At 32.3% G+C, this 131,180-nt stretch overlaps 7 protein-coding genes and 1 pseudogene across 8 annotated transcripts; 6 read left to right on the forward strand and 2 right to left on the reverse strand.

Moving 5' to 3' along the window:
- The first annotated feature begins 1,093 nt into the window (after positions 1-1,093).
- Positions 1,094-10,301, forward strand: LOC116138258 (annotated as a pseudogene).
- A 3,707-nt stretch (positions 10,302-14,008) lies between these two features.
- LOC116138259 (serine carboxypeptidase-like 27) lies at positions 14,009-15,278 on the forward strand. Its single transcript, XM_031423970.1, has 3 exons — positions 14,009-14,730; positions 14,897-14,992; positions 15,130-15,278. Exons 1-3 carry the CDS (start codon positions 14,367-14,369, stop codon positions 15,276-15,278), a joined length of 609 nt encoding a protein of 202 aa, XP_031279830.1. The 5' UTR covers positions 14,009-14,366.
- Positions 15,279-36,553: 21,275 nt separating this feature from the next.
- On the forward strand, positions 36,554-41,318 carry LOC116138237 (serine carboxypeptidase-like 27). Its single transcript, XM_031423956.1, has 9 exons — positions 36,554-37,185; positions 37,350-37,445; positions 37,579-37,671; positions 37,773-37,858; positions 37,971-38,231; positions 39,605-39,732; positions 39,810-39,905; positions 40,387-40,492; positions 40,891-41,318. Exons 1-9 carry the CDS (start codon positions 36,822-36,824, stop codon positions 41,029-41,031), a joined length of 1,371 nt encoding a protein of 456 aa, XP_031279816.1. The 5' UTR covers positions 36,554-36,821; the 3' UTR covers positions 41,032-41,318.
- A 1,658-nt stretch (positions 41,319-42,976) lies between these two features.
- Positions 42,977-46,133, forward strand: LOC116138234 (serine carboxypeptidase-like 27). The gene is made up of 9 exons (XM_031423953.1): positions 42,977-43,421; positions 43,504-43,599; positions 43,750-43,842; positions 44,172-44,257; positions 44,341-44,601; positions 44,872-44,999; positions 45,331-45,426; positions 45,562-45,670; positions 45,939-46,133. The coding sequence occupies exons 1-9, from the start codon at positions 43,016-43,018 to the stop codon at positions 46,092-46,094; spliced, it is 1,431 nt and encodes a 476-aa protein (XP_031279813.1). The 5' UTR covers positions 42,977-43,015; the 3' UTR covers positions 46,095-46,133.
- Positions 46,134-49,683: 3,550 nt separating this feature from the next.
- Positions 49,684-51,745, forward strand: LOC116138277 (tetraspanin-6). Of its 2 annotated transcripts, XM_031423984.1 has the most exons (4): positions 49,685-50,034; positions 50,146-50,411; positions 50,665-50,981; positions 51,400-51,745. In XM_031423984.1, exons 1-4 carry the CDS (start codon positions 49,920-49,922, stop codon positions 51,437-51,439), a joined length of 738 nt encoding a protein of 245 aa, XP_031279844.1. In that variant the 5' UTR covers positions 49,685-49,919; the 3' UTR covers positions 51,440-51,745. The 2 variants fall into 2 exon arrangements, with proteins under 2 accessions (XP_031279842.1, XP_031279844.1); XM_031423982.1 differs by having other exon boundaries at positions 49,684-50,411.
- Positions 51,746-61,871: 10,126 nt separating this feature from the next.
- LOC116138233 (MLO-like protein 6) lies at positions 61,872-65,409 on the forward strand. Its single transcript, XM_031423951.1, is given in 15 exon segments — positions 61,872-62,008; positions 62,123-62,244; positions 62,348-62,408; positions 63,153-63,208; positions 63,210-63,246; positions 63,331-63,364; positions 63,366-63,383; positions 63,385-63,400; positions 63,497-63,588; positions 63,696-63,743; positions 63,832-63,874; positions 63,977-64,186; positions 64,301-64,368; positions 64,468-64,528; positions 64,619-65,409. Coding segments are annotated over 15 exon segments (1,377 nt in total). The 5' UTR covers positions 61,872-61,959; the 3' UTR covers positions 65,081-65,409.
- Positions 65,410-114,411: 49,002 nt separating this feature from the next.
- On the reverse strand, positions 114,412-117,502 carry LOC116138232 (calcium-dependent protein kinase 26-like). The gene is made up of 7 exons (XM_031423950.1): positions 116,344-117,502; positions 115,961-116,104; positions 115,700-115,852; positions 115,355-115,470; positions 115,074-115,241; positions 114,751-114,975; positions 114,412-114,663 (listed from the first exon to the last, which is right to left on the reverse strand). The coding sequence occupies exons 1-7, from the start codon at positions 117,212-117,214 to the stop codon at positions 114,538-114,540; spliced, it is 1,803 nt and encodes a 600-aa protein (XP_031279810.1). The 5' UTR covers positions 117,215-117,502; the 3' UTR covers positions 114,412-114,537.
- A 10,258-nt stretch (positions 117,503-127,760) lies between these two features.
- On the reverse strand, positions 127,761-130,338 carry LOC116138239 (fra a 1-associated protein). Its single transcript, XM_031423959.1, has 2 exons — positions 130,052-130,338; positions 127,761-128,382 (listed from the first exon to the last, which is right to left on the reverse strand). Exons 1-2 carry the CDS (start codon positions 130,261-130,263, stop codon positions 127,965-127,967), a joined length of 630 nt encoding a protein of 209 aa, XP_031279819.1. The 5' UTR covers positions 130,264-130,338; the 3' UTR covers positions 127,761-127,964.
- Positions 130,339-131,180: the final 842 nt, after the last annotated feature.

Here is a 131,180-nt window from a genome sequence, read left to right on the forward strand (position 1 = left end):
AGTGCCAAATATAAATCGCAAACACGTCTCCAAGTACTAAGTGACAATAGGAGGCATTATATATAAGTAGAAAATATGGAAATAATGTTTGACTTCACAAGAGAAGGAAAAATTAGTTTTCAAATGCCAGTCACTGTAGAACATTAAAACTGAAACAAACATTATGAAACACTAATGCAGAAAAGATAATCAAGAACCAAAGTAGAACCAATCACCCAATCGACAAGATTAATGTAACATTAAAGGAACTACATAAAAAAAAAGTGTACTTGTTAGACAACAAGATAAGAAAGAGGGAGACTCGTCATCTGTAAGGGAGTGATACAAGTTCAGTAATCTCTGGTTTCCAAGTTCGGTGACCTGAAGTGGCTCGACTGACACTCGTGGTTGTGGTGGTGGTGCGGAGGAACAGCGGACGCATGGCCGTTTAAGGTCGAGATCGATAGAGGCGCGGCTGAGATTGGCAGCGGTGGTGCAAGGCTTAAGTGAAACCCGTTTCGGATGGTGGAGGGCGGCGACTTGGACGGGCTGTGATTGAGGGATGTGGTAGCTAGGGTTTACAATATTGAAAGGAAATTCGGGGAGAATTTTTGGGTATATACTTTTTGGATTTTGAAATTGATGGAGAGTTTGCTAGAAAATTTAGCTGCCCGCCATCCCAAGTTTCTATTTAACAAAATGGTCATGAGAATTTTTTTTTTTTTTTTTTGGGTTAAAAAAATATAGCGTAGCATACTTAAGTGTAATTAAAGCAGTAAAAATGATTAGAGTGAAAAGATTTAAATATTCATGGGTTAAAATATAATAAAGAGAAGTTGATTTAAAATTTGAAAGGCAAAACATATTTCTCTTAGCTTCTCTTTCTCACAACAGGATTCAAACACCTTTCTCTCTCTCGTTTTTTCTTTCAATTTTCTGTAATTTCTCAATTTATTTGCTTTTGGCATTTTTGTCATTCCTTGTCATTCCCGATTAAGTTATAATGGTCGAGATCCTTAAAGAAACAGAAAAAAACCCACCTACTCCCCAAATTGTAGGCACCACTAGGTCTACCAAAAATGGAAAAGAAGAAGTTGTGGTGGAGTAACTTCCGATGACTGAAGTTGCTCCACCAAGAGAGGAGACGGCGTCGACGGAAGACATTCTATTGGCGGAACAAGGGAGGGCAAGAGTTGAAATTGAAACTGAAGAGGAGGATGTCGACGCAAATTCCAAGCGTCGGACATACCAAGAGTAAAAGCAAATGATCGCTTAAGCAGTCTGGTATATGATAGAAGATCGCTTAAGCGATCTGGTATAAGTGATTTTAGATCGTTTAAGCGATCTGGTATAAGTAATTTTAGATCGCTTAAGCGATCGTGCATTTGGGCAGAAGTTGATTTTACCTCGGACATGATCGCTTAAGCGATTATAAATCGTTTAATGCGACCAACATTAAAAGCAAAGGATCGCTTAAGCGATCATGCGTCTGGGCACTTATTTATTATCTTGTTCATGATCGCTTAAGCGACCAACAGTAAAAGCGAAGAATCGCTTAAGCGATACTGCGTCTGGACACTTATCTATTGTCTTATTCATGATCACTTAAGCAACCAATAGTAAAAACAAAGAATCGCTTAAGCGATACACTTAATCGCTTAAGTGATTATACATCTAGGCAAAAGTTTATTCTGCCTCGGACATGATTGCTTAAGCGATAAGCGACCAAGGTTAAAAGCAAAGGATCGCTTAAGCGATAACATAAATACAATAAGATCTCTTAAGCGACTAAGTCTAAATACACATGATCGCTTATAGATCATTTAAGCGACTAAGTGTAAAAGCATATAATCGCTTAAGCAATAACATAAATACAACCAGATCTCTTAAGCGACTAAGTCTAAATACATAGGATCGCTTAAGTGAGAAATGAAATCTCTTAAGCGATCCAGTGTATTTGGATTATTTTTATTATATTTCACTAGATTGGTTAAGCGATTAACGCTATCTTAGACGTATAAGGTGTACGATTCATTCAGTGGACCACGATCATTATTATATTTTAATTAAATTAATTCTTTTATGGTTACATTAAACATATATCGTATAGAATATTTACATCTATATTAAACATATCAGGTGTACGATTCGTTCAGTGGACCATGACCGTTATTATATTTTAATTAAATTAGTTCTTTTACGGCTATATTAAATATATATGGTGTAGAATGTTTACGTCTATATTAAACATATCAGGTGTACGATTTATTTAGTGGATCATGACCGATATTATATTTTAATTAAATTAGTTCTTTTACGACTATATTAAACATAGATGGTGTAGAATGTTTACGTCTATATTAAACATATCAGATGTACGATTCGTTCAGTAGACTATGATCGTTATTATATTTTAATTAAATTAGTTCTTTTACGACCATATTAAACATATATGGTATAGAATGTTTATGTCTATATTAAACATATCAGGTGTACGATTCGTCCAGTGGACCATGATCGTTATTATATTTTAATTAAATTAGTTCTTTTACGGTTATATTAAACATATATAATGTAGAATGTTTACGTCTATATTAAACATATCAGGTGTACGATTCATTCAGTGGACCATAACCGTTATTATATTTTAATTAAATTAGTTCCTTTATGTCTATATTAAACATATGTCCATAAACAAGGAAAATAAATATTGAAGTAAATTACCTTTAATCGCTTAAGCGATCTCGTCTATTTAGCCTTGGTCTACAGAGTGCAGAGCAGATAGTTGCAGAGTTCAATTTTATATCAATATTATATTTTTTTATATTACTTTTTTGCCAAGAACTAACAAAAATAATGGAATAACAATAGATTTTTCAGTTTTATGTACGGTGCTGATTGGCAAAGACCGAAGTGTTCTTTTCACATTCTATTGAAATGAAAAAAATAATTAATAATTAATAAAAAAAGGACTAAATATTAAATAAACATTATTGAATATAATTTCTCACCGAAGTATATCGCTTACTGCATCGCTTAAGCGATCTAGCATATCCCTTAAGAGATCTAAAGTGATCTAGTACAAATAAGCCTGATCGCTTAAGCGATCTGCTGCCATATACCAGACTTATACCAGATCGCTTAAGCGATCTGGTACCATATACCAGACTTATACCTGATCGCTTAAGCGATCTTCTGTCATATACCAGATCGCTTAAGCGATCCATCAGATCCAAAACACATTTTCAGCCATCTCCACCTACAATCGGTGCTATCACCCCTAGTTACTCACAATGGAAGAAAATATTCAACAAATTTCACTTTTTTCAACTTACATTAAATCAAACACAACCCAACAACCTAAATAACTAAATCAAAATCATAACCCAAACCCCATCTATTATTAAATATTTGTAAATCAAAATATAAAATGTAAAGAGGAGATACATATACTTAGACGAAATTTTAGGAGGAGGAGGAGGGGGATTTTTGGCGAAGAAGATGTTAATGGTGGAGAAAGAAGAAAGTGTTAATGGCGGAGGAACAAGAAGATATAGAGGAATGAGGAAGAAAAAGATGTAGAGGAAGGAGGAAGAAGAAGATGTAGACGAAGAAAAAGATACAGAGGAAGAAGAAGATGTAGACGAAGCTAAGAAGAAACATCAACCAAGGTAGAGATGCGTTAATGGCGGGAGGAAGAAGAAGGTGTTTGGGTTTGTTTGCAAGAATTTTGGGTTTTTGGGAATATAGTATAATTTTTAAAAGATTACATAATACTTCATTAATCCTAATTAAGCACTAATCAAGTTTAATTACCTTTAATCAATAATAAGGTTATTTAGTTAACACTTTAAAACTTCATAACCTTTTAATTAAATTTAAACTTGAGATGACCTTTTAATAAACTACCCCAGAGTTTGCTTTAGGGAAGTTTTGTTTCAAATTTCAGAATTTGCAAAAAAAATTAAAAGAAAAATTGGTAGGAAATGACTTGGCAAATCGATGATGTGGCAGATGAGATGTCATTGTCATGTGGACTGCCATGTCATGATGTGAGAGAATGGTGTAAAGCTAGTATTATTCTCTCTAATAATACATTTAAGAGTTTTTATCGAACGACGTAGTTTTAATTATTTTTATTTATTTCTAAAATCTTAGCCATTCCTATTTTTCTAGTTTTAATAATATTATTCTTTTCCATATTTATCTAAAAGTTCTTAGACCATCTCCAATCCATTGCACCAATTTGGTACAAAATTGCACCAAATTGTTGCAAATTTTGGTGCAAAATACTATTCCATCTCCAACCCATAACACCAAATATTACACCAAAAAGAATATTTCTTAAAATATTCTTTTTTTCTTTTATTTTAATAATCAATAATTAATCTATTTCATTCATTATTTTTGTATATATTAATTAAATATTGAGAATGATATTTTTATTAAATAATAATTATTTTGAAAATTATACTAATTTAATAAAATTAAGCATTTATTTAATCAAATAAACATTACATGGTAATATAACATGAACAAAAATAAAAAAAAAAAAAAAAACAACAACACAAAGGTAAAATTCCATATTGATAGTAATTTAATTTTCTGAATTAGTATATTCTTCCCACAAATGATCAATTAATGCATTTCGAAGAGTATGGTGAGCCTCTGTATCCTTGATTTGTTTATGTCGAGCAAGAAAATTTTGAAATCAGACATTCTCATCTACGACAATTTCAACTTCGGGAGTTAGCGCTTCCATCTGATTCTAAATCGATGCATCAACATTACGTTCATCCTTGATTATCATGTTGTGCATAATAATACACGCAGTTATTATATCATGTAATACATTTTTATCATAAAAACGTGTCGGTCCTACCACAATTGCATTGAATAAAATTCTAATTTTAATTTTTCATTATTTTTTAAATTATATCATTATTATGAATTTATTATTATAAATAATAATTAAATTAAATTAAATACAAATAATCAAATTTGGTGTGATTTTTTATGTAGAATTTAATACTCAAATTAACTTAACAAAATTAAAAACAAAAAAAAAGAAAAAAAAATTATTTGTGATGATGCCATTTTGGTGTTTTTTTACACCAAAATGACGTGGGTTGGAGGTGTCCTTATCAACTCTAATCTTATCTATTGGCATATCTTTCACCAAGAAATTAAAATATAAAATAATAACTATTCTTTTACTTTTCAAAAGTAAAAAAAAACTACCTCTTTTAAGCCAAAAAGGTGAGGTTTGGTATTTACCATATTCAAATTTCTTAATTAGTAGCGCATGCTAATTAATAAATTATTAATTAATACCATAATATTAATGAATGAATATTATTGGGAATATATATATATATATATATATATATAATTTAAATAAACATTTAGTGTAAAGATAAGACACTCCAGTACAGTACTCATAACAACTAAATTATAGGTAGTTTCACTTTATAAACTCGGTTTCTGAATTTGATGATTTTTAATTTTTTTATATTCACATGTTAAACTAATACATAAATAAATTATTTTAAAAATCTCATCTCCTTCCCTGATTGGGTTCATCATAATTTTTAATCTGCGTTCCGTTTTGTGCTTTTTACTCATTCTTCTGTCTTCACAGTTGAAAAGCTTGGAACTCCCATGTGCGTCAGGTACCTGTTCGGTCAAATGCCTGAACGGAATATCAATTAGATTCGAAGGAATTTTATAAAATTAATAATTCACAAGGAACACAAAAACGATTTGAGTTCCTCCTATGGATTCAAGCGTTTCACAACTCATGACAACTAATGACTATCACTGGGATTGTGACTTGAATGTCAACTCAATTCTTTCTACACTATGAATATATACTACATTATATATTCAGATATTTTCTTGCCGTTGAAAATCTGTTTGGTTCAATTCTTTCAAAATCCTGATACTTGTTGGGATCTGGAGTTCTGGGGCTTTGTTGTTCTCTCGCTCTCTTTTTATTTTGGTATCAGTTGGTTTCAGTTTCTGGTCTCAGAACTCTGTGTATAAATTCCTTGAAATCCCTGAAACTGTATTGGGTTCTGTTTAGTTTGTGTTTGTCTTTTCAACATTCATGTTTTTAAGGATTTGTAGATAATATTATTCTTTGGAATCTGGAAACAGTTTAAGATTTGTTTCTGGGGTTTGCTCCTTTTTAACTTAATGGGGCATTCGCTAGTCTTTGCTATTTGCTTTTCGTCTCTTTTATTTAGTCCTTGTCTAGTGTTATTTGGGTGATCAAAAGAAAAACAAAATCAATGGGTTACCTCGTCAACCAGGAAATGTTGATTTTAATCAGTACTAGGTTATATAACTGTAAACCAACAAGCGGGGGGCTTTGTTTTATTGGTTGATAGAGTCCAGGCTGTCGTGGAGCTCAGTCAAGACCATTGTTTTGTGGCTCAATGGAGGTCCCGGTTGCTCCTCTGTTGCCTATGGAGCATCCGAAGAGATTGGACCTTTTCACATTGGCCAGATGGGAAGACGCTTTACTTGAATCTTTATGCTTGGAACAAGTGTATGTGAATGTCTACGTAGCACATTGTCTTGATTTAGTTACATAGACATTGTTGTTGTTGTTGTTGTTATTATTATGTAGTGTGTTTCTGAATATAAATGAGGCGCATTCTTTTCTTGGTTGCAATTATTGTTTTTGTATGATGTCTGTTCTGTTAAAATTTTGAGCAGTGGCAAACTTGCTGTTCCTTGAATCCTCAGTGGGTGTTGGTTTTTCGTATACAAATACTAGTTCAGATCTGTACACTGCTGGTGATAGAGAACAGGTAATTCGAAGGTGCTGTGGTTATAGTTCTATTGAAAGTGTGTTTTTTTAATTATGAAATTTGTTGTTTAGCTTAGAATTAGTGATTTTGACATCTTAGAGCTTTTGGGATCTGGTGTTGTAAACTTGTAGCTGAAGATGCATATGCCTTTCTTGTTAATTGTTTGAACGGTTCCCACAGTACAAGCACAGAGATTTCTACATTGCGGGGAAAGTTACGCAGGTCTGAACTCAAATTTCTGTTTTCTTAATATATATATATGTTTTACATGAATGATGAAGTAATGGATGATGAAGCTTTTAATTTTTTTTTTTTTTCAGGTCATTAGTGCCTCAGGTTCTCAAATTGTTTACCAAAAGAACAAGGGAATTGCCAACCCAGAAATTAATTTTAAAGGATTTATAGTAAGAAACTAGAATTCTTATTTATGTAAATCTAGAACAATGCTCTTATTTGTGATGTTGATGGCAGTTAATCATCATCAAATGAGTAATTCTCTTTGTTTCTTTATTAGGTTGGAAATGCCATTACTGATGATTACCATGTTATGTTGGCACTTTCGAATACTGGTGGACTCATGGTCTGATATCTGATTCCACCTATCGGAGCTAAGATGCTTGTGAGTCTGGGTCCTCTGAACATCCTCCATGGAGTGCATTAGGCCTTGAAAGACGCAGAGAGGGAGCAGGGAAACATTGATCCTTATAGCATTTTCACGCAGCCTTGCATAACACGGCTCACTAAGGCACGGCTTAAGGGTCACTATTGAAGTCTCATCATTTTGTCCTATTACTATCAGCATAATTATGCGGTTTTGTATAACTGAAGTGTCAAATGAACAGCATGATAGTCTTTCTGTTTGCCATCACTCTTTCCTTATCCTAGGAGAATTTGTTCATGAGTTTTAATATGCTAGTAGCAGAGTTCTGATGATAGCTTGCTTACAAGTTGGAAATCATCTCCCTGATGAAATAGAAATGTTAAGAGTAAAAGATACATAAGTTATAATCGTTAGACTTCCTGGAGATTTAGGATTTGATTTGATTGCTTGTAAAGTAGGGTACACGACCTAGACGCACTAGCTAGATATCATATGGAATTTGTTTCATGTAAAAAAAAAAAACAAGAGAGAAAAAAGCTTACCAAGTGAGAAGAACACTGTCTGGTTTCATGGGTGGGCCTGGCAATAAATAGGGTGCACTGGGGTACTGGAGGTGGTTGTTGAATATTTAGCTTAAAGCTGTAAAGGGCCCCCAATCCAAGTTGTATCTTTGCTCATATGTTGGAAACTTAGAAGCGTCAGTGTGGTCTACTTCTATACCTAACCTGTAATTGTTAGCATTCATTCCTTGGTCACCTTTCTTCCCTGGCATGATTGTGGCATGGCAAAAGTTTTTGTAGGACGTGTATCATCAACTGATGCACACCATGTTTTCTGCTGTTGAAGTTTGTGTCTCAATAAAAGAAAAAGAAAAGAGAGACACATATTTATGGGCATGGAGATCTGTTAGGGTGACTAGTAAAGGGTAAATTAATTTAACCGCATATTTGAGTTGTGGTGGTTGGAAAAGTTGCGGCTGCTTGATTTATTAGCTTTCCTTAGAAATTTCTGGAGACTTCAAAACTTTTTGTACTTAATCCCTATACTAATTTCTGTTTCCACAATGTGTAAATTTCTGATATAATTTCTTAAGAAAAACGTGCACTTCTAACTTTCATGACTTGTTCCCCACTCAATTTGTTTTTGGTTTTTACATTGTCTGCACCTGTTGTTGCAAGTTTTTTATTATTTAATTAAATATATTTCTATCATGTCAACTAAAGTATGGATAAACTTGCAACAGCAGGTGCAGACAATGTAACAGTTCCAACTAATTGTGAATTTGCTGGATAACTGCTATATTGAATATTACATGAATTCTCAATTTGAATGTTTTCACCACTTGAACAGGTGGATTATAATTGCTATTGATTATGTTTTAATTTGTCAATGAAGTCTTCTTGGGTTTGAACATGTTTTTGTTGATCTCCTTTTAAAACATATTCAATGGGTCTGTATTCTCAAGTTCACTCTGTTACTCTCAAACGCAGCCAGGATGTCCAGAGCTTATGATCCCTGCACTGAGAGGTATTCTCAAACTGTTTTTAATCTCCCTGAAGTTCAGAAGGCAAGCATGCAAATGTAACTCGAATTTCTTATCCATGGAGAACATGCAGGTATGTTTATAGGTTAAGACTGTTGAAATTATGTCTAACATGTCTTTTAACAGCTTAGTGAAAAAATTTCTTTCAGTGAAATTGTATACGACCACTGGGCTGATCCTCCACCTCTATGCTCCATATATAAAGAACTCATTGCTGCGGTATCAAAATATGGGTATACAGGTAATTTACCCCATCTTGTTTGTTCCCATCGAACTTTAGTTTTCCATATAGTTGGGGAAATTTGTTCAGTAATAGTGAATTTGGTACGGTTATTTTAGCAGTAAGCAAGCGTGAAGCTTTCTGGATTGGTTGGAGAAGTAGCAATATTTTTGTGTGCATAATTAACATGTTAAAGATTTTGTTGTTGTGACTAACATTCTAAGGACTTCTTTGTTTTTGCTCCTTTTATGTGTTTCCTGTTTTTCGCATTTTTGCTTTCAAAATTGATATAGTGTGGTACAATCACTAAATTTATCTGCCATGAGTGAGTTTTCGGAGCATGCCGTTAATTAAGGAAACACTGTTCAAAAGGCCGTAATTAATTTCACATTTGAAAATTTTTACCCCTCCCTGACTTGGCCATCTTTGACTTGGTTTTGTGTTTCACTCTGATATGGATCTTATTGAATATTTTGTCCAGTGGCGATACGGATGCAGTTGTTCCTGTGACAGCCACTCGATAATCCATTGATGCCCTAAGGTACAACTTTAATCAACTGGTACCCGTGGTAGGACAATGGAAAGGTAAGTTGCAAATAAATCTTTCCTATATAATTGAGATCAAGGGGTCATTATGAATTATTTTTATGTTTGTTGTACACGTGTGTCTACTCTATTGCTTTTTCCAATTATTTCACCTTTTCTCTTTGTTAGCACAATACAATGTTTTGATTTTCACGTTAACAGTCTCGGAACTATACTGAAATAATTATCTCCAATAGTAATAGCAGCTTTATTCTTCATGTTGTGCTAACAAAAAACAGCAGAAAATGTTCAACATTTTTATCGTTATAACTCTTAATAACATGACAGCTTCTATTTGTTTTCTATCATGAAATGTAGTGATTGTTATTTCTGTTAATCTTTTTGTAGATCACTCCATGAATACACTCATCTCACTCGGTTTCTCTTCTGTAATTTAGGTTGGCGGATGGAGCCAAGTATACAAAGGGCTGACACTTGTAACGGTGAAAGGCGCAGGACATGAGGTTCCCCTCCATCGTCCTCGACAGGCTTTTATTATTTTCCTATCATTTTTGGAGAACAAGCCGATGCCAGGATAAACATGTTTAGTCCCATTGACTGTCTACAAAATCTACAAAGAAAAAGGAACTCTAGATTATGTGGGTACAATTTTGTCGGATTTTTTAGTTGTGATCTTTATTATTATTATTTAAATTTATAAATTGAGTCCATCAATTATCACCAACGAAAAACTAATCATTATAACATTTGCGAGCTAACTAATTACGAGTTTATATGTTGGGTTGTAAGAGAAAGTTTGTAAGATTGGATTATGAGTTAATCTTTATCCTTATTTTACTTATCCTTTGTGAGATAGTTTATTATGAAACATATATGCTATTGTTGAAAAATATTATATATTTTTTTAAATTAATTAAAAACTCTCTTAAAAAATATTAAAAAATCCTCTTATGAAACTATCAAATACATCTTGATAAGGGTTTATAATTCTTTTCAATAACAATGAATATTTTCATATTAAACGTTCTTATAAACCACTATTTTCACGGAAAAGTATAAATTAAATGAGTCAAAATATATATGTATGTATATATATTATAAATTAATTTAAAGTGCATAATATAATACAAGCGAATTATTAGAATTAATACAAGTGTTAAGACATTTTTGGACGATGAATATTCTCAAATGTGATTGGAATATTAGAATTTGTATTCTTACTTTTATTTTTTATTTGCATACGAACAAAAGATTGAAAATATCCCAAACATGTTTGTGCACTAATCAATCAAGCCAAATATGAAAAAAAAAAAAAAAAAGAAAAAAAAAAAAATCTGGCTAGAATGATGGTGATGGAATAGATGGACAAAAGCTATAATTTTCATGCTTTAACTTTCTGAAATCACAACATGGTAGGGCCTTAGTTATGGTTGTATTTTTGCATGCTAGTTGCTGAGGGTAACCCTCGATTTGTGCCACTTCTCAAGGCCCCCAGCCTCGGCATTGAACCTTCGTTTCCTTTGTACTTGTTAGATGATGGAAACATTAATGGAACAATAATTATAAACGATAAATTGTTATTTCAAATACTTGTGGAGAAAATTTGTAAATTCATTATAGTCAAGAGAAGAATAGTAATAGACACTATATATTATTAAATAGAAGATTAATCTATAAAGCTATGCTTGAATTAAAATACAATAAGGATAAAATTGACAGATTTTATAAATTTTTTCTCATAAATCTAATATGACAGTTAATAATTAGTTTTTGATAAAAATTTTCGTCTGAATCGATTAATTAAAAACCAATTATCAACTGTTACGTTGAATTTATAAGATAAAATTTGTGAGATTCGTTCAATTAGTGTAATATTACTTATAAAAATATTATCAATGGCCTTGTTTTCATTACGTTTAAACCTTTATTTTGAAAGAAAAAAAAAAAAGTGAGGTTAAAAAATCATGACTCTTTATCTTACTTTGATGTGGGCCTTGTTGATGGCCCAGCATGTCACTCTAAAGAAAATGGAGAGTCATTTGTGAAATGTGAACTGGACTCAACTATTAATGTGGGCCATTCTGGCTAAGTATTGTTTAATCACCGTCAAAATAGTCAAATAGCTCTCTTCTCATGAAGACAAAAAGGGGACAACGATGGTGATATTGAAATATTTAAACACTTCCACAAAATAAGTATTGTTGGTACTGTACATCTTTAAGGCATCAAATCTGCTACTTTTAAATGAAGTCGTTGAATTGTTTTAAATGGTAATATTTACTAAATTATTTTAAATAAAAAATATAATGTTATTAATCCTTCTCAAGCAACTACTAATATTAATAATGATTTATTTTGTATATATTTTTTATTTTTTTTATGATTGAGAATATTCAAGCTAGTTTACGGACACCTTAACTAATTCTTCGAAATCCTAAAACAATTGACTGAATAAAAGCTGCAATAATTACCTTTATTAACATCCTAGAAAAGACTTAAATTCAGAATTTTTTTAATAATATATTTAATAATTTTTATCAAACTACTCGGTTTTAACTATTTTTCTTTATTTCTAAAATCTTATCCATATCTATTTTTCTAGTTTTAATAATATTATTCCTTTTCATGTTTATCTAAAAGTTCTTAATGGGACCAACTCTAATCTTATCTACTTGAATATCTTGTCATCAAGAAATTAAAATATAAAATAATAACTATTCTTTTACTTTTCAAAAGTAAATAAAACTATCTCTTTTAAGCCAAAAAGGTGAGGTTTGGTATTTACCATATTCAAATTTCTTAATTAGTAGCACATGGTAATCAATAAATTATTAATTAATACCATTATATTATATTATATTATATCAATGAATGAATATTATTGGAAAAATATCAATAATTAATATATATATATATAATTTAAATAAACATTTAATGTAAAGAGAAGACATTCTCAGTACGATACTCATAACAACTAAGGTTTCGTTTGATGCATAGCTAATTTTCCTAATAAAGTTAAACAAAAAATTTGTATTTGGTTCATTTATTATCAAAATATTATTATAAATTAATTTTTTTAAACTCCTAAATTTGTTAATTTAACTAAACAACCTCAATTTTTTTTGAAAATTGACAAAAACACCTTAGTAACCCACATTTACCAGATTTCGGCTACCACTACCGAAAGTTGGCCGGAATTTGGTATAATGGCGCACTACCGACTGAATCTGGTCGGTAGTGCGTTAATCTAGCATTTTTCAGCCAGATCTACAGCTAAAGATCTAGTTGTCAACAACCAAATATTTAGCCGTAGATAGTCATCAACGACAGCCAAGATATGATCGTCGTTGACCATCAACGATGACAGTATCTTTGGCCGTCGTTGACGACCAAATGAGACAAGATTTGGCCATCAATGGCCAGATCTAGCCGTAGATCTGGCCAGAAAAGGCCATATCGGGGCATGACTGGCAAGATCCAGTGGGTCATACGTCGATACGGCAACTCCAGCCACCCTTCGGCAGTGGTAGCCGATTGTCCGTATTTAATCAGTGGGTTGAGGATGTTTTTGTAAACTTTAAATATTTTATTATAGGGGTGTTTAGTAAATAAATAAACATAAGAGATATTTTTGTTAATTTTTAAATTTTACATCGTAATATCCACCTTATTTAACTTTTTCCAAAATATTATTCTAAAAACTATCATAATAATGAACCAAACAGACCCTAAATTATAGGTAGTTTCATTTTATAGCTCTCAGTTTCAAAATTCATCATTTGTACGCTCTGTTTGATTTATTATTTTGATACTTTTTAGAATAATATTTTAGAAAAAGTAAAATTAAATTATTTTTATGAGAAAGATGATTATTAATGTTTTGAGAGTTGAATAAAGTAGAATTAAATTTTGAAAATATTGAAACAAATGCATTTTTTTAGTTTTTAGGATAAAATAATAAAATACGATAGGATAATAATAGCGTTATATTCATATGTTAAACTAATACATAAATAAATTATTTTAAAAATCTCGTCTCTTTCCCTGATTGGTGCATCATAACTTTTAATCTACGTTCCGTTTTGTGCTTTTTACTCATTCTTCACAGTTGAAAAGCTTGAAACTCCCATGTGCGTCAGGTACCTGTTCGGTCAAATGCCTGAACGGAATATAAATGAGATTCAAAGGGAATTTTATAAAATTAATAATTCACAAGGAACACAAAAACGATTTGAATTCCTCCTATGGATTCAAGCGTTTCACAACTCATGACAACTAATCACTATCATTGGGATTGTGACTTGAATGTCAACTCAACTCTTTCTATACTATGAATGCTACATTATATATTCAGATATTTTCTTGCCGTTGAAGATCTGTTTGGTTCAATATCCTGATACTTTTTGGGATCTGGAGTTCTGGGGCTTTGTTGTCTTCTCTCTCTCTCTTTTTTATTTTGGTATCAGTTGGTTTCAGTTTCTGGTCTCAGAACTTTGTGTATAAATTCCTTGAAATCCCTGAAACTGTATTGGGTCCTGTTTAGTTTGTGTTTGTCTTTTCAACATTCATGTTTTTTAGGATTTTGTAGATAATATTATTCTTTGGAATCTGGAAACAGTTTAAGATTTGTGTTTCTGGGTTTTGCTCCTTTTTAACTTAATGGGGTATTCACTAATCTTTGCTACTTGCTTTTTGTCTCTTTTATTTAGTCCTTGTCTATGTTCTTATTTGGGTGATCAAAAGAAAGACAAAATCAATGGGTTACCTGGTCAACCAGGAAATGTTGATTTTAATCAGTACTCAGGTTATATAACTGTAAACCAACAAGCTGGGAGGGCTTTGTTTTATTGGTTGATAGAGTCACCGGCTAGTCGTGGAGCTCAGTCAAGACCACTTGTTTTGTGGCTCAATGGAGGTCCCGGTTGCTCCTCTGTTGCCTATGGAGCATCCGAAGAGATTGGACCTTTTCACATTAGGCCAGATGGGAAGACGCTTTACTTGAATCGTTATGCTTGGAACAAGTGTATGTGAATGTCCACCTAGCACATTGTCTTGATTTAGTTACATAGACTTTGTTGTTGTTGTTATTATTGTAGTGTGTTTCTGAATATAAATGAGGCACATTCTTTTCTTGGTTGCAAATTATTGTTTTTGTATGCTAGTCTGATTCTGTTAAAATTTTTGAGCAGTGGCAAACTTGCTGTTCCTTGAATCTCCAGCTGGTGTTGGTTTTTCGTATACAAATACTAGTTCAGATCTGTACACTGCTGGTGATCAGAGAACAGGTAATTCGAAGGTGCTGTGGTTATAGTTCTATTGAAAGTGTGTTTTTTTTAATTATGAAATTTGTTGTTTTAGCTTAGAATTAGTTGATTTTGACATCTTTAGATGCTTTTGGGATCTGGTTGTTGTAAACTTGTAGCTGAAGATGCATATGCCTTTCTTGTTAATTGGTTTGAACGGTTCCCACAGTACAAGCACAGAGATTTCTACATTGCTGGGGAAAACCACAATTACACCTTTTACTTAAAATTGATTCATGTGAGGCAAGCAAAATCTCAACAGATCTAAATATGTAATTAAAAGGTTTAAAGTAGGTAGGAATAATAAAATAAAGGATCTTACAAAAATTCCTTTTATAAATAAAACTAAGTAGGCAATTTCTTGGAATTTATAATTTAAACAATTTAGTAAAATTAATTGAAGTAAATCAGCACTAAAAAGACATAAAGGAATCCAAAACTTAGGTTAACTTCATATTTCTTTACAAAAAAAAAAATGGAATCAAACTTTCAAATATATGAAGAGAGATTTTTTGTCACAAGTAAAGATAAGATACTTAGGCTTAAGAATAGAGAAATTGAAAAATAAAAATATTATTTTTTAAATTAATACGAAGGACTTGTTTGTAAATTGGAGAAATAATGATGGTTTTTAGGGGAAAAATTTTGCCCGCCTTTCGATATTTTTTTGTTCAGTTCAGCCCGCTCCGAGATGGAGTCAACCAGAAAACGACAGGTGGTCCACGTAAGCTACGGCACCTGCCGCGCACATGAACAATCTCTCGCTTGGGCCTTGGCGTACTTGTTGGTTTGAGGCGTAACCGTAATCACACGTGCCAAACACTTACTTTTTCAGTCACTAATTTGGCAATAGCTCAGGTCACGCATCAACCAACGGTGAAATACAATTTAGGGCTTACGTGGCGAATCTATCGCGGCATCTTCTCTATCCGTCGGCAGCAGCGATTCCTTCTAGGAGTTTCCTTTCCATTCCGATTTTATTTATTTTTTATTCTTATTTTAACCTTATCCTCCTAATTATTTCAATATTCCTGTTTTGGGCCATAGTTTTTTCTATATTTGTGATGTTGGCCCAAAGACAATTATGATTTTTCCCACCTAATAATGGTTTAATGAAACTTTTCCACCCAAGAGAAGACTGCTGAGCCTTTAGATGATAGAAGTTAAATTTTAATGATTGGGATTAATCAAAATTTGACTTAAGAGAAGTAGTTATATAAACTCTAATCGTTCGATTGTTGGCAATTAACAAGTCGACGGAAGTAAGGTTTGATAGGTTTTGGTGAGTGATGATGGGGGAAGAGAATGATAGGGTAAGGGTCGCAACCATGCTAAAATCAAAATGGAATATAAATTTAGGTATAAATCCTATTTTAAAAGTTTGTGGAGCGTGAGAGTTTATTAAGCCATTATTTTGGTGGGAAAAAGTGGTTTACTCTTTTTTATTTAATGGAACAAAACAAGTTATAAGTATAATATTCTCTAAATGATTCTTTATATGATTCAAATTATTTATTATAAAGATTTAACCATAAAACAAGACCTTTTATCTTTAAATATAAATTAAAGAGTTTGACTCTCCACATCTAGAGATCAGAGAGTCAAATTCCACTCTCTATTCTAATTTAATTAATAAATTACAAGTTTAATTGCATTTTATTCATCTTTCTTAAATAAAGAGTATTTTCATTAAATTCAAATAATGCATCGGATTTAAATAAAAATTTGTTCTTTATATTTAAAAATTAATAAAGAAACACCGTTGAACTCTTCAATGGTGCTCTTTATTTTGAAAAATGTCTTTCTTATAATAAAGAGCATCTTCATATTTTTAAATATAAAAAAACACGATTTTTATTCAATCCAATAAACTCTTTAAATTTAATGAATATGCTTTTTATTTTCAAAATAAACTTAGGGGAGAGAGAACTAATAAATAAAATCACATAGAAAGTTTAGTTTATTATAAAATTAGGATAGAAGTGAAATTTGACTCTCTAGATGTGGAGAGTCAAACTCATTCTTTAATTTATATTTAAACATAAAGAGTTTGTTGGACTTTTTATTTTATGGATAAACTCTTTAGATCATATAAAAGTAATTTGGAGATGCTATGATAAATAATATCAGCAATAGTGAAAGCATTAATATTTGGTTAATCCGTTACGTGGAGATAATTATTTTGGAATTAGAGTAATTGATTTGAAATTAACATTCTTGGGAATGATTAAAGATGATATCATGACATTAAATATTCCTTATGGAACCACCAGAACCGTGTTAAGTAAGGGAAAAAAAATTTATGAAAATATTCCCAATGGTAGAAACAAATTTCCAAAAAATTCTTTCAAAAATTTATTATGTAAAAGCAAATTTTAAAGTTTTTATATGAAAATAATTTGTATTTGGGTGTTTTTAAAATTTATTAGAGAGGTTTATATTATTATATGATCTCCTTCTAAATCTGTTAAAACACTCATAATTCGATGGGGAAAAAAAAAAAAAAGTATTGGTAATCCCCTTTTAAAGCTGCTCAAGCCTCCTATAAATTTGGCAAAAATAAAGCTTCCAAATTGAATAAAACCACATCTACAGTAAAACATTTTTATGGTGATACTCTATATAGAATAACTCACATAGACAAAAAAATATATTTTTAATTTGAGATAATTATAAATAAGAATAAACTCTACATTAATAGTTATAATTTTTTTAATTCTCATCTCAAGGAAAGTTACTTCCATATAGATAATTATCTATATATTACAAAAAAAAAAAAAAAAAAAAGGTATGTTACATTAAAAATTTAAGATGAAATAAAATATTTATCTGAAGTTTTTTGAGACAATAATTTATACTTTAAGTTGTTATCACATGTTTTAACTTGCGGATATATTAATCACTAGCATGAATATTTCTTGTTAAAGCCAAAACTTTCTAACTTTTTAAGTATGTTTAGAGCTTCTTAACATGAAACTTTCTATATTTCCGTACTAACATTCTCGTATTATTTCATTTTTCTTATTGTTTAATTGTAGAAATGATTTTTTTCTTTTGTTAAAGTATACATGACTTGTTACTCATCTGGATAATTAAGGAAAATATAATATTCATTCGATTGTGTAATGAAGTTGTCGAATTTGATTACTTAATTCTACATGACTCTTTGATTCTCTTCATCTACTTCATTTGTAACTTGTAATTCATCCATCAAGGACCCTAGTTTTGTATGTTTTAAACAATTGACAATTGTTTGGGCTTTACATCAATTGTCATGCACAATTGCATTTACAATTCCATCAAGACATTTATCTTTGTTGGTTTTAAAACACGATATTCTATTCGTTTCAAAAGTAGGCATTGAAGCGCTGAATTGAAACCCTAATTTATTAAAATATGAATTGAAATCTGAATATTGTACTACTAAAACATGAATTAAATAATTTTTTTTTTAACTACATCTCAATTAAATCAAACCCCCTCATAGTAAATAAATTAGTTAGTCCCACTATTATGACTATAGAGAGGTTTTACTGTATTTTTTTTTTTTTTTTTTTTTATGATCAAGAGTGTTTTACTACCCTACATGCACCTCAACTAATCCTTCGAGACCCTGAATTATCAATCATAATAACTCTGGTGGCAACCCTTATTAGTCCCGTGGACCGAACTCGGGAGATTATGTCAATCCTCCTCTTACTCTTTTACCCTCGAGAAATTCGAGATTCTTTTTTACTCTTTTACCATCATGTCATTTAGTGATGGTTTACTACAACTACTTTGTTATCTTTTATAATTTCCTTAATTTTGACAAAATAAGAGGGTTATTTGATTTTTTTATGAATAAAACGTAAAAATAAAAATAACAAATTGTGGTTTTCTCTGCTATCGATGATGAAGAAATCAAAGTTAATTACTTTAACTTTATATAGAGAAGTTCGATAATAAGATAATATATTATTATTATTATTACATATGTGAATTGATTTGTTGCTTAATGAAGCGGCACACCATTATAATATATATGGTTCCATGCTTTCAGCCGTCATCGATAACTACTACCTATAGTCAACTACGTATTTTTAAATCCAATTTAGCCATGATGATTTGATAGGGTCACTAAATTATTAGTTTGTTTGATTGAAAATCAAATTAATTTATAATTTTTATAATATTAATTTCAATACAAATTGAATCTATTCAAACCCATTTCACCAAATCTCCTTTATAATATTTGTCCTTGAAATTTGTGTCACCTCGCTTTAAAAAGGATTAATAAGAGTTTTTATTTTTATTTTTGTAGGGTTTTTTTTATAGCCGTTGAGAGTATTTATGCTGCGTTTGGTTCAAAATTTGGGGATTTTGGGAAAAGTTTTTTGAAAAAAGTTAAAAAAAAATTGAATTGGGCGGGTATTACGAGGTAAAATTTATAAATTAATAAATCCCTTTATGTTTGTTTTTTTACATTACCCCCTATAATAAACATAAAAGTTAACAAAATACCCCTAACCCACCCAAAACACCCCCAGCCGGTGACCACCACCGGAGGTGGCCGGAGTCGCCGTATGGGCGCATGACCGTTGGATCTTGCCGGTCATGCGTCGCTATGGCCTTTTCCGGCCAGATCCACGGTGGGTATTTTACCTGTTTAACTTTTTTGGGAATACTAAAAATAGTATTCCCAACTGTGAAACAAACGCAGCCTATATTTTTCATAATAATCATACATTTCAAATTAAACGATCTCATAAAAGAAATAAATGAATAACCGTATTTAACGTAAGTTTTAGGGTTTTTTTAGGGTATGGACATGAAATATGATGAAAGAAACAGATGTCAAATGTGAAAGTTTTAGTATAAGGAACTTATGACTTACTTCACCATCATGTAATTTGTCTCGTTGGTGGGTTGGTATTCAATTGATTCGAGTGCGTGATCATGCCCGTTCACCTAAATTCTTCTATTAACAAAATATCAATTTCAACCACATTTTCTATGTCTACAAAATTCTTATCATGGTTTCATTAAACAAATAAAATTGTACCATTGGTTGCAATAGTAGATCCAAAAATTTTTGTAGGGTGGGCCAAAATAAAAATTAATATAGATTAATATTTTTGTCTATTAATATTTTTGTTAGGTGGACTAATTATACATATTAATATTTAAAAAAGAAAACTTGAGGGTGAGCCAAAAAGAGACTGGACCCGCCCCTGATCGATTGGGTAGGTTCAGTGGCTAGACTACTCCTATTAGCAGCCGAGGAGGACTCCAACTCAGACCCTTTTGAATAGTACATCCTATCAACCCCTCGATTATTCAAAAGTAATTAATTTTTGTTGTATTATTGACTTTAATTTTTTACTTCAAGCTTTTGCATTGTTTTTTCTCTTAATGCATGATTGTTTTGTAGCTTATAATTATGATCATGGTAGGAATACCAACTAAAAATATTTATATAAAAAAAAAAAAAACATATATATAAACACTATTTATTATGCTTGACCGTTGGAAAAGATGATCCATCCAGCATTAATACACAAAAAAAAATAAAATAAAAATGTTAAAAATAAATAAATCAAATCCTTGAATCACTTTTTCGTGTCATATCACGTTTGGCTGGAACCCTAACGGCAAATGAGCCATTTATATAAATTAAAAACTATATATTATAATTAGTTTTTCTCTCCCTCCTTTCAGACAGTCTCAACAAACTTTCAACGATAATATGGGCTGGGTGAATTTAATTGCACGTGTGAAGCCAATACATTAAACAGCCCAGTAGTCGAATCATTGCAGCCCAAAGTGCATAAATGGTAGGCTATTTTCCATCTGTGATTTGTAAACTGAGTCCCTACTTTTTTTCTCAGCATTATTTATTGGATCTTGGCGTCACAATCCAACCACCTATCTAGAATTTCTGCAGTTCTTTTAAGTCAAACGTCTTGAATGGTTCGGTTAAAGAATTCCGGGATGTACAGTTATTATTTCTTTTAAATCACTCTTTCAGTATGTAATACTATCAGATGATACTGCATCGATTATTCACCGAATAACATAGTAAATCCTGATCGTTGATTAATATTAAGTTAAAATTAATTAACGATCAGGATTTTGTCAAGTCATTCGTGTGCATAATTCGATGCACTACCGTCGGTGGTATATTATTTTTCTTAGTATTATTTTATACTACGTTTACACATCCATCTCACAATTCTGACGTGATAACTCGTAATTGGTTAACTTACAAATGTGTCCATATACTCGTCATGGGTCTCTTATGCTTGTTTGTGAATTGACCAACGAGTTACTATGTCGGATTATGAAAAAAATTTATAAAATTTAGTTGTGAGTCAATCTTTATCCTTATTTTATTTATCATTTGTGAGATAGTTTATTATGAAATCGTAATGCTATTATTGAAAAATGTTATATATATTTTTTAAATTAATCAAAACTCTCTTAAAAATATTAAAAATTCTTCTTATGAAACTATCAAATACATCCTGATAAGGGTTTAAATTCTTTTCAATCAACTGAATATTTTCATATTAAACGTTCTTATAAACCACTATTTTCACAGAAAAGCATAAATTAAATGATCCTAAATATTATGTATGTATATATATATGGATTAATTTAAAATGCATAATATAATACAAAGCGAATTATTATACATACATATATTTTAGGATCTTTAATTTATGCTTTTCTGTGAAAATATGGTTTATAGAACGTTTATATCATAATATAAAAAATCTGCAGAATGTGGTGATGGAATAGATGGACAAAAGCTATCATTTTCATGCTTTAACTTTCTGAAATCACAACATGTAGGGCCTTAGTTTGGTTGTATTTTGCATGCTAGTTGCTGAGGGTAACCTCATTTGTGCCACTTCTCAGGCCCCCAGCTCTGCATTGAACCTTCTTTCCTTTGTACTTGTTAATGATGGAAACATTAGGAAACAATAATTATAAACGAAAAATTGTTATTTCAAATACTTGAGGAAAATTTGTAAATTCATTATAGTCAAGAGAAGAATAGTAATGGACACTATATATTATTAATAGAATTAATTATAAAGCTATGCTGGAATAAAATATAAAATATAGAATGATGAATTTTATAAACTTTCTCTCACAATTCATATGACAGTTAATTTAGTTTGATAAATTTTTTTGTCTGATCGATTATCTAAAACCAATTATCACTGTCACGTTGGTTTTATGAGATAAATTTATGAGATTAGTTCAATCAGTGTAATTACTCATAAAATATTATTAATAATATTTTCTTTCTTCGTTACCGTTAACCTTTATTTTGAAGAAAAAAAAAGTGAGGTTAAAAATCATGACTCTTTATCTTACTTTAATGTGGGCCTTGTTGATGGGCCAGCAGTCACTCTAAAGAAATGAGAGTCATTTGTGAAATGTGAACTGGACTCAACTATTAATGTGGACCAGTCTGGCTAATTATTGTTTAATCACCGTCAAATAGGAAACGCTCTGATGAAGACAAAAAGGAACAACAATGGTGATTTTGAAATATTTAAACATTCCCAAAATATTGGTTGGTACTGTACGTCTTTAAGATATCAAATCTGCTACTGAGTTTCACGTGATCCGCTTTAACATAATTTTAATATTTATATGTTATTAATCCCACTTTTATATGAAGTCGTTGAATCGTTTAAATGGTAATATTTACTAAATTATTTTAAATAAAAATATAATGTTTATTAATCCTTCTCAAGCAATTACTATATTAATAATTATTTTATATGATTTTATTTATTTTTTTTAATGTTAGGAGTGTTTAAACCCTTTATACCCTCTTCAACTAATCATTCTTTGAGATTCTAAAACTATCATTCAGTAAAAATTGTAATAGTACCCTATTAGCATATAAGATAAGACTCAAATTCATGACCTCTTTAATAATACATTTAAGAGTTTTTATCGATTATTTGACTTAATTATTTTTCTTTATTTCTAAGATCTTATCCATTCCCATTTTTCTAGTTTTAATAATATTATTCCTTCCCAATTTACCTAAAAGTTCTAATTGTACCAACCTTATCTTATCTATTGGCATATCTTATCATCAAGAAATTAAAATATAAAATAATACCTAACTTTTCAAAGTAAAAAATACTATCCTTTTAAGCCAAAAGGTGAGGTTTGGTATTTACCATATTCAAATTTCTTAATTAGTAGTACATGCTAATAATAATTATTAATTAATACCATAATATAATGAATGAATATTATTGGGAAAATATCAATAATAATAATATAATAATATATATTTAATTTAAATAAACATTTAGTTACAGCTAAGACACTCCAGTACAGTGCTCATAAGTCATAACAACTAAATTATAGGTAGTTTCACTTTATAACTCAGTTTGAGAATTTGATCATTTTAATTTTTTATATTCCATGTAAACTAATACATAAATAAATTATTTAAAAATCTCATCTCTTTGCCTGATTGGGTTCATCATAATTTTTAATCTAGGTTCCGTTTTGTGCTTTTTACTCATTCTTCACAGTTGAAAGCGGCCAAACGACTTGCGCATACGAAAGTTTACAAAAGGTACCCAAAAGATTTTGAAATGACAAACAGATACCTTCCGTCATGTATTGTTAGTAATTTTTGTTTGTTCATAGTGAAAAGACTAAAATGCCCTTAAAAGTTTGATATTTTAGTTTTTTATAAATTTTTAAAAAAACCCCATAAGTTTGCTAATTTAACTAAACACCCCATATATAAAAGTTTGTTAAATAACAAAAATACCTCCCACCTGCAGTGCCAGATTCCGGCCACCACTGACGGAATCTGGCCGAAAATTGCGTTACGACCCAGACCTTGTCGGATCTGTGTCGTAACACGTCGATCTAGCCTTTTTAGACCAGATCTGGCCGTCGAGGCCGCAAAACTCCATCTGCTACCTCCGCGGCCAGATCAGTGGCGGATCTGGCCGGAAAAGGCCAGATCGACACGTTACGTAACGCAATTTTTTTGCCAATTCAGCGGTGTGTGATCGGAATTTGGCATTGCGGTGTAGGGGTATTTTTTTTATTTAACAACTTTTTATGTATGGGGGTTAGTTAAATTAGCAAACTTAGAGGTTTTTTAAAATTTTAAATTTATAAAAAACTAAACTATCAAACTTTTAAGGGTATTTATTTTTTTTACTATGAACAATAAAAATTACTAACAGTACATGATGGAAAGTACCTCTTTGTCGTTTCAAAACCTTTTAGGTATCAACTTGTTGTTTTGACAAACCTTGGGTATGCGTAACTGCGTAGTCGTTCGGCCGCTGAAAGCCGGATTTACCCTTAAAATTATAGAATGATCCTTATTACGTGTCAGTCCGAGATGGCACTGCCTGTTTTGAATATGAATTTTAAAATTTTATTAATTATTACCAAATAATTAATGAGATTTTGTAACAAGAAATTGATAACGATAAAAATGGTTTCAAAGCCGCAATCTCAGAATTGAATTAAGAGATGTTAAATTAAAATTGACAGTAGTTAAATATTTTAATTTAATTTTTAAAATTACAGTTAATGCAAATGGCAATCAACCATTTAAATTCAAACTTTAAATATTTTTTTTTCTTTGTGGGCAAGTAACTGATCTACAATATGTATTTAGGGTAAAAAATAGAGTTGGCTAACTTTTTTTTCCCACCCAAATAATGGTTTAATAACATTTTTTTACCCTCAAATTTTAAAACGTCGTCTTACTATACAAATTTATATTCTGTTTACTAATCAAAATATTCAACGGCGAAAGGAGAGCAAGCTCAATCCAAGCTGTTGGGGCTTTTAAAGAGAGGAGGTCAGTGAGTTTTTGGTGGTGGCAAATTGGATTTTGGTAGTCATGATTGATCAGAATTTGACTTGAGAGAGACGGCTACACAAACTCTAATCACTCGATTTTCGACAATTGATGGGGTCAATGGGAGCAATGTTTGAGGAGTTTTGGTAAATAATAATCAAGGAAGATAATGGTGGTGGTATGAGACAGCAATGCTGCCAGAATCAGTCAATGAGCGTGGTTTTGCCATTATTTGGGTAATAAAATGGTATTTTAAAAGTTTGTTGGTGAGTGTGGTTCCACTGTAGTTGCATTAATAGATGGATACAGTCAGGTCGCGTGTGATGAGCTAAGTTACAATCTAGAGAGAATACAGAGAAATAGTGCATATGCTTTTTTTAGACTAAGATAAGTCAATCTCGTAAATGATAGAGGAGTCATCTATTTATAGTGGGAGAATTCAAGGTAATAATTACAAGTCTGTAAGTTGGTAGGTGTCGTGCAAGTCATTCCTTGCATCCCATGGGTTATCTGTATGAGAAATATCCTCAAATTGCGTAGGGCTGGAGCAGGTGGGCGATCCATAGTCATTCGCAAGCCTAGCATTCACCTGCTGCACTCACAAGAACCATACCCCTTCCGTCACTACGTGACGTGGCAACATCTGGATGACACAAAATTTTCATGAATCCTGATTGACTCTCGCTGACGAGAGTCCACGTCAGCCCTGATTTTTCAGGTATAACACCTTGCATCAACATAGACCATTTATTACTAGGTCTAGTCTTTATAAAACTACATGCTTTTAAATAACAAGCTTGGAATTTAAATGTCATAACAATGAGTTTATTTTATTATACATATAATATGAATTTTTAGAAAAAGAAAAAAAGACTAATAAACCGTATTTATAAACGTTTTGAGAAATTATAAAGATACATGTAAAAATTATGGAAGTGAAGGTTTTACGAAAATCTTGTTAGTTGTTTAGTCACTAATAAATTTAAAAAAAATATATATATATATATAGTAAAAAGATAAATTAAGACACTATAAAAAAAATAAAATAAAATTTATAAAAACAATATTCGAATATTCTAAAATTTCAACGCTATAAACCCAATAAACTTAAATTTCAGAAGTGTTTATAAAAAAGAGGTTATTACAAGATCTTGATAATTTATTTAAATCTTATAAAATAAACACTATGACATTGTAACTAAAGTTAACGGTTGGATAAATTTTCCAGTGGTTATCCTTATTAGCAATCGAGATGGGTCTTAAAATTAAGGGTTGGGTAAACCCTCCAATGATCATACTTATTAGCAATTAAGATGACTCAAATTCTAAACTTCTTAAATAATACATCGAAAGTTTTTATTCTAATCGCTCGATCATTCAGGAGTAGTTAAATATATGAAACATTATTATAAAGAATATGGTCAATGGAATTAATCTGATTAAAACGCAACTTTGCATATATTAATAATAGAAGATTGCATACCAACTTCACTGTTTTTTCTAAGTGAGTGTATCTTTTGTAGTTTATCCACCAATGACATTTTCCATATCATGCTTATGCACATTTTTTTAATGCCCGGTTGCCCAGTTTCCCTATTATTGAATTCTGACATTTAGAAAACCTATTTTATACATCATGCCATTTGAATTAACAAATTGCAAATTCAATTTTATAAGCACATTTTCTAATATCAAAATTCTTAAAAATTAACTATATTTTATTTATAATAATTACCATAAGCAATTGCGAGGACTAAAAATAATTATCTATGAATAGTTGAGTGATTTAATAATAGACTCTTTGGTGTATTACTTAGGAGGTCTTAAGTTCGAGTCTCTCTTCAGTTGCTAATAAGGGTAATCAATAGGGCTTTTATCCTACCACTAGCTTAAGAGTCTAAGGATTAATTAAGGTATGCGTAAATTGACTCGAAAACCCCCGATTATTAAAAAAAAAAAGGAGAAAAGGACCAAGGACCACAATTACACTTTTACTTAAAATTGATTCATGTGAGGCAAGCAAAATCTCAACAGATCTAAATATAGTAATTAAAAGGTTTAAAGTAGGTAGGAATAATAAAATAAAGGATCTTACAAAAATTTCCTATTTATAAATAAAACTAAAGTAGGCAATTTCTTGGAATTTATAATTTTAACAATTTTAGTAAAAATTAATTAGAAGTAAATCAAGCACTAAAAAGACATAAAGGAATCCAAAACTTAGGTTAACTTCATATTTCTTTTACAAAAAAAAAAAAATGGAATCAAACTTTTCAAATATATGAAGAGAGATTTTTGTCACAAGTAAAGAATAAGATACTTAGGCTTAAGAATAGAGAAAATTGAAAAATAAAAATATTATTTTTTAAATTAATACGAAGGACTTGTTTGTAAATTGGAGAAATAATGATGGTTTTTAGGGGAAAATATTTGCCCGCCTTTCGATATTTTTTTGTTCAGTTCAGCCCGCTCCGAGATGGAGTCAAACCAGAAAACGACAAGGTGGTCCACGTAAGCTACGGCACCTGCCGCGCACATGAACAATCTCTCGCTTGGGCCTTGGCGTACTTGTTGGTTTGAGGCGTAACCGTAATCACACGTGCCAAAACACTTACTTTAGTTCAGTCACTTAATTTGGCAATAGCTCAGGTCACGCATCAACCAACGCGTGAAATACAATTTAGGGCTTACGTGGCGAATCTATCGCGGCATCTTCTCTATCCGTCGGCAGCAGCGATTCCTTCTAGGAGTTTCCTTTCCATTCCGATTTTATTTATTTTTTATTCTTATTTTAACCTTATCCTCCTAATTATTTCAATATTCCTGTTTTGGGCCATAGTTTTTTCTATATTTGTGATGTTGGCCCAAAGACAATTATGATTTTTTCCCACCTAAATAATGGTTTAATGAAACTTTTCCACCCAAGAGAAGACTGCTGAGCCTTTAGATGATAGAAGGTTAAATTTTAATGATTGGGATTAATCAAAATTTGACTTAAGAGAAGTAGTTATATAAACTCTAATCGTTCGATTGTTGGCAATTAACAAAGTCGACGGGAGTAAGGTTTGATAGGTTTTGGTGAGTGATGATGGGGGAAGAGAATGATGATGGTAAAGGGTCGCAACCATGCTAAAATCAGAAATGGAATATAAATTTAGGTAATAAAGTCCTATTTTAAAAGTTTGTGAGCGTGAGAAAGTTTATTAAGCCATTATTTTGGTGGGAAAAAGTGGTTTACTCTTTTTTATTTAATGGAACATAAAACAAGTTATAAGTAGTAATAGTATCTCTAAATGATTCTTTATATGATTCAAATTATTTATTATAAAGAGTTAATCCATAAAAACAAGACTCTTTATCTTTTAAATATAAATTAAAGAGTTTGACTCTCCACATCTAGAGATCAGAGAGTCAAATTCCACTCTCTATTCTAATTTTAATTAATAAATTACAAGTTTATATGCATTTTATTCATCTTTCTTGAAAATAAAGAGTATTTTCATTAAATTCAAATAATGCATCGGATTTTAATAAAAAATTTGTTCTTTATATTTAAAAATTAATAAAGAAACACCGTTAGAACATCTTCAATGGTGCTCTTTATTTTGAAAAATGTCTTTCTTATAAATAAAGAGCATCTTCATTAATTTTTAAATATAAAAAACACGATTTTTATTCAAATCCAATAAACTCTTTAAATTTAATGAATATGCTTTTTATTTTCAAAAAATAAACTTAAGGGGAGAGAGAACTAATAAATAAAATACATAGAAAGTTATAGTTTATTAATTAAAATTAGGATAGAGAGTGAAATTTGACTCTCTAGATGTGGAGAGTCAAACTCATTCTTTAATTTATATTTTAAACATAAAGAGTTTGTTGGACTTTTATTTTTATGGATAAACTCTTTAGATCATATAAAAAGTAATTTGGAGATGCTATGATAAATAATATCAGCAATAGTGAAAGCATTAAATATTTGGTTAATCCGTTAACGTGGAGATAATTATTTTGGAATTAGAGTAATTGATTTGAAATTAACATTCTTGGGAATGATTAAAGATGATAATCATGACAATTAAATGATTCCTTATGGAAACCCAGAAGAACCGTGTTAAGTAAGGGAAAAAAAAAATTTATGAAAATATTCCCAATGGTAGAAACAAATTTCCAAAAAATTCTTTCAAAAATTTATTATGTAAAAGCAAATTTTAAAGTTTTTTATATGAAAAATACTTTGTATTTGGGTGTATTTTAAAATTTATTAGAGAGGTTTAGATTATTAATTGATCTCCTTCTAAATCTGTTAAAACACTCATAATTCGATGGGGAAAAAAAAAAAAAAAGTATTGGTGAATCCCCTTTTAAAGCTGCTCAAGCCTCCTATAAATTTGGCAAAAAATAAAGCTTCCAAATTGAATAAAACCACATCTACAGTAAAACATTTTTATGGTGATACTCTATATAAGAATAAACTCAACATAGACATAAAAAATTATATTTTTAATTTGAGATAATTATAAATAAGAATAAACTCTACATTGTAATAAGTTATAATTTTTTTAATTCTCATCTCAAGGAAAGTTACTTCCATATAGTAATAATTATCTATATATTAAAAAAAAAAAAAAAAAAAAAAGGGTATGTTACATTAAAAATTTAAGATGAAATAAAATATTTATCTGAAGTTTTTTGAGACAATAATTTATACTTTAGAGTTGTTATCACATGTTTTAACTTGCGGATATATTAATCACTAGCATGAATATTTTCTTGTTAAAGCCAAAACATTTCTAACTTTTTAAGTATGTTTAGAGCTTCTTAACATGAAACTTTCTATATTTCCGTACTAACATTCTCGTAATTATTTCATTTTTCTTATTGTTTAATTGTAGAAATGATTTTTTCTTTTGTTAAAGTATACATGACTTGTTACTCATCTGGATAATTAAGGAAAATATTAATATTCATTCGATTAGTGTAATGAAGTTGTCGAATTTGATTACTTAATTCTACAATGACTCTTTGATTCTCTTCATCTACTTCATTTGTAACTTGTAATTCATCGACATCAAGGACCCTAGTTTTGTAATGTTTTAAACAATTGACAATTGTTTGTGGCTTTACATCAATTGTCATGCAACAATTGCATTTACAATTCCATCAAGGACAGTTATCTTTGTTGGTTTTAAAACACGATATTCTATTCGTTTCAAAAGTAGGCAATTGAAGCGCTGAATTGAAACCCTAATATTATTAAAATATGAATTGAAATCTGAATATTGTACTACTAAAACATGAATTATGAAATAATTTTTTTTTTAACTACATCTCAATTAAATCATAACCCCCTCATAGTAATAAAATTAGTTAGTCCCACTATTATGACTATAGAGAGGTTTTACTGTAATTTTTTTTTTTTTTTTTTTTATGATCAAGAGTGTTTAGGCTAACCTTACATGCACCTCAACTAATCCTTCGAGACCCTGAAATTATCAATCAGATAATAACTCTGGTGGCAACCCTTATTAGTAACCGTGGACTCGAACTCGGGAGATTATGTCAAATCCTCCTCTTACTCTTTTACCCTCGAGAAAATTCGAGATTCTTTTTTACTCTTTTACCATCATGTCATTTAGTGATGGTTTACTACAACTACTTTGTTATCTTTTATAATTTCCTTAATTTTTGACAAAATAAGAGGGTTATTTGATTTTTTTATGAATGAAAACGTAAAAAGTAAAAATAACACAATTGTGGTTTTCTCTGCTATCGATGATGAAGAAATCAAAGTTAATTACTTTAACTTTATATAAAGAGAAGTTCGATAATAAGATAATATATTATTATTATTATTACATATGTGAATTGATTTGTTGCTTAATGAAGCGGCACACCATTATAATATATATGGTTCCATGCTTTCAGCCGTCGATCGATAACTACTACCTATAGTCAACTACGTATTTTTAAATCCAATTTAGCCATGATGATTTGATAGGGTCACTAAATTATTAGTTTGTTTGATTGAAAATACAAATTAATTTATAATTTTTATAATATTAATTTCAATACAAATTGAATCTATTCAAACCCATTTCACCAAATCTCCTTTATAATATTTGTCCTTGAAATTTGTGTCACCTCGCTTTAAAAAGGATTTAATAAGAGTTTTTATTTTTATTTTTTGTAGGGTTTTTTTATAGCCGTTGAGAGTATTTATGGCTGCGTTTGGTTCAAAATTTGGGGATTTTGGGAAAAGTTTTTTGAAAAAAGTTAAAAAAAAATTGAATTGGGCGGGTATTACGAGGTAAAATTTATAAATTAATAAAATCTCCTTTATGTTTGTTTTTTTACAAAATACCCCCTATAATAAAACATTAAAAGTTAACAAAAATACCCCTAACCCACCCTAAAACACCCCCAGCCGGTGACCACCACCGGAGGTGGCCGGAGTCGCCGTATGGGCGCATGACCGGTTGGATCTTGCCGGTCATGCGTCGCTATGGCCTTTTCCGGCCAGATCCACGGTGGGTATTTTACTGTTTAACTTTTTTGGGAATACTAAAAATAGTATTCCCAACTGTGAAACAAACGCAGCCTATATTTTTCATAATAATCATACATTTCAAATTAAACGATCTCATAAAAGATAAATGAAATAAACCGTATTTAACGTAAGTTTTAGGGTTTTTTAGGGTATGGACATGAAATATGATGAAAGAAACAGATGTCAAATGTGAAAGAATTTTAGTATAAAGGACTTGCAAAATGATATAGTGTTGGAACTTATGACTTACTTCACCATCATGTAATTTGTCTCGTTGGTGGGTTGGTATTCAATTGATTCGAGTGCGTGATCATGCCCGTTCACCTAAATTCTTCTATTAACAAAATAGTCAATTTCAACCACATTTTCTATGTCTACAAAATTCTTATCATGGTTTCATTAAACAAATAAAAATTGTACCATTGGTTGCAATAGTAGATCCAAAAATTTTTGTTAGGGTGGGCCAAAATAAAAATTAATTATAGATTAATATTTTTGTCTATTAATATTTTTGTTAGGGTGGACTAAATTATACATATTAATATTTAAAAAAGAAAACTTGAGGGTGAGCCAAAAAGAGACTGGATCCGCCCCTGATCGATTGGGTAAGAGGTTCAGTGGCTAGACTACTCCTATTAGCAGCCGAGGAGGGACTCCAACTCAGAACCTTTTGAATAGTACATCCTATCAAACCACTCGATTATTCAAAAGTAATTAATTTTTGGTTGTATTATATGACTTTAATTTTTTACTTCAAGCTTTTGCATTGTTTATTTCTCTTAATGCATGATTGTTTTGTAGCTTATAATTATGATCATGGTAGGAATACCAACTAAAAATATTTATATAAAAAAAAAAAAAACATATATATAAACACGTATTTATTATGCTTGACCGTTGGAAAAGATGATCCATCCAGCATTAATACACAAAAAAAATAAAAATAAAAAATGTTAAAAATAAATAAATCAAATCCTTGAAATCACTTTTTCGTGTCATATCAGCATTTGGCTGGAACCCTAACGGCAAATGAGCCATTTTATAATAAATTAAAAACTATATATTAATAATTAGTTTTCTCTCCCTCTCTTTCAGACAGTCTCAACAAACTTTCAACGATAATATGGGCTGGGTGAATTTAATTGCACGTGTGAAGCCCAATACATTAAACAAGCCCAGTAGTCGAATCATTGCAGCCCAAAGTGGCATAAATGGTAGGCTATTTTCCATCTGTGATTGTGATACTGAGTCAACTATACTTTTTTCTCAGCATTATTTATTGGATCTTGGCGTCACAATCCAACCACCAGTATCTAGAATTTCTGCAGTTCTTTTAAGTCAAACGTCTTGAATGGTTCGGTTAAAGAATTCCGGAGATGTACAGTTATTATTTCTTTTAAATCACTCTTTTCAGTATGATAAATACTATCAGATGATACTGCATCGAATTTATGCACCGAATAACATAGTAAAATCCTGATCGTTGATTAATATTAAGTTAAAATTAATTAACGATCAGGATTTTGTCAAGTCATTCGGTGCATAAATTCGATGCACTACCGTCGGTGGTTATATTATTTTTCTTTTAGTATTATTTTATACTACGTTTACAACTCCATCTCACAATTCTGACGTGATAACTCGTAATTGGTTAACTTACAAATGTGTCCCATATACTCGTCATGGGTCTCTTATGCTTGTTTGTGAATTGACCAACGAGTTACTATGTCGGATTATGAAAGAAAATTTATAAAATTTAGTTGTGAGTCAATCTTTATCCTTATTTTATTTATCATTTGTGAGATAGTTTATTATGAAATCGTATATGCTATTATTGAAAAATGTTATATATATTTTTTAAATTAATCAAAAACTCTCTTAAAAAATATTAAAAATTCTTCTTATGAAACTATCAAATACATCCTGATAAGGGTTTATAATTCTTTTCAATAACAATGAATATTTTCATATTAAACGTTCTTATAAACCACTATTTTCACAGAAAAGCATAAATTAAATGATCCTAAATATATATGTATGTATATATATTATGGATTAATTTAAAATGCATAATATAATACAAAGCGAATTATTATACATACATATATATTTAGGATCATTTAATTTATGCTTTTCTGTGAAAATATGGTTTATAAGAACGTTTAATATGCATAATATAAAAAAAATCTGGCAAGAATGATGGTGATGGAATAGATGGACAAAAGCTATCATTTTCATGCTTTAACTTTCTGAAATCACAACATGGTAGGGCCTTAGTTATGGTTGTATTTTTGCATGCTAGTTGCTGAGGGTAACCCTCAATTTGTGCCACTTCTCAAGGCCCCCAGCCTCTGCATTGAACCTTCGTTTCCTTTGTACTTGTTAGATGATGGAAACATTAATGGAAACAATAATTATAAACGAAAAATTGTTATTTCAAATACTTGAGGAGAAAATTTGTAAATTCATTATAGTCAAGAGAAGAATAGTAATGGACACTATATATTATTAAATAGAAGATTAATTTATAAAGCTATGCTTGAATAAAAATATAATAAATATAGAATTGATGAATTTTATAAACTTTCTCTCACAAATTCAATATGACAGTTAATAATTAGTTTCTGATAAATTTTTTTGTCTGAATCGATTATCTAAAACCAATTATCAACTGTCACGTTGGGTTTATGAGATAAAATTTATGAGATTAGTTCAATCAGTGTAATATTACTCATAAAAATATTATTAATAATATTTTCTTCGTTACCGTTAAACCTTTATTTTGAAAGAAAAAAAAAGTGAGGTTAAAAAATCATGACTCTTTATCTTACTTTAATGTGGGCCTTGTTGATGGGCCAGCATGTCACTCTAAAGAAATAGAGAGTCATTTGTGAAATGTGAACTGGACTCAACTATTAATGTGGACCAGTCTGGCTAAGTATTGTTTAATCACCGTCAAAATAGTGAAACAGCTCTGATGAAGACAAAAAGGGAACAACAATGGTGATATTTGAAATATTTAAACATTTCCCAAAATAAGTATGGTTGGTACTGTACGTCTTTAAGATATCAAATCTGCTACTGAGTTTCACGTGATCCGCTTTAACATAACTTATTAATATTTATATGTTATTAATCCCACTTTTATATGAAGTCGTTGAATCGTTTTAAATGGTAATATTTACTAAATTATTTTAAATAAAAAATATAATGTTATTAATCCTTCTCAAGCAATTACTAATATTAATAATTATTTTATATGTATTATTATTTAATTTTTTTTAATGATTAGGAGTGTTTAAACCCGTTTATACCCTCTTCAACTAATCATTCTTTGAGATTCTAAAACTATCAATTCAGTAAAAATTGTAATAGTACCCTTATTAGCATATAAGATAAGACTCAAATTCATGACCTCTTTAATAATACATTTAAGAGTTTTTATCGAATTATTTGACTTTAATTATTTTTCTTTATTTCTAAGATCTTATCCATTCCCATTTTTCTAGTTTTAATAATATTATTCCTTTCCATATTTACCTAAAAGTTCTTAATTGTACCAACTCTTATCTTATCTATTGGCATATCTTATCATCAAGAAATTAAAATATAAAATAATAACTAACTTTTCAAAAGTAAAAAAATACTATCTCTTTTAAGCCAAAAAGGTGAGGTTTGGTATTTACCATATTCAAATTTCTTAATTAGTAGTACATGCTAATTAATAAATTATTAATTAATACCATAATATTAATGAATGAATATTATTGGGAAAATATCAATAATAATAATAATAATAATATATATTTAATTTAAATAAACATTTAGTGTACAGCTAAGACACTCCAGTACAGTGCTCATAAGTCATAACAACTAAATTATAGGTAGTTTCACTTTATAAACTCAGTTTGAGAATTTGATCATTTTTAATTTTTTTATATTCACATGTTAAACTAATACATAAATAAATTATTTTAAAAATCTCATCTCTTTGCCTGATTGGGTTCATCATAATTTTTAATCTAGGTTCCGTTTTGTGCTTTTTACTCATTCTTCACAGTTGAAAGCGGCCAAACGACTTGCGCATACGAAAGTTTACCAAAAGGTACCCAAAAGATTTTGAAATGACAAACAGATACCTTCCGTCATGTATTGTTAGTAATTTTTGTTTGTTCATAGTGAAAAGACTAAAATGCCCTTAAAAGTTTGATATTTTAGTTTTTTATAAATTTTTAAAAAACCCCATAAGTTTGCTAATTTAACTAAACACCCCATATATAAAAAGTTTGTTAAATAACAAAAATACCTCCACACCTGCAGTGCCAGATTCCGGCCACCACTGACGGAATCTGGCCGAAAATTGCGTTACGACACAGACCTTGTCGGATCTGTGTCGTAACACGTCGATCTAGCCTTTTTAGACCAGATCTGGCCGTCGAGGCCGCAAAACTCCATCTGCTACCTCGACGGCCAGATCAGTGGCGGATCTGGCCGGAAAAGGCCAGATCGACACGTTACGTAACGCAATTTTTTTGCCAGATTCAGGCGGTGGTGATCGGAATTTGGCATTGCGGGTGTAGGGGTATTTTTGTTATTTAACAAACTTTTTATGTATGGGGTGTTAGTTAAATTAGCAAACTTAGGAGGTTTTTTAAAAATTTTTAAATTTATAAAAAACTAAACTATCAAACTTTTAAGGGTATTTTAGTTTTTTTACTATGAACAAATAAAAATTACTAACAGTACATGATGGAAAGTACCTCTTTGTCGTTTCAAAACCTTTTAGGTATCAACTTGTTGTTTTGACAAACCTTGGGTATGCGTAACTGCGTAAGTCGTTCGGCCGCTGAAAAGCTTGAAACTCCCATGTGCGTCAGGTACCTGCTCGGTCAAATGCCTGAACAGAATATAAATTAGATTCAAAGGAATTTTATAAAATTAATAATTCACAAGGAACACAGAAACGATTTGAATTCCTCCAATGGATTCAAGCGTTTCACAACTCATGACAACTAATCACTATCATTGGGATTGTGACTTGAATGTCAACTCGATTCTTTCTACACTATGAATGCTACATTATATATTCAGATATTTTCTTGCCGTTGAAGATCTGTTTGGTTCAATTCTTTCAATATCCTGATACTTTTTGGGATCTGGAGTTCTGGGGCTTTGTTGTTTTCTCTCTCTCTCTCTTTTTTATTTTGGTATCAGTTGGTTTCAGTTTCTGGTCTCAGAACTGTGTATAAATTCCTTGTAATCCCTGAAACTGTATCGGGTTCTGTTTAGTTTGTGTTTGTCTTTTCAACATTCATGTTTTTAAGGATTTTGTAGATAATATTAGTCTTTGGAATCTGGAAACAGTTTAAGATTTGTGTTTCTGGGTTTTGCTCTTTTTTAACTTAATGGGGCATTCACTAGTCTTTGCTATTTGCTTTTCGTCTCTTTTATTTAGTCCTTGTCTATGTTCTTATTTGGGTGATCAAAAGAAAGACAAAATCAATGGGTTACCTCGTCAACCAGGAAATGTTGATTTTAATCAGTACTCAGGTTATATAACTGTAAACCAACAAGCTGGGAGGGCTTTGTTTTATTGGTTGATAGAGTCACCGGCTAGTCGTGGAGCTCAGTCAAGACCACTTGTTTTGTGGCTCAATGGAGGTCCCGGTTGCTCCTCTGTTGCGTACGGAGCATCCGAAGAGATTGGACCTTTTCACATTAGGCCAGATGGGAAGACGCTTTACTTGAATCGTTATGCTTGGAACAAGTGTATGTGAATGTCTACCTAGCACATTGTCTTGATTTAGTTGCATAGACATCGTTGTTGTTTATTATTGTAGTGTGTTTCTGAATATAAATGAGGCGCATTCTTTTCTTGGTTGCAAATTATTGTTTTTGTATGCCAGTCTGATTCTGTTAAAATTTTTGAGCAGTGGCAAACTTGCTGTTCCTTGAATCTCCAGCTGGTGTTGGTTTTTCGTATACAAATACTAGTTCAGATTTGTACACTGCTGGTGATCAGAGAACAGGTAATTCGTAGGTGATGTGGTTATAGTTCTATTGACAGTGTGTTTTTATTATGAAATTTGTGGTTTTAGTTTAGAATTAATTGATTTTGACATCTTTAGATGCTTTTGGGATCTGGTTGTTGTAAACTTGTAGCTGAAGATGCATATGCCTTTCTTGTTAATTGGTTTGAACGGTTCCCACAGTACAAGCACAGAGATTTCTACATTGCTGGGGAAAGTTATGCAGGTCTGAACTTGAAATATTCTGTTTTCATAATATATATATGTATATGTTTTACATGAATGATGTAGTAATGGATGAAGAAGCTTTTAATTTTTTTTTTTCAGGTCATTATGTGCCTCAGTTGTCTCAAATTGTTTACCAAAAGAACAAGGGAATTGCCAACCCAGAAATTAATTTTAAAGGATTTATAGTATGAACATAAAATTCTTATTTATGTAAATCTAGAACAATCTGCTTTTATTTGTGATGCTTGATGGCAGTTAATCATCATCAAATGAGTAATTCTCTTTGTTTTCTATTAGGTTGGAAATGCCGTTACTGATGATTACCATGATTATGTTGGCACTTTCGAGTACTGGTGGACTCATGGTCTGATATCTGATTCCACCTATCGGAGCCTAAGAGCTGCTTGTGAGTCTGGGTCCTCTGAGCATCCATCCATGGAGTGCATTAAGGCCTTGAAAGATGCAGAGAGGGAGCAGGGAAACATTGATCCTTATAGCATTTTCACGCAGCCTTGCAATAACACTGGCTCACTAAGGCACGGCTTAAGGGGTCACTATGTAAGCTCTCATCATTTTGTCCTATTACTATCAGCATAATTATGCGGTTTTGTATAACTCTGAAGTGTCAAATGAACAGCATGACAGTCTTTCTGTTTCCCATCACTCTTTCCTTATCCTAGGAGAATTTGTTTCATGATGTTTAATATGCTAGTAGCAAGAGTTCTGATGATAGCTTGCTTACAAGTTGGATGATCATCTCCCTGATGAAATAGAAATGTTAAGAGTAAAAGATACATAAGTTATAATTCGTTAGACTTACTGAGAGATTTAGGATTTGATTTGATTGCATGTAAAGTAGGGTACACGACCTAGACGCACTAGCTAGATATAATATGGAATTTGTTTCAATGTAAAAAAAAAAACAAGAGAGAAAAAAGCTTACCCAAGTGAGAAGATACACTGTCTGGTTTCATGGGTGGGCCTTGGCAATAAATATGGGTCACTGGGGTACTTGGAGGTGGTTGTTGAATATTTAGCTTAAAGCTGTAAAGGGCCCCCAATCCCAAGTTGTATTCTTTGCTCAATAATGTTGGAAACTTAGAAGCGTCAGTGTGGTCTACTTCTATCACCTAACCCTGTAATTGTTAGCTTTCATTCCTTGGTCACCTTTCTTCCCTTGGCATGATTGTGGCATGGCAAAAGTTTTTGTAGGACTGTATCATCAACTGATGCACACCATGTTTTCTGCTGTTAATGTTTGTGTACTCAATAAAAGAAAAAGAAAAAGAGAGGCGAAGGTGTCCACATATTTATGGGCATGGAGATCTTGTAAGGGTGACTAGTCAAGGGTAAATTATTTTAACCACATATTTTGAGTTGTGGTGGTTGGAAAAGTTGCGGCTGCTTGATTTATTAGCTTTCCTTAGAAATTTCTGGAGACTTCAATAACTTTTTGTACCTAATCCCTATACATAACTTCTGTTTCAACACTGTTAAATTTCCTGATATAATTTCTTAAGAAAAACGTGCACTTCTAACTTTCATGACTTGTTTCCCACTCAAATTTGTTTTTGGTTTTTACATTGTCTGCACCTGTTGTTGCAAGTTTTTTTTTTATTTATTTAATTAAATATATTTCTATCATGTCAACTAAAGTATGGATAAACTTGCAACAGCAGGTGCAGACAATGTAACAGTTCCAACTAATTGTGAATTTGCTGGATAACTGCTATATTGAATATTACATGAATTTCTCAAGTTGAATGTTGTCACCACTGGAACAGGTGGATTATAATTGCTTATTGATTATGTTTTAATTTGTCAATATGAAGTCTTCTTTGGGTTTGAACATGTTTTTGTTTGATCTTCTCCTTTAAAATATGTTCAATGGGTCTGTATTCTCAAGTTCACTCTGTTACTCTCAAACGCAGCCATGGATGTCCAGAGCTTATGATCCCTGCACTGAGAGATATTCTCAACTCTATTTTAATCTCCCTGAAGTTCAGAAGGCAATGCATGCAAATGTAACTCGAATTTCTTATCCATGGAGAACATGCAGGTATCTTTATAGGTTAAGACTTTTGAAATTATGTCTAACATGTCTTTTAACAGCTTAGTTGAAAAAATTTCTTTCAGTGATATTGTAGGAAACTACTGGGCTGATTCTCCACTCTCTATGCTTCCCATATATAAAGAACTCATTGCTGCTGGTATCAAAATATGGGTATACAGGTAATTTACCCCATCTTCTGTTTGTTACCATCGAACTTTAGTTTTCCTTATAGTTGGGGAAATTTGTTCAGTTAATAGTGAATTTGGTTCAGTTATTTTAGCAGTCAGCAAGCGTGAAGCTTTCTTGGTATTTTTGGTGGGATAGGTAGCAATATTTTCTGTGCATAATTAACATGTTAAAGATTTTGTTGCTTGTGACTAAACATTCTAAGGACTTTTTATGTTTTTTGCTCCTTTTATGTGTTTTCTGTTTTTTGCATTTTTGCTTTCAAAATTGATATATGGTGGTACAATCACTAAATTTATCCTGCCGTGATGTGAGTTTTCGGAGCGTGCTGTTAATTAAGGAAACCCTGTTCAAATTTCAAAATGCCGTAAATATATTTCACATTTGAAAATTTTTACCCCTCCCTGACTTGGCCATCTTTGACTTGGTTTTGTGTTTCACTCTGATATGGATCTTATTGAATATTTGTTCCAGTGGCGATACCGATGCAGTTGTTCCTGTGACAGCCACTCGATACTCCATTGATGCCCTAAGGCTACCAACTTTAATCAACTGGTACCCGTGGTATGACAATGGAAAGGTAAGTTTCATAGAAAATCTTTCCTATATAATTGAGATCAAGGGGACATTATGAATTATTTTTATGTTTGTTGTACACGTGTGTCTACTCTATTGCTTTTTCCAATTATTTCACCTTTTCTCTTTGTTAGCACAATACAATGTTTTGATTTTCACGTTAACAGCCTCGGAACTATACTGAAATAATCATCTCCAATAGTAATAGCAGCTTTATTCTTCATGTTGTGCTAACAAAAAACAGCAGAAAATGTTCAACATTTTTATCGTTATAACTCTTAAAACATGACAGTTTCTATTTGTTTTCTATCATGAAATGCAGTGATTGTTATTTCTGTTAATCTTTTTGTAGATCACTCCATGAATACACTCATCTCACTCTGTTTCTCTTCTGTAATTTAGGTTGGCGGATGGAGCCAAGTATACAAAGGGCTGACACTTGTAACAGTGAAAGGCGCAGGACATGAGGTTCCCCTCCATCGTCCTCGACAGGCTTTTATTATTTTCCGATCATTTTTGGAGAACAAGCCGATGCCAGGATAAACATGTTTAGTCCCATTGACTGTCTACAATGAAAAAGTGAAAGTAGATCATAGATTTGTTCATGTATATAGGAAGTGGTAAAAGCATTCCTCTCGAGTGCCTCTCCATTCTTGCCTCAACCGGGCATCATTTCTCAACTATCTATTTTTAATAAGGATTTTTATTCTTTATAGGGTTTCAATCAATAATTGAAATTTGTTTGATTGTAGAATATTATGAAATCATCGCTAGATTATTTCAGATGTAATTTTGTTGTAATCTTATGGCTTGATGGTAAATTCACTTCATTTTTTGGACCCTTACCATAGCTTAACTGCCCAAAAGGCCCTTTACATTATCATTAAACATATTATACTTTAATTAACCGCTTACCAACTTGGAACGTTGTCATTAAATATAAGCGTAAATGAGTACAGAAGGTCTTTGGAGCTCACTTTTTGTAGGATTATTTCACTGTGGTTTGTTAGCCCAACTTGTTTGTTAAAGAGTCCTTACCTGAAGATGACTTTTATACTGAAATTAGGTGGGGCTATAACAAATAATAATAAGGAAAAAAAAATATTTATACTTCTTTTTTCAAGAAATAAACCTAAATAATTAGGTGTGTACAAGAAATTACGATAGAATCGGAATCTGCGGGTACTCGGGGTTTAGGGTTCTGATTCCTACCTGAAACTGGCTCATACAGGGTGTGCAAGGGGTTTTGGTCTGTTTGAATTTCCCCTTGATTTTGGTTCTAGGTATTTAGGAATCAGAATTAGAATCAATCAGTTTTGGTTTTGATTTCATGCGATTTGGGTCGGTATTGGGACCCGCCCACCCCTATAATTAATCATCAACTTATGATTATAAAATTACATTTGACAAGTATATATACTTCAAAATTGTACTTTCATCTTCACTTAAATTAAGGATGAAGCTAAATAATTAATACATCAAACCAAAAACATTTGAATTTTTTACTCATCCCAGATTTATTTATTATGATTATTTTTTGTTTAAGTTATATATGTTGATTTATAATATACTTTAATATTAGAATATTTTTATAAATTATAAAGGTATGAATAGTATGAACCCGAGAAGCCGGGTCTCTGATGGGGCACATGGCTGCATAAATCGTCCGATCCAAGAAACTACCTGGCTCTCGGGGCTTTCAAAATTCATTAATATTTTCATGAATAAAAAAATTTGCTTATCATATATGCATTTAACACCTAGATCAATCAAATTTTTGAGGACGGTGTACGTTAAGGTCACATGGCCCACATGGATGTCGCTTGGCGCTTGCACTCTATCGGTGCCATTAAAAAAGTCTGTGGTCTGTGGTCAAACCAACATGCGGCTGTAGATCTTGCTATACTTCAGTTCTAATTCAATCTTCCATTACACCCACATTATTTTAGTTTTATAGTTTTAATTTGTAGTGTGCCATTGCGCAAAACCATGGTCGATTATTTCAACATTTATTTATTTTTTTTAAACAATTATGTTTATTATTTTTCTTATTATATATATAAAATTAACCCCACAAAATCTACAAAGAAAAAGGAACTCTAGATTATGTGGGTACAATTTTATTGGATTTTTTAGTTGTGATCTTTATTATTTTATTATTATTATTTTTAAAATTTATAGATTGAGTCCATCAACTATCACCAACCAAAAACTAATCATTATAACAATTTACTATATTTATAAAAAAATAAAAAAAATAATGTGTAACATATATTCAACAAGAAAAATAAAAATTGATACAACAAAAAATGATTCTAGAAAATTAAACTTACTATAAAGAAATCCCATGTTTATAACAAAATAATTTAACCCCAAAAATTCATGTAGACAACAAACATTTAACTTGATTCAAGTCAACTTTAACGTGCTGAAATCCAATTAAATAACTCAAACCAACAACTTACAAGAACAAGATAGTCCAATTTCCCACTCTCATTTCAACGCAAAACTTCACATTTTGCTCAACATGGGCAAAGCCGAAGGCAAGAAATGTGAAACTTTCTTTACCTCTTTCTCTCTGCTCTACGTTTTGGTTTTATCACTTTTTTTAATTTCTCCATCTTCTTCTTCATCTTTGAATCAACAACAAGAGAGGGATAGAATCCTCAACCTCCCTGGCCAGCCATCCAATGTCAACTTCTCTCAATTCTCTGGCTACATTACCGTGGACCAACAAGCGGGCCGGGCTCTTTTCTACTGGTTGATCGAGGCCCCGTCGAGTAGTCTACCTGGGTCGAAACCTCTCGTTTTGTGGCTCAATGGTGGGCCTGGTTGCTCGTCCGTTGCCTACGGGGCCTCTGAAGAAATTGGACCGTTTCGGGTAAAATCCGATGGGAAAACACTCTACTTTAATCCATACGCTTGGAATAAAGGTAACCCTTTTATGATAATGTAAAAACATCAGTGATAGTTTAGTTTGTTGTTGAGAATGTTGATATATTTTACTCGTTGCAGAAACAAATTTGCTCTTCCTTGATTCGCCGGCGGGCGTCGGATTTTCTTATACGAATACTTCCTCCGATATATACACAGTTGGTGACAATAGGACAGGTCGTTTTCTTCATTTTCATGAATTTGGTTTTTGGCACAAAATCATATGCAAAAAACAAATAAAAATTGAAACTTTTGGTTGTAATTTTCAAAAGTTAGTTAGCCTACAATTTAACTAATTCTTCACTGTTGCGTGTTTGAAAAATGCAGCCAATGATGCCTATATTTTTCTGGTCAACTGGTTGGAGAGATTCCCTCAATACAAACAGAGGCCTTTTTATATTGCTGGAGAAAGCTATGCAGGTTCATGACTTTGACCTTCTTGACCAACCTTATTTAACTATTGAATTAATATTTTTAAGATCAATACTTAAATAACAGGTGTTTATATATTAAAAAATGCCTTTTTTTTGTCTATATGAACACATAAATGTTTAATACATGACAATGGTTGGATAAAGCTTTTGGAAACAAATTGTTGTTCAAAAGTTGTTGGTTGTTTAACTGTCAACTGTAAAAACGATACCTAGAATAACTTTTTTTTTTTTTTTTGGTGGGTGATGGGTAATAATTTAAAAAAAATAAAATAAAAATAAAAGAATACTAATCTTTTTATACACATGGACATTCAGGTCATTATATTCCTGAACTATCTCAACTTATTGTTCGTCGAAATAAAGGCGTCAATAATGCCAAACTTAACTTCAAAGGTTTATTGGTAAGCTTATTGATTCTATAACATTTTTGAGTCGATATTTTACGATAAAATTTATTTTATTTATTGGTAAAATTTTGGAGCAGTTGGGAAATCCATTGATAGATGACCATTACGATAATATTGGGACACATGAGTTTTGGTGGAACCATGGATTGATATCGGATTCAACATATAAAGATTTGCAGAAGTATTGCCCAAATCAAACGTTTTTGTTCCCGCAAGATGATTGTTATACTGCTCTCTCTGTTGCTTATTTTGAGTTCGGAGACATCAATCCTTACAGCATTTACACTTCTCCTTGCTATGCAACCGGCACTCTCAAGAACAATCTTAAGCTTCCTCTGGTTAGCTCTTTATCGATACTTTCATTTCTAATTAACCGTGCGTCCTGTTCGTTTTTTGTTTTTCATTTCTTTTTTTATCGTAAAATGTGTTATAAATGTCGGTAAACTTTGTATTTTTCATTCTTTTTGTTCTGTTTTCAGATAATTATATCAAACACGTTTTCATTTTCAATATTTTTGAAAAACAGAAAACAAATTCACAAAATTCATAAAAGAGTACGTACATCTTTTCAATGGTTAACTTTGCACAACATATTTCTTGAAATTCAGCCGTGGACATTCAGAGGAGCCGATGAGTGCATCATTAAGTACACAAAAGTTTACATGAATCGCTCGGACGTGCAAAAGGCTTTTCATGCCAATGTCGCTAAGATTTCTAATCCTTGGGCGACTTGCAGGTTTGAATATAAACATAATTTATGTAGCATTTAATATTCTTCCCATGCAAAATAAGTTAAACAGATAAGTGACAGAACAGAGTCCATCCCCATGCATGATACTCAACAGTCAGATATTGAAGGAGATATTGAAGGACAAGTCTGCTGTAACAATAATAGTTTGAAATGCTTATCTGATAAGTCTGTTACGCAGATCTCTATGTAATCTTTCTGTTTGTTATTTTGAACTTCTCTCTATCATGTAACTACTATAAATATTAATGACATTCTTATATCTGGTGTACTGTTGAAACCAGATCAATTCAGCTTAATTTGGCTTTCCAATTTGCAGTTCTGCCATCAGGGGCAACTGGACTGATTCTCCAAAATCCATGCTTCCTATCTTCAAAGAACTTATTGCAGCTGGCATTAGGATCTGGTTGTACAGGTACTCCTATTCTTTAATTTCAATTTTCTCACGTGTTTAATTTCATTTTAGTAGTAACGCGATGAGGAAAACTGTTTTGTACCAACAAGGCTTTTCACTAATGTCAGCAATGGCTTGTTTTTGAATTCTAAACAGTGGTGACACAGATGCCATTTTGCCTCTATCTGCTACCAGACATTCCATCGCTGCTCTCAATCTTGAAACCGATATCGAATGGTACGCTTGGTACGACGATCAATTTCAGGTAAAAGTTTAATTTATAATTTGAAAATAATAATTCAAAAAAAAAAAAAACCAATATTATATTAGTTTGCATAATACTATACATACAATATTTTTACACAATATTTTTCATACAATATGATATGACAAAAGATGATTAACTGATTTTAAATTAAAAATAAACTTTCACTTAATTATCTTTTGCAATATCATATTGTACGAGAAATGTTGTATGTGTTGTATTGTTCTATTAGTTTTGATTTATACAGATTTTTGTCTAATCAATTAAGGTTGGTGGTTGGAGCCAAGTGTACAAGGGTTTGATCTATGCGACAGTTCGGGGTGCAGGGCATGAGGTTCCATTGAGTAAACCTAAATTGGCTCTAATATTGTTAAAGAATTTTTTGAACAACAGTACTTTGCCAAGAATATCAGATTTTTCATAGAATTTGTTGGTTTAAATTTAATATATACCCATAGCAGTAGGAGATTAAATTATTATTGTATTAATTGTAATGAATTTACATAATTTTCTTAGTTAATTGTAGTCTTATAATTATATTGTAACAAATAAAAATTGATCATCAATTCTATATGATTTCTGTTTTATTTTCTCCTCCTTGTTTGTATTTTGTATAGCATAAAGAATAAGAGTCATTTACAAAACAGAGGGTAATTAGCTTTGTGTGTATATCAAGTTTATCAACTTTGGTTTTAGTTTCACAACAAAAATATATAATTTTTTATTAAACAATTCAATTTCTCTTTCCTCTTTTATAAAATAAAAATTATCGAACCAAGATTTTTATCACAAAATTATAAATATAAACCGACTATGAATGTGTTGGGATATTGTGGTTCTCTTTTTCTAGTTGTTTCCATATAAAATTGTATGTCTTTAAAAAAACTATTTAATAAAAAAAATTGTAAATAGGGATAAAATTTAAGAGTCCTATTAGGAATTGAAATATTAATCCTATTAAAAATAAACTATCTTTGTACTACCCAGGAATGTAGTAAAAAATGAAATGTAAGGAGATCAAAGTTGGAAGAACAATACAATTTTAAATTAAAATAAGCACAAGTTTTATATTTATAAAATTCTCATTAACTAATACATTTATAATTATCCTCGACAGAATTTCATAAAGTATTGTGTAATAACTTCATTCTAGAGAAAGGCTGAGTGAAGTACTTCTAGGGACTTCTCTTCTCTTCTTGCTTATCATCGACTTTCCAGGCGTAGTCTGTAGTAGGGAGGGCCGTTCTCACACGAGTTGGAGTTGTAACATGACAAACCATTAGAATGCATTCTCGTAGGAAGTAGCATACTCATGTTGCCTGCTTTCGTTGCTTTCGTCTCGAAGGCTGGTTTAATAATAGTTCAAATCCTTCTAACTGGCTATCGCATTAAGGTGGCATGTCTTACTCCAGGCCAGCAGTGAACTAAATTAAGGTGGCATGTCTTACCCCAGGCCAAAGTGAACTAAGTGTTAAAGTAGAGAAAGCCAACTTTCCGTACTCAGCCGGCCAAGCAATTTATTAATACTATTAAGTACATTTTTTCTATATAAAAAATTAACACAAGTAAGTTATTATTCAACTATTGATCACTCAATTTATTTCACAAATGATTCTTTACAAAATTTATTATTGAAAATGCTATTTTTACACTAAAACAAAAATGATAAGAAAAATTGTATGATTAATAATAAGATATATAATAAGAAAGAATTAAAAAAAAAAAAGTGATAGAATAAGCAAAGTCTGTACAAAGAAATAGAATCATAAAATTGGCCCTCCGAAATGTGGAAAGAATTTGGGAGTGGTAATTGTGTTAATAAAAACATAAAATTCACATTGAGCAAGAGAGTGTGGGGTTGGAATTTATATGTCAATTCAATGGTTCATTAATGTTGTCATCTTCATTTTACGTAATCCTACAAATAAATAAACACAACATCAAATCAAAATCAAATAAAAAGTGGTTGTAATATCAAATTTGAGCGGTAATGATTAATAATTGATATCCAAATCAACGGCTAAATTGGGGGATGAGAAATAACCAAGTGTCTCAGAAGCTTAAATATTACAGAATATATATTCTGAAAATTGGAACTTGCTCTGTCTTCAATATTCTCAATCTTATGTAAGACTTAATGTAGGATAAATATATTCCCAACCTGTCATTTAACTTATGACTACGTGGAAGATACTTGCTACAAAAGGATAGGATATGCTTTCGATTTTGATTTATTATTTATCTTTCACATGAACACTAACTTTATCAAATTATTATTAGTAAATTTTTTAAACTCAAGAAGGGTCAATTGACCCTCCATGACCCCCCTCCCTCTGTCATTGGTACTCTCTATAAATACAAGGGTGATAACTGATTCAAGGTTATAAGAGAATGTTAGAATATAGGGTATCTGAGAAAGGGTTATTAAACATCATGGGTAGAGTGTTTTAGAAATTGGGGTTGTTGCCGCCCTAGGTACAGTGTTGAGCCTGGTTAGAAACTATTATTATTTTTACTTGTATATTAATTATGTACCGGGTTTAAGGTATTATGTACTCTTGTATATCATGTTCATAAAACTATAATAGATTTTTCTCATCCGTGAATGTAAAAGGGTTATACCGAATCAAGTAAATATTATGTCTCTTTGTATGATATGATTTTAATCTTATGTTATTTATCTCGAATGTATTTTTTCCTTTGTATGATCTCCTAATATAATATACTTGAGATAAGAGACAAACAAAATAAATGATAATTTAAAGTATGTATACATTTACATTGCTACTTAATTATCTATTTTTAGTGCTACAAAGTAATCATTTTGTTTAATAAAAAAATGTAAAGACAAATTTTGAGTTCCTATTCAATTGGTCATCTATAAAGCTATTTTGTCCTAAGTGACGTATTATGTATAAATTAATAATTGGGAAAATCTTTACTTCATTATAAGAAAATAATGGAGAGTAAGTGGAGCCGTAAAGAACAACTAGGCATCATAACATATATAAAGCACAATGAATGAAGCATCGATATTATTCTTTTTAAAAATCTTAACCTAAAAGATAACCAAAATTCTGGTTCTGATCGTGCTTTAAGAGTAAGCTAAATTGGGGTCCATCCACGCATTAAAAAGCAAATTGTTCAACCCTTTTGAAATTACCAAATTGACTATCTACCTACTATTCTTTTCTTGCCTTGGGCATTGCATTCTGAATTTGATGCTTCTCTTTTGCTAACAAGTTTTCTCCGGGGGATTGAATCAACGCTATTTAGAGACCCCAATTGACAATGTTTGAGGGCATTTTTTTTTTTTTTTTTTAATGATCGGAGATGTTCGGATCAGTTTACGCATACCTCAACTAATCTCTCGGGATCTTGAAATTATCGATCGGGTAAAAACTCCAATGGTCACCCCTATTATCAATTAAGGAGAGACTCGAACTCAGAACCTCTTGAATAATATATCCAAGAGTCTCTATCGAACCACTGAATCACCTAAGGGTTGGTTTAAGGGGATCTTCATATTTTGAAATTTTGATAATTTCATTCTCAGTTTATGCATTACCTTTTGAGGAGAGCTAAAATATGATTCAAATTTTTGAGTTGTATCTAATATATTTAACATTTGAAAATATGTTTAATATAACATTAAAAAACTATTTTCAGATAAAAACTATGAAAACGAATTTTAATCATTTTTTGATTTTATATTAGTTTTTAGGACTGATATTGTATCCGAAACTTGTTTTTGGAAACATTTTAACTATTTTTAAGCATTTAAATTCTATATCAAATGGATCCTAAAAAATTTAAAATAATAATAATAATAATAATAATAATAATAAATGCTTAGAATGAAATTATCAAAATTTAATTGGTGATTGAAAGTTTCTTAATGACTAAGATGAATGTGTAATTTAGTCATTGTGCAGGCATCAACAATATATTAATAAAGCTTTTGGATACCCTGATACAGAGAAAAGCAACTAGCGAGAGCAAAAGGAGGATAAACATTTTGAAAATTTGAAGCTTTCAGGAACTAAAATAAAGATAAAAATTAAAGCATGAAATGTCACCCCATTAAAGCACAAAAGCTGAAGAAGACACACCATAACACGAAAAGAAGCCACCAGAAAAGAAAGAACAACAAGAGAGATACATATATATATATAGAAATAGCTAGAGATATGTAAACAACTTCAAATTATGCACTAGTTTCTACTACTACTACTACAACAAACTCAATATGTATCGATTTAGCAACACGGTTATCGGTTTCTTGAATCTTTTCACACTCTTAGCTTCGATTCCGATCATCGGCGGCGGCCTATGGATGGCGAGGAGCAGCACGACCTGTGAAGGTTTCCTTCAAACTCCACTTCTAGTTGTAGGTTTCGTTGTTCTTGTGATTTCTCTAGCTGGTTTCATTGGTGCATGTTTTCATGTTGCATGGGCGCTTTGGGTTTATTTAGTGGTCATGTTATTTCTTATCGCCACCTTAATGGGTTTGACCATTTTCGGATTTGTGGTCACGAGCCAAGGCGGCGGAGTTCAAGTTCCCGGCAGGGTTTACAAAGAGTATCACCTTCAAGATTATTCTCCATGGTTAAGAAAAAGGATCAAAGATCCTGATTATTGGAGAGCTATTAGAAGTTGCATATTGGGTTCAAAAACTTGCGCCAAACTTGCGTTTTGGACTCCTCTTGATTATCTTGAAAAAGACATGTCTCCTATACAGGTAATCGTAAATTTTTTAAATTTGAAGTTACTGATTTTAATTAATTTAAGATTTCTTGATGGATTTGAAGTTAACAAATATGATTTCTCAACCATTAAGGGCCCAGAGGGGGCACATGCCCCCAACCGACCCTAAATTCCATCACTATTCCACCTCATAAACTGTGTCCCTGTCCCATCCCGACGTGTCAAACCGTGTCGGTAACTTGTGGTATTAAGTTCATTTTATGAAATTAGCGATGGTTTTTGTGCAGTCTGGTTGTTGCAAGCCGCCGACTTCATGCACGTATAATACGGCAACAATGGTGGCTCAAGATCCGGATTGTTACCAGTGGAACAATGCTCCGACGATGCTGTGCTACGAGTGTGATTCGTGTAAAGCTGGAGTGCTTGAGGATGTGAGAAGGGATTGGCGGAAGCTCTCAGTTCTTAACATTGTGATGCTAGTGTTTTTGATTGGGATTTATTCAATTGGATGTTGTGCTTTTCAAAATACAAGAAGGGCGGAAACGGATTACCCGTATGGAGAAAACCGGATGACCAAAGTCCGACCCAGATGGGACTACTATTGGTAAGTCCAATACACCTCATCCTTTTATGATTTTACGCTCATTTTTAGGATTTTACGTTCCTACAAAACACTTTTTGGTATGATTTTTTTGTATTCCTTATTTTCAAAAACAAAAACTGTTTTTAATATCAACTAGCCTTTTATTAAAATCAGCTCATTGTAACAGCTAACAGAGAGCTTGATTGAATATAGAAGACTAAACTTATGAATTGGAGATTGAAAATGGTGGGCTTGGAATATAATATCTTTTTTTATTCAAACAAAAAGCCAACCAAATAAATTTTATAATTTATTCTAAAATATTACCAAAAAACAGTAAAAGTGGAGGATTCTTTTCTATCAACAAAATAGAAGAAAAAAAATCTCTTCATAGTCTTGGTAATGGTGAAATTGATCTAAGAATATGACTTTATTACAGGTGGAGGTGGTGGAGAGACAGAAGAGAAGCACTTTATTAAGCAAAAGAGTGAAAGGAAAATGTTGAGAGAAGAGAAAATTTCTGAAAGAGTGGTAGTGATTTGGTGGTATAAAGATGGGACAAATGAGATGTTAAATTTACAGAAGATTTGAAGGTAGCTGATTTCTCTTTTTACAGTATTAATTGACGGGTTTATGCTTTTGTGTACAAAAAGATAGCATGGATCACCATACCTACCTGTATCTTTCTTCTTTCACTTTACACTTGCTTTCTGACATTAATAGAGGTTTTTATTTATATAAAGCTATTTCAAGTTTATCATGTTGGCTACACAACATGTGCTTCATTCTCAGCTAGCTTTAATATTTGTTTAGTATTTAACTATTTAAATATTTTTGTAATTGAATTGTTTATTTTCAAAAGAAAGATTTGAGAAATTAGGTGGGCTTTAAATGATTATACATATTCAAATTAGTTCTTTTTTTTTTTTAATAAAACTAACATCAGGATTGAAAATTACCAAAAAAAAACCCTTTGTAAACTATCACCAAACCACCTAGAAAAAAAATATATAAAAAACTCTTTACAAATATTAAAAACCCTCTAAGCAGCGAAACTTTTATTTAATGCAACTATCTTTGGGCGGTCGAATGGTTCGATATGAATTCTTAGGTGTATTATTCAAGAGATCCTGAGTTCAAGTCCCTCCTTGATTGCTAATAGGGATAGTCATTGGAGCTCCTATTTGGCTAGTAGTTTCAGGATCCTAGAGATTAGTTGAGGTGCGCGTAAACTGATCTAAACACCCTGGATCATAAATTAAAAAAAAAAACTTTATTTAATGCTTTGTAAAATTTTCTTTTATTTATCCAAAAGAAAATTTTAAAAAATAATGGAAAATAAGGTCAAGGTCAGCTTTGGGTAGGGTCAAATAAAGCTGTACCTAAAACCAGCCAGGATTGGTCCCCCTTCGGACCAAAGGCAAGTCTTCTTATAAAGGTTTGCCTCAACGACCATTTTAGTCTTGTAAAATTTCTTAGTAACATTTTGGTCTCCGTGGCATCAATCCATAATGACAATTTAGTCCTCGAGGTTTGCCAATGACAGCGACCCAAAAACGTCACCAACAAACTAAAACGTTATTAATAATTTGTACAAGACTAAAGGGTGTTTTAAGGGTTTAAGTCAAATCTCAGAGACGAACTTGTTATTTTCCCTCTTATAAGAAGGAAGTAACCGCACGTTATGGGCACATATAAAGTAAGCACAAAAAAAGTCTTCGTTTTGTGGAATTCTTAAAGGCCCCAAACTTCTTCTTTACGCTGTTGTAGTTGATCCAAGTCATAGTAGCCAGTTTCATTAATATTTAATTAGTATTTTATTAATCATTGGATTAATAATTGAATAAAAATAATTTAAGAATACTAATCTCAGCTGACGTGCTTAGTTCGGTAGCTTAATTATTTCCTATCAGGGCATGGGGAAAGACTTTGGCAATATAATAAGTTGAATATAAAATGAACACAGATATCTAAAATATTCTTCGTATAAAAATATATATAAAAAAAATTCTTTCTTAAATTCTTTTCCTATTTTATTATTTTTTGGATAATGTATTTTAATTTATGCGCAGGGAAATATACAACTAAAAACCCTCTAAAAAAATTTAAATTATTAAAATATTGAACTGTAATTTCTCTACAAATTCTTGAGAAGCATTTTGTCAAACTTACGGAAAAATAAAAAAAAAAATCTTCAAGACACCTTTTAACACTATTTTTATAATATATATATAGTATTGTTTTAATGAATTAATTAATATCCACGATCCATAACAATTTAAAAAATCAAAATCGTTGTGGAGAACATACATGTTGTGTGGTCAACCTTTGAGCACGGATTCATGTCACGTATCATTCTATCTCAGAATATTTACAAGTTTACTATTGTAATAATATATAAACTAACTTTTTACTTAAATTAGGGAATATTCTTTTGACGCCTCATCCATTCTTCATGGAAGTCACAATTGTACACAGAAAAACGGAGAAAACACTATAAAAATAGTTGACATAAGATTTGTGCTTAACATCCAAATCACTTTAAAAATACTTTGTTGTGTGTGTTTTTGGATTCATTCATTGATCCCACATCAGATAACAGATTTCATACAATTCTTAACGTAAGTTTCATCAGGATTTTACGTGTTTCTTGTTGGTGCAATTCACAGGATAAAAAATATACAAATAGCATATATGAGATTGAGACCGTTGAATAATTAAAAAAAAAAATTATTGGACTATTAGTAAAATCTCTATAAGATCACATGAGACCGAAGGCTTCTAGAGAAGATAATAAAATCCCTAATTTGAAATTTCTGTGTTATTAAATTGAAAAAGAAAATAGACAAATTTTAAATAATAAAAAAATATTTATGAGACTTGTTGACTTGACTTGACTAGCTACATGAAAAGAGCCTATTATTATGTTAAATAAATCTATATTGTCCACTATTTTATTTTTGAGAGCACAAAAGGTCGAGAGGATTTTCAGATTTAATTGGATTATCAAATCGAGTGACGAGTTTAGTCTTCTATAAATTTATAATCGGCCTGCAAGCTCTAGTCACAATCTTCACATATTTATCGGTTGTTGATTAATCATTCTGTTTAATAGTTAATCTTAAATTTAACATTACTAATTATAGTTGTTTTGATATGAAGAGGAGTGGTTAGTTACTTAATTCTAATATTACGGTGGTGGGATCCCTAAATTAAGAAAAAACAAGAGCAAGGTTCAGAAATTCAGAGTTCCTGTTAATTAGGACTTGTAAATTATAAATAGAATTAATACATTAATCCTCTCAGGTTTTATTGAATAACAAAAAAGCACATTAAGGTTCTTAAAATAATAGAAGCACTTCGTTTGTTAAGTTTTTTTATTTTTATTTTTTTAATGATCAAGAGTGTTTGGATCAGTTCGCAGATATCTCAACTAATCTCTGAGACCCTAGAACAATCAATCGGATAAGAGCTTTAGTGGCTACCTTTATTAGAAGTCGTGACAATGTTAGATCCTCTTTTATTATTTTACTATCAAGTCACCCAATAATCATTTTTGTTTATTAGGTTTCGGTGATAAAATAAATATCAAGAAGACAAGTGTGTAAATATTTATAGACTTATAATAGTGTATGCACTAATGACCCATTAATGGTCACTAATGTTAGGGGTGGATTTGTGCTTACACCAAGCTTCACGGGGTTACGAATTTACAAACTAGTCAACATTATTGTGTTATGAATAGGCCTTGTCTCTTGTGATTATTGGAAGAGTAAACGACCAGTTCCCACCCAAGGTTTGACGAAATTTTAAGTTAGTATCACTGGTTTCATTTATTCCAGATTCCCATCCTTAAAGTGACAAAAAAACGTTTGACTTAACGGTAAAGAGGTAAATTGGTCATTTTACATAGGCGGCGCACGTTAGCAGATCACAGCCTCTAACAGTCATCCGACGCACATTAACAGCCGTCGTTCCTGACGTTTTTCTCTATTTTCTGACGATTCTTTCACCCAAAATCACCTTTGTCACCACCATTTGAACCCCCATCCTCCCCTCTACAAAACCATACCATTCACAATCCCTCATCACTTGTCGATCTCCGGCCACAATAATGAAAAACGACCGATGAACACGAACTCTCAGTCAACGAATGACGACGAAATGGTTGCTGGGGACATTGGGGTTTTATAGATTTGGGGACGGTGGTTGCATTGGTGGTGTCCAATTGGATTTTCACCACCGGAATTGACCAGAATCCGGTGAAGAACACCGAAACCCTAAGCCTAACGGTGCAGACTATTGGAGGGGCAAATGAGTCTGGAACCAGAGGGGTTTTGGACGACGGACTATGGGGAAGGTGATGGAGGTGACCAAGGGGTTCGACGTCATCGGAAACAACCTAGATCAGGCTGTTTCCAGCTAGGGTGTATAGTGATCGAGGGTATTTTTGATATAATTTGAAAATAAAATGATAAGTTTTGTAATTCTACTAATTTAAGGGTTAAAACATAATTTATTAATTTAGGGTTAATAGCATTATAGTAATTGTACCCTCTAAACCCTAAAAATTCATAACACTGTTATTTTAAGAATAACAATTTAGAATAAATGGAATCAGTGGTACTACCTTGAAATTTCGTCTTACCTTGGGTGAGGATATGTCGTTTACTTTTAGGGGGCGTTTGGTTCAGGAATGTTAGATTACTGGGAATGTTGAATTACTGGAAAGATAGATTACCTTGAAAGATTACTGGGAATCTTTAGAAAAATATGTTTGGTTAGTTGGTGGGTATGTTATATTAATATGTTTGGTTATGGGGAATAAATTGGTGGGTATGCTATTTAAATTACTAAATTGTACCCCTTTTAAATATTAATATAAAATTATTTTTATTATTAATTTTTGAATAATTTCTTTTACCCCCAATATTTCAGATTTAGCTAAAACACCCCCGCTTATATAAAACTTTAATTTTTGACGAAATCACCCCCACCTCCTGCCGCCACCGCGAACCACCGCCGGATGTCCCCGTGAGTACGTCACCGTGACGAAGAGGCTCCGCTATGGCCGTTTTTGGCCATATTGATGGCCGAAAACGGCCATATCGGGCCAGATCTGGCCGGAAATGGCCAGATCTATTCTGGCCATTTCCGGCCAGATTTATTCTGGCCAGAATAGATCTGGTCGTAAACGGTCAGGTCCATGGCCGTTAACGGCCAGGTCTAGTCCAGACCTGGCCGATAATGGCCAGGGACCTGGCCGTTAACGGCCAGATCCCCCGATCTGGTCGGAAATGGCCAGAATAGATCTGGCCATTTTCGGCCAGATCTGGCCCGATATGGCCGTTTTCGACCATCAATATGGCCAAAAACGGCCATAGCGGAGCCTCCCGGAGCCTTCCACAGAATTTCCAGTGTTTTTAGGGACTCCGACAATTTTCCGGCGGTGGTCCGTGGTGGTTGACTCGCTGTCGGCGGTGGTGGCTGGGTGGCTGTGGTGGTGGTGGTGGTTTGGTGGCAGTGGTGGTCTGTAAATTATTTTAAATATAAGGACATTATTGTCCAAAATTTTAATTAAACAAGGGTAAAATTGAAATAGGATATTAATATAAATTTGTTTTAAAGTAGGGGTATTATTGTCCAAAATTTTTATTAATAAGGGATAAAATTGTAACAAAAAAAGATAACCCTGGTAATCTCAGAAAACCTAAGAAAATTGAGGTAATCAGATTACTTCTTATATTACCAATAGTAACCACTATTGGTATTTGAAGATTACTGGTATCTTATATTACTTGACAACCAAACGTGGTAATCAAGTAATATAAGATGGCATTACCCCAATAATATCACTTATCCTCGAACCAAACTGACCCTATTGGAATATTGAATGAGCTTTTATTGACTCTTGGATTGTCTTCACTAGCAGCCTCAAATCAGAATGACAAAATCAAAACCACTTGGTAAAAGCGCTAACAACTTGGCCGAGATTGACATCGACGTCGTTCGATATAAAAACTGTTTGTGTTAAAACAGAGGGTAGAAGTGACTCTAAAAACACTTGTGATGAAGTGCGCCATTATAATTAATCTATCTTCGCTTCTTGATTACGACTTTTCCGTTTTCGCTGCAAATAAATATGAGAAAATGACATCTTCAAGACAAGGCAAATAATGGTAGTTGATAAGAACAAGTGCATGACTCATTTCTATTTCTAGAAAAAACGGCCCCCTAATTAAGAGTTAAACGACTGTTTTTTACATCCAAATAATCGTTGAATGGTATATCTTTATTCATAAATTTTTAAAATATTATTTTATTATTTAGATTTATATTTTAATAACAAATAAAGAATAAATTTATTTTAAACTATTAGTATTTTAAAAAAAAAGAGATCAATAAATCTTTTAATAGTTAAAATTAATCAAAATTTAATTTAAAAGAGATAATTATACAAATCCTAATTACTCAATTATTAGAGTTTAGTGAGATTAACGAGAATAGAATTTGAGAAATTTTTATTAATGATTATAGAAAAAAAGAATAATGATTGTATAGAATTATAATAATATTAAAGTAAAAAATAAAATATAAATTTAGATAATAAATAATATTTTAAAAATTTATGAGTTAAAAGTGTCATTAACCGTTTACTTCTTAATTAATTTAAAAAATAAAAATAAAAAAAGGTGCAAGGTTTGGCTGTTCTTTTTTCAACTGGGATTTAATTGGCCATTACGAAATGACGTGTTTGAAATAGGATACCGCATCTACAGGTTGTCTTGATGATAATGGAAAGATATTTGTTGAATATTTAATGGGTGAATTTATTGTGATGTTGACTGTTGAGCCGACGCTTGAAAGTGGTACCTATTTCTCGCTTTAAACAATAATTAAATATCTCACCATTGAAATTTGCGACGTATTGATCGAGGGTGACCACGGCCATTCATCATTAAATGAGCGATACCACTTGCTGGCTGTCTTCATTCGGTATAAATCCAAATTCATTGTATATTACGACTATATTTGTTGGATTAAAGTGACACTTATTAATTGATTATTGGATTTATAATAAACAATTTTAATATATTGGTTTTGATAACAATGACGTCACACGTATGCAGCATTAAGAGATTATTAAAAATCACACGTAATTAATAGAAGAGTTGATTAAAGGATGATGTCATCATAATTGTATGCAAAAACTTAAAAGTAAATAAGATGATGAGAGTTTTATAGTGGTTCAGATACATAAAGTGATTTTTATATCTACTATTTTCTTTTATATGAGTGTTATGAGTGATTAGTTAAGTTTATAAAAAGTTACAAATTATGAATTAAATTACAAATGCTTGGTTTTATGAGAGAATATTAAGTTAGTCTCTTTCTTGTAGGGTATTTTTACTATTTTCTTTGTTAAATTCAGAGTGTTTGATCCTAATTTTACGAGGGGGAGTTACTTATTTATATCCGCTGAGTTCAAGGTAATTATTATAAGTCTGTAAACAAGTAGGTACCGTGCAAATCTTTCTTTGCGTCCCATTGGTTGATAACTTAGGAAATTAAATGGGGTTAGATAGGTGTGCGAACCAAATTCATACACAGATAAAACTTGAGTCGGCTGGGTTATTGACTGCTATATTCTTTTTGTCTTAAGTGACGTGACAGACTTCGGACGACCTAATCTCTTAGGATTTTGAAACTATCGACTAGATAAAAACTTATGTAGCTACCTCTATTAGCACCTGAAGAGAGATTTGAACTCAAGATTTCTTAAATTATACACCTAAGAGTTTTTATCGAATTATTCGGGCATAAGAGGTAATTAAACTTTCTCTCTTCTCTTGCTTATTTTCTTCCCTCTTCGGACACTCAATTTTCATCAATATTTCACTTTACTCACAATTATATCAAATTTCTCCACACTCTTCTGATATTATGGAAATTGCCACATCAAGACCGCCCATTTACGAAGGGCCTCTCTATTATTTTCTAAATTGAACTGTCAATTTCTCCAAATAATAAGGAGATGAATGAAACTTATCCTCAATTTTATCACAAAATAAATGTAAAAGTCAACCAATTTACTATCGAACTGGTCATATCATGCTGATTTTTCAAAAGATAAACCAAGCATCAATTTAGATTAATCAATTTTGAAGTTTCAACAGCCCTATCTCTCTTACTGTTCAATCAAATATGCTTCAAATTTGTTCATTGGAGCAGCCAGAAATGTCCACTTCCACAATATTTTTTGGCACTTCTCAATCTTCTCCCGTCAAGCTTGGGAGGCTTCTTGCCATCATAAAATTATGTCAAAAAGTCATAATTGCAAGACTTGGTAAAGAGATCAAAATTATAATTTCAAAGTCCAAAAATTGAAATTACCACGTGGCTTCGTTTATGATTATTTTTTTCCTAATTTTTGGAAATATTTAAAAATGATTGAAAAATACGAAAAATATAAAAACATGTATAAAATGGTTTTTTGAAAACACAAAAAAAGGGGAAATTTATCATCTAGATAACCAATAAAAAATAATAATCTTCTCAATCTATTTGGTGTTTATTAATGAGTATTTTCCCTCAACCGATGGTAAAACTCTCTATTTTGTAACAATAAAAAATGATAAATTTATATTCGAACACCAGTGATTAGAGATTTTACAAGAGAGAAAAAAATAAAAAAATGTAAAATGAGTTGATAAACAAATCATAATATTCTCAATCTATTTGGTGTTTGATGTCATTAGCTATTTTAAAATGAGTTCAGAAAATGGGTTTTGCATTGTTTTTAAAGATATACTTTCCGTTTATTTTAAGTATTAATTATTAAAAATGAAACGTTGAATTATAAGAATTATCTCTGGGTAGTCAAGTGGTTCGATGAGGGCTTTTGGGTGTATTACTTAAAAGGTCTTGAGTTCGAATCCATGAGGGCTTTTGGGTGTATTACTTAAAAGGTCTTGAATTCGAATCCTTCCTCGATTGTTAATAGGACTAGTCATTGGAGCTCTTACCCAGTTGATAGTTTCAGGGTCTCGATGGATTTAGACATCCTCCATCATTAAAAAATAAAAATAAAAATTATTATTATTAGTATAATAAGTATGGAGATAAAGACTTGGCTCACTGCAACGTATTTGTAGTCCTTACTCCTTGCACATGTCTCAAGTCTTAGCCTTTTGTATTTTAATAAAACAAAATCTTCAAAGGTTTACTCATCAACTACGCCAAGCTTCCATCGTAGAAAACAAATTTTTGTAACTAAAAATGCGACTTAATTAATTTTGAATAATTAGACGGACTTTGGACTTTTCTCAATTCATTATTTTCTATTGACTCCTTCACCACGTCCATTATTCTCATTTTAATTTAAATTATCCAAATAATATAATTAATTATTTAACTTTACATAAAAATAAATAAATTATAGTGTGATTACGATTTCACAGTCCTATGGAAGAATATTAATGGGAGTGGCCAAGTCAATAAGACAAATAATTAGTGATGTAATAAGATAGTCTAATACAAAGCCATATAAATAAGGCTGGTTACATATATTCTTGATGTAATTACTTGCATGATTCTAATTGATTACGCAAATGCAATTTTTTAAACTGTTTTAGTTGAAAAGGAATTATTCTGTTAAACTCCAGAGAACCTTCTAAATCTACTTCATTGTAGTTTCATTATAGAATTGCTTAAACAAATGATGATTACACAGATCATTATGTTTTGACCAAAGAAATAAACTAGATAACTAACTGAACTATATACTATAATTATACAATAAAGTATAATGTTTAGTATAAATAAAGACCTAATCACAATCCCCCTTTTAATCCAATATAAAATTAAAATGGAAAAAAAAAAAAAAACCAAGTGCGGGTCAAGGAAGGAAATCAAAGAACAAAAAATTAAGAACGCGGTGTCGTTTTTATTGAGAAATATATATTTGATCATTGACCAAAACCTATTCACATTCTCATACTATTCCATAAATTATCAATTCCTATTATGATTCTTGTACGAGGAACACATTCAAAATCTGGCCGAATAACTTTTTGAACCCCAATCTATGCGAAAAATACTGGATTAGTCGATCCTAAATCCCAAGTCTGATTTACAAAGAACAAGTTTAGTGCTTTCTCATTCTTTTAAGTTTGAACTGGTCAAGTCATCGCGGTGTCTGCCTCGCGATGACCTCCCATCTCTCGGTAATCAAAAACAAACACTCTATATAATGCAGATAGAAAGAAACTTGCTTCTTGCAAATCATTACCATTATCACTCTGCTAATCTCCTCCCTTTGCTTCATTTCCTCAACTTTTTTCAGCCACTTTTGGAAAATTTAATATATCCCTTATTGAAGTCCTTTACGACGGTTTTTGTAGAGGAAAACTAAACAGTTGATCGTCAATGCTGGATATCCTGTTAGAGCGCGCACGTGGGAAAAACTCCGACGTGGGCTCTGGCCGTGGGTGGCTTTGTCCTGATGCTATATCAATCTTCATTGAACATCTCATTCGCATGGTGGGAAAGGGAGAAGAAACCGTTTCCATAATTCCAAGTGGTCAGATTACTGCTTTTGTTTAAAATGAATTCAATATAGCATAAAAACTGATTAAATTCTTTCACTCTTTTCTCAGTGGTTGAAAAAGAAACACAAACGAGCTCTTATGAAGCACTCCTGAAAGTCAAAGAAGGTAATTAACCATCTGAGCCTGCACTCTTTCCAGTTTTAATGTTCATTTCAGTATGAACGAGTGACTAACGATATTTAAATATGATCTGGTATAATTAACATCAGCACGTCCTGACTAGAAAATTTCCTTTATTTTTTGGTTTAGTTTATTGAATTTTTTTGTTGTTTGTTTGTGCAACTCATGCTCATGGGATTTTTACCTTCCTGTTACGGTTCTACAAGATTCGATTTCTCAAATTTGTGTTCCAAAGACGTTGGAGACAGTTGGCATCCCTGCAGCGAAAGATGAAAGATAAAGTAAAGGAAGGAAAAAATTATGATAAATGCGCGGAAAGGCAAGAACAAAATTGTTTCTTTTATTTCTTTGTATCTTGTTCACATAGTAATTTATCTTTTTAGATAAAGTTTCAGCTTTTAATGGTGAAATTGAATGTGAAGTTTATGTTGCAGGGCGGCAAAGTTGCATTCGTATCTGCATATGGTATTCATGAGCTACACATTTTCATCTTTATGTTGGCTATTTTTCATATTATCTACTGCATCACCATCTTGGCTTTGGGCAGAACCAAGGTAAATTTGCTTTCTCTTTCTCTCTCTTTTCTCTGTAATTTGTGTCTTTTTTTTTTTTTTTTTTTTTTTTTTTCATATCTCTGACTGTTTGTTAATATTACAGATGAAGAAATGGAGAGTCTGGGAAGATGAGACAAAGACCATTGAGTACCAGTACTATAATGGTAATAAGATAATTGTCCATTATATAATGTTATACTATAAGTATTATGTTAACTGGGTGTTTAATGTTTTAGCTGGATATTACAATTTTTTAATTTATTCTACTGAAAATAAGAAAAGAGTTAGTATTAAAGTCAGCTTTCATATTAGTTTTAAAAGTTGATTCCGATGAAGAGACATGGGCAATATTTAGTTAAGAGAGTGGTATATATGGAGGTGGTCCGACCATGCATTATCTTTTGGCACGTTATAAAAAGTTCACAAAGAAGTTGGATTTTTTGTGGGGCCAAACATTAATTTCTAATTTTATACTATCATTTGCCCCTTGGGATAGTAAAGAACACAGCCCACCCTTTAGTGTCATAAATAACAATTTACCCACGGCCGTTAGTATTTCGTTAGATTTGATAGTTTGACTTAACGAATAGAATGTAAAATGTATCATTCAGATAACAGAAACTAACAGAACTGACTATAAGGGGAAAAATGTAATGAAGTTTTACATTATTTTTGCTGGGTTTTGATGTTGACTTTTTAACATTTCAAGCTTTAACTAATCAGGCTATTATTATTATTGGCTTTGTATATTAAATTGTTAGTTGGAGTTAGTTAATGCCGGAAGCCTTGTGCCTTTATTTGATTTCAAATCATATATTAATAATTGAAATTAATATTTTTAAGTAAAATTCAATTTACTGACTTTTCTTTTATGGAATAAATTCAATTTATTTACTTGTGTGTTACAGATCCAGAGAGGTTTAGATTTGCAAGAGACACATCATTCGGGCGCAGACACTTGACTAGTGTGGAGCGAGTCATCATTTAGTCTGTGGATTGTAAGTACCAAATATTAAATAAATTTTTATTATTCCATTAATATCAAATAAAAATAAAATATTTATCCAATCTTCCTGTTTTTATCAGTTTGCTTCTTCAGACAATTCTTGGATCTGTTACCAAGTTGATTACCTCACGTTGACATGGATTTATCATGGTAACTAAAAAGACCATTTATTTAATTTTTATTTATTAATAATTTCTCAATTTAATTGCCAAAATGGAGTTCAATTTTTTATGTTAATAATTGCAGGCACATTTGGCTCCTGGAAGTGAAACAAAATTTGATTTTAATAATACATCAGCCGATCACTTAAGAAGATTTCATAGTTGTGTGGGGATCAGGTTGGTGCTACTGCTCTCAAATGTTAAAGCCATATAAATACATCTCTTTATATAGTTTTTTTGTTTTTTTTTCTGCAAATTTCTAACTTTTGTTTTTGTTTTTGCAGTCCTATTCTGTGGTTTGTTTCAACGTTGTTCCTGCTTACCAACACACGGTAATTTTGCTCAAATTCTTCAATTTGCTACTGATTTTTATGCATTTTCTGTGGATTACTGACAATAAATGCTTCTTTCTTTGTGAACAGGATGTTTTGCGTATCTTTGGTTACCTTTTATCCCCTTAATTGTAACACCAAACCAACAACTATCCATATTCATATTATTATTATTATTATTATTTTTATAGTTACTTAGAGGAATATAGTAATCTGAACTGAAAATTTTGCAGATAATCCTGCTGGTGGGTACGAAGCTACAAGTGATCATAACTAAACTGGGGCTACGGTTTCAAGATACAGGCAATGTGGTAAAGGGTGCGCCGGTGGTGAAGCCAGGCGACGACCTTTTCTGGTTTGGACGCCCACGCTTCATCCTCTTTCTCATTCACTTGGTTCTCTTTCAGAATGCATTTCAGCTCGCCTTCTTCATATGGAGTTCGGTAAGCATTGTTCTATACTTCAACTCCATTGCAGTCATTCCAGGGCCTGTCCAGAAAAAAGCTGAGGGCTTTGATATATATATTTTCTCCTAATACATTTGATTTATTTTGCAGTATAAATATTCCATAAAATCTTGCTTCCACCACAGAACAGAGGATATTGTCATCAGAATCTCAATGGGGTGAGTTTCATAAAAAATGACAAAAATTTATGCAGCTAGTTTTAGTCATTTCACAAACTTCTGGTAATTTTTCTAACGCAAAGTGGTTTATGCCTTCAGGGTGCTTACACACATTCTCTGCAGTTATGTGACACTGCCACTCTATGCTTTAGTGACACAGGTGAGAAAAAAGAAAAAAAGATTTTCATTAGGAAAAGTAGCCAGTTTCTGATCTATCAATCAACTTATGTTGTTTTATTTGATTCTGCAGATGGGTACTTCAATGAGATCGACTATCTTCAACGATCGAGTAGCAGAAGCGCTAAAAAGCTGGCATCACACGGCAAAAAAACACACAAAACATGGCAAACATTCTGAGACGACAACGCCCTTTTCAAGCAGGCCACAAACTCCAACTCATGGAATGTCCCCAGTTCATCTCTTGCATAACCATCCTAACCGCAGCGCTGACAGCTACCATCCTTCGCCCCCGAGACCTTCCAACTTCGATAACGAACGATGGGACCCCGAGAGCCTCCATTCGCATTCCCCTAACCAGTATGAAATCAATGAGTTTCACCATCATGGAGATTCAGGTGCCAGTGAACAAGAAATGGTGGCAGTGCCAGAAACAAGCTCAATGCAATTGCCTCCCGGACCTCGCCCTGTTCGGACGCAACACGAAATCAATATGGGTCGATCGGAATTTTCGTTCGCGAAACGATCTAGCTGATAAGATTAGATTTGAATTTACAGGTCCCAAGTTGATAGTCATTATCATGTGTTCACTTCTTGTACATGGCATAACCTGGAGCCTGCACAAAATAACCTGCAGGGATTACCGGGTACAAGGGGGTGTTAACCTGCAGGGATTACCGGGTACAAGGGGGTGGTGTTTGTGTAAGCTAGGCTGTCAAACTAGTTCTTAACTCTGAAATTAAGCTGATCTATTTGTTTATAAGCAAAAAAAAATCAGTTGGGGGGAGGTTATAAGCTAGTTTGACCAAGTATATTATAACATTATTCTTATTTAATTTTAAATTTCATAGTATACCCTTGTTTAATGTAGTACTATTTTTAGTCATTTTATAATAAAATGTACTTATAAGCCACATATTACCAAACACGTCAACTATTTATCAGTGACTTATAAGTACTTTAATCAAACATATAATTGCTTAAAATTTCAAATGATTATAAGCTAAAATTAGCTTATGAGCAATTACTTTAAATGTGAACCAAGCTTTGCCAAGCCAATTCTAAACTTTCTCTTTTTTTGCCTTTGGTAGGTGAGTTTTTCATCTTTACAAATTTTCATTCCAACTTTCTAGACAAAACTATGTAATTGTCCATAAGTTAAATTGTCATATGGTATAGTACCATTATATTGTTTCCTAATTTTTTCTCTAACCTTTTCAGCTAAGATGTTGGGCAATCCTGCAAAAAATTTAACCTTCCAATAGGCATTTAACCTTCCAATAGGCTTTGCTAGTATCAGGCATTTGCATAACCCTAACAAAAAAAACGTTTCTTTATACCATCTATAATCATGAAGGGTTTTGCATTTTAAGTTCATTAGTGTAGCTTGACTTTTGTCTTTTACGTTAGCAGGGTCCCCTACAAAGTGGAGAGTCATCGCAAAAATTAAGGTATTAACAGACTCCTGAATTTCATTACCATCTTCATCTAAAATTGGTATTCCATTATCATCAATTTTGATTGCAGTAAGAATTTCACTTTGGTTTTGTTCTTGTAGGTGGCTATCCCACCAGGATTTGAGAGAGCCAGTGAAGCCAGCTACCAACAAGTGTGCTATGGCTTGGTCTGTTGAACTATGTTTAGTCCTAGAGGCTCACAGCCATCACTGACCATAGTCATTTGTTGTAAGACCATAATAATATTATAATCAGACATGCCATCTATGTTCCATTCATAGATAGAATTGGCATTGTATTTTCTTTGTTGTATTTGAGGGATTCTTCCAAAACTAAATCTGGGGGCTAAGCTCTGGATAATACATTTTTTGAGGTTTTTTCCAATTCATGTTGTTGATTTGAATAGAATATCACTTGAGGAAGTATTTTGATCATCAGTTTGTGATGAATCTGTTTACCAATAAAATTTATATGTTTAGAAGTTTGGGGGGTGTCTGGTGCGACAACACTAGAGAATTCTTCTTTTATCTGGTTGGTTTTTTTTATTTTCTTGCATAAATTCTTCTTGTTGGTTAAAGTTTAGTGTGTTTGGAGGGATTTCATGTGGAAAAATAAAGGTTTGTTTCAACAATTTTTAGTGGTTTTGACCTTTCGTCAATAGGTTTTAGGAGGTTTGTTACAACGTCTCAATTCTATTAACGTTTGCTAATAGTATTCAAACATTGGTTTGCATAATTATTTTGTTGATAAATATTTTTTATATCATTTCCTGATATTTCATTTAAATTTTCTTTGATTAAAGTGAAGCCTTAATTTCTACTTTATAGGGAATCGTTACTTCTTTAAAGGTGGATGAATGATCTATCGCTTCATTATCTTTTCCTCTTGCGATTTTCCACTGTTTTGTTTTGTTTGGACATTGATTGTTTTTCACTATCAAACCATTGGAAGAAAGGTATAAGAATTTGGTGTGTTTTCATAAAGTTGTAATAATTTGTGAATTAGATCTCTTCTTTTTTATTAAAGTTTTTGAAGAATGTTTCTTTAATTCTTGATTATCTTTTGAATAAAAATCATTTCTTAAGAAGTTTTGTCAATATCAAATTTTTCAATAATGTTTAACTCTGCAAATTGTCATTTGGGAATAGGTTGGAGACATTCTTTGTGATGTCTCTTCCTCATTTGTTGGGAGGGGTTTGAACTGAATAATAAGGTTGTTATTGTGAGGAATTATCAATTCCTTGAATATTAGTTTTAACCTGGCTAGGTCTAGGGGGTATCTATGAACAAGAAAAACTTCTTTGTTCAAGAGGTTCTTTGGGATTTAACTCGGATGAGGATAAGTGTGAGTCATCAAAACTTATTATTGGAGGCCTACTAAACCTAATCCGAAACTTCCATCAAATTTCAGTTAGTTTTCAATTTCTGTATTTTGGATTGGTTGAGTTAAAGGTTTAGGAATTCTCATCTAAAGGAATGACTTCGTTAGCTAACTCCCAATCCTCTGGTAAAGTTATTGATCCCAATTGATTTTAGGAACTGTTATGTTTGATCTTGTTAGTAGTTTGAAATAAAACTGTGTGGCCTTTTTGGTCATGATTAATGGCTTAGTTTCAAAAGCTGATTGCATTAGTTTATATTGGATCCTATAAATGGCTATAGGGATGGTTCCGGTTTTAAGTCATAATTAAACGTTTTAATATTAAAGTTTAAACGTCTAGTATATTTTGTCATCCAAGCAGACTGTGAAATCAGGATAACAATTGAATAAATTGGTCCATTGGACAGGCTGGATTCTTTATTCCTAATAGAGAATCTCTAAATCTTAGCTATCTAATCTCTAAACAGGCAAAGATGGCAGTGTCTAAGCCTTCAATGCTTGGAGGTTTGATTCCTATTGGACAAGTCCTATATGAAGATAATTATAACTCTTTTGTATTTTTTAACATTTCTTAGATAATAATTGAGTGATTTGAGAAGATGTTCTTAAGAGTTTTTTCTTTGTTTTAAATATGTATTTGATTTGTTTAAAGGGTTAACTCTATTGAGACTTGATAATTTTCCTTCTTTGTAAACATCTGTTACAGAAATTTTGGGAATGTTCCATTTATCAAAATGTTTTTGTAAATCTTGAGGTCTTATGACCTGTTTATCCTTTGTGCACAAGCATGACTTGTTTCAATTATGTTGTCATTTTGATTATACAAATCTCTTCTTAAGAACAATCTGTTCATCTCTAGTATTGAACATGGAAGTAAGCATTGATCTAGAAAAGTTTTCTATTTGTATCACCTATTTCTTTCCTACAGTGGTTGATCTAAGGGACTTACAACGGCAAAATCCTACAGCCTTACACAACCCAAAATGACTCGGTACTCAAAATAATTAATAAATAAAATTTTAACAATCCTAAATCCCACCTCCTACCTGGCTCTGATACAAGAGGGGACACAGGATCGTTGTACACAAAGAGGAGATATGCAGAGATTAAATAAAACTTAATAAATTAAAAAACATTAATTAAATAATCTTACAACTTAATAAGACAACGGCGACAGAGCTGCACATAAATCATATTAAGAAGTGAGATTAACACTTAACTAGGTAACGGTGATAGTGTCGCACTGGAACCAGATTAAGTGATGAACAAAAATTTAAAGAAACAAAGAACACAATAAAAAACTAAATAAACATTAAATCAAACATGATGAATGATAATAAAAGAACTAGAACTTGAAAGATTAAAGAGAATAATAAGGAACTTGAAAGATTAAAGAATGATGTTATTGAAAGAATTAACTTACAATGAAAGCTTTCTTTTTGGAGAGCTTTTGGGAAGTTTACATCAAAGAAAGTGAAAGAGAAAGTTTAGAATTGGCTTGGCAAAGCTGGTTCACATTGCATGAAGCCTCCTAATTATAGAAAACTTATCTTACATACAACATGAAAATATATGAATGAATATTTTAATCTTTTTTTTTTTAAATTAAACATTAAATATCTCTTTGCAGGGAATCTCTGACTCTTCAATATTATGCCAGATATTTCTGAAGCAGATGTCGGTTTTTTGGCTAGGGAGGAGGCAGGGATTAGGATTGTTAAAATTTTGTTTATTAATATTTTTGAGTACCAAGTCATTTTGGGTTGTGTAGGGTTGTAGGATTTTGCCGTTTAAGTCCCTTAGATCAACCACTGTAGGGAAAGAAATAGGTGATATAGAAAATGAAAAACTTTCTAGATCAATGTCTATTCCAGTTCAAATATAGAGATGAACAGATTGTTCATCAAGAAGAGATTTGTATAAATCAAAATGACAATATAATTGAAACAAGTCATGCTTATGCACAAGCGGATAAACAGGTCATAAGACCTCAAGATTTACAAAAACATTTTGATAAATGGAACATTCCCAAAATTTCTGTAACAGATGTTTACAAAAAAGGAAAATTATCAAGTCTCAATAGAGTTAACCCTTTAAACAAATCAAAATACATAATTAAAACAGAAGAAAAAACTCTTAAGATAAACAATTCTTCTCAAATCACTCAATTATTATCTAAGGAAATGGTTAAAAAATACAAAAAGAGTTATAATTATCTTCATATAGGACTTGTCCAAATAGGAATCAAACCTCCAAGCATTGAAGGCTTAGACACTGCCATCTTTGCCTGTCTAAGAGATTGTAGATGGCTAAGATTTAGAGATTCTCTATTAGGAACAATATAATCCAGCCTGTCCAATGGACCAATTTATTTCAATTGTTATCCTGATTTCACAGTTTGCTTAGATAACCAAAATATATTAGACGTTTTAACTTAAATATTAAAATGTTTAATTATGACTTAAAACTGGGAACCATCCCTATAGCTGCCATTTATAGGATCCAATATAAACTAATGCAATCAGCTTTTGGAACTAAGCCATTAATCATGACCAAAAAGGCCACACAGTGTTATTTCAAACTAACTTAACAAGATCAAACATAACAATTCCTAAAAGAATCAATTGGGATCAAATAACTTTACCAGAGGATTGGGGGTTAGCTAACAAAGTCATTCCCTTAGAAATGAGAATTCCTAAACCTTTAACTCAACCAATCCAAAATACAGAAATTAAAAACATAACTGAAAATTCTGATGGAAGCGTTCGGATTAGGTTTAGTAGGCCTCCAATAATAAGTTTTGATGACTCACACTTATCCTCATCCCGATTAAATCCCAAAGAACCTCTTGAACAAAGAAGATTTTCTTGTTCAGGAAGATACCCTCCTAGACCTAGCTAGGTTAAAACTAATATTCAAGGAATTGATAATTCCTCAACAATACCACAACCTTATTATTCAGTTCAAACACCCTCCCAACAAGATGGGGAAGAGACATCACAAAGAATGTCTCCAACCTATTCCCAAATGACAGATTTGCCAAAGTTAAACATTATTGAAAAATTTGATATTGACAAAAACTTCTTAAGAAATGATTTTTATTCAAAAGATAATCAAGAATTAAGAGAAACATTCTTCAAAAACTTTAATAAAAAAGAAAGAGATCCAACTCAACAAAATTATTACAACTTTATGAAAACACACCAAATTCTTATACATTTCTTCCAATGGTTTGATAGTGAAAAAACAATCAATGTCCAAACAAAAATAAAATAGTGGAAAATCGCAAGAGGAAAAGATAATGAAGCGATAGAGTCAATTCATTCACCTTTAACAAAAGTAACGATTCCCTATAATTAAGGCTTCACCTTTTCAAGGCAAAGAAAATTTAAGTGAAATATCAGGAAATGATATAAAAAATATTTATCAACAAAATAATTATGCAAACCAATGTTTGAAGACGTTGTAGCAAAACCCGTCCTAAAACCTATTGACGAAAGGTCAAAATCACTAAAAATTGTTGATAACAAACCTTTATTGATTCCACATGAAATCCCTCCAAAACACACTAAAACTTTAACCAACAAAGAAGAATTTATGCAAGAAATAAATAGAAAACTTAACTAGATAAAAGAAGAATTCTCTAGTGTTGTCACACCAGACACCCCCCAAACTTCTAACATATAAATTTTATTGGTAAGACAGATTCATCAGAAACTGATGATCAAAGTACTTCCTCAAGTGATAATTCTATTCAAATCAACAACATGAATTGGAAAAAAACCTCAAAAAATGTATTATCCAAGAGCTTCAGCCCTAGATTTAGTTTTGGAAGAATCTCTCAAATACAACAAAGAAAATGCAATGCCAATTCTATCTATGAATGGAACATAGATGGCATATCTGATTATAATATTATTATGGTCTTACAACGAATGACTATGGTCAGTAATGCCTATAGGACTAAACATAGTTCAACAGACCAAGCCATATCACACTTGTTGGTAGCTGGCTTCACTGGCTCTCTCAAATCCTGGTGGGATAGCCACCTACAAGAACAAAACCAAAGTGAAATTCTTACCGCAATCAAAATTGATGATAATGGAATACCAGTTTTAGATGAAGATGGTAATGAAATTCAGGATGCTGTTAATACCTTAATTTTTGCAATAACTCTCCACTTTGTAGGGGGCCCTACTAACGTAAAAGACAAAAGTCAAGTTGCACTAATGAACTTAAAATGCAAAACCCTTCATGATTATAGATGGTATACAGAAACATTTTTTGTTAGGGTTATGCCAATGCTTGATAGTAACAAAGCCTATTGGAAGGTTAAATTTTTGGCAGGATTACCCAACATCTTAGTTGCAAAGGTTAGAGAAAAAATTAGGAAACAATATGATGATACTATACCATATGACAATTTAACTTATGGACAATTACATAGTTTTGTCCAGAAAGTTGGAATGAAAATTTGCAAAGATGAAAAACTCGCCTACCAAAGGCAAAAAGAGAGAAAACAGTTAGGAAAAGAGTTAGGAAATTTTTATCAACAATTTGACAATAATCACAGAAATTCTTTTAAAGGAAAGAAAACCAAGAAAATAATAACCTGCAAAGGTCAATGTGATAAAACCATGAATGATCGTAATAAAACCATGAATAATCATAAGAACCATACATACAAACCCACATTTAGGAAAAAACCTTTTCCACAAAACAAATTTTCTAAAACAGACAAACCCACAAAACAATTCACGTGCTTTAGATGCGGTAAACAGGGTCATATCGCTAGATATTGTAAAATTAGTAAAAGAATTAGAGAATTAAGCCTTGATGATGAGCTCATACATAAAATTGAAATGATAATGATACAATCCTTTGATTCTGATTCAAGTGAAAAAGAAATGTCTGACGACAACCAAATTGATGGAATCGAAACCTCCAGTGAAAATGAAATAAATGTCTTAACCAAAGACCAAGAATTCCTCCTAGAAGCCGTTAATAAAATTGATGATCCTCTTTTGAGAAAAAAGTATCTAGAGAGACTAAAAAATACCTTCGAAAAAACTGATAGGAAAATAGAAACCCATAAGGCTTATAGTTTTCAAAATATTATTGACAAATTCGAAAAACAAGAAAAAGAAATTAACACTTGAAGATTTAACAAAAGAAATCCAACAACTAAAAATTGAAGTTAAAGATTTAAAAGAACAACAAAAACAACATTCGAAAATACTTGTTGCCAAAGAAAAAGATAAATCTGAAGAATCTGAAGACGATGAAGAACATAATGAAGATTTCATAAATATGCTAACCCAAATAACTTATAAAAAATGGCATATTAAGATAAAACTCTTAATGATGAATTTATCCTAGATACAATTGCTCTATTTGATACTGGAGCAGACTTCAATTGTATCCAAGAAGGATTAGTTCCTACAAAATACTATGAAAAAACACTAGAATATGCTAAATCAGCCAATGGCTCGACACTTTTTATCAATTACAAATTATCAGATGTTAAAGTTTGTAATCAAAATATTTGTTTAAACACCTCATTCTTATTAGTAAAAAATTTGAGAAGAAGTATGATACTAGGAGCACCCTTCATTAGTTTAATACAACCATTTAGTGTAGATGATTAGGGGATATCCACAAAAATAATGGGGGAAGTTCTTATCTTCAAATTTATACACAAACTCATCCAAAGAAACCTTAATATCCTTCAAGAATACTCAACGTTAAAGAACGAAATTAATCACCTTATCCTACATAAACAAAAACATATATACTTCCTCCAAGAAGAAGTTAAAACAAAAAGAGTCGAATCCCAACTTCAACAGAATGATATTCGCACAAAGATAAAACAAATACAAAAAACTATTGAAACTCAAAGTTACTCTGACCTATCTAATGCCTTTTGGGATAGAAAAAAACATATGGTCAGCCTTACTTATGAAAAAGATTTTTGTGAAAAAGAAATACCTACAAAAGCCAGACCAATACAAATGCATAAAGAATTAGAAGAACATTGTAAAAAGGAAATTGATGATCTTCTACAGAAAAAACTAACTAAGAAAAGCAAGTCTCCTTGGAGTTGCTCGGCCTTCTATGTTCAGAAAAATGCGGAACTTGAAAGAGGAGTTCCAAGACTTGTCATAAATTATAAACCTCTTAATACAACCTTAAGATGGATAAGATATCCAATCCTAAACAAAAAAGATTTATTATAAAACTATCCAATTCAAGAATCTTTTCCAAATTCGACATGAAATCTGGATTTTGGCAAATCCAAATTAAACCAGAAGATAGGTATAAAACCACATTTACTTTACGATTTGGTCAATATGAATGGAATGTAATGCCCTTTGGGTTAAAAAATGCCCCATCGGAATTCCAAAGAATAATGAATGAAATATTCAACCCAATTCCTTATTGTCTATATTGATGATGTTCTTATATTTTCATATAGTATAGATCAACACTTTAAACATTTAAAAACATTTATTCATATTGTCAAAACAAATGGTTTAGTTGTTTCAAAAGCAAAAATAAACCTTTTCCAGACAAGGATTCGATCTTTAGGACAAATAATCTACAATAGTACAATAATACCTATTCAAATATCCATTGAATTTGATAAAATATTCCTTGATGTCATCACTTAATCTGGTTCCAGTGCGGCACTGCTGCCGTTACCTAGTTAAGTGTAAATCTTACTTCTTAATATGATTTCTATGCGGCTTTGCCGCTGTTGTCTTATTAAGTTGTAAGATTATTTAAATAAGGTTTATTTAAGTTTATTTAAGTTTTATTTAATCTCTGCATATCTCCTCTTTGTGTGCAACGATCCTGTGTTTCCTCTGGTATCAAAGCCTATAAGCTAATTTTCATAAGCTTAGACAAACACCCTCTAAATATATAGTTTCGGTAGATACTGTTATTTTCATTTTGTGCATTTTTCAGTTAGTAGTTTATTAGTTAACTGTTAATTGAGTTTATGTTAATTAAAAAATACATAAATATAATATATATATTCTTTTTACTTGCCCAAATAAAGTGTTATGTTTTTTTGGTCAAGTCAACCATAAATAGTAGACCGAATATATTTAATATTTGATTTATTTTTTCTGTATCTCTCTTACTTCCTTCAATTATGGACTTATAATGTTCTTTTTTTCCTTCTTGCGAGTTGCGACAACAATAACGGAAATGTTGATAGAATTGCCTAAACAAAATCATTATGTTTTGACCAAATAAATAAACTAGATAACTAACCGAACTATATACTATAATTATACAATAAAGTATAATGTTTAGTATAAATAAAGANATAATGCCCTCATTTTTAATGCATTCTCTATTAAATTCTATCTCTTTTCACTCCCCACAAGTTCAACTAATTTTGAGTGAAAAGACCATTTTACCCTAATGAAAGTTTAAGGGATTTTCTCTACATTTTTCGCAAAATAACTTTAACAAAAATTCAACTAAGGGCCAACCAACGAATATTAACAATATATCGACCCAAATAAAAACAAAACAATAAACATTTAAGCAATACACTATAACTTAACTATGTACCTCAAGTGGGGCGTTACAGTAAGACAGCCACTTCCGGCTCCATGGGTTCATTCTGCTCTTCGCCTTTCCTCTCAATAGAACAAAACTCTATTACATACCCTACACCTTCACTCTGTAGTGTCTTGAGCATGGCTTTTAGAGAAACTATAGTCTTCACCAACGAAGGATCACCTTGCAACACAATTCTCTTCCCGTTATTATCGAACGCAATGGTTAAATTTTTCCAGTTAGAGCACACATCTCCCAACGTGCTCAACCAAGATATGCCCAACACCTCATCAACACCACCTAAATCAAAGGCGAAAAAATCCTGTGTCAACTCTACCTACTAAATCCTGATACACACATTTCTGCAAATTCCTTCTCCCCGGACGGTAAATCCATTTCCTACCATTACTCCGAATTGTTTCCCCTTCTCCGAGTTCAAGCCTAGCTTTTGTACCAACTCCTTTGAGATGAAATTGTGGGATGCCCCACTATCTACTAACATAATCACTGTCTTATCTCCAATCCTTTCCCGGATCTTCAAAGTTTTGTCCATTGTCATACCAACAATCGAGTTCATTGACAAAGCCAATGGATTACCTGTTGGGTTGGCATCATCGTCGTTGTCAGAGCTGGGTTCTTCCTTTTTTGGTGAGTTTTCATCGTGACTAAAAGGATCTACAGCGATCTCGCTTTACAACGATGCGTGGGGCTGTATTTTTCATCACATTTGAAGCAAAGTCCACGCTCCCTCTTGCTTTGGATCTCGACGTCAGTCAGTTGTCGGAAGACCTCGCTACGAAATCCCTACATGGGTGTGTCAGAGAGCTTTTTTCGTTCACTCACTTTGCTTGAGTTCAAATCTGGAGTGTGTGAAAATGTGTTGGAAGACCACGCACTTATGCGCCAATTTTCTGGGTTGGGTGTGACCCGCTGGTATGGCTTCATTTTAATTGGTTGGGTCTTAAAGGGTTTAGGCCTATGTTTTTCCAAAATCCAGTTTTTTTCCTCAACTCTATGGGCCTGCTCAATAAGTGAAAAAAGGGTAGTTGGTTGGGCCAAATGCAATTCAGCCCAAATTTCTTCTTTGAGTCCATTTAAAAAAATTCCCATTAGTTAATCTTCTCCTACCTCACGCAAGGGAGCTGAATGCTCTTCAAAATTTTCTCTAAATTATGTTACTGTTCCAGTTTGTTTTAAGGCTACTAGTGCCTCATATGCTGAGCCTTTGAAAGATGGATGAAATCTCGCAACCACGACAATTTTAAAAGCTTCCCATGAACTGATTGGTGCCCTTGATTCAACCCATTGATCCAAGCCCATGAAAGACCCATGGCCCAACCCAAATTATTGAATTATTGAAGTGGGTTCCTATCAATTAGTATTAGAGCATGATCCTACGCCTGTGTGGCAACGCACGCGTGGCAAGCTGACATTGGGCCCGGGCTACTACCCTGAGAAAGGGCATGGAGGATCGAGGGAAAGGGGATCTGTGTAGTCACCCAAAGGGTAAAGAGGCCGACATGGACGTCGATTGCGAAAGCGTGGTGGAATGTTAGGATCCCGCATTGAAAGGGAAAGAGGGTGGGCATGTGGGTTATAAAGGCTTAGGCACCTTCCCTTGGCAAGCCGATTTTCCAAGGAGAGTTCTACCGAAGCCCATGAAAGACCTATGACCAACCCAAATTGTTGAGTTATTGGAGTGGGCTCCTATTAAGATGTAATTTAAAGAAGCAAGCTCCATAATACAACCTTATCTTCACTAAACCGACCAACACTACATATTCTAGCAAGCAGTTCGCTACCAGCCGCATATTCCATGACAATAGCTAAATGAGTAGGAGTCAACAAGACCTGCAGGTAAAACACTAATAGTGATTTCTACCTTTGTTTATGCAATTCAAAAACCCTCATCTAAACTTCACCTATGAGTATAAATATTCAATCACCATCTAAGCATAATTTATATATATATATTGAGAGGAAGCTAATCTATACTTATATATTAAAGAATATATATGTAAAATACAAGACACCAAATCATAACTATGAGATAATCTATACTTATTTATTAAAGAATATATATATTCAATCACCATCTAAGCATAATTTATATATATTACTATGGCATCAATATATGATGATGAAGAGAAGACCACATCAAGTTCTCTCATTGAAGGCAGCCATTTCTTGAAGATATGATAACTCACCACATTGTGCAATACGAACCAGAACTTGCCAAATCACAAGATATCGATCAAATTTCCATTTATCACTACAGAACTTGAATAAATCCCAAATCGCCAAACTTGAGATCAACCCAAGAAAAGCCAACGACATCTGTTACCTAAAATCACAAAGAGAAAGAAAGTCCAACTAAACGAATAAACAGAAACAAAAATCACATAAATTAACATAAAAAAGAAAGAAAGGTACCATATTAACATTAAATTTCAATCTTCACATTCTAAGACCCAAGACAGAAATGATAAAATTACCAAAAAAGCGAAAATTTTACTCATCAAGACACAAAATTTTGAAACTTTAACTACTTTCCTCAACACCCACAAGGAACTAAACAAGAACCTACATGTATATAAACACAAATAGAGAGAAAGAGAATAAAATTTGTGGTCATTACGGTAAAATTCATCTAGTGAAACAAGGTCTAGTTTGTTCAAAGATTCTACACGAGCTTGGTAATTTAAATTTAATTTACCAATTGAGTGATAAGAGTTGAAGGACTATCGCAGAAGTATTGAAGTCTGAAAACAAAATAAAATGTAAATCAATCAATGAATAAAGCAGTGAGAACAAATCTAAAAAAGAAAATGTGGAACTTACAGGTACAATTGCTAGAAGCACAAAGATTTTGGTAAAAGAAGATCCAGTCAAATTGCTGATGAATCTGGAGAGAAGAGAAGAAAAGAAGAAAAATTTAGATGAAATGGTGAAAGAGTTGGAGAATTAATTGCGAGAGACATGGTGAATACTGTTCTTTGAGTTGCTTGTTAAGATTGTGAGACGCCATGAACGCAAATCAAATGACAGCATTCCATTAAGTAGTCGAGAATCAACACATCCACAAACAAATTAAAGAAACAAATGGGTAGAAAAAAATTAAAGAAGACTAAAATACCTTTTATAGAGGATTGACAAAGAGTGGCTGCCGGCTGTTGTAAGAGCGTTTGCATAGAAGCTGGCTGTGAAAAGATTGAGAACAGATGAGGTTCGACGGACGACAGTCAAACTGACAAGGACAATTGGAGAAGAACAAATTTCAGGGAAACAAAGAAGGAGAAGATCCGAACAGAGCGGAGAAGTGGAGAGTGTTTTGCGTCTTAGGGTAAAATTTGTTTGGGGATTTTGTATAATTGGGTTTACATTTTTTTTTTTTTTTACTTTTTTTAATTTTAACGATTCGAACAATTCTTGGGCAAAATTGTTTACTCTTTTTTCTATTTACCCTGAAACCAGGTTTGGGGTTTTATTTTTCTTTAATTGTAAGGATTTAGGGACTTTTTAATTTGTTTACTTTTTAAATTTTAAGGAAAAATTGTTTACTTTTTAATTTTTGTTTAATAAGATCAGAAATTTGTTTTCTGTATTTCTGTGGACGAAAACGGAATCGATTTTCCGTTTATACGAAAAACTGGTTCAGTTTCTACATTTTTCTAAACACCCCTACATTTGGGTGTTGGGATACACCTTGTCAAGAACTCACCAAAATTAACAATCTCCGTCAGAATAGGCACGAAGTAAGTGCCAGAATCAGTGAGTGAGTCGTCGTCTACTGAATAAGAGTGGTAGAAACGAGAACTTTTTTTCCAGTGCCAGAAATAGGTCAACTATGAGGGTTTGCACAAATGAGTGAAATAGTAGGTAAGCATAAGTTTTAGGGAAAAAATAGCAGGAATAATTAATGAAAAATGGGCGGGAAAAGTTTTAGGCAAATTTTTTTTTTTATATAATTAATCTTTTACAATTAAAAATTGTCAAGGATTGAGACTACAACAGTCAATAACAAGATTCGCAAAATTTATTTTTAACCAATTCCTCGATAGTTAATAACTGTCAAGAATCATCTAAAACAATCACGGATTATTTCAAATTGTTGATAGTTCATAAACTGTCAATTTGTCAAGAATTATAATTCTTGACAGTTGTTTAGAACGGTCAAGAAAATCTGTCAACTCATTCTGTCAAGGAAGGGGGTTTTTTTAGTAGTGAGTGGACAATATCACGATTAATACCCTATTAATTGTCTCATTACACACATATCAAGATTGGCCTCTAGCAAGGCATCATGGCCACCCAATTATTCAGCGAAATAGCTATCTATCAATAGTATGGTTCTTGTGCAATTTAATCATTTCATCATCTATTTTGTCATCAATGTTTGAAACACAGAAATAGTGTCAGCTTCAAGTATGAATTACCTTGACATATTCGTATTCGGTTATAGGACCAACGACTAAAAGAAATTGGACTCGAGCAACAACTCAATTCCACTATGGCCACGATTTAAGGTCGTTATCTTTTACCGAATAACTCAGTGAGACAATTTATCCTGTACCTAGAAGTGACGAATCCTTTGTCGATCCACCATAGCTACAGTGTACTTCTTAATGTAATCAATCACTACCATATTGATAACTCTTAATAGGATTACGTTAGGCTAGTGTCAAACTACACCAATATTTACACATAGCACTTTAGTGATCTCAAGTCTAAGAATCACATGCACTACAATCCATTAGAGGATGTATTCCATAGAGGTTGGGGTTACCATCTATGTGGAATCCTCTATAGGCCTGTCTAGTGAACTTATGAATAACAAGCACCCATGCGTGCAACAAGTTGTCACCAAACAACTTTGACTTGCGAGATCTGTCACTATCTTTCGGTAAAGTCATTCAACGCTATGATAGTCTTACCGTATTACCTGTGTTCTTGATCAGGATAATACTAAGGCTATGAACAATTCTAGAATGACCACTATATGTGCTTATAGGGTCCTCACAATCGAGGTTTATAACACTGATACTCTCGTAGCAGTTCTACATTCTAAGGACATATATCAATACACACATATATAACGATTTACCTAAGATAATAAAATGTCTTTTATTAATGGAATAACATGATATATAGAGTCAATTTACAAAGTGCGATTGACTCTAAGACACCTACTATAACTGAAGAAATATGAAAAAGTGGAAGGGAGAAAAAGACGAAAAAGAATTGGAGAGAGGGAGAAAAAGACAAAGAAGAAGACGAAGATGAAAGAGAAATATGTGGAGATGAAAATAATAAAGAAATAAATGGAGAGGAAAAATTTTAAAATTAAAAGAAACAAATGACCCACGGGTCCACCCGTACTTGCATGACTTGGTATGAGTGATGTATTTCCTTACTTGTTCACTTTTTTTACCCGTTTGACCCGTATATGTTGTTACTCGACTCGTGCCCACCCAACTCCCCCGTTTGCCAAGTCTAGTCCAAACTACAAATATAAAAATGTTCTTGTTAACAATACTTCAGGTTTGCTATTGGTAGTTAGAACTTCAGGTTCTAAATCCACATCTAGATTGATATTCAGGACATTTAGAACTTCAGGTTTGTAATTAATATCCATAACTTTAAGGTTCAAATATTTGTTATTTAAAACCTTAGTTCTAGTGACATTTCGGACATCATGTCCATAAATTTCCGCAATTTTGCGAAGTTCAAGTTGCAAATGGGATAAATTAAAATTTTAATTTAGAGACAATATATTCATCAATTATGATATGCTAAACTTATTATATTCATATGTATATGCTAAACTTACTATATTCATAAACTATTATATGCTAAACTTACTATATTCATAAACTATTATATGCTAAACTTTTTTTCTTATGTGGAAGGTCCATAGAGTATACTCATAAAGTCATAATGATAGCTATAATAAGTAATATGTATAAATTAAATACATATAATAAATAAAACGTTTAACAATAAGGGCGTACACAAGCTATCGTTTTAATAATGTAAATTGTAGTAACATAAAATAACAAGACTCAAAGTGATAAAGCAAAAGTAAAGCTGCTCGAATATTATTTCTTTACTTTCTCTAATAACCCAATTCGAGTATCGTGTGTACAAATGAGAAGAATTGGGTCACTGTCCAAGCCAATTGAAATTTGCCAGCATAAGAACATGTGTCAAGCTTGGCCATAACCTCTTAAAAACATGGTGCCTTTAGTGGTGGAATAATCCACACATGTTAAAACAACTCTTTTATTTTTGTTACATTTTTAGTTTATTATTTTAATTAAGGGTTATTTAGGATTGATTTTGAGAGTCAAAATCTATTTAATTTCATAAAATTTGATTAAAATAATATTTAATAAAAGTTTTAAAAGATATAAATGATCTTAATGAGTATATATATATAGAAATCAAGAGGGTAGAGGTGGAAAAAATGAGTCGGGTTAGGCAGGTCAACCCTAACCCGACTCGCCTCAACTTGGGACCGACCTAGGCGGCTTTAGGGTGGGTCGAGTTCAACTCAACCCGCATATCCCCCGCCGAGCAAGCTGAACCTTCATAGGCCAACCCAGCAACCCGACGAGTCAATTTTAAAAAAAAAAACCGTCAAACCTGCCAGATTGGCGGGTCAACCCAACGGGTTGGCAACAATAAAAGATTAAAAAAAAATTTAGCAAAAACTTCAACTACAAATGATTTAATAAAATTGTTTTAGAAAATAAAATTAGAATTAAAAAAAAATACATAGTTGTTATGTTAGTATGGTTTGGAGTGGTAGAGCTAAACAAGATTATATTTGTGACTAGTTATTATTTTGATAACGAATGTAAATTAAATCTTTATTGGGATTTAAATTAATGGATGTAGATCATAGTGGTCAACAACTTTATAATAAAATTGTTAAAGTTTTAGAAGATTATGATATTGTTCACAAAGTAATAAGTTTAACTTTAGATAATGCAAGTGCTAACAGTAAAACTGTAGATTTTTTAAAATAAATTTTCCTTTTTATGATAATTTGAAGTTTTTTCATCAACGGTATGCATGTCACATTATTAATTTAATTATAAAAAGTAGTATGAAAAGAATTAGAAATAATATTGATAGAATTAAGGATTCTTTAGTTTGGATTACTAATAGTAATACAAGAAATTCTTAATTTCAAGATGCTTGTAAAAAATCAAATTTGTCTCCTAAAACTTTTGCATTAGACATGTATGTTAGGTGAAATAGTACTTATTTAATGCTTGATTCATGTTTATCTTATACAAATTTAATTAGTTATTTTGTAGCAAATCATAGGGATCCTCATTATTTGGTAGAGAGTGATTGGCATATAGCTCAAAAATTTCATTTTTTTCTTAAAACTTTTTATCTTGTCACTTTAAAACTTTCTGGTGTGTATTATCCTACTGTCAATTGGTGATACATACACATACAATTATAAAAATTTCAGATTTATTTGCTCGAAATAGAAACAATGAAATTTTAGCAGGACTAATAGAAGCAATAGAATTAAAATTTAAAAAATATTAGAAACTCATTCCTTGTCTTTTTTGTTTAGTTGTCATATTTGATCATAGGATTAAATTAGTGGGTTTAGAAAAATGTTTTAGACATGTTAAGTGAAAATTTACAAGAAGAAGTGTATGCTAATCAACAAGGAGAGATAAGAGAGTGAAGAAGTGTATGCTAATCAACAAGGAGAGATAAGAGAGTGTCTTGAAGAGGTAAATTTGTAATATAAAAGCAAGTATGTGAACTGTGAACCAGTAAAGAGGCGCAATACCTGAGGTACTAGTAGAAGACACAAATGAAGTCTTTAACTCTTGGAGTGCAATTAATAGGCGGAAGAAGATCTGAACCTGAAGCACAACCTCCTCTTCAAAAGCATCAACAACGAATATAATGTCCTCCATGCAGCTGCAAAGTAATGAGCTTTACCAATATTTGGGAACCCCTGACTTGCTACCAGCAAATCCACAATAAAAAGCCAACTTTGATGTCTTAGATTATTGAAAAACCAAAAAATATATTTTTCTAGTACTATCAAGACTTGCCCTGAATATTTTCTCTGTTCTTGTCTCAACCGTCTCATCCGAACAAACATTTAGTGTAAGTGGAAAATTTTTAAATGAAAGAAGGACTAAACTTTCACCAAAATTGATTGAAGTCCTCCCATGTCTTCAAGATTGGGAACGGTCGCGCCATCAAAATTAATACGAGGTTATCGACGATATCCTTTTGGATAAAGAGGCGGGCCTGTTGGTGAGCTGGGTTAGGCCTGATCCATAATTTGGACTACCCACCACGGGTCGGGCCTGGCGGGCCACTTTTCTACCTTTAGAAGAGGGGTTAACCCTATATCCGATAAGGAACATTGTGCTCATTTCCCTACACACATCTAAAGATACCATCATCACATCTATGCTGGGGCCAAAGCTAAGAGTACCTTCTGGGATGAGTCATATAGTGCATGTAGATATACCATCTCACCAAAGCTTAGTGATAGATATTAGATACTCGAACTTAAGACTTTGCCGACATAAGTTATTTTAATGATGAAAAATGCTCTTGTTTTAATTGAGTAAATCATATATAATATTTATGAAAATGATATATTTTATATAAATTGTATTATATAATAAACAAACTTGTCCCTTTAAAATCTTAATATGCATTCTTAAAGCATATGATAAGATAATCAAAACATGAAAATTACATAATTTCATCTATTTTTAAAAACAAACTTGTCCCTTTAAAATCTTAATAAGTATTCTTAAAGCATATGATAAGATAATCAAAACATGAAAATTACATAATTTCATCTATTTTTAACAAAAATATTATCAAATAGGTGGATGAATGGTTAGTTTCCAAACCGAATTATAAAATATACTATATCAAGGTAATCTTTGAGATATATATATATATATATATATATCAAAGATTACCTTGATATAGTATATATATATATATATATATCAATGTTTTAAAACCCAACCCGGGGTGAAACCCGACAAAGTTTTTGGGTCCCGGGTTGACCGGTTGACAAAAAATTTTAAAACTCAACAAATACACCCCTAAAAATTACCTTCAAGTCCCTACATGTTTGAACTTTCTAAAACACACCCCAACTGAAAATCGACCGGCGACTGATCGGCAACGACAACACCCCAGATGCAACCCAAATCTTCCCCTGAGCCCATTTCCATTAAAATCTACCCAAGATCTGGCCAAAATAGGTTTGATTTCGGCCAGATTTCACCGACGCCGGGGTGGGTATTCCAGGCCAGATCTCATCCATGCCGGCACCCACAAACCTCCCCACCACCCAAGAATTACTCCCCTGTTCCTCCCGACCAAAACCCACCTCACCCCACCCCGTTAGCCTAGCCAATTGTCGGAAAAATCCCATTGTTGCCGCTGCCAAGTTTCTTCGATTTTCGGTCGATTTACTTACCGAAAATCAACGACGCCACCACCATTGTATTCATCGGACCTTAGCCTTCAAAAGCCCTAACCTTCCAGCCGTCGATTGTTCGTCGATCATCCTCCCAAGTCTTAGCGTTTGGAGGTGAATTGGAAAAGTTAAACCCGGCCCATTGAAGCTGCAGGGTCCCAGTTCAACCGGCCGGGCCAGCCGGGTTTTAAAACAATGATATATATATATATACACCAAAGGGAACACAGGATCGTTGCACACAATGAGGAGATATGCAGAGATTATTTAAACAAACTTAAAATAAAACTTAAAATTTAAATAAACATTAATTTAAATAATCTTACAACTTAATAAGACAACGGCGGCAGAGCCGCACTGAAATCATATTAAGAAGTGAGATTAACACTTAACTTGGTAATGGCAGCAGTGCCGCATTGGAACCAGATTAAGTGATAAACAAAAATATAAAGAAACAAAGAACACAAATAAAAACTACTTAAATAAACATTACAAATAAAAACTTAAATGAAACATGATGAATGATGAAGAGATTAATAAAAGAACTAGAACTTGAAAGATTAAAAGAGAATAATCAAAGAACTTGAAAGATTAAACATTGAATGATTATTGAAAGAAATTGAACTTACAATGAAAGCTTTCTTTTTGGAGAGCTTTTGGAAGTTTACATCAAAAGAGAATGAAAGAGAAAGTTTTAGAATTGGCTTGGCAAAGCTTGGTTCACATTACACGAATCCTTCTAATTTATAGAAAACCTTATCTCACTATAGCATCACATGAATACTATTGAGTGAATATTTTAATAATTTTTTTTAAAGAGCATTAAATGTCTCTTTTGTAGGGAATCTCTTACTCTTCAATATTATGCCAGATATTCTATGAAGCTGATGTTGGTTTTTTGGCCAGTCTTCTTTTTGAGAGAAGCGGTAATTTCGAACTGTTTGGAATAAGTTAGATGATTCCATAACAGTCATCTTCATTGCTCTAGGCGAGGTTGACCGAGGCGCAAGAGCTCTGGTAAGATTCTTCTCCGTCTTCTTCTTCTGCTTCCTTTTCTTCATCTTGGAGTTATGAAAGAATAGTCTTAAGGTGGTCTTTGAGTTCTTGTTTTGTCTTGGCTCCTGCTAAGGATACTGATGCCACAGTCTTTTTCTATAAAAAATTGGCAATTTCAGGGGTAATTGCCTGAGTTTGATGAGGTGAACTTGAGAGACAAAGTTGAATTTCTTCTTTGGACACGTGGGATGCATCAAATTTATACCACCACTTGACTTTAAATTTCCAGATCAAATTAGGGAGATTGCTAATATTTTGGACAATTTCATATTCCCATTGTAAAATCCACGAGAGGTGGAACTTTGCTGAGAAATGAAGTGATGGAGGGAAGTTTGAATCTGCTTCAGAAACTTTGAACTTGAGTTTGAACTCATTGAATCCTTCATGGACAGTTGGGGGTAGGATTTCGGGAATTAATCCAAAATGATCCCACCATTGGGAAAACCAATTGGGAAATTTGAATAAAGTGTTTCTTTTGAAGTAAATCATCCAGGAGTGCCTGTGATGACTATTTTGGAGAAAGAGTGATCTGTTCCAGGCTCTTTGATAGTCCCAGTAATTATATCTAGGGGGGTCAAAATTTTGGGAAAATTTTCTGAATTGGTTTGGGTTGGATCCCCAATCAGAAGGACTAAGGATTTTCATAATATGAAAGGTTGAATGAGTGATAAATCCCGGTTGGTTTTTATCCTCATAGTGTTTAAACTCACAAGAGTCAGAATCAACAAGAAGAAATTCATAAAATTTTTGAGTTTTCCTTAAATCTTCAGGGATAAAATGAAAGTTTTTTGGAAAAATTTGTTGAACTAATTGTTTAGGGTTTTCAAAATCATAACCTTCTTCGAAAACCAAAAGATTAGTTGCAATTCCTTTTTGAATATATTTTTGTCCTGGTTTAAGGGCTTTTAATGGTGTAGCCGCAGGAACAAGTTCTTTGTTTTTTGAAAGAGCAATTTGAGCTGCCTTTTGCAATGTGCTTAGTGAAATTTTTTCACATTGGGAAAATTCTTGGGAATTTTTTGGAAGAGTTTGAAGTTCTTTAAATTTCAAAATCTCATTTTTTGGTAAATTTGGTGTTAACTCAATCATAGTTAGGGCTGCTTATGGACTTTGCTGAAAAGAGCTAATCCAATTCTGGATTTGCTCTGTATTTGTTGGGCTCTGAGAAGAGCTTGTTGAGGCTATGCCTTTTCCTTTTGATTGTTGGGCATTTTCTTGGGCTTCTTCTTCACATACGAGTTCATACCATGATTTGGTGTTTGTGGGCTTTTGGGCATAAGAAGCCTTTGATTGTTTTTGAGTGATTGGAGGGTTGGTCTTTTTGGGAGGCATGATGGTTATCTCCCCTGAAGGAATTCCCTGGTGAGGAAGTCAGGCAGGGAATTAGATTCTCCTTTGATGTATTCAATGTCAAAATCAAACACACATAAAATTGCTTGTCATTTTGCAAAAATTTGTTTTGATGCAATATTTTGAACATCCTTTTGTAAAACATGTTTAGCAGTTTGACAATCAATATAAAGTAAAAATTTTTGATTGAGTAAATCACTTTGAAATTTGGAAATGCATAGGACAATGGATAAAATCTTCTTTTTGATAGTGGAGTATTTTTGTTGTGAGTTTCATTCCAAAATTTGGAAATAAATTGGACAACTTGTTCTTTGTTATCTTGTACTTGTTTGAGAATAGAATTGAAGATGTTGCAAAACCCATCCTCAAACCTATTGACGAAAGGTCAAAACCACTAAAAATTGTTAATAACAAACCTTTATTTATTCCACATGAAATCCCTCCAAAACACACTAAAACTTTAACCAACAAAGAAGAATTTATGCTATAAATAAATAGAAAACTCAACCAGATAAAAAAAGAATTCTCTAGTGTTGTCACACCAGACACCCCCCAAACTTCTAAACATATAAATTTTATTGGTAAAACAGATTCATCAGAATCATCAGAAATTGATGATCAAAATACTTCCTCAAGTGATCATTCTATTCAAATCAACAATATGAATTGAAAAAAACCTCCGAAAATGTATTATCCAAAAGCTTCAGCCCCAGATTTAGTTTTGGAAGAATCCTCTCAAATACAACAAAGAAAATACAATGCCAACTCTATCTATGAATGGAACATAGATGGCATGTCTGATTATAACATTATTACGGTCTTACAACAAATGACTATGGTCAGTAATGCCTATAGGACTAAACATAGTTCAACAGACCAAGTCATAGCCCACTTATTGGTAGCTGGCTTCACTGGCTCTCTCAAATCCTGGTGGGATAGCCACCTACAAGAATAAAACCAAAGTGAGATTCTTACCGCAATCAAATAAATTCATATTTGAATTTAAATATCTGTTCAATATTAATATTTGATTATATTAATAAAGATAATATATGAATATGAAATTCATATTTGAATTTGAATAAGATGCCATATGGATTATTATCTTGTTTGGTAATGGGGACTTACTATTCTAATCATGAAATAAATTTATTCCTAACTAGATTAGGGTTTTAATTTTTGTTGCATATAAAAGGCAACTTAAAATTAAAATAAAAGAATAGAACACATTAATTAAAATCCTAGCCACTCACCTCATTCTCTCTCATATTTTCTCTCTAAGTGGAGAAAAGAATTTTTCAAAGAAAAATTCTCCTGCATTCCCATCGTTGATCCTTGCGGGTTTGGCTAGCACATCGAACCGCTTGGTGATTGACATCCTATCTTCATGTGGATACCGAGAGTTCACTCTTATCTTAGAGTGGGAGCGATTCGTATCGATTGAAGGAGCCTCCAAACGCTAGTATGAAATCTAGAAATTTTATATTCAATATTAGTTCATACGTAAATAACGTAAATTAGGTATAAGGTTCTTGGGTTCAATGTTGTTGTTGGGGATTTTATTTTTGTTTTCTGCTGTGTAAACCCCACCAACAACTTATAGGTCCCAACTTGGTAGAGACCCTTGTGCCTTTCCTTGTCATCACGATCTTTTTCCCTCAAAGGAATTGGACCGTCAACGTACTCCTTGAAGTGACATTTCTGGATGAGGTCTTCAATTGCTTGCTTGACAGCATGGCACTCATCGGTATGGTGTCTAATGTCCCTGTGGAAGCAACATTATTTCTCGTTGCTCCTCTTTGATAAGGGTGCTTTCATGGGCTCTGGATCTGCCAGCAGGCTAGCTTTTTTTGAAATAGCTAGGATGTTCGAGATCAATGTGTTCAACGGAGTGAAGTTGTCCCGACAAGGTAGCAAGGCATAAGCCTTCTTGGGCTTAAAACATTGTTTCTTTCCCTTCCTCTGATCGTCATTTGCCCATTTATGATCATTTCTTCTACTCTCTCCCGGAAATTCATCCCTTTGACTAGGAGCAATGATCAAAGGCTCGGGGTCGTGGTGATTTAGAGTTGCCATTGAGTTTTCAATTCGCAGATATTTCTCTCCAAGGTTGTACAAGCGAGTAAGGGAAATGTTGTCTTTTGATTACAGTTTATTTCCCAAATCAGTTTGTAGGCGAACTCCTGCTATAATCAGAGTTCAGACTGAATGTTTAGGTGTATTAGCCACCTTATTCAGTATCCTGTGGAATTGTCAATGTAAGACTTGAGAGACTCATTCTTCTCTTGCCATATGTTGCTCAAATAGTTAAGCGGCATTGAGAACTTCCTATTTGTTTGGAAGTATCTCATGATCAGCGTTCCCATCAAATGCCTTCATGTCTGGCATTCTGAATCTTGGTGGGAAGGTTCTATTAGAACCTCTGGAGAAAAGGGAGATGCCTCGGCGATCACTCCTTCCACATTTTGTTAAGCTCAAAGTTGATCCAGAGCTTGCTGTAAATCCTCAATCTGAGGAAGTGGAGCCCTTGGGGGATCACTTTTTGCAATGTGGGTATGCACCCTACGATTGCAGTTGATGAAAGACCATAGGTTGGTGCTTTCTATGCTTTGGCCGGAGCCTCAACATGTCTTGACACTTGTGGGCCAGAGCCCTATGAAGGCGTTAAGTGGCTGGGGCAGTTTTCCCTATCTACGCGATGGTCAGAACCAACATGCTGATGGTGAGTGTTTCCCTCTCGGTGATGGTCGGAACCATCGTGCTAATGATGGTAGGAATCTCCATGTCTAGCACTTTCATGGGCGTGCCCATGCGATGTGCCATGGGATTACTCCTAGTGTGAAGTATTGCTAAGCCGTAGAACATGGTTTTTATTTCTCTACTCGTGGGCAGTATTTGAACGCCCTTTTGAGCCTTTCTGCCCTTGATCGGCTATGTGTTTACCCTTTTGCACTGTAGTGCATGTGACATGAGGATATGCTCGTTTCCATGCTTTTGTGCGACCTACAGGCATCTTTGGGGTTGGTACCACCTTGTCTGGATTGGGTGGAACTACTTTGTCCAAATGATCAAGTCACTGGTTCATCATTTGGAGAGTGTTATCAAGCTTTCCCAAATAACAGATTAAGGTAGGATCTGCCTGGGAGGTCGAGGGTATGCTCCTTGCTATGGTTTGGGGAGTTGGAACTCGTTCGGGAGGAGTTGTTTCTTGATTGTGGGGAATTTCCTCGTTGTTGTTGGTGCTAGGACGCTTAGTTTCAAAGCCACGAGCCATGAGAATTTGTGGTTGATCTTCAAAAAAGAAATTGATGGGTCAGTTGAGTTTACTGGATAGAGAGCTGATGTGAAATATGCCCTTCCTCTAGCACCAAACTGTTGATGCTTGATTTTGACATCAATGACTTTGCATATGTAAAGTGTTAAGAAATCACATGTGAGATGATTACAGTGAGTGGGTGAGGTACTGTGAGCACAGTAGCATGCAAAGACGTAAACGTAAAGTTGATAAGATAATTTTTATAGTGGTTTAGATGCTTAAAGTGAATCTTACATCCACTATGTTCGTTTATATAAATTACTTTCTAGTCGCTAGAAAAGCTTCCAAGAGGTCGCGAGCTACGATTTAGGATTACAAGTGTTTTATGTTCTAAGTGTTCTTAGAGAATGTCAAGCCAGTCACTTTCTAGTAATGTGTCTTTGCTATTTTCTTTGTTGAATGCATGAATGTCTGATCCCGATTTTATGAGGGGGAGTTGCCTATTTATACCTGTTGAGCTCAAGGTAATTATTACACTTTTGCAAGTGGCTTGATGCCGTGAAGATCCCTCCTGCATTCCCATTCGTTGAGAACTCAAAGAATATCTTTAAATTAAATGGGGCTTGGATAGGTGTGCGAACCAAATTCACTCAAGCACAAAATCTTGAGTCGATTTGGTCTTTGATAGCTATATTCCTTTTGCCTGTGGAGACATGTCATGTTCTGGGCAGTGTAATGCTTTCTTGGATTTTGATTGGTGCTTGATGATGTCAGCATAGGTCAGCCCTTATTTTAGGCATAACACATACTGATTATAAAGAATAGAGTTGCTTATTGCTTTGAGATGTGTTATTTTGAGCCACTATGGGTGAAAATAGAAGCTTTTTATTCAGTTATGCCAAATGATTATGAAGAATAGAGTTGCTCATTGCTTTGAGATGTTGTTTTAGTACTTTAGTGAAATAATCTTTTGATGGAGTTTGGACACTCCGTTTGGAGGTCTCTCCCTGCAAGCTCAATTAAACTTTTGACCTTTCAGCTTGCCTACTCTTGACTTGCACTACTAGGTAATTTGGATTTGGGTTTATGAATAGTATGAAGTTAGTGAAATGTGAACTGTGTTTTTGGTTTAGGTTTATTATTAAGGTCTTATTGTTTTACTTCCTAAATACAACTCAGTATCATGAATATTTTTTAAGTGTTTCTGTTCTCTTCTAGCCTATAGTAAGATAGATTGAAATTTTTAATATGTTATACATCGAAATCCCTTGACCTTTCTTATCCCCGTGTTCACCAAGTTTTAAATGAACGGCTAATTCAGCCCTACAACTTAGTGGCAGGGAAACTTGTGGATATGAAATCCCAGATTTGGCAAGAAAAATTCTTCTTGTTTTTTTTAACATTTCTCATCTGCATGGATAGTGTTTATCTGATCCATTGTGGGATAATATTCATAACGTGTATGAATTGGATTTTAGGCGTGTGGGATATAACCACCCCATGTTGTTTGTTCATTGCATGGTGAGTTTTTGTCACTTTTGAAGTGTTTTGTGAAATGGTTTGTTGCGGACAATTTTGAAAAGAACCTGCTTCTTATTTGATGGTAAATATGATTTTGCATTAAGCATTAATATTGGAATTCTCACTGGTAGAGGTAGCCTCAGCTGATTATTGTATAAAAGATGGTAGCAAACAAATCACTTTAATCAAGCATGATAGAAATGTATATTTTTATAATACTAATGCATATGAGAAGTTTTTTTTTTTTTTTTTTTTTTTTTTTTTTTTTTTTTTTTTTTTTTTTTTTTTTTTTTTTTTTTTTTTTGTGTTATTTGTAATCTATCATGTCAACCTAAGACTAAGAATCTAGATATAATATATTAATTTGTCTATATGTCATTATTTCTTATGGTTTTTGTTTATAATATCTTGTAGGGCAATGTTCGTAAGATAAAATTCTGTCAGTGGTGTGAAGGCCCAACAAAATATGATATACCGGATGGAGAGGAAAAGATGAGAACCATTTGTACAGTATGCGGGAAAATTGCCTATCAAAATCCGAAAATGGTATGTCTATTATAGCATGGTTGGAATTGAGTTGAGCTTTGCTTACTGCAATTGCGCTTGTTGGGTCAATTTTTCTAGATTATGTTAGGTGATGACCATTTTATTGTAGGTTTTCTCTAAGTTGATGTTTGATATCTTATGGAAAGTGGAGAATTTTATTGTTTTTATCTTCATTTTGAAATTATTTTGGATAGACCAAGGAGAAGTATATTTATAAACACTTAGATGTAGACTAATTATGCCTTAAATACAGGTAAATACCATTGGAATTTTAGTGACAACCTGCTCTGCCGTGACTTTGATAAATATGATACTTGTGATTTTATAAATGTGATGCCTTTTTGGTTTAACATATTTTTTTAACATTGATACTTAATAGGTTGTAGGTTGTGTTGGAGTTGTCAACTACTTCAGCGTTAATGGGTTACGCAGACGCATTTAAGGGTCCCCGGTCAGGGGGTGGGAGCCCTACTCTCTAGTGAGCAGGCAAGGGTCGTGGGGGCAACGTCCTCGGGCCTGTAGGCGGTTTGGGTCTTTTCCATGTATAACCGCTATAGGATTTCTTTAAGTTATTAATTCTTTATTGGGTTAGGCTTAAGAATAGGAATCTTTGTAAAACTAGGTTTTGTCACTTAAACCTACTACATAAACATATTTTTCTTTTGTCATAAGTATGATAGCAAATCATAGGACAATTCATTCATTGTAAATGAGAGAGGTGAGAAAGTATTGTAATAATATTGACTCAGCTGGATGTAGCCCATATTTGATAAATCATGATAAATCGCGCGTGTTATTTTCTCTGTGTTTATTATCTGTGATTTGCTTTATTGTTATTTTGTTTTCGCTTCTGTCTCTATTTCGTTCAAGCTGCCTCATTGAACATGATAAGAAGGTTCTATTCTGCAAGCGAAATATTGAACCGTCTTATGGTCCTTGGTATGTATACTGGAGTTAATATTGTGAATAGAATCGACCTATATATTTCTTTGTCAATATTCCTCAAAAATTAAAATCAGGCATTTATAAACTTAGATGCTAGCCTTTTCTTTTTTCCTTGTGTATCATTGTTTCTCACTGGACATGGTGTTGCATAATTGGATGATGTTAATGTAAGACTCTTAATGTGTTCGTGTAGTTGTCAATCCGTGGTTGAAGCAGACTTATATAATTTTCTTAGCAAAGCTGAAGAAGCCCCACTTTGCACCTGGTCCAGAATCATCAGAGTGCCAGCTTTTTTCACTTGATGATATACCGTTTGATTCTCTGGCATTTTCATTTTTTTTTTTTTTTTTACCTTAAATTTGGTAAGAACTTTAAGAAATGAAATATTTATCTTCATTTCGTCGATTGCATCACTCATATACGTTATATTAATAATCTGTATCTCCTGTGGTCGCAGTGCATTGATGATATTAGAACTGGAAAACTAAATTTTCACTATGGTACCATCAATAAAAGGTATTTTCACTTTGTAGCTTAAACATTAATTATTATATAGTTTATTAAGTTTTGATTATGATATTCATTCATTAATTCTCTCATAGTTTGTTTCTCTCCTGATGCTCGCTTGTAGGGCGGGTTCAAGCCCTTCCGATATGCATGCCTTTTCTCTTGTTATCATTTACAATCCTGACATGTGATTAATTTGCCATGTCATGCGAGATGAATTATTATATGTAAGAGAGATACTGAACTGAATAAATGAAACTGTATCCTCTCCGTCTTTAGAATACTTGACGAGGCCTTGAATTTCTTTATTCATTTCCGATGTCTGGTTGCAGAATTCCGTTTGTTTTCGAAACCTGAAAATCATATTGGTCAAGTTCTGAGCATGTTTCTCTCTAAGCCCCGAAAACCAGTCTCTCTGTTGAAGCATCTTCATGCTACTTTGATCAATAACCCGGATTCCGTAGATGAAAGAAATTCCTGATAGAACGGAGTGTACGTCGCCAAGACTTGGCGATTCCTTTTCGCGACAGCTTTCGTTGCTATACTAACAGCGAACAGGTTAGTTTTGGAAGGTTTTCTTCTTGTTGGATTAACATGTGAAATAATTTGGTAACCACAATTTGGTGGTTGGAGGTAACTAATTTTCAGTTGTAATGACATCTCTTTGAGGTTTGAAAAATGACAATTACATTATATGATGTTTCATGTTAACGACATAAATTAAACCTATTTCCCCATTTTACAACTATATGAAGTGGCAAAATTGCAAAACTCAATCACCTATAAAGATTTTTGGTAAATTTATTCGTAGGATTTAATAAAAATAACCATTTTAATAAAAATTTCCTTCTCCCATCTTTTGGGCTAAAATATGTTTTATAAATGCTAGATGATGTTGAAAAAATGCATTAAAATCTTACACCTTTACCTACAGATATTTATAAAGATTAACATAAAAGTAATAATATTTTTAAAATATTAAGAGATCAAAATAAGAACATATATTTATGAAAATAATTAAATTTTTAAAAAGGCAAAAATAGGGCAGTTAACTAATGCTTTTTTATGGTCATATATATATATATAGCCACCCAAAAAGACTAACCCTCACATCACTAAAAAACAATCAAAGGCTTCTTATGCCCAAAAACCCACAAACACCAAATCATGTTATGAACTAGTATGTGAAGAAGAATCCCAGGAAAAAACCTAAGAATCAAAAGAAAAAGGCATAGCCTCAACAAACTCTTCTTAGAGTCCAACAACTACAAAGCAAATCTAGAATTGGATCAACTCTTTTCAGCAAAGTCCAGAAGCAGCCTTAGCCATGATTGGGCTGACACCAAATTTACCAAAAAAATGAAATTTTGAAATTTAAAGATCCTTAAACTCTTCCAAAAAGTTCTTAAGAATTTTCTCAATGTGAAAAAATTTCATTAAGCAAACTACAAAAGGCAGCTTAAATTGCTCTTTTAAAAAACAAAGAACTTGTTCCTACGGCTACACCATTAAAAGCCCTTAAACCAGGACAAAAATATATTCAAAAATGAATTGCTTCAAATCTTTTGGTTTTCGAAGAAGGATATGATTTTGAAAACCCTAAACAATTAGTTCAACAAATTTTTCCAAAAGGTTTTCATTCTTTCCTTGAAGATTTAAGGAAAACTCAAAATTTTTATGAATTTATTCTTGTTGATTCTGACTCTTGTGAGTTTAAACACTATGAAGATAAAAACCAACTAGGATTTATCACTCATTCAACCCTTCATATCATGAAAATCTTTAGTCTTTCTGATTGGGGATCCAACCCAAACCAATTCAAAAAAATTTCCCAAAATTTTGATCTGCCTAGATATAATTACTGAGACTATCAAAGGGTCTGGAACAAATCACTCTTTCTCCAAAATAGTTATCATAGGCGCTCATGGATGATTTATTTCAAAAGAAACACTTTATTCAAATTTTCCAATTGGTTTTCCCAATGGTGGGATCATTTTGGATTAATTCTGAAAATCCTACCTCCAACTGTCCATGAAGGATTCAATGAGTTCAAGCTCAAATTCAAAGTTTCTGAAGCAGATTCAAATTTCCCTCCATCACTTCATTTCTCAGCAAAATTCCATCTCTCATGGATTTTACAATAGGAATATGAAATTGTCCAAAATATTAGCAATCTCCCTAATTTGATCCGGAAATTTAAAGTCAAGTGGTGGGATAAATTTGATGCATCCCATGTGTCCAATGAAAAAAATTCAACTTTGTCTCTCAGATTTACCTCATCCAACTTAGGCAATTACCCTTGAAATCGGTAATTTTTTACAGAAAAAGACTGTGGCATCAGTATCCTTAGCAGGAGCCAAAACAAAACAAGAACTTAAAGACCACCTTAAGACTATTCTCTCATAACTCCAAGATGATGAAGAAGAAGAAGAAGAAGAATCTAACCGAAGCTTCAGTACCTTGGTCAATCTCGCCCAGAGCAATAAAGATGACTGTTATGGAATCATCTAAGTTATTTCAAATAGTTCAAAATTACCTCTTCTCTCAAAAAGAAGAATGACCAAAGAACCGACATCCAAATCAAAGAATATCTGACATAAAAATGAAGAGTCAGAGATTCCCTGCAAAAAGAGACATTTGATGCTCTAATATATATATATATATATTCAATCTCGCCTAGAGCAATGAAGATGACTGTTATGGAATCATCTAAGTTATTTCAAATAGTTCAAAATTACCTCTTCTCTCAAAAAGAAGAATGACCAAAGAACCGACATCCAAATCAAAGAATATCTGACATAAAAATGAAGAGTCAGAGATTCCCTGCAAAAAGAGACATTTGATGCTCTAATATATATATATATATATTCAATCTCGCCTAGAGCAATGAAGATGACTGTTATGGAATCATCTAAGTTATTTCAAATAGTTCAAAATTACCTCTTCTCTCAAAAAGAAGAATGACCAAAGAACCGACATCCAAATCAAAGAATATCTGACATAAAAATGAAGAGTCAGAGATTCCCTGCAAAAAGAGACATTTGATGCTCTAATATATATATATATATATTCAATCTCGCCTAGAGCAATGAAGATGACTGTTATGGAATCATCTAAGTTATTTCAAATAGTTCAAAATTANTATATATGTGTGTGTGTGCGTGTGAAAACTATATATTCCATCAATAGTTTTCATGTGATGCTATAGCAAGATAAGATTTCTATAAATTGTGAGTCTCGATCATTATAAACCAAGCTTTTAGAAAGCCAATTCTCAAAGTTTCTCCTCCCTCACTCTTTTCATGTAACCTCTCAAAGCTCTCCAAAAAGAAAGCTTTTATTGTAAGTTCAAATTCCTTAAATCTTTCAATAATCTTTTAATGTTTAATCATTTATCATGTTTGATTTTAATTATTCTTTATAATCTACTCTTTCAATTCTTTAATTTCTTTAATTTGATTTTAAGTTCTCTTATTCATTTGTGTTCTTTGCTTCTTTAAATTTTTGTTCATCACTTAATCTGGTTCAAGTGCAACACTACTACCATTACCTGGTTAAGAATTAATCTCACTTCTCACTATGATTTTAGTGCGACTCTGCCGCTATTATCTTATTAAGTTGTAAGATTATTTAAGTTAATGTTTATTTAAGTTTTATTTAGCCTCTGTGTATCTCTTCTTTGTGTGTAACGATCTTGCAATCCCTCTAGTATCAGAGCTAGGAAGGAGGCAAGGATTTAGGATTGTTAAAATTTTGTTTATTAATTATTGTGAGTACTGGGTCATTTTGGGTTGTCTAGGGCTATAGGATGTAACCATTGTAAGTCCCTTAGATCAACCACTGTAGGGAAAGAAATAGGTGATAAACAAAATGGAAAACTTTTCTAGATCAATGTCTACTTCTAGTTCAAATACGAGATGAACAGATTGTTCATCAATAGGAGATTTGTATAAATCAAAATGACAACATAATTGAAACAAGTCACGCTTATACACAAAAAGATAAACAAGTCATAAGACCTCAAGATTTACAAAAACATTTTGATAAATGGAACATTCCCAAAATTTAAGTAACAGATGTTTACAAAGAAGGAAAATTATCAAATCTCAATAGAGTAAACCATTTAAACGAATCAAATACATAATTAAAACAGAAGAAAAGACTCCTAAGGTAAACAATTCAACTCAAATAACTCAATTATTATCTAAAATACAAAAATAATTATAATTATCTTCATATAGGATGAGTCCAAATAGGAATCAAACCTTTAAGCATTAATTGAAGGCATGGACATTGCCATCTTTGCCTGTTTAAGAGATTGTAGATGGCTAAGATTTAGAGATTCTCTGTTAGGAACAATAGAATCTAGCCTGTCCAATGGACCAATTTATTTCAATGGTTATCTTGATTTCACAGTCTGCTTAGATGACCAAAATATACTAGATGTTTTAACTTTAAATATTAAAATGTATAATTATAACTTAAAACCAAGAACCATCCCTAGAGCAACCATTTATAGGATCCAATACAAAGTAATGCAATCTGCTTTTGAAACTAGAGCCATTAATCATGACCAAAAAGGCCACACAATGTTATTTCAAATTGATTTAACAAGATCAAACATAACAGTTCCTAAAACAATAAGTTGGGATCAAATAACTTTACCAGAGGATTGGGGATTAGCAAATGCACTCATACCTTTAAAAATGAGAATTCCTAAACCTTTAACCCAACCAATCCAAAATACAAAGAGATTGAAAACATAATTGAAAATTCTGATGGAAGTGTTCGGATTAGGTTTAGTAGGCGTCCAAGAATAAGTTTTGATGACTCACACTTATCCTCATCCAGATTAAATCCCAAAGAACCTCTTGAACAAAGAAGATTTTCTTGTTCAGTAAGAGACCCCCTTAGACCTAGCCAGGTTAAAACAAATACTCAAGGAATAGATAATTTCTCAACAATACCATAACCTTATTATTCAGTTCAAAAACCTTCCCAACAAGATAGGGAAGAGACGTCACAAAGAATGTCTCCGACCAATTCCCAAATGACAGATTTGCCAAATTAAACATGATTGAAAAATTTGAAATAGATAAAACCTTCTTAAGAAAGGATTTTTATTCACAAGAAAAAAAAAAATTAAGGGAAGCGTTCTTCAAAAACTTTAATTAAAAAGAAAGAGATATAATTCAACAAAATTATTACAACTTTATGAAAACACACCAAATTCTTATACCTTTCTTTCAATGGTTTGATAGTGAAAAAACAATAAATGTCCAAACAAAAGCAAAATAGTGGAAAATCACAAGAGGAAATGATATTGAAGAAACAGAGTCAATTCATCCACCTTTAGCAGAAGTAACAATTCCCTATAAAGGAAATTAAGGCTTCACCTTTTAAAATCAAAGAAAATTTAAGTGAAATATCAGGAAATGATATAAAAAATATTTACCAACAAAATAATTATGCAAACCAATGCTTGAATACTATTGGTGAACAACTAAATAGAATTGAAGACATTGTAGGAAAACCTATCCTAAAACCTATTGACATAAGGTCAAAACCACCAAAAATTGTAGATAATAAACCTTTATTCATTCCACATGAGATCCCTCCAAAACACACTAAAACTTTAACCAACAAAGAAGAATTTATGCAAGAAATAAATAAAAAAACTCAACCAAATAAAGAAGAATTCTCTAGCGTTGTCGCACCAAAAACCCCACAAACTTCTAGACATATAAATTTTATTGGCATAACTGATTCATCATAATCATCGGAAACTGATGATCAAAATACATCCTCAAGCAATAATTCTATTCAAATCAACAACATGAATTGGAAAAAACCCCCCAAAATGTATTATCCAAGAGCTTCAGCCCTAGATTTAGTTTTGGAAGAATCCTCTCAAATACAACAAAGAAAATACAATGCCAATTCTATCTATGAATGGAACATAGATGGAATGTCTTATTATAATATTATTATGGTCTTACAACAAAAGACCATGGTCAATAATGCCTATAGGACAAAACATAATTCAACAAACCAAGCCATAGCCCACTTGTTAGTAGCTGGTTTCACTGGCTCTCTCAAATCCTGGTAGGATAGCCACCTAGAAGATCAAAACCAAAGTGAAATTCTTAACGCAATCAAGATTGATGATAATGGAATACCAATTTTGGATGAAGATGGTAATGAAATTCAGGATACTGTTAATACCTTAATTTTTGCAATAACTCTTCACTTTGTAGGAGACCCTGCAAACGTAAAAGACAAAAGCCAAGTTGCATTAATGAACTTAAAATGCAAAACCCTTCATGATTATAGGTGGTATAAAGAAACATTATTTGTTAGGGTTATGTAAATGCCTAATAGTAACAAAGCTTATTGAAAGGTTAAATTTTTAGCAGGATTACCCAACATCTTAGCTGAAAAGGTTACAGAAAAAAATTAGGAAACAATATGATGGGATTATACCATATGACAATTTAACTTATGGACAATTACATAGTTTTGTCTAGAAAGTTGGAATGAAAATTTGCAAAGATCAAAAACTCGCCTACCAAAGGCAAAAAGAAAGAAAATAGTTAGGAAAAGTATAATGCCCACATCAAGGTACGTAGCTTTATTTATGCCCTAATACCCTTAGTTGAATTTTGTTAAAGTTATCTTGGACAAGTGTTAAGGAAATTCTTTAAAATGTTATTAGGGGTAAAATAGTCTTTTCACTCATAATTAGTTGAAAAAGTGGGGAGTGAAAAGAAGTAGAATAACATGGAGAAGTTAAAAAAAATGAGGGCACTTTTGTAATTGACTAAGGGACATAGATGAAATTTTTAAAAAGTGCAAGGGTAAAATGGGAATATATATACATACACACACACACACACACACACACACACACACACACACACACACACACACACACACACACACACACATATATATATATATATGTAATAAGAGTTCAAGAAGAGAAACCCTAGCCACTCTACTCATAGTTCACGCCACCTTCACCCTAAATTCTCTCAAATTTCTTCACTTAATTTTTAAGGAAATTCATAGGATTTTAGTTCAATTTTGATAATTTTTCAATCTTAAGCATCCAAAGGTAAGATTCTTACACCAAGATGCGAGATTAAATTTTAAAGTTTTGAATTCTTATGGTTTTATATGCTTAGGGTTTAAGAGGAAAGGGAATTCTACCAAAGAGAGATTATAGTGTTGGAGTTGCTCAAATTCAAGGTAAGTAAATCCAACTTTAGCTTTGATTGGATAAATACTTGTGTAGAGAAATTTTTATATGTTGTATGTGTGTTTAGATGATGAGAATTATGGATTGAAAATTGAGGTTGCTTGATATGTGAATTTCATTTCTATGAGAAGTAATTTATTATATGTGATGAGAAGTAATTTATTAGTATGTGATGAGAATTGATTTATTAGTATGTGATGAGAATTGATTTATTGGTATGTGATGAGAAGTGATGTATCTGTATGTGTTGAGTTGATGGGATTTTGGATGAAAAATGAAAGAATGGATGTAGAAAGGTGGAGGATGAAATTCGGCTAGGTTGATTGTTGGCTTTAGGGAGTTGTTTGCTACAACTTTGGTGACTTGAGAGATATGTGGAAGTGTAACCAATTTAGGGTTTGTATGTGCATGTAAGGTGTTTGATGAAATGTCAAAGAAAGTGCATATACATGAGTATGTTGGATTATTACTTTGTTATGGAAATGTTGTTGGGAGAGAATACTAGTTCTATGATGATATCTTTATATGCCATAATGCATTCTTACATTTGAGCATTTGCATTTAGAAAGAATAGCAAAGAATAAGCATATTTACATGCACATATATATGTATGAGAACATTAAATAATAAAGAGAAAGAAAGAAAAGCAATTAAATGTAGAATTATTGTTTTGAGAAATATAATAAAGAACAATTCAAATCTGAAATTTTGCTTAAAGAAATATATAAAGATAAGAGAAGAGAAGGTTGTTGCGATGGGGAGCCCATGAGTGACAGAGAAGAATAACCCCGCATGCACGCCGCCTTTGGTGAGCGGCCTCAAAATAAGAAAGAAGAATTTGTACAGTCCGTAAGAAGTGCATGTGGATGAGGACTATACCCAAGAAAGAATTTGAAAATACACTAACACAGCCAGGGTTCCGAATCCATGCCTCAACCGAGTCCGATCGGCAAAGAAAGAATAGAAAAAAAAGAAAAAAAGAATAGAAAAGAAAAGAAAAGAAAGAAAGAATAGAAAAGAAAAGAAAAGAAAAGAAAGAAAGAAAGAAAAGAAAAGAAAGAATAGAAAAGAAAAGAAAGAAAGAAAAGAAAAGAAAGAAAGAAAGAAAAGAAACAGAAGAAGAAAAAAAATGCATTTCATAGAAAAAGTTTATGCATTTGTGCATATGCATCATGTCATTTCTACTATCTTGAGTTAGTTTTCCTATTTGTGCTTACATATCGATAAGTGAGAAACTAGAATCATAGAAAACAGAGAAGAATAGAGAAGCTTGGTGTAAGGAAAAAAAATTCAGAATCTGAGTAACGGAGAAAGAATAGAAGTGTTGTGGGTTTACTTACTGAGCAATTAGTACTCACCCCATTGATTTCACTGTTGTTGTAGGTAGTGGATGAGATGCGGTCGAATGGGACATCAAGTAGCGGGGAGAAAGGCAATACTGTCGGACTGTATTTTTGAGTTTTCATTTTATAACTCCCAAGTATACTAGCTAGAAAGAATATTACAAAAAGAATTAGGAAGTTTTTATCAACAATTTGACAATCATAAAAAAAAATCTTTTAAAAGAAAGAAAACCAGGAAAACAATAACCTGCAAAGGTCAATGTGATAAAACCATGAATAATCGTAAGAACAGTACATGCAAACCACATTTAGGAAAAAACCTTTTCAACAAAGCAAATTTTCTAAAACAGACAAACCCACAAACCAATTCACGTGCTTTAGGTGCGATAAACAGGTTCATATCGCTAAGTATTGCAAAATTAGTAAAGGAATTAGAGAATTAAGCCTTGATGAAGAAATCATAAATAAAATTGAAAATGTTAATGATGCAATCCTCTGATTCAGATTCAAGTGAAAAAGAAATGTCCAATAACAACCAAATTGATGAAATCGAAACCTCAAGTGAAAATGAAATAAATGTCTTAACCAAAGACCAAGAATTCCTCCTAGAAGCCGTTAATAAAATTGATAATCCTCTTTTGAGAAAAGAGTATCTAGAAAGACTAAAAAATACCTTCGAAAAAACTGATATGAAAATAGAAACCCATAAAGCTTATAGTTTTCAGAATATTATTGACAAATTCGAAAAGCAAGAAAAAATGAAATTAACACTTGAAGATTTAACAAAAGAAATCCAACAAATAAAAATTGAAGTTAAAGAATTAAAAGAACAACAAAAACATCATTCGAAATTACTTGTTGTTAAAGAAAAAGATAAATCTGAAGATGATAAAGATGATGAAGATCATAATGAAGATTTTATAAATATGCTAACCCAAATAACTTATCAAAAATGGCATATTAAGATAAAACTCTTAATCAGTGATGAATTTATCCTAGAAACAATTGCTTTATTTGATATTGGAGCAGACTTTAATGGTATGCAAGAAGGATTAGTTCCTACAAAATACTATGAAAAAGCACTAGAATCTGCTAAGTTAGCCAATAGCTCAACACTTTTATCAATTACAAATTATCAAATGTTAAAGTTTGTAATCAAAATATTTGTTTAAAAACCTCATTTTTATTACTAAAAAATTTGAGAAGAAGTATAATATTAGGAACACCCTTCATTAATTTAATACAATCATTTAGTGTTGATGACTCGGGGATATCCAGAAAAATAATGGGTGAATTTCTTATCTTCAAATTTATACACAAACCCATCCAAAAAAAAACCTTAATATTCTCCAAGAACCCTCAAACGTCAAAGAAAGAAATTAATCACCTTATCCTAAACAAACAAAAACATATATACTTCCTCCAAGAAGAAGTTAAAACTAAAAGAATCGAATCTCAACTTCAACAGAATAATAACTGCTCAAAGATAAAACAAATACAAAAAACTATTGAAACTCAAATCTGCTCTGACCTACCTAATGCTTTTTGGGAAAGGAAAAAACATATGGTCAGTTTGCCTTATAAAAAAGATTTTGATGAAAAAGAAATACCTACAAAAGCCAGACCAATACAAATGCATAAAGAATTAGAAGAACATTGTAAAAAGGAAATCAATGATCTTCTACAGAAAAAATTAATTAGAAAAAGCAAGTCTCCTTAGAGTTGCTCACCCTTCTATGTTCAGAAAAATGCTGAACTTGAAAGAGGAGTTCCAAGATTTGTCATAAATTATAAACCTCTTAATATAGCCTTAAGATGGATAAGATACCCAATCCCATACAAAAAAGAGTCATTACAAAAACTATCCAATTCAAAAATCTTTTCCAAATTCGACATGAAATCTGGATTTTGGCAAATCCAAATTAAACCAAAAAATAGGTATAAAACCACATTTACTGTACCATTTGGTCAATATAAATGGAATGTAATGCCCTTTGGGTTAAAAAATGCCCCATCAGAATTCCAAAGAATAATGAATGATATATTCATTCCATACTCTCAATTTCTTATTTTCTATATAGATGATGTTCTTATATTTTCATCTAGTATAGATCAACACTTTAAACATTTAAAAACATTTATTCACATTGTCAAAACAAATGGTTTAGTTGTATCAAAAACAAAAATAAACCTTTTTCCAAACAAGGATCCGATTTTTAGGTCAAATAATCTACAATGGTACAATCATACCTATTCAAAGATCCGTTGAATTTGGTCAAAAATTCCCTGATGTCATCACTGATAAAACTCAGTTATAAAGATTCTTAGGAAGTCTTAATTATGTAATGGATTTTTATCCTAAACTTAGTCAAATTTGCAAACCTTTATATGAAAGGTTGAAGAAGAATCCAAAACCATGGACAAGTCAACACACTAATTTAATCCAGTAGATTAAAGCCCAAATTACCCATTTGCCATGTTTGCATTTAGCAGACCCATTAGCCTTCAAAATAGTAGAAACAGATGCCTCAGATTTGGGATATGGAGGTATTCTCAAACAAGTAAAATATAACAAAGAACAAGTTGTCCAATATACTTCCAAATTTTGGAATGAAACTCAACAAAATACTCCACTATCAAAAAAGAATTTTATCTGTTGTCTTATGCATTTCTAAATTTCAAAGTGATTTACTCAATCAAAAATTTCTACTTCGTATTGATTGTCAAACCGCTAAACATGTTTTACAAAAGGATGTTCAAAATATTGCATCAAAACAAAACTTTGCAAGATGGCACGCAATTTTATGTGTGTTTGATTTTGACATTGAAGACATCAAAGGAGAAGCTAATTCCCTGCCTGACTTCCTCACCAGGGAATTCCTTAAATGGAGGTAACCATCAAGCCACCCAAAAAGACCGACCTGCCAATCACTCAAAAACAATCAAAGGCTTCTTATGCCAAAAATCCCACAACCACCAAATCATGGTATGAACTAGTATGTTAAGAAGAAGCCCAAGAAAAAGCCCAACAATCAAAAGGAAAAGGCATAGCCTCAACAAGCTCTTCTCATAACCCAACAAATACAGAGCAAATCCAGAATTGGATCAACTCTCTTCAGCAAAGTTCAGAAGCAGCCTTAGCCATGATTGGGCTGACACCAAATTTACCAAAAATGAAATTTTGAAATTTAAAGATCCTCAAACTCTTCCAAAAAGTTCCTAAGAATTTTCTTAATGTGAAAAAATTTCATTAAGTAAACCACAAAAGGCAGCTCAAATTACTCTTTCAAAAAACAAAGAACCTGTTCCTGCGACTACAACATTAAAAGCCCTTAACTAGGAAAAAAATATATTCAAAAAGGAATTGCTTTAAATCTTTTGGTTTTCGAAGAAGGATACGATTTTGAAAATATTCACAGTTTCTTTAGTTGCTCGACAAAGAAAATGTGTCAGCCTTAGCAAATGTAGCAGGTATTGCCACATCCACTTCTTTTCTTTCTTGTCACAATGAAATTGAAAATTGGATAATAGACTCAGGGGCAACAAACCACATGAACAGTAGATTGTCTAGGTTGAAATCTCTTGTTGACATGGATTCTAGCCCACACATTTATGTTGGCCTACCTAATGGTACAAAAACTAGGATTAGGCATACTAGTTCTATTCAATTGGATGAAAGAGTTAGTCTGGATCATGTTATGCATTTGCCGGATTTCAAGTATAACCTGTTTTCAGTTTCCAAATTCATTGGCTCTAATAATTGTGCTATTACATTCTACCCTGATTTTTGCTTAATCCAGGACCTCTAGAGTGGCAAGTTGAAAGGGATTGGTAGACAAATCCAAGGCTTGTATTTCTATGCTCCTTGTACACAGTCCATTCTACAAAATTTTGACATTCCTGCACTAGCCAAAATGATTTCTACTAATGATGTTCATAATTTAGTAATGAATAATGTTTCAAGTTTTACTTCACAAAAATGTTTATCTTAATTCGTGTACTGATTTTCATGTTTGGCATCAAAGGTTGGGACATGTACCAAATTTAGTTTTTAAACAAATGTTGAAAACCTTACCAATAGATGATTCTTTTCATTGTACAGTTTGTCCATTATTGGCAAAACAAACTTGAATTCCTTTTCCATTAAGCAAAAATATTTCAAGTAATGCTTTTGATCTTTTACATTTGGTTGTATAGGGACCTTATAAAATACCTACTTTTGGCAATGCTAGATATTTTTTCACCATTATAGATGATTGCACAAGGATTACTTGGCTGTTTTTAATGCAGTTCAAATCTGATGTTTTTCAAGTGTTACAACATTTTTAACTATGGTCTAGAATTAGTATCATGTGACTCCCAAATGTCTTAGATCAGATAATGGATTAGAGTTTTTCAATAAAAATTGCCAAGAGTTGCTGCAAAAGTTAGGTATTCAACATCAAAGCTCTTGTGTTTAATCTCCACAACAAAATGGTGTTGTGGAAAGAAAGCATAGACATATCTTACAAGTGGCCAAGGCATTGGAGTTCCAATCCAATTTACCACGTTCACTTTGGGGTCATTGTGTTAAAACAGCCGTTTATTTGATTAATAGATTTCCCACCATAGTGTTGCAAGGTCTTTCTCCTTTTGAAATTTTTTTGGCAAATCTCCTCCACTAGCACACTTGAAAGTATTTGCCTATTTAGCTTATTCTACAATTCTTCCTCCTAAGGATAAATTTTCTCCAAGATCTATCCCATGTGTGTTTGTAGGATATTCTTTAGAAAAGAAAGGTTATTTACTGTACAATTTGGATACACATACTATTGAGGTTACTATAGATGTTGTCTTTTATGAGCATTTCTTTCCATTGAAATTATCCACTACTAGTAAGACTGTTTTTCCTTCAGACACTTTCTTAGAAATTGACTCATCTAAACCCTATCCACAATTTGGATAGTTCTCTACTCCAATCACAGAACCAATTGTGCCATCTAGTTTAACACCTATAGTAGACTCCTCTACTACACCAACCAGCCCTAATCCTGCACCTGATTCTGCCAGTCTAGAAGCACCTCCTCCTGTGTCTTTAAGAAAATCACAAAGAGTCACCAAACTACCCATTTGGACTACAGATTTTCACTGTCCTACACTTCCCTCTTCCTCACAAACTCATCTAGTCAAGTATCCAATTTCAGATTGTCTTTCCTATGACTATCTTTCACCTCAATACCAAGTTTATCTTAGCAAAATGTCTACTTTGACTAAACCTGTCAGTTTTTTCCAAGCTTGCAAAGATCCTAACTGGATTGAAGCTATGTCCAAGGAGATCAAAGCCTTTGAAGACAATCACACATGGTCCTTGGTTCCTTTGCCTCCTAGTAAGCATCCAATTGGATGTAAGTGGGTGTACAAATTGAAATATAATGCTGATGGAACCGTAGAGATGTATAAAGCTAGGTTAGTAGCCAAGGGTTATACACAACAAGTAGGGATTCATTATAAGGTAACATTTTCCCCTATTGTGAAAATGGTAATAATGAGGACTATTTTATCTCTTGCTTCCATCTATGATTGGCCTTTGTATCATCTTGATGTAGATAATGCTTTCTTGTAAGGGGATTTAACTGAGGACATTTATATGACCTTGCCTCAAGGATTTCATAAGCCTACTACCTCAAACATTGTCTGCAAACTGAACAAGTCATTATATGGCTTAAAATAGGCTTCCAAGGCCTGGAATTTTAAGCTTACTACAACCTTAGTTCAAGGAGGTCTCTCTTAATCTAGGTTTGATTATTCTTTATTTGTTAAGAAGCATGACACTCAAATGGTGGTAGTTTTAGTTTATGTAGATGATATAGTAATTACAGACAACAGTTCAGAGTTGATAGCTCATACCAAGAAATTGCTTCATTCTCATTTCAAGCTTAAAGATTTAGGTCTATTAAGATACTTCCTTGGTTTAGAGGTAGCACGATCAGTTAAGGGCATCACTGTTTGTCAAAGGAAGTATGCTTCAAAATTGATTTCCACTACTGGTTTATCTGGAGCTAGGCCTTCTCTTATTCCTATTGACCAACATCAAAAATTTACTTCATCAGATTATGACAAACATTTTGGTATTTCCGAGGATCCTCTACTGCCTGATGCTATCATTTGTTAACAACTCATTGGAAAGCTTCTTTACTTATGTATGAAATGTCCTGATTTGAGCTGTTCAGTTAGTTTATTAAGCCAATTCATGCATGCTCCTAAGGTGTCTCATATGCAGGTTGCCTTGAAGATTGTTAAGTATATTAAACATGCTCCTGGTTTGGGGTTATTTGTGTCATCTGATAACACAATTCAGCATAATGCTTACTATGATTCAGATTGGGCCTCCTGTTTGATTACCCCAAGATCAATCATTGGTTTTTGTGTGCTTTTGGGGAAGTCTCTTCTATCTTGGAAATCTAAAAAGCAAGTTACAATCTCAAGGTCTTCTTCAGAGGTAGAATATAGGGCCATGGCTTCTACTGTATGTGAAATTGTTTGGCTCTAGCAATTATTTTCTAATCTTAGTTTTCCTAGTTTAGCTCCTATCCCTCTTCTTTGTGATAACCAGTCAGCCTTGCATATAGCCTCTAATCCCATGTTTAACGTACCAAGCATATTGACATTGATTGTCATATTGTTCGCGAGAAGATACAAGCTGGTCTTATTCAGACTAAATATGTTCCTAGTAATGAGCAGAGGGCAGATATCCTTATTAAATCTCTTGGCAGTCATTTACATCATCATTTTCTTTCCAAGATAGGACTGCTTAATCTTTATCACTCACCACCTTGAGGGGGGTATTGAAGATATATCAGTTTCAGCTTCAGTTAGCTCTAGCCAACTCCAGTCCAACTCATCAGTTTGACTTCCAACTCAGCATACTAATTTGTAGAATTGGTTAAAGTTGTTGTGTAAGTTACTGGTGTAACAGTTTGTTACGGTTAACCATAGTTAGTTGAGCTGAGTTAGTACTTAAGTAAAGTGTACTTTATTCATTTGTAACTTTTCCAGATTATGAATAAAATTCTTCTTCATTAAACTCTCTATAGAAAAGTTAATAACTTGTACAACACAAAACGAGTTCACAAATCATATAGGAGGATCTTTACAAAAGTAAGTGCAAAAACATATAGTTTGCTTACACTCCCCAATAGCATTTGGGAATTCTGAGCATCCCTGGTTGCATTTCTTAATCTCACATTTCTTCATTTCAATTAGCTTGTGATATGTATGCTCTAGGATCCTTGCTCCATGCACAAAATATACACCCAAAAAATGGGCAAAATCATCTCCTATTCAACCCCAAAAAATAGAAAGAAAAAAAATTAATAAAGAACTTCGTACATCAAGTATTTCGAATTTATCACTCTAAAGCAAAGAAGAAATCTTCATGTTTTGAACTGAAGTGTGTGGTAATCTAATGAGGTTTACATATTATAAATATAATATTTTTTCAGTTATAACTAAGACACTACAACACAAAAATAAATTAAATAAATAAAAAATATTATTTAACCTTGGTCAAAATGGTTATCAAATATCCAAATTATTTTCTATACTGTTTTATCATGTTAAACTAAAATAGAAAAATACTTTTTTTGAGATTAAAAATAGTTTTAATTTTGTTTTTTTCTCCCGAAAACACTTGATAAATCTATAATAGAAATTACCATATTTCCATATTAACAGTAAAGTAAAATTAAATTGAAATCAAGTTAGTATTATGGTGAAACTGTGTGTTGCTAAAGTGAGGGAGTGAAGATATACTTGAAATTGTTTACAAAATTATTAGTGATACACAATCATCTAATGAATATGATTGATTTTTTAATTTTATTTTCTTTTTTACCCAAAAGATTTAACTTTTTCTTAAATTTAAAATTTACATGGATGGTAGTTCTTTCTCGTCTATCATACTCACCATTCACAATTTTTTTTTGACAAAGTATACTCTAATTAGAATCAAAATCCAAGAAACATAGTTGAACTTGAATCGGCACAAAACAAGTTATACTGGTTTTAGATTAATCCAGAATAAGGGTGAAAGCCGAGCCGAGCCGCTAGCTCGGCTAATGAATTATTTTAAATCGGCTCGCCCAAAGACGAGCCAGCTCGACTACAGTGTCGAGCCAAGTTCAAACAACGGGGCTACTTGGCTCGTGAAGCTCACGAGCTTGAGCCAGCTCGTGGGTTTATTTGCAAGTTTTGAAAGTAATAGGGGACCATATGAAGTTGTGTTCTGTTTTAGTTTTCAAAAATTTCAAATCCACCCCTATATCAAATAAACTGAAATCAAAATTGATTCAATACACCCCTAATTCCTAAATCAAACTATAAACAAACCCTAACCCCATAAATCTCTCCCTGGTTGACTTTGTTCATCGCCGTTTTCCCTCTCCTCCGATGAATCATGCTTTAGCTTCTTCTTGTGACTCTCATCTCACTGTCTCAAACGCTCAGCCTCTCAATATCAACTAAGGTTTACTTGACAGCCTCTCAAAGTCTCAATCTCACTCTCAGTCTCAGTCTCAGTCTCAACCTCTTAGTGTCAATCTCGGCCTCTCAATCTAACTCTCATCAGTCTGGTAGTTCATAGGAGAAGTGGGAGATTGATTCATTTAAGTAGCTTCTAGGGTAAACGAGCTAGGTAGCTTGCTTCTTTGAAACTATAGACTATATATGTCAGTCTTGTGTACACTCACCCGACATGCCATTGTGCCTTTCTCATGTCCATCTCAACATGCCAAACTGAGTTATTGGGAGATTCATGTATGCCATGAGTCCATAATATGATAAATTTTGATGGGTTGATTACACATACGAGAGATTCATCAATTGTATGGATTTTGTTTTTTTTTTTTTATGGTCGGGGGTGTTTAGGTTAACTTACGCTTATTTCAACTAATCTCTCAGGATCTTGAAACAACCGATTGGATAAGAGCTTCAGTGGCCACCTCTATTAGCAACCGAGGAGAGACTCGAACTTAAGATCTCTTGAGTAATATACCCAAGAGTCACTATCAAACTATTCGACCACCTAGGGGTTAGTTAATGGTATAGATTTATGAGAGGTTGAAGATAATTTTTATAAGTTTTAGAGAGGTTTTTGACATAATATAAAATCTATGGTGTCTACTTGTAATTAAATGTTCATAAGTTTAGAATTTCAGTAATGTTAAATCCACAACCCAATCTTGCAACTTTCTCTTATAACCCCCAACATGGAGACTTCAAAATGGGTAGACAAGACCCATTTGCGAGTTATCATATTGAAGATTATAAGAAAAAATTGTGAGATTAGATTATGAACCTAACATTACTCTTAGAATTTTGTTGTACTTTGTCTCTACGCTTCAATTTTGGACAAAATGGTAAGGCTAATTTGCTTCCTGGTTCCTATTTTGTCTCTGTCATTCAAATAGAAACAAAAGCAGAAATAGACGTGAAATAAAAAATGGTAAAAAAATGAGCAATAATTGCCCAACAGTTGAAATTGGGCCAGGTGATGTTTGACAGCTATCAAATCTAGCAAATTTGGACAAAATTTGGGCCCAATTTGTTCATTAGTCTCTCTAAAGAAAATTACGTAAGAGATGATAGACCCTACCAATTTGTTGTGTGTTACTGTGTCATTTTGCTTCACTTGGCAATCAATTCTCCCACTTGATATGTTAGAAGCGACACAACCCTACCCAAAAATCATGATACAACTCATTTATTATATAATCGATCAGATCTAATCAAGTAGATATTGTTCGATTTTAGTTTTATGTTTTTTTTTTTCTTTCATAATTTCACTTTGCTTTGATGGGTGTGTTAGAAGAGACACAATCCCAACTCACAAATCATGATACAACTCATTTATCATGTAACAGATCAGGTCTAGCCAAGTAGATTTTGTTCGTTTTTGTTTTTTTTTTTTACCTTCGTAGTTTAACTTCTAGCCAATATGTTACTTCGATAGATATGTTAGAAAAGACACAAAACCAACACAAAAATCAGGATAAAACTCACTTACCGTGTAACTAATTAGGTCTAGTCGAAAAGGTTTTGTTCGTTTTTGGTTTTATCCTCGCTTTTTTTTTTTACCTTCATAGTTTAACTTCTAGCCAATATTTTACTTTGATGGATATATTAGAAGAGAGACAAAACCAACACAAAAATTAGGATAGAACTCACTTATAGTGTAACCGATCATATTAATCAAGTAAATATTGTTTATTTTGGTTTTATATTTGCTTTTTATCTTGCTTCGAACACAAGAATTGTTAAGAGCAAAATTTAGAGAAAAAAAAAAAGGTCGATTGCTGAATAGAGCACTAAATATGTTATTGATTTGTAAGGTTAAATGCAATTTTTGATACAGATCATAAAACTGTTCATGTAAGTTTATTTATAGACTCAATCGAGATTAATTTATTAGTTATATGAGATGTGAAAAATGGTCCCAAATAATGCCTTTTCTATCTTGCCTACATTATCCTTACGAAACATAATGTTTTGGTGGTTTCATTGTCTCAATAGCACTTTGTTCATATTTTAAATCAGAATTAGTACAAACATAAACAAATAATTGCCTTGTCTTTAGAAATATTATGACAAGTACTTCATCTTCAAACCACAAATGTCTTCAATCATTTACTAAAGAGCACTTACCTTCCCTGAGGTTTCTATAAACTTTTAGTTACATCCCTGTGGTATAAGAAACCATCAAGACCTCCCTTCATATTTGAATAAATTATCACTTATCTACCTTCATCTCCTTTCACTAACAGTCAACTTTAAGTCAAGGGGCAAACTTGTAATTGTAGATTTTTAACATAAAAATAGAATTAAAAAATAATTTAAAATTTCTGAAAATTTTAAAAAACATCTGGAAAATGAAAAATAAAATGATAGAAAAATTGAAATAAAATAGTTCTAAAACATTGAAACAAAAATATCTGAAAATTTAGAAATTTTCAAAATAAAAAAAATACAATAATTTGAAAATTTGAAATAAAAAATCTGAAAAAATAAAATAATACCAAAACATTAAAATAAAATAAATTCTGAAAAATTGAAATAAAAAGTATGAAAATCGAAAATTCTGAAAAATTAAAAAAGTAAAACTATGAAAAGAAAATCTAATAATTGAAAAAAAAAAAAAAAGACAAATTCAATAAAAATCCAAGACAATGTGAAAAAATAAAGTAATTTTCAAAAATTTAAATAATTGTTATATTTCTATATTTTTTTAGTCAACAATATTTGAGGGTATTTACGATTTTGAGAAAAATACCAAAAAAAAAAAATTGTTATGGTCAAATATGTAATACCAAATTAGATCACTATCCTACAAGGGCAAAATAGGTTTCTTTGCAACTTCAACTAACAATTTCCGTTAGAAAATGGTGGTAATGTGAAGGGATGTCTTTGATGGCTTCTTATACCACATGGGTATAACCACAATTTATGGAAACTTCAAGGGAGGTAAGTGATAATACTCCTTTAATAAATAACTATATCATAGTTATGTTGCCTCTTTCCATTATGTCGATCAAAAAGAAATAAAAATAGAACAAAAAACAAGAAATAAAAAATAAAAATGGAAGATTTCCGTCAGGCAACCCCATGTGAGGGGTGAAGCCAGAAATTTGCATAGCGTGTATAGTTAAGGTTAACAAATAAGGGTGTTAAGTTAAAGAAATAAAACTTTTAAGGACTAATAATAACATCTGGAAAGTTTTGGAAGACCTGCCTACTAGCTACCGGTTTAAGTTTTTTGCCCCATGGTTAGCGCTACTATCGGTTGAATAAGAGCTCTAGTGGTTACCCTTATTTGAGGTCGTGGGGACTCGAACTCGGGAGACCGTGATAGATCCTCCTTTTGCGCTTTTACTATCAAAGAGACTCGAACTTGAGAAAATATATTAGATTTTATTTTACTCTTTTACCATTAGGTCACCCAGTGGTGGTTAAGATGGTAAGCACTTGATCCTAACATGTTGTAAAATTATGTGAGAGCATGTGTATGCGAGTCGAAGAAAGAGAAGAAAAACAGATACACGTAATTGGATATTTCATTTACATATGACACAAGAATTTGTATATACATTATTGTGCTATTTTTAAAAACACAAACCTATGATATGAAAAAAAAAAAAAAAAAATGGAAGTATGAATCTATTATATTCCCTAGCAACAAAAAATTAGTAAACCTTAAAACAGTTTATCATAATCTTGAAAAAATCAACCCAAAATTTAAAAAGAAGAAAGAAACCTCACTAATATGTCAACAAACTGGTAAAGCCTCCCTAAATCCAATGCCAAAACCTCTATTCTGTTCACTATTCTTGTTCAAATCATTGTTGCCCTTTTGCATCATAGCCACAAATTCATTGTAATCTATTCGCCCGTCCTGGAAAACAAAATAAAATCATTTGATTATCCAACTAATACAAGACATTGTAGCAGAATCCTGAATTCATAAGAAAGAAATGCTTACATTATCTTGATCAACCTCTCGGATCATATCTTCTAGGCGAGTATCGTCCACTCCGAATTCCTGACAGGCTTGTTGAAGTTCATCTGGAGTGATGTAGCCACTGCCATCTTTGTCAAAATAAGAGAATGCTGCAAAGAGATGATCTTCCTGGTCGACTTTAGTTAAATGCAACGTTGCGGCGATGAATTCGCCATAATCAATTGTGCCACTGTTGTCAACATCAGCCTGCAAATTCAGCAGATTGATAGCAAAAGTTATAGAAACTATTTGATCACTTCAGTTTTTGTAGATAATAGTAATATGAAATCTAAAATTATACTTACAGCTTTCATTAGATTATGGATTTCAGACTCATCAAGATTAGCACCAAATCTTTTCAGTCCAATTTTGAGTTCCTCAAATGTGATTTGACCACTGTTGTCTGTGTCAATCATTTTGAACATTTCTTTAAGTCCAGCAATTTCTTCCTCTGAGAGGCTTTCTGCAATGACCTGCATTCCATAGAAATTAAGTCAATTCGGTTTTTCGCATTTATCCAATTTGAACATGAAACCGAAAAGATTTTGCATATGAGATTTGGCTTATGATATATGCAGAAACTTACTCTTAGAGCCATTTTCTTAAGCTTGTTCATAGCAGAAAACTGCTTCAAGCGCGTTAAGACTGCAGAATCAAGAGGCTTGTCAGGAGCAACTCCATTTTCCTGAACCCAAGGATGGCCTGCAGAGAATCAAAACAAACATTTCAGGGCCTAATAAATACTATCTGCCACATATAACCGATAAATTCGATTGTGCATTCGACAACCAAAATGCAGTAACAAAGAAGGTAAATCTGAGAAGAGTTTGCATTTCTGAAAAAAAATAAACTTTTCCTAATTCATTCCTGAGTGTTGAAAACTTGTCCTTAATGTCTCGATGGATATCACAGAAAGTGAACTGTAACTTACACAGAACTTCATGTGCTGTCAACCGCCTTTTGGGGTCTCTAACAAGCATTCTTCTGACTAAATCTTTTGCACCTTCAGAGATATTAGGCCAGGGATCTGATGTGAAGTCAAGTTCAGCATGCAGAACCTCTTCAAATATTTCGTGCTCGGTTTCTGGAAATCGGAGAAATCACAAGATGACCATTCAGTCATAACTGTTGAAAGTATGATCACAATATAATAAATAATTTCATCACACAATAGACATCTCAAAACTCTTACCTGCCCAAAATGGAGGTACACCAGATAACAGAATATAAATCATCACCCCAGCACTCCAAACATCTGCTTCTGGACCATAACGCTTGCGCAACACTTCAGGTGCAACGTAATATGGACTTCCAACCACATCGGTAAAAATATCCCCTGAAATTTAAGACCCTCAATATGAAATTGACATAACAATAACAAATGAACAGCACAGCATACAAATTTTAAACTCTTTCAGTCTATGCAAACAAGATTAACCAGTGCAGCCAACTGAGGGAACACATACAGCTCATGAAATCAATTAGAAATTTCTGACAATATTCAAATTTGCCAAACATTTCATAAACATAAACATGATCAAGTTGAAAGGTAAAAGTTTCAGAATGAATACATACCAGGCTTGAAGAATATTGATAATCCGAAGTCTATGGCCTTGAGAGGCGAATCCTCCTCCTCATTGACGAACAGGAAATTCTCAGGCTTAAGATCGCGATGCATAACCCCTAAAGAGTGGCAGGTTTCTACAAAACCAACTATAGTCCTAGCTAGTTGAGCTGCTTTTCTCTCTGTATAATGCCCCCTCTTAACAATCCTATCAAATAGCTCTCCACCTTCACACAACTCCATCACGACATGAACAGCCACAGGGTCCTCATAAGCCCCTTTGATTGTAACAGCACTAGAATGACCTGCTAAATGATGCATGATCTGAATTTCCCTCCTCACATCATCCACATCATCAGTTGTGATCAATTTCCTCTTGGCAATTGACTTGCAAGCATACTCTTTTCCTGTCCCTTTCTCCAGAACAAGAAAAGTTGTCCCAAATTGCCCGTGTCCTAGCTTGCGCCCCAAGCTATAGTACTCCTTCAAGTGACCCGTTTTTGTTTGCAGAACTGAATCTGTGCGAAGCCCTGCGCTTGCCATTCTCCTCACATTGTGAGGCCTCTTTGGTTTTGCAGGATCATCTTGCCTAGTCTCCTCATAACCATGCTTCTTTATTGAAGTCTTTTGCATAGATTTCCGATTCGCTTGCTTAACCTCTAAGTTAACATCTTTAACTATCTTCATTGGTGTTGGAGGCTTCTGTAAATCAAGACTATGGCCTTCAGGTTCTTTAGTCACAGGTTTTGCTCCAGTAGCGCCTTCTCCTCCTTTGTTGGTATGAGAAATCATATCACGCGTCGATTTCGACCACCAAATCGAGTTTGAAATTGATTGAGTAATACAATCCTTTGAAGGCCTTGCAACACAATGATTTCCCATCTAAAAACAATCAATTCTCCACACTCTCTATATTCTTTTTGACACTAAAACAAACAGCTTCAAGTCACACAATTACTACAACACCAACAACAAAAACAAAAACAACCCCATCTCTTATCTCCCAGAAGGGCCCCAAATTCTAAATCTACAACATTCAAATGAACCCTCTTTAAGCAATTTCTCACAAATGCATATAAAAAATATATATAAAAATTACACCCAAATGGGGGACAACTCTTCTTCCTCAAAAATCTTGGACACCTCAAATCATGCAAAGGCTCATATAAATAATATTGTCAAAAAAACCATTAATTTGACGGATTCTAAACCAAATTTAATGATTTAAAAGGCAGAAGCATCCAAGAAAAGAGGGGAAAATAATAAAAAATAAAAAAGGAAGAAGAAGAAGAAAAAAGTTTACCAAGTCTTGATGAGAGAGAGATTTTGAAGAGGATTTTGAGAAGATTTAAATCAAGAAGAAGGGATTTGTCTAGTTTTTGATTTGACGTTATTCATACTTTTTCATGCACACGAAAATGGTACGAAATACCGGTTTTTCTGTTGCTAACTTTCAATAAAAATAATTAAAAAACGCGTTACTAATTCTTTATTTATTTTATTTTTTATATATTTTTATTTATGAGTTGGTTGAAGCTGTGTGTGATGAGCCTGATTTACTGTTGCCGGCCAACGCCGGTTCTAACAAGAAAATTAAATATAAAACAATAAAATAAAATAAAAAATAGAAACAGATTTCTTGTAATTAAAGAATTTTTACGTAATTACATTGCTAGGATTTTACTTGAAAGGTTTTTTATTTTTATAAAAAGAAAAGTTACTGTAGTTATATTAAATAATTGAGTTTATTTATGAATAATCATGATATAATTTTTTTTTTTTAACAATTTACGATTATAATATATGCATAAAACTGTATAATAATGTTATTTTAACGTGATTTATAAAAGGATAATTATATTTAATGTCAAATTAAAATCTCCGAAACACATTACAAATATAATATTTTTTCAGTTATAACTAAGACACTACAACACAAAAATAAATTAAATAAATTAAAAATATTATTTAACCTTGGTCAAAATGGTTATCAAATATCCAAATTATTTTCTATACTGTTTTATCATGTTAAACTAAAATAGATAAATACTTTTTTCTGAGATTAAAAATAGTTTTAATTTTTTTTTTTTCTCCCGAAAAAACTTGATAAATCTATAATAGAAATTACTACATTAACAGTAAAGTAAAATTAAATTGAAAACTATTTTATAGATTATTTTTCATTAAAACCAAAAAAAAAAAACCGTCTTTATAAAATTATAAAAATAATTATTTGAATTAATAGTGAAGAAATTAATGGTTGACCAAAAATATTTATCTTATTATTACCAACAAGAAAACTGAATGGTATTCCCACTAGAGAGTTAAATGAAATACCTTTTGGACGCTAAAGTTTATCCAATTACAAGTTGGTCCAGTATAATTTGGAAACAACATTTAGGTTCTCATCAGACATCAGTGAACAAGGGTTTAATTTTTTTTTTTTTTTTATATAAATTTCTAAAACTCACAGTGAAAACTAATAGTATCATGAAAAATAAATAAAAAACTCTTAACCGCCCATTCTATTAAAAATTTTGAAAAACAATTAATTAAAAAAAAAAAACAAATTAACAAATCAGAAGTATTTTAGACTTATCCAAAAAAATTTCAAGCAGTCAATAACTAATAGAGCAATGCTATCGGTATCCCACCTTTATCTTATTAAACTCTGTAACCAATTTTTCTAAATACAATTTTATCATTTGATATAATCATCGAACAAGAAAAAATGAAGAAAAACAATATTGAGAAAATACACTAAATTCTATTTTTGTGTCTACTACTTAAAACGCTTGGACTCCAAATATAATATGTTACTATGTTATATGCATTTTTTGAAATTCTGTTATATTTTTAGCTATTAGTTCAAGCAACTAGCGGCGAGAATGTTTTAAGTATGATATTTAATTTTATTGTTTTATCCTTAATTTTGTTGTGTACAATTTTTTTAATTTTAACCTTTGAATATTGTACGAACGAATGTATGAATATTTAATAGTAAAAAAAGAGAATGATGTAAATGTGAAGATAAAAGAGTGGAAAAGGATATGATAATAAACGGTTATTTTGAAATTAAATGGGGTCCATATAAATTTTTAATGGGGTCTAATAAGATAAATATTAGAGGTGATAACATCACTCTAACAAATAACGATTTAAGTAATACTTTCAGATTTTACTGGATCTTACATAATTTCAAAAAACCTCAGGGACCAATATGTACTTAACTCTCCCACTAGCTGAAGAGTCATTTTCAGTTTCACAAGATTAATTGATATTGTCGACTTTAGTTTACTTTAATTTCTCTTTCACACAGCTGAACATTAACTCATAAATGGTCAACACGTTTTGGATTCAACATTTTTTTATTTTATTTATCACCAAAATCACAATTAAAATAAATTTAAGTTTTTATTATCCCAAATAATTAAAAAAAAAATCCTAAATAAAACATGAAATAATTAGGTTCTGTCAATTTATGCGTATCTCAATTAATCCTCTAGAACCCTAGAACTATCGACTATGTAAGAATTCCAGTGACTACTCCTATTAGCAAACGAAGAAAGATTCGAACTTAAGATCCTTGAGTAATATACTTAAAAGTTTTTTTCAAGCTACGCAGTCACCCAAAAGTAGTTTATTAGATTTATTATTATTACATAAAATTGAAACTTTATGAACGAGTCCAACGGCATAATCCTGATAATTACCTAAATTGTTATTATACATCGAATGAAAATAAATTTATAATTATTAATTTAACCCAAATATGAGTAATTGGGTTGACTAAGACAAATGATAATGACTAGGCTCCAAATTGAATAAAGCCGTAAGAAGAGTGAAGAAGGTGGGCAATTGAGGTGGTTACCCTGCTTTGAAGATAACTGTGATCTGGTCAGAGTGATGGAGAAATAGGCAAAGGTCGCCAATTGAAGACTTGAAGTGCACCACTAATTCACCACTTTCTTCAATCCCATTTCCCAATCATATCCAGTTTGAGGTCAAATTGTGTAACATGAGTTCATATGTATTTTCATGATAAATACTAACACCAAAAATAATAAAAGAAATAATATGATATTGACAGAGAGAGAAAAGTAATAGTACTGCTAATAGAGATAGTGTCAAGCTTTATTCTTTATAATTTTAGGATTTGAAGATTATTGAGATACGTTAAGTTGGTTCGAACCCCTCATCAATTAAAAAAAGAAAAACTTATAGTGCTTCAACCACAATAAGCTTTGACACCAATTATTGTTGCATGTCTCTAAATGAAGGATTTGAAACTTTTATAATCTCCAATAAAATTATATATTTAAGGTAGTGTTTATTTTTTTATCTGGAACTGAATACATATATTACTAAATCTACCAGAATATATAAATCTAGGGCATGTCTGTGTGTGTGTGTGGGTTTTTTTTTTTTTTTCACGTTTGATTACATGTTTGAAAATAATTTAATATTATCAAAACTGAGCAAATGTTATAATTTAAAGATAACTAATATGTTACTATATTGTTTAGATATATATTTAAAATTACATTATAGCAAAAACATTATTAAAAAAAAAACTAATAAAATCTTAAATTATGTAATGCACCTATATTTTGTTAAAATTATAATTATATACATTTGATAAGAGTATTATTGACAATAATAAAAAATACTGTTATTAAGATGTTTTTGTATTAAATTAAAGTCAAATATTTTAGTTTTTTTATATATTTAAAAGCAAAATAAATAAATAAACATGAAACATCTTATTTATTAAAATCAATACATTCATGTTAATAGAAAAAAAAATCCTCATAGTATCTCAAAATTATTATATCGAGCGATAACTAATGTTTAAAAAACGACTGAGAACAAACCTAGCAAGGTGGTCGGGTCCAAGTCGACTGGTTAACGGTTGAACCAGCTGGTTCAACCGATGTTCATCATGCTGACGTCAGCATGATGATGTCAGCAAAATTACTGTTCACAAAAGCTAATTTCCAAAATTTGGCTCCAAATCATAAACTCCAGAATAAAAAGTCTTTAGCAAAGCATCATCAAACATCATTACATCAATAATACAACAAATTAAAATAAAATAACAAAATGATGAAGAAAAATACATAATGTTGTTTAACTTTCAAGTAACACTTCAACATTCTAACAAAAAATGATCTTCACCTATGGTCTTCATCCATCATTCCATCCTCAATTAAAATTTCATTCGTACACCACCTGACAGATGATCGTCATCATTATAACATCGGACGATATCATCTGCAAAAAAATCTAGCTAAAAAGGAAAACCATAAGTTAAATCTTCCCATTTAAACTAATTGAATATAAACTAGTTAATACCAAATTGAAATTGCTTAAAAAATTGTAAACAACCTTCTGAAGCATTTGTTGAGTCATAATAAGAAGGGTGATCACCACATCTATAGGAATAGCTTTTCTCCATATAATGATTGTTCCAATTCATCAAAATTAAGCTCACCAACCTCCTCTTCCTCTATCAACTTATCACCCTTCAATTTCATCAAACTCTCTAATCAATAGTCATGACCATAAAGACATCAATGAAAATAACAAAATGAGAAGGCTTTATACCTATTTTGCAAACGCAATTATAATGAGTGAAAACCAAATCATTCAACTGTGGATGCTCCAATCGTTCCTCTTTTAGTATGGATGCATTCAAAACACTCCAATTTCGCTCACATCCGAAAAGGCCGAAGTTTGACTTAGAATTTTGATTGAAACTTTTACAAATTTGGAGCACTAAACCCAAATGTCCTTACCATTCATCTATTAAGAATAAAAGTATAAATTACATAAGAAATAAACACAATTTCATAACTTAAAAATTAGATTTAAAAAGTTAATAACTATTACATACCCTGCCATGTAGTTTTGCAAGTTTGAAGAGCAAGCTCACGAGAAAAGCTTTCTAGACGGTCTTGATATAATCTACTCTCCTCCAGTAACGTTGTCTTGCTCATTTTGAATGCACTTGCTTTATTGTCAATAGTGTCAAGGAAACCATACATGACCTCATGTTTTTTGGAAAAAGTATCTTCATCATATTTAAAAGCAGGATTCAAATAATATGCTGCTGTATGAATATCACGACGCAACATCCTATCCCAACGCATCTTAATAATTGTTGTATAAGGCTTGTACAAATTTTTCTTATTCTTAAATAGCTTCTTGATCCCCATCCTCGTTCAGTACATGCCATCATACACATATCCTATTGAAGACCTCTCATCCAAGTCTACAATCCGAAGCATACGCATCAATGGACTCACAACTTTGGAAATTATATCAATGTCATCCTAGAACCGGTTATCTAGAACTATGGAAATAAAGGCTTTGCCCTTATTAGTTTTTGCATATCGAGATTCCACTAAAGTTCTATCTGTCACTGTATATTGCAAGTCATGTTTGTGCTGATGTAAGCTGCTCAATGCAATGAAAGTTGTGGCAAAACGGGTTGAACCTGGGTCTATAATTTCTATCCAACTCTATTCAAGTGATAGACAATAAATGTTAGCATTTTGTAAATTATTAAAAAATTTACATATATAATATGTCTTGACAATGTAAATAATAAACATATGAGGTAAAGGTATATAACCTGTTTTTTCCTCAACAAAGCTAGCACAAAGGAATGATTATACACAAACTTTGTAACCTCAAATGCACGTGTCGAAAGGTTGACTATATGACTCATCTCAGCTATGTCTTTCAACATCAATTAATGCAATGTGCTGCACAAGGAGACCAAATAATACTGCTATATTTTTCAGACAACATTCTTCTAGCAGCTTTATAATTTGCTCCATTGTCAATGACAAGATAGACAATATTGTTTGGTCCAACCCATAAAGCTATTTCCTCAAACAAGTTGAACAATGTTGCAGCATCCTTTACAAAATCTGAACCATCCACTGATTTCACAAAACACACTCCTTTAAAGCAGTACACTAGAAAATTAATCAGCGACCTATGTAAATTATTTGTCCAACCATTAGCCATTAAAGTACATCCAATATCCTTCCAAGTTTTCTTGTAACCATCAACAAGTAATTGCACTTCTTTCCTAGCATCTCTCAATAAATTTACACGCAAATTATGATAAGTTGAGATTTTATACCCAGGACCAATTGTAACTATAGCATCCGCCATAGGTTGAAAATAAATTGAATTAATAACATTAGTTAAGATGCAAGAATCATAAAATAACATTGCAACAGCCATGTCCGCTCTCCACTTAGCTTCTTTTTCGGCTAAAACACTCTTAATTGAGGGCTGAGACCCAGACTTAGTCCTCGGAGCAAAATAGTCACTTATCCCAATAGATTTTTTTCTCTTAGTGCTTTAAGTTGAAGTTGAAGTTGGAGCTGGACATGGAGAAACCTCTTCACACTCTTGATCTTTATCTAACATATCACCCTCAAATTGTTGTACACTAGCTCTATAAGATTGACATTCTTACAAAGTTCAACTCTTTGTTTATTCTTGGCCCCAATTTCATTTAGTGCTTCTTTAATCTTGAATTTAACATTGAAAGGACCTTTAGGGCACTTTCCAACTTCTCCCTTTATATCCGCTAGCTGCAATTTCACTCAATAAATTCCTCCACCTCTGATTATCTTGCCACAATAAAGACGTGTTAATATCTTCTTCCCATTTTCATCCACGCCCTCATTAACATGTCCCTATGCTATATCATTTGTTCCTCGAAAAGTTTGTGAAACATCCACGAAAGTAGATTGTTGAAAAGAACCGGATGATGACATATTCTTTATCTTTAATCTTGATCTCTACCCTGGCGACACAAATAACAAATAAGGCTGTTAGGATAGCACACAACAGTGTTCGGATTATAAAAGCATTATATTCCCTCTAAGCATTCAGTGCTAATGTTCTGAATTATTGTTCCTTTTTGTGTAAATATATAAATTTAGATAGCATAAGAAGTCAATCTAATAATTAAGCATGCATGATCCCTGTAATCTACAGCTTTATGTTACTAAACTACTTGCACATTATGTCTTTGATCTTCGGTAGTTATTTAATCGCTTATTCAATTTTGGAAAAATTAGATTGGAAGGCATGCGCAGATCTTGTGAAGCTTTTGAATCATCTGAAGAAAGAATTAACTATACTTGTTGTTAGTCATGACCTCAAGTAAGTTTGTATTTTTTAATTTTGTCTTCTATCTTTTTATAGGGATATACTGTAGTTTTCATCACTATGTCATCATAGTATGGAAATTTATGATTTCTACTGCCCATTTTGAGATCCATTAACTATAATTTCTACTGTCCATTTATGTTAGACATCATTTACTTGAGGGCATTGTAACATTCCTTTGAAAGAAAGATGTGATTTCTTTTTTAATAATATCAACTTATGATCCATGATCACGGGTATGAGTGTTTGGACACAAGGTGTCATGTATGGCAATGAGCTAATCCTTTCATTCTAGACATTGGCAAACCTCTGCATATGCACCTCTTTGTGTCTCTTTTGTGCATGCATATTTGGGTATCTCCTTTCTCGAGTTCTTACTTTGTTTGGACAAACTTTAGTCAGTATATAATGAAGAAAGTATAGTTGTAAACAGGCTTTGGCATAACAAAAATGAACAAGACATGAGGGTAAAGGTTAAGGAGCAAAACTTGTACTCCATGGATCTGTATCCTTCCAAGTTAAAGAATTAAAAGTTTTGAGCATTGCAATCAGATTTGTCGTGTGTTTACATCACCTGTGTAGAAGAAAAAATAGAAGTTCTAATTTCTAATTGCATCATTGAATGCCTTATTTCATACTAGTGTAAATATGTTGCAAAATTAAGTCACCCAATATTAACGTCATCAAAATCTAATAGACTATTTCAATCATAAACGTTTCACCTATAACCAGACTATTTCAATCCAATAGACTATTTCAATCACCATAAACATTCTACAATTTCTTGGCAACCAAACAGAGACCAAGCCATCACATTAAGAAATGAAAATACAAATCAATGTGAAAAAATGGTTACCTGGTGCTGGTGAAGACGAGTTGTCATTGACTGCAGGAGAGTTGGAGCTCGACTGTGTCGAATGAACAGAGTAGAAGACGAGAACGAAGAAGAGATCGCGATTGGCGACAGTTCCTGAGCAAGAAGAAGACGAAAACGACGGTGTAGCTCCTAGATTGACGATGACAAATTAATAGAGCAGATCGACGATGAAGAAGAGTGGAGAGGAAAAAGAAGAGATCGCAAAATGGGAGGAGATTCGTGATACCCCAACTGATGATGAACTATGCAGTTGATGGCAAAGGTTGAAGCCATGAGATTCGACGGTGAAGGGGAGACTCTGATGGATGATGAAATCGTTCAGACCAAAAGGGAGGGAAGTGGCGTGAAAATAGGGGGGAAATCGTTGATAACTTGATATTTGCTTTGGGATGGGGGGTTTAATGTTTAATTTTTTATATAATAGGGGTTTAATTAACATTTTCACTTTTTAAATTTTTTAATTTAGCATTGACCCGATTTCTGTCAAAATAACGATTGGACTGGCGGGTGCTACAATACCCCCGATCCAACCACGGGTGAAATTGGGCAAGCTAATTATGTCTGGTTTAAGGCTCACCCGACCCGACTGACTGGCCGAGTCCCAATTTAACCGATTCAACCAGCCAGGCCGGACCGGACCGGATTTTAAAACATTGACTTTGATTTAACTAAATTTTAATTTATAATAAACTAATAAGAAAAAAACTATTTAAGAGTATTTTCGTCTTTTCAATCAAATATTAACAGAAAATACTAACAAAACTTGACAAAAGGTGGGAAAATATCATTTTGAAACTTGACGGCTGAGAAAGTGTTGTTTCACCAAACTTTGGGTGGGAAAATGTCATTCTCCCAAATACAAAAATCATTCTTCAAATTTCAAGGGCTTAACGCTTAAACCCTAAAGTTCGGCAAAAAATATGGGCACTAAACTCTGAGAGAGGAATGCACACTACAGTCTTATCAGTTTCTATAACACCAGCTGATTTTGGTTTTCATATCTAACAAATGTCCAATTAAAATTTCAATAACACTACGGACACCAAAATTTTTGCATCGAATTTTTGTACCGGCCGACGTGGAATGCGTTCTCCCATTTCTTTATAATTTTTTTCTAGTGAACGGCCGTCCATCAAATTTGGACGGTCGTTCACTCACATGGACGCCCGTCCATCAAATATGGACGGGCGTCCATATGCGAGGGACGGTTGTCCATAAAATATGGACGTCCGTCCATATTAAAATAAAATAAAAAAGTTTGTAAAAGTTTAGGGACGGTCGGTCCATTAATTTTGGACAGGCGTCCACAAATATGGACGGGCGTCCATATGCGAAGGACGGCCGTCCATATAATATGGACGCCCGTCCCTATTAAAATAAAATAAAAAAATTTGTAAAAGCTTAGGGACGGTTGTCCATCTATTATGGACAGCTGTTCGTTAATTTTGGACGGGCGTCCATATTCGAGGGACGGCCGTCCATATAATATGGACGCCCGTCCCTATTAAAATAAAATAAAAAAATTTGTAAAAGCTTAGGGACGGCCGTCCATCCATTGTGGACGGCCATCCATTAATTTTGGATGGGCGTCCACAAATAATGGACGCCCGTCCTTCACCCAAATATGAAAAAAAAAGAAAAAAAATTCCATGGGGACGCCCGTCCACCAATTGTGGACGGCCGTCCCTTAATTTTGGACGGGCGTCCGTAAGTTTTGGACACCCGTCCAAAATTAATTCTTAAAAAAAATATTTTTTAAACACTGGACGGTCGTCCCTAACTTGTGGACGGCCATCCATTAATTGTGGACGGGCGTCCATACTGACTGGACGCCCGTCCATAAGGGTTGGACGGCCGTCCCTTTTGTAAAGGATAGCCGTCCATAATGTTATTAAAAATTTTTTTAAAAAAACATTTTTCGCGTTTTAGGTTAAAACATTTGGGGAAGTTTCAAAATTTTTTAACACCCAGGCAGCCATTACCATCTTCTTCGTCTTCCATCTGCGTTACTGCGTCTTCTTCGTCTTCGCGGTGTTTTTCTTCTGGACTCCTGTTCTGCGCTTCTTCTTCGTCTTGGTAATTAAAATTTCCTTTTTCAAGTTTTTTTTTGAAATTTTTTTCTTTGGTTGGATGAATGTGTTGAATGGAGTTGAGTTGATGAGATAAAATCCAGTCAATTTGGTAGGACTNCAAGTTTTAAAACATTGGTGATAACATATCACTTACAGCGAGAATTCTGGGATACTACTTGAAATACATAACATTGTATGTAGAGTCTATTTAGTAATCAAACAAATCAAAATGGAGTATAATCACTAGTGGTACAAAAATAAATCCACACAAGCACAAATATAACCATAAAAATAATAGATTAGAAGGATGGATTTGATGTGCCTGTATGAATCAAGATTATAAAACCCAGAAAATGAATCTACTATTATCATTAACTAGTCACTATTCTGCACATGAAGCGAAAACACCATCACAACAGCTGACTAAAATATATTTCCGTACTCCGAAGAAGAAAGAAGGCACATCAAAGGTCGATGATAACGTTCAAACATCTTTAGCTAAACTAGAGAAATCAAAATTTTCAGGTTTGGAGTCCGGCTGATTCAGTTTAGGAGAGGCTTCCATCTCAGGTCTGCCTTCAATCGGTACCCCTCGCCTGATATATGGTGAGGATGGAGATTGATTGCCTTCAAATGGCACCCCTCGCCTAGTATATGGTGAGGGTGGAGATTGACTGTCATACCCGAATGCATCAAAGATGTGGTTCTTCATATCTTCAGCTGCTTCAAAAAAGCGGCTGATCCCACCAAAGAAGTGATGTTCAATTGAGTCAATATCATTGCGTAGCCCAGGAAAATCGAATGGCGCATCAAGTGATCCAGAGGGGTAAGACCCTCTCATCACCTGCTCTGTGACATCATCTTCAGTGTACTCTTTGTTGGATTTAATCACTTCCACAGGCCTAAATGAAACACCAAAGAAATTCAGAAAAATTCGGAAAAGCGAAAAGGAAACAATATATAAATGAAAGGAATGAAGAACCAAGAAGAATAGGTGAGCATTGCTACAATTACAATAATTAAGGACAAGTCGTTATTTGATAATACAAGACTAAACAAATGACCCAAATGGTCAACTGTTCGATGGCATTGATATTGCATAGTGTGTCCTACTTTAACCAATATAAAGGTGCAAGGTGGCTCAAGATACAATCAAAATTGAGAAGTCAATAGTTTATTCATTCTTTTTAGAAAATTTAAGCTCATTACAGTCTAGAAGATGCAATAGAACACAACCAAATCGAAGTAAATCCAACAATTTAGTCTACTGCCACTGTGTGCGATTATAATAGAAGACCACATCTTAGATCACAGAGCCATCTCAAGAAATTTGTCTCCATATTCTCTTCAATCTTAATCATATATTTTTGACATACAGCAATAAATTGTTTAATCTTATCTATTTCCCCTAGATGCTAGCATACAAATTCCATCCCTTTTTTCAACCCACCACTCAAACATCTTGTAACATCAATTATCAATGAACCAATATCATAATTTAATATAAATAATGTAATTCCATAGTCATACATCCTTGTGAAAACACATTCATATCATCTAAGTATTGCAAAATTTGGTATGTTCCAAAGCCATAAAACTAATTGCATCACAGGTTCAAATTTATATTTTCACCTTCCAGCTCAACTAAAAATTCTAGCTTAAAGTACTAAGATGATTTCTGGAAAAATTAAAAAAGAGAAGAAATGAATAAGATAGCACTTTTGAATCTTACGAGTACATAGCAATGGACATGAGAGCACATCCTTATCACTCCATACTAAAGATGTCCCACCAGATAGGACATATCTATGTATCCATATGACAAACTGGCAACTATTTTCTCTAAATCTTTCTTTTTTTTCTTTCAAAATATCAAAACAACCTCAAAATCATACACATTTAGATATAATTCAACCTCCTAAATACCTACTTCCATACTTCACACTTCGGCCAACCTAACTATTCTCTCTACAGCATCCCTCTAAATTTACTTACCCTGGTACAACCAGACAATGAGTTAATGCTATATAATCTCAAGCGCCTCATAATTGGTTCGTTGCGCATCTGAACTAACTTTCTCACTAATATAACGTTTGATTTCAATCTCCGTGTTTACATAAAGGGGCCGTAAAACGGATTTTTGTCACAAATTGTGACATAAATTCCACGACCATTGATTCATTTAATCCAATGGCTTTAAAATTTCACTGTCTGCATTCAAAATAACTAATTCTAACCTCTCATCCAAGTCATCAGGTTTGTGTCACAAATTTGTCAAAAGTTTGTGTTACAATAGCCGCACCCTATCAAGAATCATCAAGAACCAAAAACCGAACAGAAAATTTAAAATTCTAAAATTTCAACGCCAAGCACATAAATTCCAATACACAGAGAGAAAACAAAGCTTCAACAATTATATGAGACCTTCCATTACAACTACAACATCGTAAACACATTAAATTAATATATCAAGAATTTTCGATTTTTCCTCACAAAAACCAAAGAAAGAGATGAAAAAAAGTAATCGAAATAGAGCTTAACGAGAAAGAGAAAGAGAGTTTAGAATTTTACTTTCCGATGCAGTTCCTCAGAACCTCTTCGGTTTTCTCGCACTTTCTAACGAACTTTCCAGGTTCCACTTCTTCGGTTCTGCACTGCGATCTCACCACCGTCCTCGTGGCGCAACCTCCACCGTTCGATGAGTTAACGGAATAATCACCTCCACCGTTCGTAGAGTTAACGGAATAGTCTGCGTCGTCCTCGTCTCTCCACACCCAACCCATTCTTCCGGTTTCTAGAAGAATCACGAATTACTCGCTGCGATGTTTGGTTTTAATAATCTTCTGTTTATAAGTAATTTCAATTTGTGTGGAGAACAAGTTTCGTTACTATATATATATATATATATACACATATGTACGAATCTTTTTAAGACCCCAGTATTTTAAAAAATAACGAATCAAACCCTTAAGTGTACAAAATAAAAACTTGTAGATAAGATTGCCTCGTAAACAACATAAAAGATTGACCTATATATACGAATAATACTACATATACATCATTTTCATACAAAATTTCTCATACAATACTATGCGGTAAGATGTGATTGGGTGAAAGTTTGATTTTAACTTTAAATTAGTCAATCATATATTGCCACGTCTTGTTGTATGAAAATTACGTATGTGTAATATTACTTATATATTTTCTACTATCAATATGCAGTTTTAATATTTACTTATATTATTATCATTGGGGAAATTATGATAATAATTTTGCTAATAATTGAATTTATTCAAATTAAAAACAAGATTTTAACTTCTTTTTTTCACCTTAGCTCTCACTTTCTCTCTTCCACCAACTCTAAGTTATTAGTAGAAGATAAAATGGCTCCAAAAAAATTTATAATACAAACTTTATTTACAATAAATTAAGTCTTTCTTCTTATTCAACATTCCATGACCACGATACGTGGATGACAATAATCCCTCTCTTTGATATTTAAACAAAAAATGAAACATGATGAGGGCTTTCTTTTTTCCTTCTTATGATAGTTTATTAAAATCGATAGTCATACTAATATATGATTATTGATGAATTATAATTATTAATATGATATATTTGCACTAATAGAATAATATAATATATCTGTTGTTGCATGTAAAGACAATATCCAATTATTCAACGTCACATATTTTTATGT

This window comes from Pistacia vera, unplaced genomic scaffold (assembly GCF_008641045.1).
Source record: "Pistacia vera cultivar Batoury unplaced genomic scaffold, PisVer_v2 Contig34, whole genome shotgun sequence".
In the NCBI taxonomy this organism is placed as follows: domain Eukaryota; kingdom Viridiplantae; phylum Streptophyta; class Magnoliopsida; order Sapindales; family Anacardiaceae; genus Pistacia; species Pistacia vera.

Excerpts from the sequence above, each read along its gene's own strand:
- LOC116138259 (XM_031423970.1), top strand. The coding sequence starts at position 14,367 with ATGGGGTATTCACTAATCTTTGCTACTTGCTTTTTGTCTCTTTTATTT. Across the intron at positions 14,731-14,896 it reads TCGTTATGCTTGGAACAAGT|TGGCAAACTTGCTGTTCCTT; the intron begins GTATGTGAATGT and ends ATTTTTGAGCAG. Across the intron at positions 14,993-15,129 it reads TGCTGGTGATCAGAGAACAG|CTGAAGATGCATATGCCTTT; the intron begins GTAATTCGAAGG and ends GTAAACTTGTAG.
- LOC116138237 (XM_031423956.1), top strand. The coding sequence starts at position 36,822 with ATGGGGCATTCACTAGTCTTTGCTATTTGCTTTTCGTCTCTTTTATTT. Across the intron at positions 37,186-37,349 it reads TCGTTATGCTTGGAACAAGT|TGGCAAACTTGCTGTTCCTT; the intron begins GTATGTGAATGT and ends ATTTTTGAGCAG. Across the intron at positions 37,859-37,970 it reads TTAATTTTAAAGGATTTATA|GTTGGAAATGCCGTTACTGA; the intron begins GTATGAACATAA and ends GTTTTCTATTAG.
- LOC116138234 (XM_031423953.1), top strand. The coding sequence starts at position 43,016 with ATGGGCAAAGCCGAAGGCAAGAAATGTGAAACTTTCTTTACCTCTTTC. Across the intron at positions 45,000-45,330 it reads AATCCTTGGGCGACTTGCAG|TTCTGCCATCAGGGGCAACT; the intron begins GTTTGAATATAA and ends TCCAATTTGCAG. Across the intron at positions 45,427-45,561 it reads ATTAGGATCTGGTTGTACAG|TGGTGACACAGATGCCATTT; the intron begins GTACTCCTATTC and ends AATTCTAAACAG.
- LOC116138277 (XM_031423982.1), top strand. The coding sequence starts at position 49,920 with ATGTATCGATTTAGCAACACGGTTATCGGTTTCTTGAATCTTTTCACA. Across the intron at positions 50,412-50,664 it reads AAGACATGTCTCCTATACAG|TCTGGTTGTTGCAAGCCGCC; the intron begins GTAATCGTAAAT and ends GTTTTTGTGCAG. Across the intron at positions 50,982-51,399 it reads CCCAGATGGGACTACTATTG|GTGGAGGTGGTGGAGAGACA; the intron begins GTAAGTCCAATA and ends ACTTTATTACAG.
- LOC116138232 (XM_031423950.1), bottom strand. The coding sequence starts at position 117,214 with ATGGGAAATCATTGTGTTGCAAGGCCTTCAAAGGATTGTATTACTCAA. Across the intron at positions 115,242-115,354 it reads TTAAGAAAATGGCTCTAAGA|GTCATTGCAGAAAGCCTCTC; the intron begins GTAAGTTTCTGC and ends TATGGAATGCAG. Across the intron at positions 114,664-114,750 it reads GAGAGGTTGATCAAGATAAT|GACGGGCGAATAGATTACAA; the intron begins GTAAGCATTTCT and ends TTTGTTTTCCAG.
- LOC116138239 (XM_031423959.1), bottom strand. The coding sequence starts at position 130,263 with ATGGGTTGGGTGTGGAGAGACGAGGACGACGCAGACTATTCCGTTAAC. Across the intron at positions 128,383-130,051 it reads CTGAGGAACTGCATCGGAAA|GCCTGTGGAAGTGATTAAAT; the intron begins GTAAAATTCTAA and ends TGTTTCATTTAG.